Genomic DNA, 121,896 nt, shown 5'->3' with positions numbered 1-121,896 from the left:
GGGGGGGTGCTCACCATCTCGCCATCCAAAGGCGAGACATCCCATCGGCCCAGGAGCTCTGGAAACTGGGCCCTGCAGTCAAGTAAAGGGTGGTGGGGCGGAGGAGCCTAGGAAAGTAAGGGCCATCACTCCCGGGGAGCCCATGAGCCTGAGGGGACACTCGCCCAGGGAGCCCGAAGCCCCAGCTCGGGCTCCGCGTGGCACTTCCGATCCGCGCCCTGCGCCCCGCCCACGGGCGCTCTGAGCCCCCAGCTCCGACCCGCGCCCGGCCCCGCCCCGCCAGTGTGCCCACCCCCGGCCCGCCCCGCGGTCCACTTGCCCGGCTCCCGCAGCGTCCCGGAGCGTCAAGGCGCTGGCGGATTGACCCGCCAGCGGTTGGCAGTGGGGGCGCTGGCGCGTCGGCCGCTCCGCTCTCGCGCCGGCAACCTCGGGCTCCCGGAGCCAGCGGTCCAGACGGCGGCGCCGCGCGGGGGGCCGGGATCGGGCGGCTGGAGGCTGCGAGGCGGGAGGCGGCGGAGGAGGCAGAGGCCGGCCGGAGCCCCGAGCGCGCCCCAGTCTCGCTCGCAGCCCGGAGCTCGGGGCTCGGCGCCCTCCCGGCCCGAGTGCCCGCGCGGCCACATGGCTCCTCTCCGCGCGCGGCTGTCCTGCCTGCTGCTCTTGCACTGTGCGCTCTGCGCCAACGCGGGCAGCAGGACCCCAGGTGCGTGCGGGTAGGGCGCGCAGGGGCGCGCGGGGTCCGGGGTGCACGCGGGTCAGGGTGGCCCGAGGGTGCCCGAGGAGCCCGGCAGCTTTCGAGCGGGTGGGAGGCTGTGCACACGCTGGGTCTGAGCTCTCTTTTCTTACCCCAGTGCCACCGACGCTGTCCGGGGATTTCTCTTCCTTTCTGGCACAAGACTAGGGAGAGACTCCAGGAGAGCACTTGAGGATAGGAGCCTTTTCTTCGGGGTTGTGTATCTGTCTCTTGGTCTCTGTGTCTCTCTCACTCTCTGTCTCTCGCTCCTGTGTGTCTTTCTCTCAGTGTCTTCTCTGTCTCCAGCTTGTATGCATGTGTGCACATATGTGTGTACGTATGTGCAAGTGTCTGTCACACACACAGAATCAGGCTGGCAGGTGGTTGCCCCACACCCCAGCGAACACCGGGCACTCACACTGCTGCACAGAAACACACATACATCCCTCTCCCCCAGCATTCTCACACTCTGTGCTGTGCAGACAGCCTCTCACACGCAGATCAGACACACTCCACCCTCACTTTGCAGTGTGAGGTGGCCTCCTGGTGGCTCTGAGCATGGGGAGGGGGCTCTGGTCAGTTCCAGGCAGGGTGCCTGCTTGTCTCTGAGCTCTGTTCACGTACCAAACAGGATCCCCCCAGCTGAAGTCTTGGGGGTGTTCTGCTGCAAAGGGTAAAACCAGAGGAAAGTTCGTCATCTCCCTCCCCGCCCTCCAATAACTGCCTTGGGCAGGAGGGATTTTCAGGGCACATCATTTTCTAGGTTTTATCAGTGCCGTGAAGGGGGCTGGGGACACGAGATAGAGCTGTGTGGAAATGAAAATTCCTCCCTAAGTCCTGTCCATGAATCACTAGGCCTAGAAGCCAGGGAGCTGTCATTCCTGCCCTGCCTGGCTCGGCTTAGCGAGAGCTGTGTGAGGACGGGCTGCTGGCATGCGGCCTGGAGCATGGGGCCATGACCTCACGCTTAATTCAGTCCGAGTGGGCAGGTCACCCCTGTGTCTACTTTTATTTTTGAAGATCTATATTTACCCAGCTTGGGGCTGGGCCATGTGAAAATCTCGGCAGCCACTGCTGCTTAAAAAAGTTTTCTTTCTAAACCTGGAAAAATGTGGAACCTGCATTCCCTCCCTTCCCTCTCCAGCTCCTCTTTTCTCCTTGACACGTGCCCAGGAGGCCCTGAGTTTCTAGGTGTGTTTGTTTTGCCAGCTGTGTTCCCGGGAGCTTGGCGACGAGGGCCCTACCTACCCCGGGGTGGGCTGGTGCCTTCAGGGCACTGGGGAGTTTGGGCACATCCAGCCATCCCTCTTTGCCCTGGGGGCTTTCGGGGAATTTCCTCTGTAGTGCCCAAGGTTGGAAGGTTTGTTGCTAGAGTGACAGGACTCTGGCATCATTTGTTTCCCTCCACCAGCTGTAACAAGGGCCTGGGGACTGTGGGGAGCAACGTGTGTCTAGCAGTTTACGAACTTGAACACCGATCATCCAAGTGCAGAGATCCAAGGGCTCTGGAAGCACTGGATGAGAAATAGATGAAACTGGGCTAAGGGGTTCCTCCAAGGTGACGGTCAAGGTTGCAGAGCCCTTCCTGCCCCCATGGGATTTCCAGCTTCTCCCGCTTAGCTCTGCCCAGACGGCACCGAAGTAACTCTTTCTTTATTTCCAACAGAGTTGCGCTTCTCAAGAAAGCTCAGTGACTATGGTGTGACAGTGCCCTGCAGCACAGATTCTCAGGGACGCTTCCTCTCCCACGTGGTATCTGGGCCACCAGCAGCCTCCTCAGGGAGTACAGAGGTGGACAGACCACCCGCACCACTGTCACACTCCGGTCACCTGCGGGTGGCTCGAAGCCCACTGCGCCCCAAAGGAGTGACCTTGCAGCCTGGCAGCGGGGGGCGCTCCTCCCTCTACTTCAACGTCACTGTTTCTGGGGAGGAACTGCACTTACACCTGCGGCCCAACCGGCGGCTGGTGGTGCCCGGAGCCTCGGTGGAGTGGCAGGAGGATTTTCGGGAGCTGTTCCGTCAGCCCTTGCAGAGGGAGTGTGTCTACACCGGGGGTGTCACGGGCATGCCAGGGGCAGCTGTCGCCATCAGCAACTGCGACGGATTGGTAAGGGACGAGGCTTTCATCAAGCAGCACCCCCCACCCTCCCCCTTTCCTCTCCGTCCCCCTCACCGAGCCAGACCGACATGGTTTTCTCCTTGGCTCCTGTGTGTTCGGGATTCCTGTGGGCACAGCCTGCAGTCTGGGCCAAGTCAGGGGCTGTGCCGCGTTCCAGAGAGAGCCCCGCGTGCCCCTTTGACCACCAGGTTCATACTGTGCCAGCTGTAAAGTGGCCGAGATAGGATGGTACCTTATCCTGTTCATCCCCTCACCATCTACGGACACACGGGACCACAGCTCACCTGTCGGGGGTCTGAGAGCAGACACACGCAGGCGTGAGGCGGACCGGCTCTGCTGGGGTTGGGTCCTGGCTGTGCCGCTCACTGGCCCTGTCACTTCGGATGAGTTACTTGCCCTCCTGTGGTCCTTTCCCTTACCCATGAAGTGGGATTTATTCATTCTGCACATATCTACCGTGCGCGCTCCACGTGCCAGTCGGGTGCTGGGGATACGGCAGTGCCTGAGACAGACACAGTACCCTGCCCTCTTGGAGCTGATGTGCGGTGATGAAAATATGACCTGCCTCACCAGGCAGCACGGCCAGTGGTTGGCACCTGCTTGGCACATGGTCAGGGCTGTTGGTATCAGCTGCTGTTATTATTATTATTATTAATTTATTTTTTTTTTGCGGTATGTGGGCCTCTCACTGTTGTGGCCTCTCCCGTTGCGGAGCAGAGGCTCCGGACGCGCAGGCTCAGTGGCCATGGCTCACGGGCCCAGCCGCTCCGCGGCATGTGGGATCTTTTCAGACCGGGGCACGAACCCGCGTCCCCTGCATCGGCAGGCGGACTCTCAACCACTGCACCACCAGGGAAGCCCGCCGTTATTATTTTTACTGCTGTGTCCTTCCTCGTGCCCCACTGTCTCTGGTCCCGAAGCCAGCCTGCTCTTCCGTGGCTCTCTGATGTGAGTTCCCTTTCTCAGGACCTGCTCCCTCCTCCCAGGCACAGGGAACCCCCTGCTAGTTGGTTCCATGTTGCAAACCAGAAAGCTACAGGTGGCTTCTCTCCTTCTTGTGCTCAACTCAGGCTGGATCCCATTCCCCTTGCTGCCCCGTCTGCTGTATATCAGGCCCTTGTGAGCCTGCGTGGCAGCTCCAGGGCCTTGATGGGCACTGTTTTCATGGTCTCTGCTTTGCCAGGCACGAGCCGATATGTCCAGGAAAGGACCTGCTTGCCTGTCTGCCTTTGAGCTTGAAGAGAGGGATGAGTCGGATGTGGGGATGGTAAGGGGAGGAGTCTTTCCTTACTGGCAGGGCTGGGAACGCTTCTTACCATCTTCCCATCCTTACGAGGTATCTTCCTGCTGAATGTCATGGCTGCCTTTCTCTAGACCAGGGTTTCTCGATCTTTTTTTCATTATCATCCCCGAGGAGCCTTTTAGACATTTTTTTCCCCAATTGCTCCCCAGTGAAACCTTAATACCACAGCTATACTGAACAACTGTGCTTTATATATGAAAAGAGTAAATTTTCTGCCTCCCAGATAACCAATTTTTGCCCCATTGGAGGCACTAGAGCCCCCATTGAGAGGCATGGTCTAGGCAGTGGTCGGTTTTCAGAGTTGAGTGTGCACCAGGATCACCTGGAATGCGAGGGTTCTGTGGAGCGGACTCTGAGGAACACAGATTGTAAGGATAGCTGGAGAAGGCTGAGATCTTGTCCTGGTGCCAGGGTGAGCCTTGGCCGCCGTCCCGCCCTGGCTCAGCGGTCCTGGGACTCTCCTCAGCCTGTGGCTAGCGCTATGCTGTGGCCACAAGTTTTGGTTGAAAATCCAAAGTGACGTGAGGAATCGCCTAGAGATGCAGTGTCTGTGCAGATGGAGAGATAGAAGGCACCAGTGCACGTCAGTGGCTTGGGCTGAATGACATGGTGACCTGAAGTCATCAGCCGAATGGGCCGTAAGCTGTTCGGTGACATTCCTTGACAACCTCCGTCAGTGTCCACGGGGACCTAAACAGAGGCGTGAGTGGTTGATCATCGCCATTAATATGTAACTGCCCACACCCTTTGCACCCTGGAAACCTTCTTATCGTTGAACCAGCTCAGCAGACATCGACAGGTGGTCACTGGATGCTCAGCTGACGTTGCTGACTTTTGGCGGCTTCTGAGGAAACGTTCTCATTGGCTGTGTGACCCGGGCAAGTCACTTCCCCTCTCTGGGCTTTACTCTTCTCATTTGTCCAAGGAGGGGCTGCACTCACGCCGCCCTGGCAGACAGAACTCGATTCTGTGTGACATTTGCAGAAGCTGCGTCAGGTCTCGGAGGCTCCAGGGATGAGCTCCTGGAAGCCTGTTCTGCGGTGGAACTGAGGCTCCGGGAGTGGCTTGCCTGGTCCCTGCGTTTGGTGAGAGGCAGAACTGGACCTCCTGGGCTGGGCCCCTGCTTGTGCCCTGGGCTCCAGAGTCCAGTCCCTAAGGCCAGTTCTCAGGGGTCTCCCTGACCTGGTCCCTGACAGGGACCACAGCCCAGCACAGAGGCTCCTTGTCCAGGGCAGGGATTTCCTCACCTCCAGCCCACTCCAGAAAACGGCCCTGTGTCCCGTGAGAGCAAGGGCTGTTCACTGTCACCCAGCTGAGCCACCTTTGGATTCAAAGGCCACAGTGCAGCCCTTCTGATGATAAGATTTCACCCTGCATCTTTACGTGGACTCTGGGTTTTAACCCCATCTTCTTCCATGTCTCAAATGCTGAAGTCATTCCGTCCAAAAAAATACGTACTGAGCACTGGCCATGGGCAGGGTCCACACGGAGATGTGAGAAAGTGAAAGTGACACAAATAATAACAGCAACAGTCATGAGCCGTAGCCACAGCCCAGGCACAGCACACGTACTGTCACGTGCATTCATTAACTTCAGCCATCGTGTAAGTGGGGAAACTGAGTCATGGGGAGGAGGTGTGAAGATAATATCAATACATAGAGCTTCTATTGGCAGAGGACTTTATAGTTTATAAAGCCTTTCAGTTGTATGAGGTGCGTACACAGATACTGTTGTAACCCTGCTTTGCAGAGAGTCAGGTCTTTAGGTCTCTGTCCTCAAGGAACTTGGGTGCTAAGCAGGGGGTACCCCACAAATAGTTTCAACAGTAACTTTTTGGTTTTCTGTAGCACAGCAGGGAGGGCTACTCGGTAAATGGGAGTGATTATTATCTTTGTCTTAGAGAAGATAGTATTTGAACTGGGTCTTGAAGGATGAATAGAAGTTTGTTGGGGCCAGAGGGTGGGTAGGGCGTTCTGGGCAGAGGAAAGAACTTGCCAGTGAGGGAGCACCATGCTGGACGGGGCCGGGGAGGTGATCCTAGAAGACAATGGGCAGGTGGGCCTTGGTCTGACCTTGAAGGGAGGGCAGGATAGGAGAGGGGGCCCAGGGCATGGAAGCAGCAGCCTGTTATCTGAGAAGAGTCTGGGCTGGGAGTTGGGAGCCATGACTGTGTGACCCTGGGCAAGCTGCCCTCCTTCTCTGGGCCTCCCTTGCCTCCTGGGTGTATCATGGAGCCTGTAATGGATGAGCTCAGAGCACCTTCTAGCTCTGGCATTGGTACCTTGTGACACAGGGCAGGCCTTGCTGGAGGAGTTTGAAGCCAGGCCACTGTAAACGTGTAGTCGACTGCCCCTTCCTGGCGGGTCCTGGGTCTGCTCCTGCCAGGCCTGGGCGGGGCTGCAGGTGCAGAGAGGAAAGACACCAATCCTGAGCTTGGCCCTCATGGCTTAGCAGACCTTCCAGTTGGAAGATGGTCGGAACAAACCCTCCTCTGTGTGGACAGACTTGCAGCCGTTTGGACTTTAGCTGCTCTGGTGAGAAGTGCTGTGTCTAAACTGATGACTCGATCCTCCTTTCCAGCTGGAACCTGCAGTGGGAGCAGTGACCATTATCTCTTCCACGTCTCCTGCCGTCCCACAGAGTCAGTCACCACGGGCACCGGGACAGACACTGGGCGGGTTCTGTGCACGGCGGTTAATTCATGCCTGACACTGAGGAATGGGCACTTTATCTCACTTCCCACCTGCTCTGCTGGAAGGCCTGGTGTGTCATAGTCAGGGAGGGGGTCGGAGGCGGGGGACCAGGAATGAGGAAGCCAGGACCCCTGCCCCAGATGAGTCTGGAGGATAATGGGAAACCAGACATAAAAGCAGACGGATTACAATCCTGTGTGAGTCAGCAGCAGGAGGACCCGTTTGTTTTGGTTAGGGGATCAGGGAGGGCTCCTGGAGGAGGTGGCATTGGCTCAAAATTGTTCAGACATTATAAACGTGAAAGAAAGTGCCAGGCCCTTGGCCAGCAGAGAGAACTGCTGACCCAGAGCAGGCTTGTGGGTGTTTGGGGGAAGGAAATAGGCGATGTGGGGAGGCCCAGTCGTACCTGCAGTGTTTCCTCTGGGGTTGGGGGCAGCTGTCAGATACTGGGGTTCCAGATTGGGAATGCGCCCAGGCAGCAGTGGCAGCCTGCTGGTCTACTCTTCAGAGCCTCCCTTGGGGATCCTGGCCAATCAACGTGGCAGTCCCCCCAATGCTCCTGTGACCCGAAACCTCAGGTCCTGTGGGCAGGGAGGGCCTGGGTCATCTCAGGTCCCCTGGCTGGGGCCAGGTGCAGGACAGACTCTCTGCTAGCAGTTGTGGTTCTGAAGTCCTGAGAGGCACATAGAGGCCTGGGTGGGGGGGCCACTACTTTGTGGGTCCTGGAGGGGTTGTGGGGTGCAGGAATGAGATCAGCAGAGTGGGACCCCTGCATACCATCAGGAGCCCAGGCTGCCAGCCTCCTGAAGGCCACTTGCCCCGCTTCTGCCTCTGTCTCCGGGGCTCCTGGGCCTCGCTGCCCCTGCACTGGGGTCACGGGGGCTGGGAGGCGTCACGTCCCCCCCCTCTTTGCCCTCAGTGCCTCTGTGAGTCAGGGGCCTGGCGTGGAAGCAGCCGCACGTGTAAGATTTGTCACCATCTGGTTCTGTTTTCCACCCTCTGCAGAACGTGCATTTTTAACGGGTTACAGAGTAGACCCCTGGCAGGCGGTATGGGGAGAGGGCAGGGGAGGCTGTGTCCCAGCTCTGCTTCCTATCCTCTGCCCAATGGTGTGCAAGTCCCAGCAGTTCTCTGAGCCTCAGTCCTTTTGTCTTTAAAATGGTATTAAGATGCCAGGTGGAGGGCGTGTGTGTTGGGACTGACAGTTGAAATGGCCCGGGGTTTCTCTGTGGGGTGATGAAACGTCCTAAAGATGATTGCGGTGGTGGTTGTACAGCTTTATGCAGAGACGAAAAGCCATTACATTCTGCACTTTCTTTTTTTTTTAATTTAAAAAAGAAATTTTTTTATTGGAGTAGAGTTGATTTACAATGTTGTGTTTCAGGTGTACAGCAAAGTGAATCAGTTATACAAATACATATACAGACATTCTGCACTTTAAATGGGTGGATTGTACGGTACATGAATTATGTTTCAGTAAAGCTGTTACCCGTAGGGCCTGGCCCATAGAAAGCCCCGTGACAGGCATTTTTAGTCATAATTAGGAAACAGTCTAGGGTGGCAGAAATTGTGGAGTCTCTCTACTCTAGTACAGACTAGCTGTGTGACCTTGAATAAGTTTCTAAATCTCTCTGTGCTTGGGATTCCTCATCTGTAAGGAGGAGAGAACAATCGTCTATAGGACTGTTCAGAGGATTAAATAAGAAAATGTAAAAAAGTGAAGGGCCTGGTATATGGTGGGGCCTTAAAAATGGGGATTATTAATAGTAATATTTATTACTTTTTTATAGTAATTACTACAGTAATTACAGCTATCATTAATGGTGAGAAATACTAAAAGTATTGTTGGAGTCCCTTGTACTGCAACAGTACGTAGATTATCAGTGCTTTCTGATGTGAGCCCGAGGCCACCTCTGGTTCCCGGGTTCGCCAGGCCCTGCCTCCCCTCTGCTGTGGCAGCTTTCTCTGCAGAATGGTGCTTGCTCAGTGCGCGGGAGTATATTACGACTGGTCTGTAATAACCCCACATGCCTTCCAGGGCAGGAGGGTGCTGAGAGGTGCCAAGTGGAGCATTCTGTTAACAATCTGTAGGCACCTTCCCCCAGCCAGGCCCTTGACTAGCTCCTGGGGATGCAGGGTTGAAACTCACCCCTCTCTCCCTGTGCTCCAGAACCCATGGTTTAAAGAAGGCCGATATGCACAGTAGACAGCATGAAACAAGACTGATCACACTAAATGTCAGTGTTGTGTAGGAATGCAGGGAAGTGTAATGCACTTGGTAGGTGGCCTAGAGGTGAGTACTGAGAAGGAGAGGTGCTCAGGGAAGGCTTCCCAGCGGAGGGGACATTTGGCCTGGGTATAAAAGCATCAATAGGAGCTTTTAAAGCCAAGAGCTAGGAATTTTAGGCATTCGCAGGGAAGGAAATCCTACATCTTTGCAGGATTCAGGAAATGGTGAGTCATCTCAGCTACTCTCCACTGGAAAGGGGGGCGATGAAAATGTAGTTTGGAGAAACTCTGCCTCACTGTGGACTTAGATTTGCCCCTGTGGCCATAGGGAGCCATGGGAGGTTTGTAAGCAGGAGTCACTTTAGTATTTGGGGAAGCTGCTAGTCTTTCCAGCTGCATGCTGGCACAGTCCTATTGTAGCAGATTTGCCTGGGGCTCATCGGTGTCTTTGTGCCAATATCTGTCCTTGCCCCGGGGTTGCTCCATGACGTCTAGGGAGTGAGTGGGCTTTCCTGGCAGCTCCTTGGCAAGCACCCAGCTCTGCCTTGCTGTCTGTGCCTGCCCTGGGATGTGGAGTGTGAGGCCTGGAGTTTCAGAGGTGCCCTCACCCAACTGCCCTGCAGGCCTGTCCCCACACATCGTGGCCTGCGGGCTGCCTGCCCCTACACGTCTGTGCCAACAACCCTGGGAGGGGCGGGGGATGTCTGGCCCCGCATTGGTGCAGAGCTCGTCGCCTTGCTCCACCTGCCTCTCCAGCCCCGATGGTGGATCCTGCCCTGCAGACCCTCACCCTCCCCAGCCAGCCTGGTGTGTTTGCACCTCACTTTGGAGCCCATGCCTTTGCTCATGCTGTTCACGCCTCCCACGGTGCCTTCCCTTCCCTCTGCTTGAGGCATCCCCCATCTTGGCCACCCAGTTCCCAGAAGTCAGGAACTGTCTTAAATGTTTGCATTTCTCTGCATGCCTAGCACAGGGCTGGGTTCGCGGTACACAGGAGGTCGGGACTTCAGCTGCCTCTAGGAGCAGGGATTAGCGCAAGGGAAGAGGGCCAGGTACTAGGGGAGAGGTGGGACAGTGGCAAATTCCTGTTTAAAGGGAGTGCCGATCTGGTATCACATTTGAGAATTTTAAGAGACAAATCAGAAATATGGATTTTTAAGCAAAGTGTTCTATTTTTTAAGACAGTGTGTGGGCCCAATGCAGCAGGGCTCTTAGCTGGAGGCCTCAGCTTGCCAGTGAGCAGTGCAGGGGATGAGAGCATGACCCCTGCAACCAGACTGCCTGGGTTGAAATCCCAGCCTTGGCTTTTTCATGCTGTGTGGCCTTGGGCAATTACTAAGCCTCTCTGTGCTTCAGTTTCCTCATCTGCAAAGTGGGGATAATATTAGTCACTTCATAAGAGCTGTCACGTGTGCAAAGGGCTTTATTAGCGCAGTACCCGATATGCTTCAGCCGTCGCTATTAAATGGTGTGGATTTATTGGTTGAGTCTGCCGGGTCTGAGGGGATGGGAGCAGGAGAGAAGAGGAGAGGAAGTCAAGAGTACCCCAGTTTTCTGCTTTACAACCCCAGAGGGGTCTCTGGGCCTTTAGCTGGGCAGGCAGAGCCCATTCCTCCCAGCCTCCTCCAGGCTTGTTCATTTTTTTCTCAGGCTGCAGCTTGCTTCTCACTCCCGCCTACATTCTTCCCCTGGAACATTCCCATTGGGCTCTCAAGGGCAGGGTCTGAGCTTAGTCACCTGTGTGTCTCTATGACCCCGGCACCTGCCACAGGGCAGGCCCTCAGTGGATGTTGAGTGAGCTGACGGACCGGGAGAGGGAACGTGGCGGGCTCCCTTTCAGAGGCGGCATAAAGCTCACGTTGGCATCTTCTCACCTCTGTCAGGTGGGGAGGGACAGCGGGCCTGTCCTCCTCTCTGTGGCTGTCTGTCTGCTCCTAGGCCAGCGATGGATGACACATGGCACTCGCAGTGCCACTTGGCCTCCTGCACGCCCGGCAGGCCCAGCAGGCCAGCTGTGCACGCTGCCCCCGAGTGCGTGTCCCAGTGTGTGCTCCAGGCACCCATGCCCCGTGGGCCTGAGCCAGTGGGTGAGGCGAGACTGTTTGCTTTCCTGCCCCCAGTGTGCCCTTTACTGGCGAGTTTCTGTCTCCAGAGCTCGCATCCTCTGCGAGGGTGCAACCTGCTTCATCACGTTTGCTATTCAGGTAACACAGTTCCCTGAGAAGCCCTCAGTCCTTTGTAGAATTTATGTTTCTATAACGAAAACAAGAAATTGTCTTTTTAGAGAAAAAGGGAGCTTCTGACCTGCCACATCAGGGTGACTGTGGGTCTTTAGGTAGAAAGTGGCCTACAGCCCTTCTTACACTTCATAGAGCATGTCCCCCGTGGTCACTTCCTGCTTGTGGGGCTGTGGTCTGGGGGCTGCAGGCATGGGCAGCAGTCAGCATGCGGTGACTTGACCCCAGCCAAATCCCAGGAGGCGGGAGCACAGGTTATCCTGGGGAGATAGGCAGTGTGGGGAAACTGAGTGACTGAATCAGTTATCCACAGCTGTGAAACAGACCAGCCTAAAACTGCTGAACTTAAAACAACGGCATATTCTTTCCACAATTCTGTTGGTTGGCTGGGTGATTCCTCTGCCGGTTGCTGCCTGGACAGTTGGTGAGGCTGGAAGGTCCAGGCTGACCTCATTCACACATCCGGCATTGGCGCTGGCTGTTGGCTAGGCAGCCTCAGTTCTCCTGTCTGTGGCCTCACATCCTCCAGTAGGTAAGACCAGCTTCTTTCACGGCAGTCTCAGGGTAGCATTCCAAGAGGGTAAAAGGGGAAGCTGCAAGATCTCGTAAGGAAGATCTAGTCTTGGAAGTTGCATAATGTTGCTTCTGTGCATTCTGTTGGTCAAAGCAAGCCACAAGGCCAGACTAGATTTTCCAAGAGTGGAGGAATGGACCCTACCTCATTTCGAAGAGGCATGGGAGCAGAGACAGGAGGCATTGTTGCAGCCATCTTTGCAATCGTTCTCCCATACTGACCCTAGGCAAGTGGCTCGACCTCTCTGAGCCTCAGTTTCTGTATCTGTAAAGTGGGTGTTCCTACCTTGTAGTTTTGTTGATTAGAAATCAGGCACTTACAAGTGCTGCCACAGTGTCCAGAACAATGAATGGTAGCATTTGCTGTTATTATTGTTGATCTCTTGGAATAAACATAGAAACTGAGGCAGGTTCCACAGTGGGTTTGTTTCCAGACCCCTGGACGCCCATTCTAGTGCTCTTGCCTCCCAGAAGGCCCCATCCCAGCAGGTCCTCTGTCTGAGTGGCCCAGGGTCTGGATCCTGGGTGGTTTTCCAGTCTTCGAGGCGGTCTGATCTTGCAGTTTCACTTCCCTAGTTTCCCCACGGCTGTGCCTTGCTGTCTGCTCTGGGTTAATAACTTATTTATGATGTGGAATAGAAGCCAGACATCACCTCACTGCCGCTCCTTCCGTGCAGAGCCGGCCTCCCATTCCAGGGAGGGCTGGTCTAGGGGCTGGTTTTGTTTTACTTCCCTGGCATCTTCGGGCTGGCTGGAGGGAGGGTGGCCTCTGGGCTGCTCCGTGGGCTGGTGAGTGGGGTGGGGGCTGTGCTTGCCTTCCACCTGCCTTCCAGCCTCAGTGCGGTCCAGGCCCAGGGCTGGGCTTTTGGTGAGGACCTGGGGAATTTCCGCATTCCCCGGACCCTGCAGTGGAAAGTTCCCAAATCATCCGCCAGGGCCGGCCTTCTGTTTTCAGCATGTGGGCCTTTTCCGGCCTATAAAGCCTTAGAAACAACAAGAACAACAATAAGAAGAACAGTAGCAGTAGTATTTGTAGGCTGCCTCATCCCTGGCAGCTCCAGGGAGCTCCGTATCAGCACAAATAACCCTCCTGTTATGAACACCTCCGGCAGTGAATCTCAGCTCAGCGTCACTGCCAAAGTTCACCCTAACTCAGCTATGACCGGAAGAGGCTTTGGGGGCCTCTCGGTCCCCTTCTCACTTTTCCAGACAAGGAAGCTGAGGCTCAGGCAAGGGAAAAGACTCACCCAGGGTCACGCAGCGAGCGACTGTCAGGGCCAATGGGGGCCAGGTCCCTGACTCCCAGTCCCGTGCTCCCCCCACAATCCCACACAGCTTCTCCTGAGTTAGTAGACGGGAATCGTTCCTCGAGGTCCTAAACCCTGTAACGGCCAGGGCCTCGGTGGCCGTGGCAACGACTTCAGAGCGCAAACACTGAAGGGATTGGTCCCTCAGTTGCCTCGTGGGGGGCGTCCTGGGAGTTCTTGGGCCTGGGTGCCGAGTGGAGGTGTTTACGAGGCTTCCCCTGCAAGGGTGGACAGCTCAACTCCTGCGTGTCATTGTCCTCCTGAAGACTGGGAAACCTGTTCAGAGAAAACAAATGCCAGCCTCCCAGTGAGCAGGATTTGAAGCTCAAACGAAACCTTCTGGTGCACCTCAGCTCCAAGTCGCCATTGCCGCTGTTTTATCCATTTTCAGAATTTTGCAGGGCAGTGGGTTGCCGTTATGCACACATCACTTGACGTGGAACATTAAAACCCTGCACTCTCCTTTTCTTCTTCTTTCCATAACATGGCTGAGGGGGCAGTAGATCAGGCCCTTTTAGAGAAACCTCTGAATGTGGGAGTGTTTGTTAGGACCTGGTCGGTCTGAATGCAAACCCTGTTCCCAACACGTTGCTTGAAGCCCTTTGTCAGTTTTTGCTTTTAAGCCAGCCAAATATTTATACCTTTGATCTGTCCAGAAAACATTCGTCCCCCCAGGCCACCCCGCCCCACAGCAGAAGTTAATTTCCGCCCCTTGAGGTTGGCAGGAGCCCACACTCTGAATTAGCTCCTCCAGCCCAAAGAGGCCTTGTTGAGTGCTTATATTTTCTCACCTCATAATTCACAGTCCCGAAGCTGTCCCCTAAGCCACAGCGTGTTTTGTAGGAGAGGACTCTCATTAAGGGTGGTATGCCCAAGGGGGTTCATTCTGGAGGCTTGGACCTGAGGATGTTGGCCGAAGGTGCCTTGTTCCGAAGTTGGTCCTGTGTTGTGGATCAGTACTTGTCCTCTTGTGGAGAAGCTCGCATCTGGAAGAGGGACAGACAGACATATGTGGGCGGGATAGAGCACCCGCCAGAACCACTGGGGACGTGGAGGAGGGGGCGGTGATGGGGTGACACGTGAGCTGGGCTGGAAGGGCATCCCGCAGAGCTCTCCGCAGGGCACAGGCACGGAGGCCCGCGTGCACAGGTGTGGCTTTCCAGCTAATGTGGTTTTGTCCACTTGTCCCCACTGTGCAGAGGAGGGTGGCGATGCCTGGAGGGGTATGTGTGGTCAGGACCCCCATGTGGGGTTAGACCTGGGCCCGGCACAGGAGTTCAGGCGTCTAGGTCCACTCATCTTTCCATTCTCCTGTGCTCACCTGCCTCTGCAGGGCCCTCTGGGGGCAGGCTGATGTCAGGATGGATCAGAGGGGAGCCCTGGCTGGGACAAGTGACCTGCTGGGGGCCAGCCCTCCACTGCAGGTAGGACCGGCCTCACCCTTTCCTGGAGCCACCCCACTGTCCTCTGGCTTGCTTCTGAGCTGTAGGGTTCAGGCCTAGAGGCGGGGAACCATACCCCAGCTCAGGGCCTGGCAGCTACACCGCCTCCTGGCGTTTGAGGGCTGCTTCCTGTCTCCTTGTCTTGAAGCCTCCGCTGCTGCCAGGACTTTGGGCCAAGCAGGGAGCCAGGTGGAGCTCCCAGCCCAAGCTTGGTGGGCCGTCCGTGGTGGTGACTGAGGGGGGAAGCCTCAGAGCCACTTGGCTCCTGGGCGTAGGGAATGGAAATTAATGGTGGCTGCCAGCCTGGCAAGGTCTGCCCTTGACTCTGGCTGGGCTCCAGGGTGGGGGCTTGCGGCACAGGGGGACTCTCTGAGCACCTGCATGTGAGGCCCCGCCCTGCCGCTGGGCCAGGACCCCTGCCACTGGGCAGGGAGGGGTGTCATAAAAAGCAAGCACCCTTCCTGTAAGAACATTTGCCAAGCCTGAAGCAGAGCTGCAGGAAGATCTAAGCAGCTCTGTTCCCCGCAGAGCCAGAGGACAGACTCGGTCGCCGCCTGCAGCAGCAGGAGCAACGTAGAGATGTCGCTGTTAATGTCCTCACTCTCTGCACTGTGGGCTCCCAGTTGGGAGGGCTGTGACAACATTGACTGGCCACTGGCCGCCCAGTAGATCACAGCCTCCCTCCCCACCTCTCAGACCCACCCAGCTCAGGGCAATTTTGGCGAATTACGCTTCACTCGCAGTGAAGTGGCACCTTAAGGGCAGGCGGTGGCTAGGTTCTAAGGTAGCACCTAAGGCACAACTCACGTGTCGTCCAGGTGATCCTTGGTCGTGCTCAGCCCGGGGAGATGCGCACAGCGTAAGAGGGGTGCAGTCACCCGGCCTGTCTGGACTCCCCTTCCCCGCCCCCGCCCCCCCCTTGGTCTGGGTGTATACTCAGTGTCCTCTTGTCCCCTGTCTGTCTTTCTTGCCCACTTCCTGTATTATGACCGACTGATTTTGGTCGGACACCTGATGCTGATACTGCTGTTTGTGAAACATGGATGATCACTTAAACATCCCATTTAGTGCCATTACACCATTTGGGAGCTTCTAGAATTGAGACCAGGGGTTCCTAGCCCTGGGTGCACGTGAGAATCACCTGGGCAGCTTTGACACAATGCTGATGCTTGCCGCTCCCCCACCCACCCACCGCCCCACCACTGCCCCATCTCCCCAGATGTGATTCATTTGTCTGGGGTGTGGCCTGGGCGTCAGTCGGTCTGCAGATTCCGCAGGTGACCCTAATGGACATCTAGGGGTAAGACCCACTGCTGTAGCCTCCTGGAAAAGTCTACTTTGTGTTTGATGGAAAAGTTGGGGGACCAGGGGAGCCAGTCCGAGGAAGGAAAGAAAGGAAAAGGCCACACACCTGCTGTGGGCCAGGCCTCAGCAGGGGGCATGTCCCGTTCATTACATCATTTCATTTCGTTTCAGGCATGGAAACTGAGGCTTGGAGAGTGTCACCCAGCGGGGAAGGGTCCAGGCTGGGACAGAGCCCCAGATATTTCACTCCCAAGTGTAGCTGCTGCATCACTTTGCAGGGAGGTTGGATGACAGAAAAGGAGGGTTACATTGGGTTCGTTTCCTTCTTTTAAACTTTGTTTTAAAGTGATTGTTATACAATTTTTTCTTGCTCATTGTAGCAGGCAGACATGCTGTGCGGAATCAGGTTTCCTTTTCAGATAGGGGAATCATAGAAAAGTTAGAAAACACCTAAATGTTTAAAGAGAAGGAAATTGCCTACAAGTTCACACCCAGGTGGTGCATTTCCACCAGCCTTTGGTTTGCCCGTGTTCTGTCTCACATTTACAATTCCTGTGAATCAGTCTTTTCTTGGTAAGGACTTTTCCCTTAAGGATGCCGGGGAGAAGGATCTTTGCTACAAATGGGCTGGGCCCACCAAGGCCCCAGTAGCCTTTCACCCGGCACCTCCCAGGGTGTGAGGCCTGCAGAGGTCATGACCCTGGGAAGTGGGCGGAGACAGCAAGCACTCATCCAGGGTAACTGCCTCCAGCTGGTGGAGGCTCTCCTCTTCCCGTGCTTCATCTGAGCCTCAGGGCCTTCTGGGACTTCTGCGGCGCCCGCCCGTGTGGGGTGTGCGTTGCCCTTTGAGGACAAACCTGGCGGCTCTCGGCTCCATCCTCCGAGGGCTCCTTCCTCCTGCCTGTCCCCAAGGCTGCAGCTCGGCGTGAATCAGCTTTCAGACTCCCCTTGGCTTGGGCCCAGGCCTTGGCAGCCCAGCCTCCAGCAGAGCTCCTGTGGCTTGGGGCTTCCACATCAGGTTTGAATTATGTGGAATCTCAGCGTCCGCAGGCTTTCATCCCAGCCGTGCTGACTCACGCTTCCCTGGTAGCGGGCAGCCTGTGCACCTCATGCATGTGTCGTCTGAGTGCCTGTGTGTCGTCTGTGTGTGTGTCATCTGGGTGCATGTGTGTCCCTTGTTCCTGTGCATATGTGCATCTCCGTGCTTATCTCCGTGTGTGTGTCATCTAACAGCTTTATTGAGATTCACGTACCATGTAAGTCACCCATTCAGAGTGTACGATTCGGTGGATTTTTATTATATACCCAGAATTGTGTAATTATCACCATGTTCAATTTTAGAACATTTTCACTATCTCAGAAAGAAGCTCTGTGTCCTTTAGCTATCGCCGCCCCCTCTCGCCGCCCCCTCTCGCCACCCCCAGCTGGGATCCATTACTCCAGCCCCCGGCAACCACTAATCTATCTTCTGTCTCTAGATTGCCCTGTTCTAGAGTTTCAAATGAATGGAATTGTATAATATGTGGCCTTTTGTGACCGGCTTCTTTCACTTAGCATAATGTTTTCAAGATTCACCTACGTTGTAGTATTCTTCAGCATGTCTTACTTTTTTATGGCTAAATAACATTCCATTATACGGTTACACCACGTTTTGTTTATCCGTTCATCTGCCGATGGGCATTTGGGTTGTTTCCACTTCTTGGCTGCTGTAAGTAATGCTGCAGTGAACATTTGTGTAAAGGTTTTTATGTAGACTTATGTTTTCATTTCTCTTGAGTTTATACCAAGTGGAATTGCTGGCTCATATGGAAACTCTGTTTAATATTTTGTGGAACTGCCAGACTGTTTTCCTAAGTAGCTGCATCGTTTTACATTCCCACCAGCAATGTATGAGGGTTCCAATTTCTCCACATCCCTGTCAACACTTGTTAGTGTCAGACTTTTTGATTCTAGCCATCCTTGTGGGTATGAGGGGTATCTCATTGTGGTTTTGATTTGCATTTCCCTAATGACTAATGATGTTGAGCACCTTTGCATGTGCTTATTGGCCATTTGTATATCTTCCCTGGAGAAATGTTTACTTAGGTTCTTTCCCCATTTTTAAATTGGGTTGTCTTCTTCTTAGTGAGCAGTAAGGGTTCTTTACCTATATTAGACGCAAGTCCCTCACTAGGAGAGCAGAGGCTGGTTTCATATCTTTTTGCACCCCACCCCCACCCCCAAGCCCAGCACGCAGTAGATGCTTCGTAAAGACCTACTGAGAGAGGGAACGATGGTCTCAGGCTATGGGGGCGTGTAGGGTGGCACTGGCCACCTCACGTTCGTCGTGAATCAGAGGCAATGGCCCAGGATGATCCCACAGAGGGTCTGGTCCCTGCAGGTTATGTTGGGTGTGTCTTTCAGTTGAATTGATTTAACAGAACCACTGGGGAGGTGGAAGGACTTGAAAAAAACCTAATCCCTGGGCCCACCCCTCCCCTTGGTTTTTGGCTTGAGTAACTGGGGAAAAGATAGTGTCATTTGCTGAGATGGGGGAGGCATGGGGAGGAGGAGTAGGTCTGCTTTAAAGTTTGCGGTGCCCAGCGGAAGCCCAGGGTCTCTATCAGGGAGACTGTTGTACAGTCTTACATGGAATTTCGGGAGGGGTCAGAGCTGAGTATGTAATTTTGGAGTTACCTGCAAATACATAATCCCCATAGGATCAGGAGAAATCCCCAGGGAGCATGTGTGTGTGTGTGGCTGGAGGAGCTGAGTGAGACCAGGACAAAGAAGTGATTTCTGGCTCTGGCCACATGAGGTCACAGGTGACTGTGATGAGAGCAGTTTCCAGGAAGTGGTGGTTCTAGAAGCCCCTGTGGTGTGGATAGAGGCGAGGCATGGAGGTGCAGGCGGTGAGTGTGGACAACTCTTTCTGCTGTGGAGGGAAGCAGAGACCCTGGCAGTAGCTGGACAGGGCTGGGAGGGAATTTCACATATGGGAGATCCTCAAGTGCGCTTATCAATACATGTCAACGAGACTGAATCAGGAGAGAGGGAGGGCCTGATGATGCCAGAAAGAGGGATGCTAATTGCAGGAGTTAAGTCTTGAGGCGGTGAGAAGGGGGTGGTCCTGAGCACAGGGCACGGCTATGGGAGCTCATGTGGTGGTGGGAGAGCCCTGCCGGACGGTGTCTGTTTTCTCCTTGAAAACAGGAGAGGGTGGGGGCGGGACCAGTGTTAGATGTCCAAGCCAATGGGAAAACGGGAACACAGATGTAACAGGGCAGTGCTGCAGAGTCCCCTGCCTGCATCGTGCTCACATGAGAGCTCTGGACACTGATTCCAAGGGAGACCAGTGGGCACCGTGTGCGTTTTCTCCATCAGTGTGCAGACGTGGAGTGGGTGGCGGCTTGGGTTGAACCAGGGCAGAGGCTTCTCTGGGAGAGCAGGATGGAGGGAAAGGCAGGAGAGAGTTATGGGTGTTTGCACAAGAACTATTATGTGTCTGGATCAAGAAGTCCAAGGTGGTGAGAGGAGAAGTGAGGACTTGGAGGGGGGATTGACAGTGGTGGAGTGGTGGGGCCATGTGTTGGAGGTCTTGATGAAGTTTAATTGTAGCTGGAGCCAACGTGCTAGAGTTAGGTGAGCAGGATGGTGCGGGGAGAGAAGGAGACACCCGCAGTCAAGGTTTCTGAGGTTGTAGCAGGTGATGTGATCTCGGAGGCAGCCTGGCTGGCAGTGGCTGGGGATAGAAGTAGGTGGCTCTGTTGGGGGCGAGCCTAGTGGAAACCACTTCTGATTCTCATGCCATTCCCAGGGTGTGCATCACCCAGCCTCCACTTGCTGGGTTTACTTTTGTTTCCTCCAGTGGAACAGTTTCAATCTGAATTTGCTGGAAGCCTAGAACCTGAGACAGCACAGCTGGCAGTCAAACCCTCGTAATGGAATTTCCAGAACAAGTTCAGGCCCGAGAATGCACTCTCCTTGGGAGGTGGCAGGATGGTAGGGTTGGGGGTGGCCTGCTCTGCTTCTTTCCCTGCCGGGGAGGCCCCACATAGGCCGGCCTTGGAAGGAGGAGGAAGGGGAGACCTGGCCCACACCTCAGCTGGCTCCACTGCAGCCGCCATCTCGAAATGGGCCCTCCTTCTGGGCATTTGACAAAGGTTGGCCAATCTGAGGGGGCAGCAAGGGGGCTCGGGATTCCCCTTTCCCAGACCCGGGCTGGGTCCTTGCTCGTTGTCTCTGCACCTGACTCAGCACAGATGGACCCCTGTCCTTGTCCAAGTCTGGACTTGTGCACTGTCCGAGGTGTCCTTTGGGATCTCGATCTCTGGCCTCCCTGGAGATCTGTTTGTTGGCTCGTTTTACCTGTGCCTCCCAGTTTACGTGCAAGTCCATGCAGTTTTAGAATAAACATGTTTATATATACACATTCCCACATACATACGAATTTCAAAATAGTATGACTTCAGTTATCTGCTGAAATATTTGGGACCTCACCCTGATGCTAGACAGCTGCTGGTAACCAACTGAGCTCTTCAGTTATGACCCATGGCAGGACACAGGTGATTTCTAAGGCAGCAAGTCACCTACGCTGTCGTCACCCGTCTCCTTCAGGTGCTCTGGAATTACACTCTGGGTTTGGGGTTTTTTTCCTGTGGGGAAGCTGGACTGGAAGACCTTAGCTAGCATGGCCTGAGGGCCTCTGGATGAAGACGCAGAAGAAGCTGTCACCTTTGCAACCAGAACGGTGTCACAGCCGTGTTGGAAAATTCAAACAGGCCCCTCCCTCAGCCACACAGCTTCCAGGAAAGAGTCCTCAGGAGCAGCCGTATTAACGGGTCTAGAGCAGGGCTGAGCGGGCCAGGCTTGCCCTCTGGTGGGTTTCCATTTGGAGAAATTGCCCGAAGGCCTATATAGTATGTGGCTCAATTGGATATAAACAGCTATTTGTTGTCATTTTTATTGCACGAAGGATCTTTCTGGAATATATTTCCTACTTATCTACTGTTTCCAGAAGAATAACTTATGGGTGAAAACAGATACAGCCGACATTTATTTTCCATTCCACCAGAACTTAGTTTCTCCCCCTTTCTTGATTTCTTATACAGAAATTTGATTTGATTTTAGTGCTTAAAATTAGCCACCACTTGTCGGAAATATAAACATCTCATAAATTGAGAGACGGGAGTAATTTGGTGAGGAGGCAGAGAGCCAGAAGGTTCCCGTTGCCAGGCTGTCTGCCCTGAGCGGTGCCTGGTTTCCTGGCCAGGGCAGCGCTGGAGGGGAGCGCGGGCCAAACCTCTCCTGGTGCAGACGGGGAAACGGAGGGCCGCGGGGAGGAACTGGCCCAGGCCGCCTCCTGATCTGGTGGCCGGGCCTGCCTTGCCATCCCTTCTCCAGGAGGAGGGTCTCGGAGGCCAAGAGGGAGCCCAGACGTGGCCCAGAACTGCCAAGGCCTGGACACGATGCCCTAAATAGATGAGGGTGATCACTAGGGAGGTTCTGATCTGGATGTCAGTGAGGGGGTGGGGTGGAGGTGGGGCTGGTGGGATCTGCAGTTACAAAGAGGTTTGAAACTTATTTCCTAGCATATGACAGGGCTTGGGTCTTTGCCCTAAACAGTTCACTGGGTGGAAAAATAGGGGTTCCTTTAACTCTTCCCTGGGGCGAGGGCTGAGGGTATGGGGGCTGGTCCAGTCCCAGGAATCCCGGGGCTTCCATGGCTGGTAGAGGAGAGCTGGTGTGTGCGTGGAGGGTGGTCACCAGGCGGCGGGAGGGGTCTGCACCCCCTAAGGCTGTGTGCTGAAGTTTCTCCTCATCCTCACGTCAGTGGTGGCAGGTGGACTGGCTTCCATCGAATGTTTTCGTCCAGAGGTGGGAAATGAATATCCTGCTTGCTCTGCAAGGCCAGACCAGAGGCCCAGGGACTTGCAGTCGGGACTACGAAAGAATGCTCCAAGTGGGCCGCCAGGGCAGGAGCAGGGCCCGAGCGGCCTGAGGTAATAGAGCCTAGGTCAAACAGCCACACAGAGCTGGGCTGTTGTTCTAGTGCTGTCCCTTACTTGCTGGGTGACTCTGGGCAAGTTACTTAACCATTCTGAACCTCTGTTTCCTCATCCATGAGATGAGTCTATTTTTTTTTTTTTTTTTTGCGGTACGCGGGCCTCTCACTGTTGTGGCTTCTCCCGTTGCGGAGCACAGGCTCCGGACGCGCAGGCCCAGCGGCCGTGGCTCACGGGCCCAACCGCTCCGCGGCACGTGGGATCTTCCCGGACCGGGGCACGAACCCGTGTCCCCTGCATCGGCAGGCGGACTCTCAACCACTGCGCCACCAGGGAAGCCCGAGATGAGTCTAATATTAGTGCCTATCTCATAGGGTTGTCGTAAAGATGAATTAAGATGTGTAAATATAAGTGGCAGGTACTGTTATTAATAGCAGTGGCAATAAGACTGTTCATAAAGGGCAGAATGTAGAGAAGTGTGTTTCAACTCAGTAAGCCATTACGAGTGTCCCCACCCAGAATAGGTTATATCTTGAGAGGGGGAGCTCCCTGTCACTGGAGGCATCCAAGCAAATGTCAGAGGTCCCCTGACTGGGGATGTTGTCAGGGTATTGAAGCCTCAGACTGGGGCAGGCATGGCCATCCTGAAAGGGAGGGGTGGGCTGGAAGGTAGTACCTTGCAGCCCAGCCCTGTGCTGTGCGCATCATTCTGGAACCTGCGTCCCTCATGTGAGGCACTGAGGTCTGGCGGCCACAGGGACCCAGTGGGTGATGTGGCAGGGAATGCCAGATTCTGAAGAATCCTCCTGTGTAGTAGGTTAACCAAGTCCCAGAACGGGGGAGGCTGTGATCAAGTGACCCAGTGTCGGGGGCGGGGGGCGGTAGCTGGATGGAGTCTCCTGCCCCCTGGTCTGGAGAATTCTCCTCTGCCGGGCTGTTTGCAGAGCTGTGATGGGCAGAGAGAAACAGAGCAACTATAGCCCTCAGTGAGCCTGGGTTTGTGTGAGTTTGGCCTGGATGAAGCACAGGTTGTCTGACTTGTGCTGTGAGGGTCTCTTGCTTTGCTTGGTCCAGGGGGGCTTTGGTGGGGTGGCAACAGTGCCCTTGGGTATCGGATGGGGGTACAGAAGTTGGGATGGGATGGATGGGCGTGGGGCTTGGCGGAGAGTCTCTCTTGGCAGCCGAGCTGCAGTAGCTTTGGGGGGAATGCCCTGGGCCCTCCCATCCTGCAGCCCTATGTACCCTGGAAGACAGCTTCCTTCGGCAGGCTCTGCGGGTCCGCAGTGGCAGAGGACCTTCGACTTGGGCCTCTCACTTATGCAGGTAAGAGGCCCATCACTTACGCAGGTTTGGCTCAGTCTCTGCCCACGAGCCTGAATGCCTCCCCAGCCCCACACTGCCCTTCCTGCTTCCACACCTGTGCCTGGGTCCCCAACCTGCTGTGCCCTTTCCAGCTCACGTAGGTTTCTTTTGCTACCCTGTCGGTTTCTCCCTTCTTCCGATTCACTGATTACCCTGCCGCTGGCCGTGGAGGTTGAGCGGAGACTGCCAGTCCCAGGGTGACCATGTGACTCAGGCCGGACCAACCACAGTCTCCCTTGGGCTGTTCCAGATGAGACTATGCAAGGAAAGCCTGCTTGTCTGTGGTGTCAGAGCAGAGCTGTGCCTCTAAGAACATAGCCTTGTCCGGGAGAATGAAGCTGATGCAGAGCAGCCCATGAGGAGGGTGGAGAGGGAGCCATGGGCACTGGGCCCCTCACTTCCAGTGCCTGCACCTGCCATGGTTTGTCCAGGGGCCAACACGCTCCCCTTTGGTCCACGGGGGTTCAAGTTGAATTTCTGCCCCTTACAACCGAGAGCCTGATGGATACCTGTCCCTCAGGTATATCCGCCAGTGCGCCAAGCCCAACAATTTGGATACCCTCTGCTCCTCTGTGGGCCCCTCCGTCCAGACAATGAGCAACTCACAGCCAAAGGCTGGGCCTTATTTATCTGTTTCTCCCTGCCCTGGGCACATGGCAGGTGCAAAAGTAAAAAAAAGGGAAAGTGCTTTAAATGAAAGGACGTGTGCTTAATATAGAGTTTGACGTTGTCATTTTAGTAAGCAGACCAGAACTTTTGCAGACAATTGAGTGTCACCTGATCAAATGGTTACCTTGGGAAGCCCCAAACTTATTCGGGTAAGGCTGGCTATTTTCCCTAGAACGTTTTTTGGCCTCCTGATTGGAGCAGAAGGCCATCCTGGATTTGATCCAACATGGTGTTTGCAGTTTGATGGAGAGACATAGCAGGAAGGGACAGGAAGAAGATGGGCTGCTGCTGGGAGTTCGCTGTTGTGTGCTCAGGAAGCCTTGAAGGGGGTTCCCTAAGAAGCCAGCTCAGAACAGGCTGAGGTGGGACAGTTGGTGGAATTTTGTTGCGCACAGTAGCGGCTGCTTTACAAAGAGGCAGCTCCTATGCAAAGGGGAAGGTTTATAAAAATGGCTCCTTCCTTCCCTGCTTTGTGTTCACAGCTGCGTTCCCAGTGTCTGGCGCAGGGCTGGTATGTCGTAGGCACTCCGTAGGTATTTGTCGAATGAGTGAAGGAATTCAACAAGTATATATTTTTAAAGGATTGCCTCCTGTTTTCCAGGCACCACGATGGGTGTCTCTTACTGCTTTATAGAGCTGATGTGTGGGTGGTAGGTAGGGGACCTGTACCACGTCTATTCACACACATCCAGTTATATGTTTCATTGGCCCCTGTGAATATTGCCTTCATTGGGACCTAATAACATGTTGGCTGGGCTTGGCCAAGGTTATATTTTTATGTTTTCATTTCCAAGGCCAACACTTGGTTTTTTTTTTTTTAAGGGTCTGTTTTGATGCAGGCGAAAAATTAGAGTAAAAACAGAGCGCACACTCCTGGGGCACTGTCCTGGCTCATTTATCGTCAGCAGACACGAGCTGCCCTCCCTGGTGTGTATGCGCACATGCTTCAAATCTGAAATAACAGCGCTTTGTCCTGGAGTTGGGGTCCAGCGCCCACCTTAGGTAGGGATAATTAACCTTTACTGATAGGACTTTCCCTTCTTGTCTGTCTGTAGATACAGGCAAATCTGCAGGATAGTGATAGCACTTTGGGGTGCTTTGGTGTGTGTGCCTAGTCCCTGTGACAGTGACCTGCCATTTTAAGCACTGGAACCCTTTGTTTAAATGAAATGTTACGTGGAACCCCGTGAGTGTACAACACAGTGGAAGTGGATCTGCTCTGCTTGCAGTGGGCATGGGAGCCCTTGCTTGGCCCCCTGACACCCCCTCCCATGTCCCTGCTGGCATCCCAGGGCCCCCCAAGCCCCTAGAGGAAGAGTCTGTACTCGTTTAGTCGCACTCGTTTGCAGTCGCACACGCTCACCCGTTCTGTCGTGTGTTCACATCTCTTCTCTCTCCCCCTCTTTCCTTCTGCTTGCTGTGCCCCTGGTTCAGGCGGGCCTCATCCGCACAGACAGCACTGACTACTTCATTGAGCCCCTGGAGCGGGGGCAGCAGGAGACGGAGGCCAGCGGGAGGATGCACGTGGTGTACCGCCGGGAAGTCATCCAGCAGGTGTGGACAGAGCCTCTCGGGGACCTTCACAATGAAGGTAGGCTGTGGGCGGGGCCCCCAGCTCTACCTCCGTCCACACCTCAGGGGTGTTTTTAGGTAACTTCTGGCCTGAACTTCTCAACTCCTGGCCTCAGTCTTCTCAGCTGTGTAATGGGACTGGGCCATGTAGACCTACTGCACTAGCAGAGAAATGCCACTGGGTTTTAGGGGCTACCATAACAGGCTGGAGTTGGGGCCCAGAAGGGTACTTGAGTCCCCTGAACTGTAGTCCTTGGGACTCCAGTGTCTCTGAGGGGCTCAGTGCTGCGTTGCAAGGCTGTTTCTCTGCCAAGGCAGAAGGTGGAATGGCTGCAGTTAGCTCTTCCCCCCCCGAAAATCATCTCAGCCCCTGGGAACCACGGGAAGGAGGTTCTTAGGGCATTTGTAGGGAGACTGCCTGGGGTCAGCTCTGTGTCCAACAGACCATTTAAAAATCCTACCTCCACCACTGTCTACTGTGTGACCCCAACAAGTTACTTAACATCTCTGAGCCTCTTTTTCTAATCTGTAAAGTGGGGGCGATCGTTGTTACCTCTAAGGCTGTGTGTATTATAGTGTGTACAGAAATCCCCGCATGGAGCTTAGCACCTAGTAGGTGTTTGATGAATGGTTGCTCTTATCACGGTCTTGTTATTGAGGTAACTGCTGCCATGTTAGGGTGAGAGCCCTGCGAGGGGCGTCTCTGCACCCCAGTGACCAGCACTAGAGCCTGCACCCCGGCCTGCACGCCTACTCAGGACGCGTGGTTAAGTGAATGAAGGAGTGGATGCAACCTGTGCTGGTCCTGGGGCCGTGCCGACTTCATAGTCGGACTGAGCTTTGTCTCGAAGCCCCTTTGGCCACTAAGACATGAGACCCTGGGTGGAATCTGGCCATGAGTGACCACACCCTCCTGCCTGGGCCCTGGCAGGGTTGGGCCCAGTGTGAAGGAATGCCTGGAAACCAGTTGTCCCCACATATAATGCCTCCGCTGAAGCCCCAGCTGCTGTCCCCCTGTTGCTCACAGTGATGCTGCACTTACGTTGCGATGGTGGAGGCCTGGCGGCGGCGGGGTTGGGGGGAGCTGAGGGACTGGGCGGAGCCTCCGGGGGGCTGGGGAGGGTCTCAGGAGCAGGTGGTGACCGTTCCCACCACCATGGCTGGGAGGAATGACAAGTCTCCCTCGGGCTCCAATTTTATCTGAGGCCAGTTCTGAATCAAAAGGCCGTAAATCCTCCCTTATGGGGAGAGACCTTGGGGAAGTCCTACTCCAGGGCTGTGAGCCTGGAACCGACCACACAGTCCACCACCTCGGTCACTGGCTGGGAGGCCGAGACCGCTGAGCTCAGGGTGGGGTTCAGGCCCCGAATGCTGCTTTGACTCCCTTTCATCAGGCTGCCCGGCTGAACCTCCTGTGGGCCTGTGGGTGGTGTCGTGCCCTTGGCCCATGTGGGTCCTTCCTTAGAAAGACAAGGGTGATAGGGGACTTCCTTGAAAACCTGTGACTCACTCACTGTTAATTTAAGGCCAGCTTTGCATCTGAGCCCAGTTTGTGAAGTGTTTCTGGGTGCGGCTGTCTCCATTTAACATCTCAGTTAAGATGAGAGGTTTGACCTTGGAGGCTGTGCCCTGGACGTTCCTATGCTCCTAATGCTGTCCTTTCCTCAGTCCTGCTTTGTAGCCGCCTTCCCACTGTCCAGGTCCCTGGGACCTGGATGCCAACAGGACATACGTGCCTGTTGCCAGAGTTCTGGCTCCTCGGCTGGGGGCCGGGGCTGCCAGACGCCAGGGCAGCTCGTCCCCTGGCCAGGCTGGGGCTTAAGGCTGCTGCTGCTTTTTTTAATCGAGAGAAAATCCATTTTAACATATACAATTCAGTTTGGGTTTTTGTTGTTGTTTTGTTTTGTTTTTTTTAACATCTTTATTGGGGTATAACTGCTTTACAATGGTGTGTTAGTTTCTGCTTTATAACAAAGTGAATCAGTTATACATATACATATGTTACCATATGTCTTCCCTCTTGCATCTCCCTCCCTCCCACCCTCCCTATCCAACCCCTACAGGCTGTCACAAAGCACCGAGCCAATATCCCTGTGCCATGCGGCTGCTTCCCACTAGCTATCTACCTTACTAAGTTTGTTAGTGTGTATATGTCCATGACTCTCTCTCGCCCTGTCACAGCTCACCCTTCCTCCTCCCCATATCCTCAAGTCCGTTCTCCAGTAGGTCTGCGTCTTTATTCCTGTCTTACCCCTAGGTTCTTCATGACATTTTTTTTCCTTAAATTCCATATATATGTGTTAGCATACGGTATTTGTCTTTTTCTTTCTGACTTACTTCACTCTGTATGACAGACTCTAGGTCTATCCACCTCATTACAAATAGCTCAATTTCGTTTCTTTTTATGGCTGAGTAATATTCCATTGTATATATGTGCCACATCTTCTTTATCCATTCATCCGATGATGGGCACTTAGGTTGTTTCCATCTCCGGGCTATTGTAAATAGAGCTGCAATGAACATTTTGGTACATGACTCTTTTTGAATTTTGGTTTTCTCAGGGTATATGCCCAGTAGTGGGATTGCTGGGTCATATGGTAGTTCTATTTGTAGTTTTTTAAGGAACCTCCATACTGTTCATAGTGGCTGAACCAATTCACATTCCCAACAGCAGTGCAAGAGGGTTCCCTTTTCTCCACACCCTCTCCAACATTTATTGTTTCTAGATTTTTTTGATGATGGCCATTCTGACTGGTGTGAGATGATATCTCATTGTAGTTTTGATTTGCATTTCTCTAATGATTAATGATGTTGAGCATTCTTCCATGTGTTTGTTGGCAGTCTGTATATATCTCTTCACAGTTTTGTGGGACCATCACCATTATCTAATTCTAGAACACTTCCATCACTCCCATAAAAAACCTGATACCCATGAATCAGCTGTCACTCCCGTTCTCCTCTCCTCAACCCCCTGGCAACCACCAATCGATCTTCTCTCTCTAGAGATTTGTCTCTTCTGGACATCCCCTGTATGTGGAATCATACAGTCTGTGGCCTTTGTGACTGGCCTTCTTTCACTTAGCACGTAGGGGTCATCCGTGCTGGAGCATGTATCAGTACTTTACTCCTTTTTATGGCAGGGTAATAGTCCATCCTGTGGAGAGACCACATTTTGTTTATCTGTTCTTCTGTTGGTGGACATTTGGGTTGTTTCCATTTTTTCGCTATTATGATAATGCTGCTATGAACATTCTTGTACAAGGTTTTGTGTGAACATATGTTTTCAGTTCTTTTGCATATATACCTAAGAGTGGATTGCTAGGTCCTATGGCTACACTGTGTTTAACTTTCGGGGGAGCTGCCAAACTGGTTTTCAAAGCAGCTGCAGCACTTTCCATTCTCATGGGGCTTCTTGGGTGGGCTCAGTGAACGTTCCCAGTGACCTGCTGCCCTCACCTCTCCTCGCTTTGAGGATTCCCTATATCTGGCCCATGAAAGAGGGTGTGACTGGAACATCTCCAAGGTCTATAGCTGATGTCAGCAGGCCCTCCCCAATGCCCGTTACTGTTTTTGTTGAGAGGGAAACCTGGGTGCTGGTTAGGGTGTGATAATGGGGAGTGGCAGGTCTGGGTTTACATTCTGGCCTTTTGCCGTGAACTTGCTGTACGACCTGAGATGAGTCAGGCAACCTCTCTGAGCCTCCCTTTGACAGGCCTGGCAGGGAGAGCTGTGAGGGGTCAAGTTCCCTGTTTCACTTGCACTGCTGCAACCTCCGGGCACTGCTCATGTGTTGGAAGTGGCTGTTATGATTGTACTCACTCCGTGGATAGAGCCCTTGCCCCTCCTTCTCCCCTCCTGGGGGTCTTCTCCCCTCCCAGGAATTTGTCTCTGGGCTGCTGCACTCACTGTTGGACTCAGACAGCAGGGCCACCAGGAGCTCTGGTGCAGTGTCACCTGCAGAGAGAGAGGCGTTGGCTTCAGGGGCAGGGAGGGTGGACACCAGCCTGAGCCCTGCTCACCAGGCTGTGCATTGCATTGTTCAGAGGGCCGGCTGCCCATTTCTGGTTTCTCCACTAGGCCAGTGGCCATACATTTTCCCAACTCTTTTTTTTTTCCCATAAATTTATTTATTTATTTATTTTTGGCTGCGTTTGGGTCTTTGTTGCTGCACGCGGGCTTTCTCTAGTTGCAGCGAGCAGGGGCTACTCTTCGTTGCAGTGCGCGGGCTTCTCATTGCGGTGGCTTCTCTTGTTGCGGAGTACGGGCTCTAGGCATGTGGGCTTCAATAGTTGTGACACACGGGCTTAGTTTCTCTGTGGCATGTGGCATCTTCCCGGGCCAGGGCTCAAACCCATGCCCCCTGCATTGGCAGGCGGATTCTTAACCACTGCGCCACCAGGGAATCCCGGCATGCGGACTCTTAGTTGTGGCATGCAGACTCTTAGTTGTGGCATGCATGTAGGATCTAGTTCCCCAACCAGGGATTGAACCCGGGCCCCCTGTACTGGGAGCGCAGAGTCTTACCCACTGGACCACCAGGGAAGTCCCCATTTTCCCAACTCTTAAATCTAGTGCTTTCCTTCCTTTGCACGATAGCACTACTAACCAAAGGGAAAACAGAAACAGTGACATGGAGCCCTGTGGTTCCCTGTTGCCCTGTGATCTGATTTCAGTCCCTGAAGTACCCATGTGCATGGAGGCTTAGAGGCAGAACTCGGGTGTCCGTTGATTCATTCCTGAGGGTCAGTGGGCGGGGTCTCCTTATACTCACAATAGATGCTGCAGGCGCAGCTCCCCCTGCTCGGGGCCCTGTGTTCCCCGCACTCCAGCGGGTTGTCTCCTGCTCTCCGCCAGCCAGTTCCGATACGCCCTTCTCCAGAAGCCTTCCCCAGCTCCCCAGTCCTGGTGTGGGTCTCGGTGTGGAAGCCTGCCCTAGTCAGTCCTATTATAGCCCTTGTCATACAAGTTAATCATACAAGTTTAAATCATATCATACAAGTTAATAAATGCTGGTTAAAGAAGTAAATATTTTGCTTTCATCCAAAAGGCCAAAGCTGTGATGGTGAAATTTGGAGTTGCTGGCGGTGATTGGGAGGGATTTGAGGGGCACAGGGCATACTCCAGGGGTCCCTAAAATGCCCCGCATAGGCCACGGTAACATCACAATTTTTTTCCTTTATTAAGATGTTTACACCCAGTGCCACCTTTGATTTTTACAGCAAGCTTGTGGGGCAAGAGATCAAGGATTATCCCTCCCCATGTCACAGCGGGGGAGGGAAGCCTGGAGCAGCAGCGGCGCTTGGGCTAGGATGCACGGGGAGATGGGACCGAGTAGGGACTGGAACCCGGGCCAGTTCTCGCCTCTCTGCTCTTCATTGCCTCAGAGACTCGCCGTGTCCTCGTGCCAGGGAAAGGGCTCATGCCCACCAGTCACCTGGTATGGCACAGACCCTCATGATGCCTTGGCTTTCAGAGGCAGGGAAAGGGGCACGCTTGACGGGGGCGGCGTCATGGTGACAGTCCCGGTTCTTCCTGTCCCGGTTCCAGCTTTTGGCCTGGGTGACCTTCCCAACCTGCTGGGCCTGGTGGGGGACCGGCTGGGAGAAGCAGAGCGGAAGCGGCGACATGCCAAGCCGGGCAGTTACAGCATGGAGGTGCTGCTGGCGGTGGACGACTCGGTGGTGCGCTTCCACGGGAAGGAGCACGTGCAGAACTACGTCCTCACCCTCATGAACATCGTGAGTGTCCCCGAGTCCCGGGGCTGGGGGCAGGGGCTGGGGTGGGGGCCCCCGGCGCTGGTCTGATGGACAGTTTCTCCTGGGCCTGGTGTTTTCTGGGTAGACTCGGGGAAGTCACTGCCTGCTCCCTAGTCCAGCTGGACAGCGATTTCCGTGGTGAGATGGGCCTGAGCAGGCATGACGTCCATCCCAGGCCTCAGCCTGGTCTCAGCTGTGCATGCCTGTGCTGAGGTGCCTACAGGCAAACCAGAGCCCATGGCCAGTGGCTTCTGGGCTTGGACACATTCAGAGCCTGGGTCAGGCACGGCCGGGGGCCTCACTTGCCTTAGAGTTGAAGGGACTTCCCTGAGATTCATCATCTGGAGAAAATGCCCAATCCCAGGCTGGGGAGACTGGCTAGTGAGCTGTCCGTCTGCTAGGGGGTATCCCAGGCCGCCAGGGTGGGCCTTGGGTGTTCGCAGAGATCAGACGGGCAGGGAAAATGAGGGTCATGGGCAGATTTTGAGACTGTGAAGCAGAGAGGCCATGCACTGTCCAAAGCAGGTGGTCACTGCTCAGCTGCCACTGGAGGCTCTCATGCTGAGATGCAGGGCTCTTGTCACAGAAAGGCCAGTTTTTTAAAGAAAAGTTAGAAATGCAGACAGTTTTGTTTTTTTAAAAAAACTTTTTATATGGAAAATTTAAATTGAGATATCCAAGTGGAACACCCAATTTTTTAAAATGCTAAAATAAAGAAACCCACTGTGAATGCGGAATAAAACCTATTTACACACCACATTTGGCCTGTGGGCTACAGTTGGGCACCTCTGACCTAAAGGGGCAGAGACGAGGGAGGCCAGGGGAAAGGAGGGTGAAAGCGTCAGGGGTGGGCTTGCACTGTTTCTCTTCCGGCAAGAGGCCTTTGTCAGAGGCGCCTGCGGCTGTGGCTCTGGGAGGATGGCGACCGGTCTAGGCACAGTGGGACCTATGGTGGAAACTGCTCAGGCCTCGGCCGGATGCTGGAGAGACGGGGCAGGACCTTAGGCCCTCCTTTATGAAGCCAGGTGGAGGGGTGACGTGGGGGTCAGGCCCCAGCTCAGAATACTAGGGTGCTGTGGAGTTCAGGCAGGAGGAGGCAAGCACCCCATCAACAGGAGACGACAGGGCGGGGCCTTCAGCTTGGAGTCTGCAGGAGACCCAGCTCGACGGCTCATCATAAACATTCATCCGGAACATAAGAGCTGAGAAGGAAGATATATATACATGGTGGGACCTCTTTATTTTTTATTTTATTTAAAAAATTTTTTATTGGAGTATAGGTGATTTACAGTGCTGTGTTCGTTTCAGGTGTACAGCAAAGTGAATCAGTTATACGTGTACAAATATCCAGTCTTTTTTAGATTCTTTTTCCACATAGGCCATCACAGAGTATTGAGTAGAGTTCCCTGTGCTAATAAGGACCTACTGGTCCTTATTAGTTATCTATTTTGTATATAGTAGGGTGTATGTGTCAATCCCATTCTCCCAATTTATCCCTCTCTCCCCCTTCCCCCCGTAACCATAAGTTTGTTTTCTACACGTGACTCAATTTCTGTTTTGTAAATAAGTTCATTTGTACCAGGTGGGGCCTCTTTAGAAAGCCAAAGTTTCCAGCCCCTGCATGGGCCTCCACTGGCCTGAAGGTTAGGGTCCTCTGACCTGAGGCCTGTAAGAGAGTTGGCTGGCTGCATTCTCGCGCAGACCAAAAGGTGACTGCAGGCGGGCCAGGGCTGCGATAGGATCAACTTACACTCAGTCTAACATGCAAGGTTCTTGGAGGCTGTGACAGACGGACGTGCAGCCAATCACAATGATCACAGTACTGCGTGGGGAGGAACATTAGTGGATTGGCCAAGAGCGTGGGCTTTGAAATCAACCAGTCTGCCTCTGCCCCTTCCTGTCTTTTGACCTTGGGGGCAAGTCAAAACCCCAAAACACCAACCCTCTCGAGTGTCCCTTTTTTGGGTGCTTCAGGTCTTACTTGCGGCATGTGGGTTCTTTCATTGTGGCGCGTGGACTTCTGTCTAGTTGTGGCACGTGGGCTCTAGAGCGCATGGGCTCTGTAGTTGCGGCACGCGGGCTCTCTAGTTGATGCGCATGGGCTTAGTTGCCCCGCGGCATGTGGGATCTTAGTTCCCCGACCAGGGGTCGAACCTGCGTCCCCTGCATTGGAAGGTGGATTCTTTACCACTGGACCACCAGGGAAGTCCCTCCCCACTTTTAAAACAGCATTACCTGGGGACTTCCCTGGTGGTCCAGTGGTTGGGACTTCACTTTCCAGCGCAGGTGGTGTGGGTTCGATCCCTGGTCGGGGAGCTAAGATCCCACATGACTCGTGGCCAAAAAACCAAAACGTAAAACAGAAGCAATATTGTAACAAACTCAATAAAGACTTTAAAAATGGTCCACGTTAAAAACAAAAGCAAAAAACCAAAAAAACCAAATAAAACAAAAACCCCCCAGCACTACCAATACTTACTATGCAAGGGTTTGGGGAGATTAAATGAGGCGCATAGCACATAGCATGGTACCTCGCATGGCATAAGCTCCCAGTAAGTAGTTGGTGATAATAATATGGCGTTCATGAGGGACGTGGTAACACATTTCTGGGAACTAAACAGCTGATGAGCAGAAGTGTCAACTCCATGGTCATGCCAATCCCCCTGGCAACATTTGTAGGAAAATAAAATAGTGTGATGCTGCCTGTGCTGTCTGGGGTCCATAATCCAGCCACACGGGAGGCAAGGTGGCTCTTAGGAGGGCATGCAACCAGACCCTTGTAAGCTGTGTGACCTTAGGCAAGGGACCTGTATTCTTCGGAATGTGTAGCTTGTAAGTGATGGAAAACGAATTCAAACTAGGTTAAGAAAAACAGGGCTAAAAGAGATGGGCCAGGTTGTGGAAGGGACAGGATGGAGCTGGTTGTAAGTGTAATCGGTAGTAGAGGCTTACATGGACTCTGTTTTTAGGTTCCCTTCTCTCTGTGTGACATCCTAATTCTCTTTGACCAACATCTCTACAAGACAGATTCTGGCTATTAGCATCATGAAGCTCTTCTTTTTTTTTTTTAAATTTTTGTATTAAAGTATAGTTGATTTACAATGTTGTGTTAATTTCTGCTGTACAGCAAAGTGATTCAGTTATACATATATGTACATTCTTTTTTTAAATATTCTTTTCCATTGTGATTTATCATAGGATATTGAATATAGTTCTCTGTGCTAAACAGTAGGACCTTGTTGTTTATCCATTCTATATATAAAAGCTTACATCTGCTCACCTCAACCTCCCACTCTATCCCTCCCCCAGCCCCCTCCCCCTTGGCAACCACCAGTCTGTTCTCTATGTCCGTGATTCTGTTTCTGTTTGATAGATAGGTTCATTTGTGCCAAATTTTACATTCCACATAGAGGTGATATCATATGGTATTTGTCTTTCTCTTTCTGACTTACTTCACTTAATATGATCATCTCTAGTTGTATCCATGTTGCTGCAAATGGCATTATTTCATTCTTTTTTATGGCTGAGTAGTATTCCATTGTATATATGTACCACATCTTCTTTATCCATTCATTGATCCATGGACATTTAGGTTGTTTCCATGTCTTGGTTGTTGTGAATAGTGCTGGTGTAAACATAGGGGTACCTGTATCTTTTTGAATTAGAGTTTTGTCTGGATATATGCTCAGGAGAGGGATTGCCAGATCATATGGTAGCACTATTTTTAGTTTTCTGAGGAACCTCCATACAGTTTTCCACAGTGGCTGCACCAACTTACATTCCCACAAACAGTGTAGGAGGGTTCCCTTTTCTCCACACCCTCTCCAGCATTTATAGTTTTGTAGACTTTTAAAAAATTTTTATTTATTTTATTTATTTTTGGCTGCGTTGGGTCTTCGTTGCTGCACTCAGGCTTTCTCTAGTTGCGGCGAGCGGGGGCTACTCTTCGTTGTGGTGCACGGGCTTCTCATTTCGCTGGCTCCTCCTGTTGCGGAGCATGGGCTCTAGGTGCACGGGCTTCAGTAGTTGTGGCTCACGGGCTTTAGAGCGCAGGCTCAGTAGTTGTGGCGCACAGGCCTAGCTGCTCTGCAGCATGTGGGATCTTCCCGGGCCAGAGATTGAACCCATGTCCCCTGCATTGGCAGGTAGATTCCTAACCACTGTGCCACCAGGAAAGCCCTGTAGACTTTTTAATCGTGGCCATTCTGACCAATGTAAGGTGGTGCCTCATGGTAGTTTTGATTTACATTTCTCTAATAATTAGTGACATTGAGCATCTTTTCAGTGAAGCTGACTCTTATTGCCATAGCTCCCTGGCCAGAGACAAAAGAAGTTTCCCCTCAAGTTCCCAGTCAAAAGTTCCTGGGGCTGGGCTCTGATTGGTCTAAGTTTGGGTCACATGACCACACTTTGGACCAATCACTATATGCTGGAGAAGGAGAGAGTTTTTCAAAGGAGGAGAGGGACTGGACATAGGCGTGGCCACTGGAGAAATTGTTCTGAGCTCACGAGACACCCCATTCTGTGTCTGTTATACTATTTAATCCCTGAGAGCCTCCGTTTTTCAAAATAGCGTCTGCTCTTGGGTTGAATATGTGTAAAGTATTTAGCACACACCTGGCACATAGAGAGTACTCAAGCAATGTGTTCTGCGTTCTTATAGCTGTATTGTCTTTGTGTGTGTGTATATGTGGTTCTTTGTCAAAGTCTCTGAAGGTGGGGTCCTTGAGGGTGAGAACTTTGACTTAGGCTGTTTTGAAACCCAACAGCACACAGCATAGGTGTCTAGTACAACACCTGATAGGTGATCGGTAAATGTGGAAGTGAATGGTGTCTATGGGAGAAGCAGGGAGCCAGCATGGGAAAAGGAGAAAACAGCAGATTTCTGTCTACAGTGCCAGCGTTAAGAAAAGGGCAGGGGTAGAAATCAGCTCCAACTACAGGAGCCCCAGGGAGGGGAGGGGGGCCAGAAAGTCTACCCCTTGCCACCTCTTTGTTCGGTTACTAATTCTTTTATCCCTGAAGTAGCATGTGGTTTGCCACTCAAAGAGCAAAAGCTACCATGTGCAGCCATTTGAGAACGAGAGGGAGGGGGGGAGGGTGACTCTGCCTATGAACACACCCACCTCACTGGAGCACTTGACCGCCCACCCAGACTCTATAAATTGCTAGCCCAACCTAAGACCACACAGCTGAGTACTAATCCCATTAATGGCAGAGCCAGGCTGGCCCCTGGAGCCAGCAGGTGGAGAACAGGAGGGAGAACGGGAAGCGGGCAGGGGAGACCTTAGGAAGCGCTCGGTGCTGGGACCCTCGGTCCTGAATCCTGAAGACCCCAGGAATGTGAGCTGGGCTCTATTCACAGCCCCAGAGTTTGCTAAAAGAGAATTCTCAGAAAAAGGTAAGATCATGCCTCTTCACACAGAAATAAAAGCAGGCGTTGTGTTAAAGATTTTACTCTACTCACTGATCAGTGAGGGAACCAGACAGATGTTACAAGCCATTCAAAAGAGAACCCAAAGAACAGAGACATTTATAGATCAGGAATTTTGAAACGAAAACGTGCAAATAGAGCCAAAATTGGCTTTTTCACGGGGTGGAAGGGAAGACAGAATTTACATGTCTGTAGACAAGAGTTTTGCATTGCTATCAGTTACCTAACACCGCTCTCAGTTGCAAAGTAGCTTCTGTAGCATCAGATTCAGATAAGGCCAATAGGTGTGCTGTGGACGGTGCATAGCTTTCACGGAAGTACACATTTTTATTCCCTGAATTTGCGGCCTGGACTGGGTTGCAGGTAGAGAGCCCTTTCCACGGATGGCAGGGAGTCTGGTGGTGCATCTGACTTACGGGCTGCATCCTCCCTCCTGGAGCTAGAGAAGTGGCAGATTCCCTCGGGACACAAGGGCACACCCTGGATTCTGGCTGTGTGAGAGGACTAAGCAACTACATGGTGGGACCTTCCCCCCCATACCTCCCCAAGAGCTGACCTGCCAACGCCCCTCCCTTTCTGGATTCTGGTTGGGGAGTAGGGTGTGGAGAGAAGGCCTAGAGTTTGGAGTGCTTGAGAGTGGGTAGTCTGAGGAAGACCATAGAGCTCTCTTTTCTTGGGCCACATGCTCCATTCTCTCTCGCATCTCTCAGAGAAAGCTTCCCATCTGGGCCCCTGCATTAAGGATTGCGTTGCTCAGCTTCTCTTGGTTGGACTGAAGTGTGAGCACGGCAGCAGGTTCTGGAAGGGTAGAACAGACTTGCTGGAGCCCCATTCCCCAGCCGGCCTGAGCCCCAGTCTGGGCTGTCATTCATTCATTTGTTTAGAGCGAGGTGCTACGCTGCCTCAGTGGACCTCCCCTGTGCCAGGCATTTGGCAAGATGGGGGTGGGTGTGATCTGGGCTCTTATGGTCATAAGTGACAGAGACCCAGCTCACACTAGCTTAAGCCAAAGAAGGGATTTATGGGACAGGACAGCTCCAGGGACTCGGGCCTCAGATCCATTAGGATGCTCTCTCCTTTCCTCCCTGCTTGTCTGCTTGGTGATATAAGCCAACAGGAGCCAGGCTTTCTCTCCATGGCAGGAAACAGGACCACTGGCAACCCCAGATTCCCACACTTCCTGCTCTTAGGACCCAAAGGCAAAGGGATCCTTTCTGCCCTCCTAGGGAGGATTAGCCTGGGTTGGGTCACATGGTCATCCTGGACTAATTGCTGTGATTGGAGCGTTGGCTTGGGCCCCCAGGTGGAATCTACTGCTGTGAATGCGGTCAGGTGGAGCAGTGTCTGTTCCTAGAAACCAAGCGATGAAGCATGCAGAGAGAAGAATAGCTTCCACAGTGGAGGGCTCAGAAAGAGTGGAAAATGTATGTACTCCCTTCCCTCAGAGCACGTCAACTGTTGTATGTCCACAGACAATCACAAATTGGGGACTTCCCTGGCGGTCCAGTGGTTAGGACTCCACACTTCCACTGCAGGGGGCCCAGGTTCGATCCCTGGTCCAGGAACTAAGATCCTGCATGCTGCACAGCACGGCCAAAAAAAAAATAAATTAAAAATAAAAATAAATAAATAAGACACCATAGTGAAAGCCTTCATTTATTCATTAAAAATACATTAAAAAAACAATTGCAAAGTACATAATTCTTGAAGTCATTAGAATCATTTTTGAGCAACCGCCGGGAGCCAGGCTCTTATAAACGTGACCTCGTTTACTCAAGTCTCCCAATAACCCTGTGAGAGGTCTGAGTATCCCGGATGTCCTTACACAGAAACCGAGGCGCAGAGAGCTGGCTGTAACTTTTTGGTCTCCCAACTGGTCGGGTACGGGGCTGAGATGTGAGTGACAATCTGTCGACTTCAGAGCCACCCTCTCCCCACGGCCTCTGCAGAGGTCTGTAGCCTCAGCCAGGTGGTGTTGTCCATGGCTGGTGACCCAGATGTCAGGGAAGAAACAACTCTTCCTCTACGCTCTTAGGTTTAGTACCTGGAGACGTGCAATTGAAACTGACAAAAGACAGATTAGCAAGAGAAAAAGAAAGTTTGTTTACGTATGCAATGTGCTTGTCCCTGCAAGTGCTCAGTGATGAGTAACTCACAAAAGGGTGGTTTAGAATTTGGGGCTTATATGCTTAACTTAATGAATGGACGAGAGGGGAGAAGAGGCTCTATGGGAAGGGCAAATAGGTTTCTTTAGGAAAGATAAGTGGGCTTTAGGAGAACAACTGGGAAATAAGAAAGTTTGTGATAATATATGTTTATGCAGGTGCAAGTGGGCTTTCTGCCTTTTTTTTTTTTTTAATGACCATGAAATTCCCCTGGGGAGGGGATTTATAGTAGCTCATTTCCCCAGAAGTTGCTGCTTTGTCAGAGGTGGGAATTTCTGAGATGGTTTCTTTCTGCATCTGTTGAATCTCAAATGTCTTCAGCTTAAAATAATATTTATACCAACTCTACAGTTCTGAGTGGGTCCCCACACAGGCCAGGAGTGGGACCCTGGGAGTGACCCCAGGAAGTGAGTGATGATATGTGTGTGTGTCCTGGAGGGACCAGGGCCCCGTGCCAGTCCCTGAGGTCCCCGCTTAGGGTAGAAACCCACATGTTGTGGGCTCTGCGCCACTGTGTGCCCTTGGCAAGGCCCCTATGGGACACACAGCACTGAAGGCCGTGCCAGGAGGGCCTGCTTTGGAGGCCTGTTTCCATAGTCTTGGTGCTACCTTCCTTCTCACAACCTACCAGAAAGTAGGCGAGGAGGAGAGTAAATGTCTTCTCTCAGAGGTTCTGGAGGGCTGTTTGAGGCTGGTTCCTTGCTCACTGCTGCCTCGCCCTTGCGGGTGTGGGAACAGAAGTGTGCAGCTGAGACAGAGCTTCCCTCGAGGGCTTGTTCCTCGGGGGAAGAGAGGCTCACAGCACTGAGATGGACCACGCCTAAGGAGCTGCTGCCTTGCAAACCTGCGGCTGCCCCAGGGGGAAAGTGAGGGTTTGGGGTTCGGACTTTCCCAGGTGCAGTGGACAGCTAGCCAGAGTTCCTCCTGTGGCAGTGAGTGGAGGGGCTGCCCACAACCTCTCGCTCCCAGGGGACCAGGAGCACATCCTGTCCATCGTGTGGGAACTTGTATTTGGCTGGAATGCTTGAAGCGCTAATTCCCTTAGGGATTTCATGAAACCGGTAAAAAGGGTGTCCCTTTGCTCTTCCCTCGCAGCACCTGCCTGCCTGTGACCGTTTCTGATCCCGGTTTCCGGGGCCAGGGCTGGCCTGGTGGGATCAGAGAGAGATCTGGTTCCCAGGATGGATGGTCTCATTGTGCTAACGCAGGGAGGAGGCGACAAAGCCCTTAGTGGAACTCGGAATGATCTGATCAGGCCATCAGGCCCCAGTCACTGTAGCTCTCAGGGGCATCTTGCCTCTCACTTTACTTTTGCATTAACCTGGGCATGTGCTATAAATATTCATGCAGCTCCAGATGGTGGGCGAGGACTCCTCCTCAGCAGTCCCTCACATGCTGCTGGGCCCTGGATGGACTTGGCTTTCCAAGCTGTTCCTTGCTTTACCCATCTGTAGTGGGTCTCTTTCCTTAAGGCTTCTTCAAATCTCAAGGCAAGGGAACCATTAAAAAAATTTTTTTATTGGAGTATAGTTGATTTACAATGTTGCGTTAGTTCCAGGTGTACAGCAAAGTGAATCAGTTATACATATACATATATTCATTCTTTTTCAGACTCTTTTCCCATATAGGTTATTACAGAGTATTGAGTAGAGTTCCCTATGCTATACAGTAGGTCCTTGTTGGTTATCTATTTTATATATAGTAGTGTGTGTGTGTTAATCCCAAGCTCCTAATTTATCCCTCCCCTCCACGTTTCCCCTTTGGTAACCATAAGTTTGTTTTTGAAATCTGTGGGTCTGTTTCTATTTTATAAATAAGTTCATATACATCATTTCTTAAACCTAGATTCCACATGAGTGATATCATATGATATTTGTCTTTCTCTGTCAGACTTCACTTAATATGATAATCTCTGGGTCCATCCATGTTGCTGCAAATAGCATTTTTCATTCTTTTTTATGGTTGAGTAATATTTCATTGTATATATGTACCACATCTTCTGTATCCATTCATCTGTCGATGGGCATTTAGGTGGCTTCCATGACCTGGCTATTGTACATAGTGCTGCAATGAACATTGGGGTGCATGTATCTTTTTGAATTATGGTTTTCTTCAGACATATGCCCAGGAGTGGGATTGCTGGGTCATATGGTAGTTCTGTTTTTAGTTTTTTAAGGAACCTCCATACTGTTCTCCATAGTAGTTGTACCACTTTATATTCCCACCAACAGTATAAGAGGGTTCCCTTTTCTCCACACCCTCTCCAGCATTTATTGTTTGTAGACTTTTTGATGATAGCCATTCTGACCTATGTGAGGTGATACCTCATTGTAGTTTTGATTTGCATTTCTCTGATAATTAGTGATGTTGAGCATCTTTTCATGTGCTTTTTGGCCATCTGAATGTCTTCTTTGGAGAAATATCTATTTACTTATTTTTTATTTTTTTGGCCACACTGCACGGCTTGCAAGACCTTGGTTCCCCGACCAGGGATTGAACCTGTAGCCCCTGCAGTGGAAGTTCGGAGTCCTAACCACTGAACCACCAGGGAATTCCCAAGGAATGTCTATTTAGATCTTCTGCCCAAGTTTTGATTGGGTTGTTTGTTTTTTTCTGACATAGAGCTGCATGAGCTGTTAGTGTATTTTGAAGATTAATCCCTTGTCGGTCACTTTGTTTGCAAATACTTTCTCCCATTCTGTGGGTTGTCTTTTTGTTTAGTCTATGATTTCCTTGCTGTGCAAAAGATTTTAAGTTAAATTAGGTCCCATTTGTTTATTTTTATTTTCATTACTCTAGGAGGTGGATCAAAAAAGATATTGCTGTAATTTATGTCAAAGAGTGTTCTGCCTATGTTTTCCTCTAAGAGTTTTATAATGTCTGGCCTTACATTTAGGTCTTTGATCCATTTTGAGTTTATTTTTGTGTATGGTGTTAGAGAATGTTCTTTTTTTTAAAAATTTAACTAATTAATTTATTTTTGGCTGTGTTGGGTCCTCATTGCTGAGCGCGGGCCACCTCCACTTGTGGTGAGTGGGAGCCACTCCTTGTCATGGTGCGCGGGCTTCTCATTGTGGTGGCCTCTCCTGTTGCGGAGCATGGGCTCCAGGAGCATGGGCTTCAATAGTTGTGGCTTGTGGGCTCCAGAGCGCAGGCCCAGCAGCTGTGGTGCACGGGCTCAGCTGCTCTGCGGCATGTGGGATCCTCCTGGACCAGGGATCGAACCTGTGTCCCCTGCACTGGCAGGTGGACTACAAACTACTGCACCACCAGGGAAACCCAGAGAATGTTCTAATTTCATTCTTTTACATGTATCTGTCCAGTTTTCCCAGCACCACTTATTGAAGAGACTGTCTTTTCTCCATTGTATATTCTTGCCTCCTTTGTCACAGATTAATTGACCTTAGGTGTGTGTGTTTATTTCTGGGTTTCCTATCCTGTTCCATTGATCTATATTTCTGTTTTTGCGCCAGTACCATACTGTTTTGATGACTGTAGCTTTGTAGTACAGTCTGATTCCTCCAGCTCCCTTTTTCTTTCTCAGGATTGCTTTGGCCAAGGGAAACATTTGAAACATAAGGGGCAATTTTCAGCATTTAGTGAGTGCCTGTTGTGTACCTAGTATGACAGACAGACTCCTGTTCTAGGGGACCTTTGAGGGCAGTGCTGAAGGAGGCGGTATCCCTATGGACTTGGGGAGAGAGGAGAGCTTTCTGGAGGAGGTTGGTCCTGAGCTAATCTTGGCAGGGAGGGGTCTGGCAAGGTGAAGAGCATACAGGCCAAGCGTGGTGGCAGCCAGGCTGCACAGCCCTGGTGTGCAAGGGAGGTGACAGAGGCCTGCAGAGAACTCTCGGTAGTATAGCTGTGGTAGGATGGTCCATCAGGCAGTAACGTGGGCTCTTGAGTGGAGAGAATGCATGAAGAACATTGCCTGATGGTGGTACCCAGGTGGATGAGGGCAGGAGAGGATGGATGCCAGAGGCCAGCTGAGGCTTTGATGGGGCAGCAGAAAGACCCAGGATGTGGGGACTCTGAGCTATCTTGTCATACCAGTACCTACCGCATATCAGGCACAGAGCTGAGGACTTCACAGGCAGGCTCCTTGAATCCTCACTGCTGCCTTATGCAGGCAACGTTCTGCGGCTCTGAGAAGCTAAGTGGCTTGCTCAGAATCTACACAGCTAACAAGTGGCAGAGCTGGGATTCGAACTCATACCTGTCTGATTCTAAAGTTTGCACCTTCCTTCCACTACTGCTGTGGCAGAACTTGAAGAGGGAGAAGGAGGGTCGCCGGACTCCCGGCCCAGGAGGTGGGAAGAACGCTGCCCCTTTGCAGAAGAAGCCTGTTCCTGAGATGCGTCTCCATAGCAGAGTCAGGATCCTGACGTTTCACCCTGGGGCACGTTTCCTGCTCTTGGCTCCTGGCTGTGGCCAGGCCTGCTGCTGCCGGCAGGAGCCCCCTCCTTGCCTGGGGCGACGCACCGAATCTTCTCTGGGATGAAGAATCCCTTTGATGTGAGGATATGGGGATCCTCCTCAGGCCTGGAGCCAGGGCAGAGGGAGGTGAGAAGAGCAAAGAGGCCCTTTCATTGGTCCTCACCAAGCCAGCCTGCAGCCGGACGCCTCTTGGCATCCCACCTGTCTGGGTGGTGGACCCTTTGCCCACCCTGCTCCTTACCTGCCCCACTCAGCTGACACTACGAAGGTGTTGAGCACCTCTTAGATGGCCTGCGAGGAAAAGCTTGGCTCCCCTTCTAGATCCAGGAGGTTTGGCTGTCAGACCTGGACCTTGGTGGCCTCAGCCTGGGAGCGTGGCTTTCTGTTGTCACTAAACGTGTTAGATATTCATCATAACAGCTGGTTTGGAACACCATGAAAACTGCTTTCCTGCTGACAGAGTGTTGCTTTGCCAGACCTCTTCCTTTCGGGGATATGTGAGCAGGTCAGCCTCCCTGCTCACTGGAAGGATGCAGATCCCCTCCCCCCTCTCCTTTTGGTCCTTTCTCTTTTTTTGACTCTCCCCTAGAAACTTTCCACTGTCTTCATGACACTCAGAGGCCACCCCCCAAAAAGGGAAAGCAAAAATTCATTTACTTTAAGGTAGTTTTTCTTAACCGGGGGCAATTTTGCTCCCCAGGGGACACTTGGGAAGGTTTGGAGATATATCTTGGTTGTCACAGCTGGAGGGGCTGGGGTGCTTCTGGCATCTAATGGGAGGGGCTCAGGGATGCTGCCAAACACCTTCCAGGGCACAGGACGCCCCCAAGAGAGAGAATCGTCAGTGTCAAAGTATCCCTCGTGACCACATGCGACCCCCGCCCTAAGGTGTAAGCTCCTGAGTCCCCTGGCAGTCCGGTGGTTAGGACTCAGTGCTTTCACTGCCAAGGGCCCAGATTCAATCCCTGGTCGGGGCACTAAGATCCCATAAGCCACGTGGCACGGGCCAAACGAAAAAAAAAAGATATACACTCCTGTTGCCCCACGCAGGCGAGCCCACCGGGAAGAGAACAGGCCCGGTGCTGGGATTCCCGGCAGGCATTCCTGGCAGGAGAGCCGTGATAACAAGCAGCACCCTTCGGGGCTGAAGAGAGCCTGACGGCTCACCAAGGGCTGTTGTATCTGGCTTCTCCCTCGCAGGTGTGGAGGTCAGACTCCTGACTGCTTCTAGGGTGATCTCATGGGCCGCTCCTCAGCCGCCGAAGTGGGAGGTATAAGCTTTAAACTAACTATAGCCGTTGCTCTTGGTTGAGCGCAGGCCGTGTACCAGGCCCTGTGCCAAACGCTTGACCGCTGCCTCCCCTGCTGTCCCCAGGCCTCCACAGGCTCAGAGGAGGGTCGGCGCAGGGCGAGATCACGCGCGGAGCACGGGTCTCTCCAGGCCTGCTCACTGCCTGTCTTCACACACAAGCAGGCTGACCTGGGCTGTAACTGCTCCTGCATTTTGGAAACAGGTCGCGGGGGATAAATGCTGAGTATTGTGGACTCATGAAAGGGACTCTGTTGGGCTGGGAGGCCTGGCCCTGAGCCTCTGGAACCAGGCTGCACGAACAGCCCGGGTGTGAGGTGGGCTGAGTGGCCGGGCCCAGGAGGACGGCACGGGCCAGCCTGCAGGCTCTGGGAGCCCCAGGGACAGCCGCACCTGAAGAGGTGTGCTGGTTAGAGGCCGCTGAAAGTGCCGGCCTGTAGCCCACACCAGCCCGTAACTGAACTCGCGGGGAGGGGATGGAGTAGGTGAGCCTGTGGCAGCTGAGAAAGGCACCTGGAGATTCAGCACCCTCCTCACACCACCCAGAGAGCAGCCTCATATTCAAGAGCTCACTGGTGACCTCAAAGGCAGGGCCTGCCAACGTGGCACATAAGTCAGCATGGCTCCCTGGTGAGGCCTCGGTGTCCCAGCCCAGGGCACAGCAGGGCCCAGCTCTGGCTCCTGCGTGGGTCAGCGCCCGAGGGCCTGGGGAGAGCAGGGACCCCAGGCTGTAGGCAGCAGTATGTTGCTGACATACATCCGCACGTGTGCATGCAGGCATGTTTACAGTACATGTGTTTACACACGTGCATATACATATGCCCGCATCTATCCGTGTGACATGGATACATGTGCACACACAGATGAGTTCAGATGTGTGTGAACACATATTTACTACATTTCATGAAATCTAAGACCCCGTCAATCGTCAGATGCTCCGTTATTTCATCGACTCGAGAAAGAGAAAAAATGCTAGTGATTAAATTCTGATATGATGTTTTCTTATCACTTAGCATGTGTATTTGTACTTATTGGAAGAGCTCTTTAGCCTTGTTTAGGCTTAGATTTTGACCATATATTACTCTTGTATGTACACAGATGTGACAAAGTGGGGAACTAAGGTATTCCCATAACTTCCTCACAGAGTATTACTTGTCCAAATCACTTTCAGCATAGAGTCATCAAAATCCGTGCTTTTCCACACAGTGTTGTCCCCTGTGCTATCAGGAGCCTGGGTGATGACGCAGGAATGCTCCTCTCTTCCTCTGGGACGTCATCCAATCCAGGACACCCATTCTGCAGGCTTCCATGCGGTGCCTTCTTGGTCCTTCCTGAAGGTGGCAGTGGAGGTTTTGGGACACCCATGATTCACATTCCTTCCTCAGATAGTCCCTAAACGGTTCATTGCCTGAAATGTTGAGGGATTGCGGTATCCTGTGAAGCCAGCAGGAATAACAAGAGGATCTTGCTTGCACAGGCAGTGGCAACACACCTGAACTGCCACCTGGCCTCCTGCAATCATAAACAAGGGGAAGGAAGAGCGTCCTGGCCTCGTGGGTGCCTTGGAGGGTGCACTGGAGCGCCTGATCTGCAGAGTCGCCATGTGCCGTGTTGCTAGAAGGGTCAGGGATTGGGGACAGTAGGACTGGCCCCAGAGCCCAGTATTGAGAAAGGGCCAGAGAAGTCATTGTAGCCATTCCCCGACCTTCAAGCAATGCTGCCGCGTTCTGTTCAGGTTCAGAGGCACTCAGTGGCCAGGGAAGGCACATGAGTGGAGGCTGCGCTTGAACGCCAGCTGTGGTTGCTGTCCCTAGACGAGCGCTTCCATCACTTTGGGCCAGCTTTTCTGGCCATGAAAACAGAGCTAACATACCATGCCCCTTGGAGCTCCTTAGAGGAGTGGCTGACTGTAGAGCTGGGGCAGGGACTGCCCAAGATGAGCGTAATGTCTTGTAATGTCAGAAAGTAAGGAAGTGCTCCCCCAAGCCCCCCAAGCCAAAAACGATGGGAGTGTGTTAGAAGGACAGGAGCCAACTGGAAGAGCTAAAGCTGGGACAATTTGAGCAATAAAATAAATAATGAGGTATTGGATTATAACCCAGAGTATAAAATAAATATCCACGAGTCCATACTGATAAATGAATGACTGAATACATAAATAAATGGGGAAGAAGAAACAAATCTCTGCAGAAGAATTTCAAATAAATGACGTAGGTCCTTTGCCCTCAAGGAGGTAGATTTTAACTCCCCACTCCTGAAGGGGGGGACTGTGCATAGTGACATCCTTCAAAGAGCAGAGCATGGAAGCCAGGGCCAGGTGGCGGGGGGAGGGAGTCGCTTTACAGCGGAGGAACCTGGCAAGCAGCCTCTCTTGCAGGTGATCAAGGTCAGCATCACCAATGATGTTATGTTGGTAGTACGCACTCCTTTTGTTTTTTTTGGCCACGCCGCGTGGCATGCGGAATCTTAGTTTCCTGACCAGGGGTCGAACCCGCACCCCCTGCAGTGGAAGCGCAGAGTCTTAACCACGGGACCGCCAGGGAAGTCCCATAGCACGCACTCCTGACACGATGTGATGAGGGCGCTCACGTCTGTGTGTTTCCTCCCTAAACCCGTAACCTCAGTCTAACCATGAGGAAAACATCAGACATACCCAAACTGAAGGACGGCCTGCAAAATACTTCACCAGTGTTCCTCGAAACTGTTTAGGTCATCAAAACGCAGGGAGGTCTGAGGGCCACCAGAGAGGATAAACAGCCCGGAGCAGTCGAAGGAGATAGGATAACTAAATGTAATGTGCTGACCCAGATGCGATCTCATAGCCAACAAATGGGACAATACCCTTACATTAGGGAAATCTGAAAAAATATGGCCTTTAGTAAGTACTAATGTGTCCGTATTGGTTCATGCATTGTGACAAATGTACCTTGGTAAGGGCAGATATTAATAACAGGGAACTCTGTACTATCCTTGCTGCTTTTCTGAAAATCTAAAGCTAAAATGGAAAGTATATTGATTTAAAAGGAAAGAAGGGCAATGACTTCCTTGCGAGCAGGTTGCTGGGAGGATTCTGTGAGGTGATGCTGGGAGGTGATGCTTAGGTGGCAGTAAGTACCCTCTCCTGTTTGAGTGAGGGGCGGGCTGAAGACCCCAGGGCCTGGCTTTCTCCGCACTGCCCCTCCCTGTGGAGCCCTGCTGAACCTGGCTGCCAAGCAGTAGGTGGACATTCTGCTCCGTCACCCCACAGAAGCAACATTCCCTAGGGAGTGAGGGAACTTGGGGTTGGTGGGGGACCATTCTCTGCTGGAAGCAAGGAGAAGCCCATCTTGCCTTGGTCCAGAAGGGAAGGCTGCCAGCTGCCCTCGCATGGGCTCCCCGGGGCCTAGCTCTCCCCCGCCAGCCGTGGGCTGAAGCCTGGGCGTTGCTGCTGCAGGTGCCCAGAGATTCTGATCCCCCCTTCGGGCAGGAGAACAGATTCAGAGCTCCCACCCCAGTAGACCCCCCTTCCCCTCTTCCTGCTCCCTGGGCTTGACCACAAGGCCCCCGGGAGGCCTGGCCACACAGGGTTACAGGAGAAGAGGGAAGGGGTTCTTATAGCAATCCCTGCCTGGCCGAGTTGCTGTTCACTGGACATGGAATCCCACACTCCTCATCTTCTCTTCTAGGCCAGAGAAAGCCCACCCCAGCCAGCCTGCCACAGAAGCTGGTTCTGGAGAGCAGCTGTGTGTAGTGGCTAAGACTCATAGAGATCTGAGTTCAAATCCCAGCCCTCCCACTTTGCAGCTGGGTAGCCTCGGGCAAGTTACTTAACCTCTCTGAGCCTCGAATTTCTCACATATGAAACAGGAATAGGTCCTCCCTCCATAAGATTGCGTGAGGTTGCATCAAAGCCCTCAGCACAGTGCCTGGTACATTGTAGGTGTTCAGTGACTAGCAGTCACCCTCCAACCTTAGTGCTCTCTAGCCATCCTCTCGCTTCTGCTGTTTTGTCTCCCCTTGGCCAGAGGGAGTCCTGACCTGTGCTTGTTTTTCTGATACACAGGCAAGAGCCATCCCAGGCCAATATGTTATGTGGAACTCTAACCTGGGTCGGGGGGGTCTTGGTCTTAAACTTGGCTGAGGTTGGGGGAGCAGGGAGACCAGACACAGTGTTCTTTCCTGCCCCGTGGGTGTGTCTTGCAGCAATCGTGCTTTTTCCCACAACCACGGGAAGCGATTCTTGATCTCCCCTGAGCTGGCGAGCTGGCCTCACCTCTGGCATTTGGGAGACAGCCGTGGCGGGCAGAGGCTGACAGAGCCAGGCCTTGAGTGCACAGCCAGGCTGGAGCCTGTCAGGGAGCAGCTCTGTGTTTATTCCAGAGGGCTGGGGTCCTGGGTCTCTCAGGCAGCCTCATCTCCTTGCTGGGGCACCAGTTCAGGGCTGTGGGTAGAACCCACGTGCCCACGGCCTCTGTGGTTCTGCTGGACACGGCAGCCCTGTCCAGCCCCCTCCTTGGCCTGTGCACAGTGTCAGCGTAGCTCCAGCTGAATCAAAGCCACCGAGGTCCCCACTCAAGGGCTAATAAGGGTGTGTACAGATGAGCCAGGGCCCCAGAGACAGACCAGACCCCTGGAGTGGCAGGGCCAACCCTACTTTTGGAGGGGCGGAATATGGGAGAAAATTTAACTGCTTCATTTTCATTATCCTTATTTAATATAAGAAGAGACCAGACTATCTCATTGCGGAACCTATCCTGTGCTCCTATCACAGGCTCAAAACTATTCATGCATTCTTGTATTTAGGCTGCCTTCCATCGCCCTTACCTGCAGATCCTTTAGTGGGTCCGTGTGCCAGTCGCAGGTTTCTTTCACTCGATAATGTCTTTATTTCATTATGGTTCTTAAAAGATGGTTTGCTGGGTCCAGGATTCTAGGTTGATGGTTTCTTTGTCATGGTGCTTTGATGGTGTTACTTCAGGGTCTCCCTCGTTGCTGTTGAAAACCTACTTCTAACGCAATGGTCCTTCCTTGATGAGTGATCTGTCTTCTGTCTTGCTGCCTGTAAGACGTTCTCTTTGACTGATGTGAGCTTAGAGAGGAGTCCCTGGGAGTCAGTGGTGACTATCTGTCTCCAGGAATGGAGCCGATGTGCTCAGTGAAACTTCAAGAGGGAGACTTGAGGCCAGTGGGGGAGGTGGACAGGAAGGCCGAATGGGGCTCATGGCACAGAGAGCTTTCTAATGGCCGAGAGTGCGCTGTTGCTGGAGGTGTGCGGGCACGGGCTGGGAAGAAACTCCCCGTCACGTGGGGATTGGCCTCAGTTACCCTGATTGCCAGTGACCTTGGGGCTCTCTTGGTGGCTCCACATGGTTCCCGTGTTCCTCTCTCCTGCATCGAGCCTCTCCCCAACTCCAAAGGGTCAATGACCTTCTCAGTCCAGGATCGTTCTGGCTCCTCCAGTAAGACCTGCCTGACCCTCCTTCCCACAAGCACCCTCTTCCTCTCCCCTGACCCCTGGGGTGGGGCACGGGGGGTCTGCGCCACAGAGATTGATACACCAGTGACCGGAAGCCTGTGGTGTCCAGATTATTTCAGAAGCCTGTGGTGTCTCACGTGGGAGATGAAAAGGTTGTCTTTCTGTCTTTGTAGGGATCTATCTATTTAGCTGATTAAATGTGTTATTTAATGGTGAAAGTGAATAATTGTGTAGCATTGATTATCAAAAGAGTTTTGTGCTTTTTTCCCCTAACCATGAAGGTTGATTTCAAGGTAAATTACTGTGCAAGAAGTGTGTATTTGACTTCTTTTTTATTTCTGTAGAAGAGGCAAAATTAATTTTTAGTATTAATTGCTCAGTATTTGCATCTGGGCCAGTTACCTGGGAGTGGGAGTTGGTGTCAGGAGGCCCCACTCAACCCCCTACTGTACTGGACACTCAGGCTCTGATTCTTCCTCCTGCTCAGAGAGCAGCAGCCCCCTTTCCAGTTCTGTGAGGACCTCCTAACATCCTGGCCTGGAGATGCAGTGTAGAGTAGGGGTCACTGCGGCCCTTGAAGAGTGGGTTTGGCTGGCGGAGTGTGGGACAGAAATGAGTAATGTGGCAGGATTCTGGCAGCAATCTGCCTGGTCCACTTTGGAGACAGAAGAGGGCAGGAAGGCAATGGCCTGGGTACTCTAGATGGCCAGAGGCCCCACAGATGCCCCGCCCATGTACCCAGTGACCGCTTCCTTCCCCTGCCCTGGGGTCACTGGTGGGTTTACACACGTATACGAGGTGTACAGATGTGGCTGTGTGGAGCATGCATTGTTGTGACCCCGTCCTTGGTCTGCACTCTTACAGGGCACCATCAGGGAGGTCTGAGACACTGGCCACACCCTTGTGTAGAAGGAAGGCCATGTACTGGTGTCGGAGGGGCTGAGATGTTGGGCTTATTTGAGTCATCCTACTGCAGATCGAGTGTGGTTTCAGTGGGTCAGCAAAGAGTACTCAGGTTGGAATTCTGTGAGGGAGAAAATGTGTGCGTGTTCTCCTAGGATGAGTCGGGGCAGGCGGGTGGAGAAGGACATCATCTATTTATGCATTTGGCCACTTTGCTCCCGTGATGTCTTTGCTCCCGCAGGAGAGGGGAGGAGGGTGGAGGGAGGTGCTCCCACCCATCGGACTTTCCACTGTTATGTGTGATGGGGTTCGTGGGGCCTGCTGTCCCCCAGCAGGCACTGGTCTCTGGTCTCAGTTGGGGTCAGACATGGGTGCCAGGCAGGCCCTTGGGGGAAGCCTGGTGCTGGCTGCTCTGGAGTCTGCACGCTCACGGGTTGGGGCAGCTGCCAGGTGTGGGAGAGTAGGCTGGGGCTCTGTTCTTGTGTCCCAGGAGGGGTGCGTCAGCACAGGAGCAGACCTCTGGTCCCCCAGCTGGCCTTCCCCTCCCCATGGGACTCTCATAGGTAGGGTTGGCCACACTGTCCCTCTCCATCGCGTAGACAGCAGTCCCTTTGTGGGTTGTAGGCTGGTTCCTTTGCTCATGAGCTGAAGGGCGTGGAGAGGTGAAATGGTGAGAACAGGGTCATGCATGAATCTCCAACCCCGCTCCCGGGAAGCCACGTGGGCAGGAGTCAGAGGCTGGTTCCACTTCTGCCTCCATCACTGACCATGCCCGTGGGCCTCTCTGCCTGTGGGGCTCACTCATAATCCCCAGATGTTGAGTTGGCGTGAGCTTCCACGTGCCAGCCCCACGACAGCCATTATGATCCCCAGTCTACAGAAACAGAGGTTCTGAGGAGTTACCTGATGTGCCCCAAGCCACCCAGCTCCTAAGAGGCAGTGCTGGGGTTTGAACCCAGGACTCTGGCTCCTGGCAGCTACACTGCTGTGTACTGACACTGACTTGCTGACCACGTCATTCCTCCTCCTGGACAAGTCACTTCTCCTAGGGGAGTAGTTACGTAAGTGATGGCCCATCACCTGTAGACATTAGAGGTGATGCTTTTAAATTCACAGAATGATGTTTCAGGAAATAAGAAAAACACAAACAGTATATTCAGCATGATTCCAGTTTTGTAAGATCACACACACACACGCACACGGCAGGAAGCTGTGTTAACCATAGTTATTATATATCTGGCTAATATATAATAGGAGACAACTTTTTTTTCTTTTCATAACTTGGGAGCTTTTTTTTTTTCATTGAAGTATAGTTGATTTACAATGTTGTGTCAATTTCTGCTGCTCAGCAAAGTGATTTAGTTATACATATACACATTCATTTTTAATATTCTTTCCCATTATGGTTTATCATAGGATACTCAGTATAGTTCTCTGTGCTATGCAGTAGGACCTTGTTGTTTATCCATTCCATATATAATAGCTTACATCTGCTAACACCAACCTCCCAGTTCATCCCTCCCCCAACCCCCTCCCCCTTGGCAACTACAAGTCTGTTCTCTGTATCTGTGAGTCTGTTTCTGTTTTGTAGATAGGTTCATTTGTGTCGTATTTTAGATTCCATATGTAAGTGATATCATATGGTATTTGTCTTTCTCTTTCTGACATACCTCACTTAGTATGGTAATCTCTAGTTGCATTCATGTTGCTGCAAATGGCGTTATTTTGTTCTTTTTTATAGCTGAGTAGTATTCCCTTGTATATACGTACCACATCTTCTTTATCCATTCACGTGTCAATGGACACTTAGTTGTTTCCACATCTTGGCTATTGTGAATAGTGCCTCTGTGAACATAGGGGTGCATGTATCTTTTTGGATTAGAGTTTTGTCTGGAAATATGCCAAGGAGTGAGATTGCTGGATCATATGTAATTCTATTTTTAGTTTTCTGAGGAACCTCCATACTGTTTTCCACAGTGGCTGCACCAACTTACATTCCCACCAACAGTGTAGGAGGGTTCCCTTTTCTCCACACCTCCAACATTTATTGTTTCTAGACTTTTTAATGATGGCCATTCTGACTGGTGTGAAGTGGTACCTCATTGTAGTTTTGAATTGCATTTCTCTAATAATTAGCTATGTTGAGCATGTTTTCATGTGCCTATTGGCTATTCGTATTTCTACTTTGGAGAAATGTCTATTTAGGTCTTCTGCCCATATTTCTATTGGGTTGTTTGTTTTGTTGTTGTTGAGTTATATGAGCTGTTTGTATATTTTGGAAATTAAGCCCTGTCGGTCATATTGTTTGCAAATATTTTCTCCCATTCTGTAGGTTGTCTTTTCGTTTTTTTTATGGTTTCCTTTGCTGTGCAAAAGCTTGTAAGTTTGACTAGGTCCCATTTGTTTATTTTTGTTTTTATTTGCATTGCCTGGGGAGACTGACCTAAGAAAAACATTGCTATGATTTATGTTAGAGAATGTCTTGCCTAGGATCTCTTCTAGGAGTTTTATGGCATCATGTCTTATGTTTAAATCTTTAAGCCATTTTGAGTTTATTTTTGTATATGGTGTGGGGGTGTGTTCTAACTTCATTGATTTACATGCAGCTGTCCAGCTTTCCCAACTCCACTTGCTGAAGAGACTCTTTTTCCCATTGTATATATTCTTGCCTCCTTTGTTGAAGATTAATTGACCATAGGTGTGTGGGTTTATTTCTGGGTTCTCTGTTCTGTTCCACTGATCCATATGTCTGTTTTTGTGCCAATACCATGCTGTTTTGATTACTGTAGCTTTGCAGTATTGTCTGGAGTCTGGGAGGGTTATGCCTTCTGCTTTGTTCTCTTTCTTCAGGATTGCTTTGGCAATTTTGAGTCTTTTATGGTTCCATATAAGTTTTAGGATTATTTGTTCTAGTTCTATGAAAAATGTCATGTGTAATTTGATAGGAATTGCATTAAAAATCTGTAGATTGCTTTGGCTAGTATGGACATTTTAACAATATTAATTCTTCCTATACAAGAGCATGGATGTCTTTCCATTTCTTTGAATCATCTTCAGTTTCCTTTATTAATGATTTATAGTTGTCAGCATATAAGTCTTTCACCTCCTTGGTCAGGTTTATTCCTAAGTATTTTATTTTGGGAGTTGTGATTTTGAAAGGTATTGTTTTTTTACATTCCTTTTCTGATATTTCATTGTTAGTGTAAAGAAATGGAACCAATTTCTGTATGTTAATCTTGTATCCTGCTACCTTGCTGAATTCATTTATCAGTTCTAGTAGTTTTTGTGTGGAGTCTTTAGGGTTGTCTCAATATAGAATCACATCATCTGTCTATAATGACAATTTTACCTCTTCCCTTCCAATTTGGATACCTTTTATTTCTTTTTCTTGTCTGATTGCTGTGGCTAGGATTTCCAATACTATGTTGAACAGAAGAGGTGAGAGTGGGCATCCTTGTCTTGTTCCAGATTTTAGTGGGAAGGCTATCATCTTGTCACCATTGAGTATTATATTGGCTGTGGGTTTGTCATAAATAGCTTTTATTATGTTGAGATATGTTCCCTCTGTAGCCACTTTGGTAAGAATTTTTATCATAAATGGATGTTGAATTTTGTCAAATGCTTTTTCTGCATCTATTGAGATGATCATGTGGTTTTTATCTTTTCTTTTGTTTATGTGACGTATCACATTGACTGATTTACATATGTTGAAACATCCTTGTGAACTTGGGATGAATCACACTTGGTCGTGGTGTGTGATTATTTTTATGTGTTGTTGGATTCGGTTTGCTGATATTTTGTTGAGACTTTTTGCATCTGTATTCACCAACGATATTGGCCTGTGATTTTCTTTTTTGGTGGTGTCTTTGTGTGGTTTTGGTATCAGGGTGATGGTGGCTTCATAGAATGTCTTTGGGTGTGTTCCCTCCTCTTCAATTTTTTGGAAGAGTTTGAGAAGGATCAGTATAAATTCTTTTTTGTATGTTTGGTAGAATTCGCCTATGAAGCCATCTAGTCCTGGACTTCTATTTGTAGGGAATTTTTTTTTTTTGTGGTACGCGGGCCTCTCACTGTTGTGGCCTCTCCCACTGCAGAGCACAGGCTCTGGACGTGCAGGCTCAGCGGCTATGGCTCATGGGCCCAGCCGCTCCGTGGCATGTGGGATCTTCCCGGACCGGGGCACGAACCCGTGTCCCCTGCATCGGCAGGCAGACTCTCAACCACTGCGCCACCAGGGAAGCCCTGTAGGGAATTTTTTAATTACAGATTCTATTTCAGCTCTAGTGATTGGTCTGTTCAAATTATCTGTTTCTTCTTGATTCAGTTTTGGTGAGCTGTATGTTTCTAGATCCTTGTCCATTTCTTCTAGGTTGTCAAATTTGTTGGCATATAAATTTTTGTAGTATTCCCTTAGGGTTTTTTGTATTTCTGTGGTATTCATTGTTATGTCTCCTTTTTCATTTCTTATTTTATTTATTTGGGTTCTCTCTCTTTTCTTCTTGGTGAACCTGACCAGAGGTTTGCCAGTCTTCTTTACCCTTTCAAAGAACCAGCTCTTGGCTTTATTGACTTTTTTCTATTTTTTAAAAAAAATTTAATTAATTTATTTATTTGGTTGTGCTGGGTCTTAGTTGCAGCAGGTGGGTTCCTTAGTTGTGGCTTTCAGGCTCCTTAGTTGCGGCTCGTGGGCTCCTTAGTTGCGGCATGCACGTGGGATCTAGTTTCCTGACCAGGGATCAAACCTGGGCCCCCTGCATTGGGAGCGTGGAGTCTTAACCACTGTGCCACCAGGGAAGTCCCTCTATTGTTTTTTAAATCTATTTTATTTATTTCCCCTCTGATCTTTATTATTTCCTTCCTTCTGCTGACTTTAGGTTTTGTTTGTTCTTCTCTTTCTATTTCTTTTTTTTTTTTTAAATAAATTTATTTATTTTGGGCTGAGTTGGGTCTTTGTTGCTGTGCATGGGCTTTCTCTAGTTGCAGCGAGCGGGGGGAAAAACTCTTTGTTGCGGTGTGCAGTTTTCTCATTACGGTGGCTTCTCTTGCTGTGGAGCATGGACTCTAGGTGTGCAGGCTTCAGTAGTTGTGGCTTATGGGCTCTAGAGTGCAGGCTTAGTAGTTGTGGTGTCCGGGCTTATTTGCTCCGTGGCATGTGGGATCTTCCCAGACCAGGGCTCGAACCCGTGTCCCCTGCATTGGCAGGTGGATTCTTAACTACTGCGCCACCAGGGAAGCCCTCATTCTAATTCTTTTAAGTGGTAGGTTAGGTTGTTTGAGATTTTTCTTGTTTTTTGAGGAAGGCCTGTGTTGCTATGAACTTCCCTCTAAGAACTGCTTTTGCAGCATCCCATAGATTTTGTATGGTTGTGTTTTCATTGTCGTTTGTCTCAAGGTGTTTTTTAATTTCCTCTTTGATTTCATCATTGGCCCATTGGTTTTTTAGTAGCATGTTGTTTAGTTTCCATGTAATTTTTTTTTCTCATTTCTTTTTTTGTGGTTGATTTCTAGTTTCATGCTGTTGTGGTCAGAAAAGATGCTTGAGATAATTTCTATATTCTTAAATTTGTTGAGGCTTGTTTTATGCCCTAGTATATGGTCAATCCTAGAGAATGTTCCATGTGCACTTGAAAAGAATGTGTATTCTGGTTATTTTGGATGTAACGTCCTGAAAATATCAGTTAAGTCTTAACTGTTCTGTTGTATCATTTAGGATCTCTGTTGCATTATTGATTGTCTAGAAGATCTGTCCATTGATGTGAGTGTGGTGTTAAAGTCTCCTACTATTATTGTATTCTTGTCAGTTTCCCCCTTTATGTCTATTAGTATTTGTTTTATTTATTTGGGTGCTCCTACATTAGGTGCATTAATGTTGACAAGTGTAAAATCCTCTTCTTGTATTGATCCTTTTATCATTATATAGTGTCCTTCTTTACCTTTCTTTATGGCCTGTGTTTTAAAGTCTATTTTGTCTGATATGAGTACTGTGACCCCCCACTTTCTTTTCATTTCTGTTTGCATGAAATAACCTTTTCCATCCCCTCACTTTCAATCTGTGTGTGTCCTTTGCCCTAAAGTGGGTCTTTTGTAGGTAACATATTGTAGGCTGTTGTTTATTTATTTATTTATTTATTTTATCCAATCTGCCACTCTGTGTCTTTCGATTGGAGCATTTAGTCCATTGACATTTAAGGTACTTATTAATAGATATGTATTTATTGCCATTTTAGCCTTGTTTTCCTGTTGATTTTATATTTCTTCTCTGTCCCTTTCTTTTTCTATTTCCTTTTGTTGTTTGATGATTTTCTTTTGTGTTATGCTTATGTTCTCTTCTTTTTGGTTTTTGTGAATCTCTTGTATGTTTTTGATTTGTGGTTACCCTGCTTTTCAAGTATGTTAACCCCATCCTGTTTCTACTTGCCTTAGACTGGTAATCATATAGACTCAAACACATTCTAGGAAATGAAAAAAAATCTACATTTGCTTACTCTCCTCCCCTACTTTTTATGATTTTGATGCCCTTTTACATCTTTGCGTTCATCCTTTTGCTGTTCACTGTGGTTATCATCACTTTCACAGAAATTCTTTGATCTTTTTTTAATCTGTGGACTGGCTTATTTAAGTGATTTGCTTTCCAATTGTGATTTTCTCTTTCCTATATATTCTTACTTCTTTTCTATTTAGAGATGACCTTTCAGCATTTCCTTCAGAGTAGGTTTTGTATTTCTGTATTCTTTTAGTTTTTGCTTGTCTGAGAAATACTTTAACTCTCCTTCTATTCTAAGTGATAATCTTGCTGGGTCGAGTATCCTAGGTTGCAGATTTTTCCCTTTCAGGACTTTGAAAATATCATGCCACTCTTTTCTGGCCTGCAATGTTTCTGTAGAGAAATCAGCTGATACCCTTATGGGGGTTCCCTTGTAATTAACTCTGTTTTTCTCTTGCTGCCTTTAGAACCCTCTCTTTACCTTTTGTCATTTTTATTATAATACATCTTGGTGTACGTGTGTTTGGCTTTATCTTGTTTGGGACCCTCTGTGCTTCCTGTACCTGGATATCTGTTTACTTCTTTACGTTTTGGAAGTTTGCAGCCATAATTTCTTCAAATACATTTTCAATCCCCTTTTGTCTTTCTTCCCCTTCTGGAATCCCTATTATGCATAGATTGGCACACTTTATAATATCCCATAGGATATTATATTATCCCATAGGATATTATATTATCCCATAGGATATTATTGCATATCCCATATGCATAGATTGGCACACTTTATATTATTCCCTTATGTTATCCCGTAGGCACACTTTATATCATCCCATTGGCACACTTTATATTATCCTATAATATATTATCCCATATAATATCTTATATTGCTTTCATTTGTTTTTCATTTGACTTTCTGTCTGCTATCCTGATTGGGTGATTTCCATTGTTCTATCTTCCACGGCACTTATTCATTCTTCTGCATAATTTATTCTGCTATTCATTGCCTTTAGTTGCCTTTTTGTCTCGGCAAATGAGTTTTCTAATTTTTCCTGGTTCCCCTTTATAGTTTCTAGTTCCTTTTTACAGTACTCTGCATTTCTGTCGATAGCCTTTCTTAATTCCTTCAGTATTTCCATTATCTCCTTTTTGAAATCGGTGTCTCTTAGAGTGAAGAGGTCTGTTTCATTGTTTGTTCTTTCAGGGGAATTCCCTTGGTCTTTCAACTGGGAGTGGTTCCTCTGCTTCTTCATTTTACTTATATTTCTCTTAATTCTGTGAGTTTAGGAGAAACAATTATCTACTGTGGTCTCGGAGGGCTATTTATATGTGGGAGTGTCCCTGTGTAGCTTGTGTGGGTTTAATATTTTTGGCGCGAGGGCTGTTTTTCGTATGGATGCATGCTGCGTCTTTCCTCAGCGTGTGCTGGCCGTTATCCCCTTGATACAGGTGTGCCGATGCAGCGGCTGGTGCCTGGTCATGGGGTTATTGGCAGTGGTGGCAGCTCATGCGCACACTTGGAGCATGCCGTGGGAGCAGAGGCAGCTCGCCACCGCTCCTGGAGCCCGTGTAGGCAGTGTCCTGCTGCCTGAGAGCTCACACAGGGAAAAACGCTGGAATAGCAGGTCCTCCCCTTGCCCGCACACACCGCCCACACAGTGGCGTTTGGCCTCTAAGGCGGCCCAGGCTTCCTCTGTGTACACCCACAGTTGTGGTCGCACCAGACTCCAGCCCTCAGGGTGTTCCCACGCAGCCCACCCCAGTCCTCTCCCCGGTCTGATCTCTGAAGCCCAAGCTTCCACACCCAGCCCCCGTCCACACTGGTGGCCACGTGTCTCAGGCTGGGGAGTGCAGAGCGATGGCCCTGACCATCTGTGCAGGTTTCTTTCCATTCTAGCTGCTGCAGACCTGTCACTGAGTTCTCCTCCGAGGCTCCAAAGCCCCCCTCTGTCCCTGCTGATCTCCCCACCAGTGAGGGGACTCCCCAGGTGCAGGAACATTTCCTCTTTGACAGCTCCCTCCTAGGGGCACAGGTCCTGTTCTGATTCCTTTTTTTTTTTTTCCTTTTTTCTTTTGTCCTACCCAGTTGCATGGAGATTTTCTGGCCCTTTCAGAGCTCTGAGCTCTTCTGCCGCGTTCAGTAGATATTCTATGAGAATCATTCCACATGTAGATGTATTTTTGATGTATTTGTGGGAGGAGGTGAGCTTCACGTCTTACTATTCTGCCATCTTGATCGCCTCTGACTTTTTTCTTTTACTTTTTTGGGGTATTTTTCAGAGTTTTTAGAGTGAAATATTTTATATCCAGGAATAAAAGTTATTTAAAACAAAGAAGATGGACTTGTCCAGTGGGACCACTCAGGAGATAGGCATCTTCAGGAGTGGGTGAACTGCCTGTCCTTGGGGGTGGGCAGGCAGAGGTGGTGTCCATCTGTTATGGACACAGTTCCGGGACTTCCTGAACAGGGGAGTGGCTGGGGGCTGCCTTCATCGATGAACTGTGCCATGACCGCCCCAAAGGTCCCTGAGCCTGTGGGAGAAGGGAATAATCCAATGCACCGCTCCTGTCCTCAAACTTGACCGTGCCTGAGTATCACTGGGGATCTTGTTCTAACTCAGACTCGGACTCAGGAGGTGGGCCCAAGACTCTGCGTTTTTAACGAGCCCCAGGGGATGCTGCTGGTCCAAGGCCCTAGAGCCCTTTCCTCCTGGGTTTGCCCTGGAGGGGGGCCCAGGCACTGCAGAGCCCACGGATGAGTCCAGAGGCAATTGGAAAGGTACACAGGGCTGTGAGGATGAGTGACCTGAGCTGGGTGACATTTCTGGAAGGACTCTTCAGAGATATAAAAAGACAAGATTCCATCTGAGTTGTTGGGTTTGAGACCAGGTCCCTTCATGCTTTGGCTTCGTGGAAAGAGCTCAGTGTTGGAATTTGGTGGGCCAGGATTTGAAAACCAGTTGTGCATCTTGTTAGCTGTGTGTCCTTGGGCAGGTCGTCTTGCCTCCCTCTGCCTCAGTTTCTTCATGTGAGGATAGGAATGCGTGCCAGGTAAAGCCATGGTAAGGGTGAAGTAGGGTAGCGTGTCAGATACCTGGCATGCGGTGGGCCTTCAATGACTCTTGCTTCCCCTAACACCACACGCTCATCTCTTCTTGAAGGTGGATGAGATTTACCACGATGAGTCCCTGGGGGTCCACATAAACATCGCCCTTGTCCGCTTGATCATGGTTGGCTACCGACAGGTAAACCCCTGTGTCAACAGGCAGTGTTTGAGGGAGAAGGGATGGGGGGCCAGAGCATCAGACCAGCTCAGGTATCGGGGAGGGATAACAGCATCTAGGAAACATTTTGTTTCCAAAATTAGAACCCCCAAACCATTAGCGGAGGCATCTGGGGTTGGTAAGCGGGGACTTATGAATTCCCTCCAGTCGGGTAAATGGACAGTCCTCAACCCCTACAGCTGGAGGTCCTGCTCCATGAATCGGTGGGGAAAGTGGGGCTTAGAGGGGGGGCCAGTGACCGAGACAAGTCCTGCTAGGGTTGTGGCCGGGGGTTCTGGGCTCTGTTGCTTGTTTTCCCCCATACGGGAGTAAAAACAGAACTCTCCTCTGGGGGCTGTTGTGGAGATAATGACAGTGACTGCATAGAGGAGATGCTTAGTACAGCACCTGCCTGTGGGTTACTTGAGGAATTAGCAATAATGTGAGTTCTCAGCAGACAGGTGCCCCAGCACAGGGCTTGGCATGGGAATGTTCCCTAAAACGGAACGGGGCTGTGTGCCAGTGGCAGCCGGAGCCGGGACAGCAGTGACCTTGGGGCAGGCCCTGCCGTTCTGCGGGCCTCCGTGTCCCCTGCTGCTGGGAGCACAGGGCAGGGTGCCTGCTGCAGTCCGTGGGCTCTGACCGGCACTCTGCTCTCTGGCCCCCCAGTCCCTGAGCCTGATCGAGCGTGGGAACCCTTCTCGCAGCCTGGAGCAGGTGTGTCGCTGGGCGCAGTCTCAGCAGCGCCAGGACCCCGGCCACGCGGAGCACCACGACCACGTCGTCTTCCTCACCCGGCAGGACTTTGGACCCTCAGGTACGCAAGGTACTGTATTTGCCGTGGCCAGGTGTGTGCAGCTGCAGGGCAGAGGCCAAGGCTGTCTCTGGGGCCAGGTCTTCTGGCAACAAAGAGATCCTTGGGACTTTGGAGACAGGACCTGGCCGGACAGGTAGGCGAGCTTTGGAATGGTTTCTCGGGGGCCAGGGGAAGTGAAGGGGCCCCGCCCTGGTCCCTGCTGCCTTGGTTGAGCCTGCAGGTCGCTGTGAGTCAGGCCCTAAGCCCTGTGATCACCATCCCGGAGCCTGGCTGCTCGAAGACCTCAGTGATCTTCAAGATGCTTCTGCCCACATTGTATCCTTCTGTCCTCACTGCAGGCCGTGGGGCACCTAGGGCGGGGCTGGTGTGGACTTCAGAAAGGATGGCCCTGCTCTACCCGCAGATCCATGCCTCTCCAGCCTAGTGATCCAAACTCATTCATCTCCTGAGATTCTCCCAACTGTGGAATGGGAGAAATAGTAGTATTTGCCTTCCTCCATTCCCGGGCTGCTAAAAGGGCTGAGGGATGCATCCCATGTCTGTGACAGAGGATGGCTGAAAGCGCTCTGCAGACATAGGAAGCTTTGATCACCCCCAGGTTTCTGTATGGGGAAACCAAGGCACAGAGTGGCAACGAGGCTTGCCTAGGCCTCACAGCAGAGAGGAGACAAAGCTGAGACTCAGACTGTATCTCCAGGCTCCAGGTTGAGGGCTTTGTAGTGTTTTCTGCTTTGATGCTAGAAGAGAGGCAGCCTCTACCAAAAGGGCTGCTTGTCTGAATCCCTGAAGCCCCAAAGGCAGGCTTGTACGCACACAAACAGATTTACACACCTACACGCAGACACATGCGTGTACAGACACATGCATACTCGTGCACAGACACACGTGCAGACACACAGACACATGTGCAAAGAGACACACATACACGTGTGTACTTGCATGCCCTGAAGAGTACATCCAGACCTCCAGGACAATCGGGAACCAAGAAGCCTTCTCACCACAGCTTCTTGTTACACCCCCAAAACCATCTCAAATAAGAGAGGATTTCAGCAATTCCGAAGACAGGGAATAGCTATCTGGTCATGGTTGGCTGAAAGCCCGAGGCAGGGAGCGCTGTCTACCATCTCCCCCTCCTCAGATGTCTTCCTCAGCCCAGGCTGCCCTCCCAGCTGATTACGGGCCCTGGGGAGGCGGGGAAGCAGCCCCCGTAGATCACGGGCCTCGCACACAAAGCTGCTTACTCAGTGCCACGTGCCGGCCCCCTGCACTGCCCGCGGCTCCTGAAGCCTGCGCAGCTGTGTCTGCACCTTGCCCGTGTCCTCCCCCCCCCTGCCCGCCCCCCACCTCGCCAGAGTCTCTCGCCTGTCCTCCAGGCCCAGCTCTAGGCCCCACCGTAAGTCATTCCCTGGTCCCGCTCAACCCCTGCGGTCAGAGGCCTTCCCCCTAGCCACCCCACACACCCCTCTGTGCTCCTTGAACTCCGGCCCTGCAGGCCCACACCTAGGCTGACCTCGTGACCCCTAATCTCCCCGCTAAGCCGTCTGCCCCTCTGGTGTGTGGGTGTGCTGGGGGGATGCGGGCTCGCGCCTGTGTTCCCCGTAGTCTCTAACACGGTGCCACCTGCTACCCCGCGTACACACATTTGGAGCTTGTTTGTTGACTCACCAGCGGACTGACTGTCTGGAGGGATGCAGCTCGGAAGTCGGCTGTATGCAGGCTTGGGGCCGACAGGCACAGAGAGCTGCAGGCCAGGAGGGAGGGCGGCAAGCCTTAGGACGTGGGGGCAGCTTGGCCCAGGAGCTGTACTGCGGGTGCGTACACACGGGGGGCGCGTTGGAAGGATCCTTCTTCCTCCAGGGACCCTCCGGTGGTGACCAGGTCTGGACGCCCCTGCGGTGGCTGGCTCGGCACAGACCTCGTCGAGTCCTACCTCACCTGCACGTGACCTCTCTCTCTGCCCTCTTTCCCTGGCAGGGTATGCACCTGTTACTGGCATGTGCCACCCCCTGAGAAGCTGTGCCCTTAACCACGAAGACGGCTTCTCCTCGGCCTTCGTGGTGGCCCACGAGACCGGCCACGTGTAAGTGGCACTGAGGGGCGAGCGGTGCCTTGAGCTCTGCGGAGGTCTGCGGGTGTGGGAGGCTTCGCCCCAGTTGGGACTCCCTTCCTAGTGTCCAGGGAGATGCCAGAGGAGCTGCCCCGACGGGGATGGAGCCCTGGGGCCCAGACAGCAATTCTGGCCCTGCCTTGGGCCCAGCCCCAAATCCAGGGCCTTGGGAGACCAGATGTGGCCCTGCCTCTGGCAGGCCAGTAGCAGTGTCGCCTTATAGGCAGTGCTCTGCTCTCTGGGTGGCCTCTATCCCTCCATCTCAGCCACACCTCAAGGCCCTCCCAGTGCTCCGCGATGGAGCCCTGGCCTGAGTCCATCATAAACAGGGGCACTTAGACCCAGGCCTCGGGCCAAGCGGGTGGCGGGCTTGTGTGATCCTCGGGCCCGGATTTGGTTTAGAGCATGTTCATTCATTCATTCAACCAGTATTTCTTGAGCGCCTGAGGTGTGCCAGGCCCTGTTCTAGAAATAGGGCTGCAGTGGAGAATGGGACAGAAAAGCATGCAAGAAGCTACGTGCTGGGAGAAAACAAATAATCCACCATCCAGTGTCTGGTGGTGACATATACCTGTCACAATCACGTCTCCTGGCCTTGTCTGTCCACAAGGGCAGAGCTACGGGACCCGCCCCCAGCTTGCCCGCCCCCAGCCCACACACAGAGTGAGGGCTGTTTTCTGCAGCTGGAAGGACATGGGAATGAGAGCAGTGGGCCAGTCCCGAGGGCGAGCCTGCCATCTGTGGTTGGCCATGCCCCTCTCTGCATCTGCCTGCCCCTGCGATTTCATCCCAGCCCTGCCGCTCACTGGGTGGGTAGCACCTCCTCTCTGGGGCCTCCGTTTCCTCATCTGCAACACGGAGGCTGACACCAGGGGAACCTCTGAGGTCCCTTCCTGCCCCGGCAGCCAATGTTTCCACATATCCTGGAGCCAGGAGTTTGTCTTCCTGTATGTGGGGGGGCAGGGCGTGTCCACTCTTCACTCACAGAGCCCCTCCCTATGGAGAGACAAGGTCAAGCTTAGAGGCCCATGTGTCTGTCTAGTGGTCAAGGCCAAATGCAGACTCCTGGGAGTGTTTAAGAATTTAGAACCTTTGGGCTTTGGTGTTAACTAGAAAGAGCAAACTTTTACATTCAAACTATCATCACGGCAGGTAGGTACCACACACAAAGCTCTGTGCTGGGTACCGCGGGGTCTAGGAGAAGCGAAGGAGGCTGGCACCCAGGGAGGGCGCAGTAAGGGAGGTCGAACTGAACAGAATGAAACTGGTCCTTGCACGTGAGACCTTGGGTCTGGAGGGAAGACAGTGCATGGCGTGTGAGTTCTTAACGGTGGTACAGGCATTCCCTGCTGTGGGAGGGCGGCCCACAGGGAGCGCGGCCAGGAAAGGTGTCCTGAGGCCAGAGTGGAGCTGGAGCTGACCTCGGAAACTGTGAGGATGTGGGTAGGGTTTGAGGAGGGGTCAGGAGGGCAGAATGAGTCCAGGCCCACTGGGGGGCCAGGTGGGGTCTCAGCTTCCATCCAGAGGGGTGGCCCTCTCCACTGCATGGTGGGGAAACTGAGGCCAGAAGTCACAGTCTGAAGCCTGGTCAGGGCAGGGTCTCAGGCCCGCCTGCTCATCTCCCCAGGGGTGGGCTCCCTGGGCATGACTGAGGGCTCCCCTCTGTCCTCCCCCACCCTCCAGGCTCGGCATGGAGCACGATGGTCAGGGGAACGGCTGCGCAGATGAGACCAGCCTGGGCAGCGTCATGGCGCCCCTGGTGCAGGCTGCCTTCCACCGCTTCCACTGGTCCCACTGCAGCAAGCTGGAACTCAGCCGCTACCTCCCGTAGGTCACCTCCACCCTCTGGGCCCGGATGGGGAGCAAGCGGCCTGCCACTCCATCTCCCCCAAGTCATCTCCCCTCCTAACACCATCCTACTCCTGACACATGCTCAATTCTGGGTTTGCCGGTCAGCTTCTGGGGCTCCGGGGACATGGAGGCCCAGGACAAGCATTGGACTCAGGAGCTCAAGGCCGAGAATGGGCGCAGAGTGGATTTGGGCGGGATGGGTGCCGGCAGAGATACTGTCTCTAACCTCACGCAGCAGCCGGCCAGCGCCCAGTGTACGTCCTGCATGGCGGGCTGACTTGTCTTCTTCTCTCAGTGCAGTGAGCCCTCAAATTGTCCACGAGCCAACCCTTCATCTGGGCCATGATGTGTCTCTGTAATGCGGGCAAAACAGGCCCCGTAAGAAAACCACAAGCTGAGTGCCTAACCGCAGTCCTGGGTCCCCTTGCCCTGGAGCTCCCAGACATGGTCGTGGGTGGAAGCGAGGGGAGGGCAGCCTGTCCTCCCTGGACAGCACAGCTCCTGGCACAGGGCAGCGGAGGCAGATTCCTGCAGGCCTTCCTTGCTTGGTTAACACCCCCTCCTCTGGGAAGGGAGAGCTTGGGAATTCCTGTCCCCACCCTGCTTACCTCCCTGCCTCTGCCGGCAGCTCCTATGACTGCCTCCTTGATGATCCCTTTGCACCTGCCTGGCCCCGGCCCCCGGAGCTGCCTGGCATTGACTACTCAATGGACGAGCAATGCCGCTTTGACTTCGGCACTGGGTACCACACCTGCTCAGCGGTGAGTTCCCACGGCCTCTGCCAGCTGGATGCCAGGTCAGGTCCTCCTGGGATGCAGGCTGGTCATTCACAGAGCACCTTAGCCCAGGCAGGGTGACCAGGGCCCAGGCCCTGCCACTTTCTGCCATATCCCCGCCCCACGCAGGGGTGGGGGGCCAGCGTGTGTGGTGGCTGGAGAATGCCTGGAAAGATGGGAACAGAGTAGAACAGAGAGGGTGGGCCACCGCTGGGGTCCTGGTTGGGCTGGTCACCGGGGGAGTTTATCTGTCAGGTGGCCCATGTGTCAGATCAGGTGCTGGGCTCTGGCCTGGTGGAGAAATACTTGCCACCCTCTGCTCTTTGGGCACCTGGAGGATGTTTTGGGCAGACTTCCCACACTGGTAAAGTTCTCGTGTGCCCCATATAACCTCTCTCCAGGGGGTCAATTGCATGCTTCCCTACCCCTCCCCCACCCCCATCCCCTACTTGAGGAGATGGATACAAGGGAGCAGAGCCCTGTCCCTACTCTGCAGGACAGGGCAGGGGAGAGCCTGGAGCCACCTAGGAGAGAATTGAACAGCTGCTAACCAGGGCCCAGGTGGAGCCTCAGAGACGCGGACATCCCAGGGCAGGGGGCTCTCTGAGGGGTCAGGCCTTGATGCCTCGAGTACCTCAAACCGCCCCCATCCAGGAATGCAGCCCCCTCCTCAGCTCTGCAGGACCAGAAGGCCCTGTGTGTGGCCACCTTGCCCACTGCCCAGGCCACACTGGAACAGCTGGTCTCTGCTTTGGGAGTGGAGAAACAGCTGGGATATGGGGTTTCAGTGCCCAGATGCTGTGTTTGTAGGACACTAGTCTGGCCAGCAGGGGATGATAGGAGAGAAAAGGAAATTGGGGCTTTCCTGGACAGTGTGAAGCAGAAGGGTGCCAACCTCTGGTGTGGCTGGGTGAGATTAGAGGGAGGTGGGAGTCCTGACCTTGTCTGGGTGCTGCAGGGTCTGGGCTAGACTGGCAGCCCTCTCAAAGCCCTCCACATGCACAGAGCTCAGGGGGTATCAGTGGACCCAGCCTCCCCAGAGCCTCAAACCCTGGTCCCTGCTCAGTCACAGAGTGGCCTCTGCAAAGGCAGGGAGGGAGGCCTGGGGAGGGAGACCAGAGGCGTGTGGGCTGTGGCTGGTGCCTTCTCTTCGGTGCCCTGTTGGAGAGAGGAGGGGTCACTGAGCCCAGTGGCTCTTGTGGTGGGGTCGAGCTTGTGTGCGCGCGGGGCTCTGGCTAGACGGGCCCCTCCTGCCCCCCTCGCAGTGTTCTGGCCCCAGTGCCCACCACACCCTCCCCTCGCTCTGTCACTGTCCTTTGCCCCCGGACAACGTGTCAGAGCTGGGGAGCTAGTCCGGCCCAGTGACCCTGAACCTGCCGTGCAGTTCAGGACCTTCGAGGCCTGCAAGCAGCTGTGGTGCAGCCATCCTGACAACCCTTACTTCTGCAAGACCAAGAAGGGGCCCCCGCTGGACGGGACGGAGTGTGCGCCAGGCAAGGTACCTGCGGACCGGGGGCTGCAGCAGGAGCGCCTTCCTGGGGCGCAGGCCCCACGGGAGACCCATCTTGCTGCTGAGTGTGGATATGAATGCGTGGTGGGGGCTGGGGGAGGGCTGAGGACAGGAGCCAGCCTCGCATGCGGGCAGATGGGCAGGGAGTCCTCGCAGGAACTCACACACACGCCCTCTCCTCTCTGGCACCACAGTCCTTGGCTTCTACAGCAGCAGAGTTTGGCCTTGTCTCCCAGCCCATCGGCAGGAATGCTTACTGCCATCTGAGGAGAATGCAGCCCAGGCAGTTTAGGGAACTTGTGGAGGTCAAGCAGAGGGTGACTAGCTGAGAAGGGGTGAAGGGAAGATTCCAGGTGTTCTGCCTCCTCCCCCCGCCCACCATGCTGTTTCTTACCCCTCCCCCGCAAACCGGCCCTTTCGTGTACTTCTGGGGTGTGTTTGCACCCTCTTGTGTGTGTGAGTGTCAGGAGGACCCCGGATCTGAGAGCCCTGAACTGAGGTCTGAAACCCACCTCTGCTCTATCGCTGGCCCTGCTCCCCTACCCCCATTTCTGTGTGGTGACCTTGGTCCATTCTTTGACCCCTGCTGAGCCCTGACCAAGCATCCTTCCCGCTCCTCAGGTTGTTATGAACTTGTGAGTCATGTCAAAGCAAATGAGAGGGCTGGGAAGAAGCACGTGCTGCCCCCAGCAGCCTGTCCTCTGCCCTTCACCCTCTGCCCTTATCTGTTCTTCCCATTCTCATCTATAAATGGTCTGTCCCTTCACAGATGTGTGGGGCTTCCCATGGCCTTGTACAGGCCCTGTGGGCTCCAGACCTGGAGGGCTATTATCCTGGAGCCTCAGGTCTACCTGCTCCAGGTGTGTTCGAGTTACCAGGCCCTCTCCTATCACAATTTCACATAAGAGTTAATCAACGGCTCTCAGTTTTGTCTGCGTATTAGAACCATCTGGGGAGCTTTAACATCCCCCACACCCCAGAACAGGGAGTGACTGCAAATGGGCACAAGATATCTCTTACGATGGTGGAAATGTTCCAAAATTGTATTGTGGTGATGGTTGCCAAATGCTGTAAGTTTATGAAAAGTCATTGAATTGTACACTTGAAATGAGTGAAGTTTATGGCCTGTAAATTTCAGTTGACCCTTGAATAACACAGGTTGGGACTGCACGGGTCTGCTTATACGCGGATGTGTTTCTTTTCAACAGTAAATACCACAATACTACCAATCGGTGGTTGATTGAATCTGGATGCAGACCATGGATATGGAGGACCGACTATAAGTTATATGTAGATTTTCAACTGCAGAGGGCAGGCACCCCTAACCCCTGAGTTGTTCAATGGTCAACTGTATAGTGCTTCTTTTAAAAATTACCACTTCTTTTAAAAATCCCTACCTCTAGAGAGCCTGACTCAGTCTGGGGTGAAGCTGAGGCATCCAGAGTTCTTAAATGTTCCCCAAGTGACTCCAAGACTGAGAACTACTGAGTTATCTCTTGAAAAAGACCCAGAGAGCTTTGCTGTATTTCTTACCTATGGCCCTACAGGAAAAGGGAAGGGGGTTGACTTTGGTTGAGCCCTCCTTTGTGCCTGGCCTTGTGCTGAGGGCTTTGTGAGTGTTGCTGCCTTCAGTTCTTAGAACAGTCCCATTTAACAGGCAAGTACACTGAGGCTCAGCAAGGTGAAGCTATGCCAAAACCACACATAGCTAGTAGTGGCCGAGCTGGGATTCAAACCCAGGCCTCTTGGACTTGAGGCCTATGCTCCCTCCACTGCGTGGATGGACCTCCCGGGTGGCTGGCTTCCCTCCCATGAACATACCTGCCTGGGGTCCCTGGATGGTGATTTCAAGGTACAGAGCCAAGATCAACTCTAGATGGTGTGGGAAGATTGTGTCTTCTCTCCCTTATCAGCCCTTTGTTTCTCTGGGGGTGGTAAACCAAATAATTGCACAGCTGTTGTCACCATGAATAATACCATCTGCCGTTTCTGGAGGGCTGTGTGTGCCAGGTGTTATCTCATTGAATGCTCACAGCAGCCCTGTGGGCAGGTGCTGTTATCCCCATGGTACAGTCGAGGAATAGGGTCAGAAAGGGGAGCCCTTTGTTGAGGGTCCCTCAGCGCATGGTAGGGCTGGGATTCTGGGTGACCCTGAGGCTTGGGCTCTTAACGTTCCTTTTTCTGGGCTCACCTGTGGTGCCTGCCAGCTGTGCCGTGTGCCCGGTTGGGCACTTCCTATGGCAGGCTAGGCAGCGGTGGCCCTGGGGTGACCTCGCACCCTCTGCTCCATCCCAGTGGTGCTTCAAAGGTCACTGCATCTGGAAGTCGCCGGAGCAGACTTACGGCCAGGATGGAGGCTGGAGCTCCTGGACTAAGTTCGGGTCATGTTCACGGTCGTGTGGGGGCGGGGTTCGATCCCGTAGCCGGAGCTGTGACAATCCCCCGTGAGTGCACTGGGCTGAGGTGGGCAGGGCAGGGGCCCGAGGGGGTTGGAGAGGGAGTCGCTGGGGGGCAGGGCACAAGAAAGAAGGTCCCCTGCAGGTGGCTGTGTACGTATTCCAGTGGATGACGGCCCAGAATTGTTGGGGGCGCCAAACCACTTCCACCTGGGTCTGACATCTCCCTTTGTGTCTGACTGACATCTGAGAATGGGTCCGAACCAGTGATTCTCAGATTCTCGTCTGCGAAGAATCTGGGTGGGCCCAAGGCTTGGCCAGTTTAACGAGCCCTCCTGTGACCCTCATCCTCCAGCTAAACGTTGAGAAAACACTGGTCTAAATGTTCACTAGCCATGTCTTGGGAGGATAAATTCCCCAAGTCTGTTTCCTACTACCTGAAGCAAAACTTCCTTCAATTTTTCTTAACTTATCTCTTTCGAACATCAAGTCCCCCCCCTCACTACCCGCTACCCGTATGTCAGCATTCTGGGGGAATAATCTCTTTCTCGCATTTATCCCCTCTATGGGGACCCCCTCCCATGGTTTTGGAACCTCTGAGCACCAGCTTTTGATGGCCTCCGTCTCCCAAGCTGAAGCAGCCTGCTTAGAACAGCTTCGTGAGAGATGGGGGCCGGCTGGGGCCGGCCGTGTGGCTCAGCTGTCTCCACGTTCAGTGATTCTGAACCTCTGTGGGGCAGGGCCGGTCCCAGCCCTCACAGTGCTGAGTGATGCGATGGGGACCTCAGAATGGCAGGGTCCTAGGATCACAGAGGCTCGGGGGTGGTCACCCTCCCTCCAGCATCCTCAGGAGTGGTCCTTCATACTCTGCTGTGTACCTCCAGGGATGGGACGCTCCGTGCCCCCTGGAGCAGCCTATTCCTGTGTACTGACCCTTTACAAATATGAGACGAGATGAACAGCCTTCGACCTGTTGGGGGTAGGAGAGCCAGGTTAAAGAAAGGCACGGTGATGCCCACTCTGGATGGACCACCTCCCAGTCACGAGAGAGAGTTATCCCCATTTATTGAACTCGTCTACGATAATAACTATTTTTATTTTATGAGGCTTAAATGAAGTATAATCTATGCACTCTCAGCACCATGCCCATGCCCAGCACAGATTAGTAAAGGACAGCTGCTGTTATAATTACCCCAGTGCACGGAGCACTTTCTCTGTGCCAGGCGGGGTGCTAAGCACGTCCATGCATAAACCCATGTAATCCTTCCAGCATCTCTGAGCAGAGTTCCAGTAACCTTGTTCACTTGGGTACTTTGTATCCATAATCTTACCGGATCCTTTTAATTTCATGGGGAAGAGAGTACAGATTTAAATACCTTTTTAAAATGTATTCTTCACAGACACACCAGGAGGTAGGTAAAATAAGAAGTGTTATGGTCCCTCCTTTAAAGCAGAAGTTAAGACAGCAAGACTCGGGGTTAGATTTAGCCAGGTCTTCTTACTGCACATCCAAGTCTCTTTTTACCACTCCGCAGTTTATTATGATATTAAATGGAAGTGGATGCAAGTAGGAGCAGCTGAGTCATTTATTGAGGGCCTACCATGTGTCAGGAGCTGTGTGACGGCCGAAAGAATAAACAAAGATGAATCAGATTGATTTCTCTTCTAGCCCGGCTGGAGGGGGTTAGTCATTCCCTCCTGTCTTCCTCCCTCTCCCTCCCCCCATCCTTTGCCCCCTTTCTTTTGCTCATTCTCTCCTCTCCCCCATCACACACACACACACACACACACACACACACACAATAGGTGGCATATGCCTGAAGGGACCACAAGGCTCTGAGCTCAGCAGTCCTCACAGTGGGGGTTCCTCTCTAGTTTGTAAGTTAGTGGAGCCCCTTTTTATGCTACTCTAAAAGGCTGGGCTACCCCAGGTCACCATGTGGGAAGCCTGCCCCCACCCTGAGCCTTTCCAGCCAGCACGGTCTCTCTGCGCTCGCCCCAGCCCAGCCTATGGAGGCCGCCTGTGCTCGGGGCCCACGTTCCAGTACCAGGTCTGCAACGGCGAGGAGTGTCCGGGGCCCTACGAGGACTTCCGGGCCCAGCAGTGCGCCAAGCGCAACTCCTATTACGTCCACCAGAATGCCAAGCACAGCTGGATCCCCTACGAGCCGGACGACGGTGAGTGGAGTCCTGCTCCCCACGCCCACCCCGTGGCCTTGGGCATCTGCTGGGTCCGTGTCTTCCCAGGCAGGGCTTCCCAGGCCTGGCCCACCAGTGAAGGTGGAGGGACAGCGGTGGCACCAAAAGGGATATTGCAGTCAGCAAGTTTGCCACGCGCCTTTGTGCAGGCCTTTGTGCTGTGCACGTTGGGGGAGCCCCAATCCTCATCACAGCCATCCTTGATTTGTACGCTTATGCTGACCGTGTTCTGTCAGATGCAAGGACAATGTCTTGAGCAAGGGTTACTTGGCCCAGAGGCACCGGCTGGCAGCAGTGCTGGCTGTCGGGGTTGGTGCCTTTCGGACATGTCCTTACCTGTGCAGAAGGCCCGGTACAGGTGCGGGTGCCCCTTGCTTTGCTCCCGAGAAGCTTTGTCCTATTACATACCATGTTTTTAGGTTTTACTGATGGTGCTACTGTTTCAGTAGTTAAGGAAAATGATTTGAAAGTCAGGCCGATGGGAGTCTGTGGGATCCTCCTACTGACCCCCTATAGGCTACCCTGGACACAGGTCTCAGGACTCAAGCGGAGGGTCTGAATTCTGGGGCCAAGCCAGTGCCTGTCTGTTTTGGAGCATTTCCAGGGATGGCTCTCGCAGCGGCAGAGAGAACCCAGTGAAGGGCTGGATTCATGCCTTCAGGCTGGAAGGGCCTTTAACGGTCCTCTCAGTCTACTTTCCCCTGCCGGCCTCTCCATGGTCCTTCCATAGCCTGATGCTTACCCCCTACCACGTAGCCCTCGGCATCAGACGGCGCCGATCAGAATGGCCGTTCCTGAGCCCAGGGCCACCTCTTCGTAGCCCTGGTTCCAGAGTATCAATTACAAGACCCTCCATCTTCAGCTCACGTTGAGAATGACAGCCTTCAAGTTGGAAGGGACCTTGGAGGCCTGTGTATTGCCCGCCAGTGCACAGACCCCTCCAGAACATGCTTGTAGGGAGTGTCTTCTCCCTGCTTAGACTCCTCCTAGCCTGGGGAGCTCACCACTCCCGTGCCACTGTCGGCTGGCTTCCAGGGCTGCCCAGAAACCTACCTGCCTGGGGTGCACTGGTCAGGGTCCTGCCTGTCTTCGGGAGGGATGCAGCCCCCCACCCCTTAGCCCCTGGCCCAGGTCCCACCAGGAATATGACTCCCCCGCTGCATGAAATCCAAAGTAGTATTGGATGTTGTGGCTCCGGACTTGAGTCCTGAGTGCTGGGGCAAGACGTCACCAGGTATCCCGGGAGCCCAGGGATGAGGACCCTGGAGCCAGATGGTTCCTTACAAATTTTGCTTTGGAAGCCTTGCACATCCATGCAGACCCACACAAGCTGCTGCCACAGGGGTGGAGAAGGGCTGCAAGGCCAATGGGACAGCTGGACTTTGGGTTTTCCCAGGACTTTTAGTCAAATTCCAGGAAGTTAGCTAAGCCCCAACCTCCCTTTTCCTAAGAAACACAGCAAGTGTTTATATGTTCTCCGGAACCTACTCTTGTAGGACGTTAATAGCCTTGATTTGATTGTTAGAACTAGAAAGGATCTCCCTCCTTCCCTCACTGCCGCTCCGTTTTGTAAACCCAAGCACAGACCACTGTTCTGCCTTACTTTCATGCAGCCTTCTCATGTTCACGAGCATGGTAAGGTTCACCATCATATGTGTGACGGTGATGTGTATGTAGAGGTCAGAGCAGGACTCAAGCCAGACTGCCTGGGTTAGAATCCTGGCTCTGCCACTTACTGGGTGGCTGTACGGCCTTGAGCAAATTCCTTAGCCTCTCTGGTCCTTGCTTTCCTCCTCTGTAATGCTACTTCCTTGGGGGTATTGAGAGGCTTAACTTAAGTTAATTCACAAAAAGCATTTAAAGTTGTACAGTAAGAATGTATAAAGGTTTTAGAAGTCTGGCACATAGTAAGCTTTCATTAAGTGTGGGCTTATTATTATTGTTATTATTATTGTTTTATCACTTGATGTTTCTTAACGACGTGATGTGGCATTTTACTGATCAGGCGTAATAAATAAGGAACTGAGGCTCAGAGAGGTCAGATAATTTGCCCAAGGTCACATGGCTCGTAAGTGACACAGCACGGATTTGAAGCCCAGCTCCACACCTAGTTCTCCCCCCGTTGCCCAGAGCTGGCCCCTGGAGCTTCCTGTTCGGGCCACGTGTTAATGTCGGTCTAGGCCAACCCACCTTCTCCGAGCCCAGCTGGCTCAGTGTGGTCCCTTTCCCCACAGACGCCCAGAAGTGTGAGCTGATCTGCCAGTCAGAGGACACAGGGGACGTGGTCTTCATGAACCAGGTGGTCCACGACGGGACTCGCTGCAGCTACCGGGACCCGTACAGCGTCTGTGCCCGCGGCGAGTGTGTGGTAGGTGCCCCCCTCCTGGCTGCCCACCCTCTCCCTGCCCCGGGAGACTGGAGGGCTGCACTGCCTCCTTCTGCTCCCAGGGAAGACAGGCATTGCCTCCCCTTCCTCACCCATGACACCCCTTGGTCCTCAACATGACCTTGGGATGCTGGAAAAGGGTTACTGCCCAACCCCATTCGATGGGAGAGGCGTGGCCAGGTTTAAGACCTTGCCCATGTCACACGGTGACTCCAAGAATGGCTCTCGGTCCAGGGTCCTCTCCTGTCAGGGCCTGGGGACTGAGGAGGGGGCCAGGGGCTGCCGACCTGGGGGCGGTGGTGCGGCATGGAAGCCTCTTCCCGCTGACCCCGTCTCTGGCTTCAGCCCGTCGGCTGTGACAAGGAGGTGGGGTCCATGAAGGCAGATGACAAGTGTGGGGTCTGCGGCGGCGACAACTCCCACTGCAGGACTGTGAAGGGGACTCTGGGCAAGGCCTCCAAGCAGGCAGGTGAGCAGGTTAGGGCTGGGGGACGACCAGGAGGGGCTGGGGTTCTGGCCCAGCTAGCGTCCCTAGAGCCCGAACCATCCCTTAGGTGGGCCCTCCCTCCTTGAGCTGGGCCACAGTTCTGGTGCGGGGGGGCGCCCTGGAGCCTGTCTCAGACCACAGCTGCCCCCGGCTGTGGTTCCTCATTTTCCAGGCGTGCTGCGCCTGCACTTGGGCTCGGGAGCTCAGAAGCATTTCCTGCTTGGCACTGTGTTGTCCTAGGAACTCAGCCATCTCTTTGGCCTGGGGCTGTTAGTGGGAATGAGGGTCCAGACAGATCTGTAGATGAGGCCCAGGCTGGACTGGTAATTTCCTTTTTGCTCTTCTCTCTCACTTTTTTTTTTTTTTTTAACTGAAGTGCTTCCTGCTTTGAACTCCTGGTGCCTTAGAGTTCCTTGACTTCCCTCCCCACCTCCAATCTGGCCACACTTGCTGTTGAAAAGGGCCAGATATTAGTCCTTTACACTTTAGTATGAACTAGATTCATTTCCCCTTGGGGATTCACCTTTGCCATGCCTCTCCTCGTTGGGGGAAAGTTGATTGCTCTGAGAAAGGTTAGTTTTCAGGCCTTGGATTGGGAGGATCACGGGGGCCCCCCATGTTGGATCTTCATGGCCTATTTCATCAAGATTCCTACAGTGGCTTAAAGTGTGAGAAGAAAGAGGGGAGGGAAAGTCAGGAGAGAAAAGGAGGGTCAAGAAAGTGGCAGATAATAGGAACTAACACACACACAGAGCCCAGTAGTATTTATAGAGCATCTTAAGCGATATGAACCGCGATCCTCTCAGCACCTTATGGAGAAGGGCCCATTCCTATTTTACAGACAAATAAACTGAGGTTCCTGGGTATCTGTGAGGAGAGGGGGTGATGGGGGATGCTGGCAGTGGGGCTACCAGCTCAGGTTGCTCATGGTTTTTCTGGATCTTCCTCTGTGGCAGGAGCTCTCAAGCTGGTGCAGATCCCAGCAGGTGCCAGGCACATCCAGGTTGAGGAGCTGGAGAAGGTCCCCCACCACATTGGTGAGTGCCAGGGTGCCAGGAGATGGGCAGCCAGGCCCTGGGACCTGCCCTCGGGTGTGGGGGGAGCTGGGAGGGCAGAGGAGAGGATTCTAATGCAGAGGGCATTTCATGAGTTCGAATAATGGGAGAGAACCCTTTTTTTTTTTGGTATGCGGGCCTCTCACTGTCGTGGCCTCTCCTGTTGCGGAGCACAGACTCCGGATGCGCAGGCTCAGCAGCCATGGCTCACGGGCCCAGCCGCTCTGCGGCATGTGGGATCTTCCCAGACCGGGGCACGAACCCGTGTCCCCTGCATCAGCAGGCGGACTCTCAACCTCTGCGCCACCAGGGAAGCCTGAGAGAACCCTTTTTTATTGATTGATTGATTTTTATTCATGTTGAAATGGGAACCTGCTCCATGGTTCAAATATCAGAAGGTATGAAAGGAGATCCAGTGAAGATTCCCCCCCAGCCCACAGCCCCCATGGGCAGATTTCTTTGGGGGTTGATGAAAATGTTCCGGCGTTAGACAGTGGTGATGATTGCAGTCACTGAATTGCATACCTTGAAAGGCAGAATGGTTTGGTATGTGAATTAATCTCCATTTAAAACATGCAAGCATGGTTTGGCGGAGGCTCCTGGCGAGCAGGTGGGCAGAAGGCCGCTGCCCGCACGTTGGGCTGTGGCTGGGTTCCCCCACACTCGTCTGTGCTCAGGCTCCTTACTGAGGGCATGTGGGCTGTGATGTCACTGGGCCTCAGCATGTCACAGAGGCCGCTCTTACCCACTGTGCCCACCAAGTCACCCTGCTTGTCACCAGCTCGTCATAAACACGAACCCAGAACCTAACGTCTCTGGGCAAGCTTGTATATTACAAAAGTGCTAACTTTTCATATTTTTAGGTTATTATTAAAATAATACAAGACATTTTTAAAGTCTCCTGGAGAACTTGCACTCCCTGGAGAATACATCTGCATTAGCACAGCTGTAAAAATTCCTAACCTGCTCTGGAGGGCACCTGAGTGTAGTCCAAGCAGGCATAAGGCACAAGGGGAAACTGATGCGCAAAGTGGCTGTGGGCCCTCTGCGTGCCCTCATTCACTTGCGGGGTGAGCCAGTCTGGGCCTGGGTCTGCCATCTTCTACCCCGTGCCCCTGCCAACTGCACCTCTGCACAGGGGGTGTGAGACGGGAGGGCTTTGGCTTGGCCGCCTCCCTGCCCGCTTGCCTGTCTGGCTGTGGAGTATTACGCCTGCACAGGGACAAGGGGAGAAGGTCATTTACCCCTGGAAGAGGATGGTTGCTTACAGACACTCCTCCTGCTGCACCCCTACAGATGATTCCATAATGTCAGCAGCCCCTTGGGCCCCTGGCCAGCCCCTTCCACCCACGGCCCCCCAACCCCGCTCAGATGTCCAGCCCTTCCAAGGAGCTAGATGCGCTTGTAGGCAGCAGATGGGCTTCACTGGAGGTCGGGGCAGAGGCTCCCAGCGCCTGTGGCAGGCTCTGGGCAGGCACACTTGCTGTGTGTTTATGGGGTGAGGGTTAGAGCTCTCCGGGAGCCTGGGGGAGAGGGAAGCAGCACTGAGACCTGTCGTCAGCACAGGTTGTGTGATTACACGTGTGTGAGATCCGCAGCGGCCCTGGTGTAAACGTGCAGAGTGTGTATGTGGGAGTGAGTGTGTGTGTGCCCGTGTGTGTGCACACGCGCGCTAACAGGGTATGTACTCTCTGGAGAAGCCCGGGACAGGTGGCAGCCTTGGCAGTGAAGGCCGAGGCCCTGGTCCAAATGTGTGAGGCGCTCCTGGAATTCGGGGTCACGGACTCTGAAAGGAAGTGAAGGGAAGACAAGCCGTGCTGTTAATACCCACCGTGTGGGGGGCTTTGAGCTGGCGCTTTTCATTCGTTATCTCGTCGGAGCCTCATGATAACCCTCTTGTTATCCCATTTTTGCAGTTGAGGAAATTGAGGCTCCGAGAAGTTAAAAGAGTTGCTGGAGGTACCGAGTGGGTCAGTGGTAGGACCTGGGCTCAGAGCTGGTAGGAGGTGGTGGAGATTCCAGCCCACCACCCCCAGGAAGGCGGGGGGTACATCCAGGGACCGGGGACAGCAGTGGTCGTGAGCTGCAGAGGCAGACAAGGGCCTGAGGAGATGCTCAGCTCTAGCCTGGAGGGTCTGGTGATTCTGGGGGCTGGCAGAGATCAGGTTGCGGGAAAGGAGGGGGCGTCTCTCTTCCCACTCAGCAGGGAGGCTGGCCCTCCGGAGAGCTGGGCTACCAGCCTCTGTGTGTCCAGGACAAACCCTTGCCCCTCTCAGGGCCTCTGATTCCCCATCTGGATTAATAACAGCACCAACCTCAGGATGCGTGTGAGGACCCCACTGAGGCGGGAGCAGAGTAAACAGCATGTAGTTCATGCCCTGGATCCTTAGCTCTTATAATTACACCAGGTGGGGACACCCCGGGGCTCCAGATCCTTTGCCATCCCCACCTGGCTGGGGGCTCGGGTCCCACGATGCAGCCATTCTCTGACCCCTGATGCCTCCAGGGTGGATGAGGCTGTAACTCGGGGGCCTTTGCTGTAACTCGGAGGCTGTAACTCGGGGGCCTTTGCTGTCTGCAGCTACACACCTTCCGCCTGCCGGTCACCCAGCGCCTTTCAGTTACAAGTTGTGAGTTACTCGCTGACTGGGACTTTAAGGGGGAAAAATGAACAGATATTTTTTATACTCCGGCTCTGTGCCAGGCGCTGTGCTGGGCCAAGGACACTGAGATGGAGGAGGTACACTGACAGGCTATGGGAGAGACAGGATATCTGTAATTGCAACAGTGCTAAAAGTCAGGGGCTGATTTGATGACAGTAATAGTGCCTACCATTTATTAAGTGCCAACTGCATGCCATGCACTCTGCCTAGTTCTTTATATATATGAACTCCTTTGATTGTCCCAAGAGCCCCATGGCAGGGTAGGTGGGCAAGGGATACTGTGATTATCCTCATGGGGCAGCAGCCCTATGAGCTAGGTAGAATTACCATTCCCATTTTACAGATGGTAAAACTGAGGCAGCACAGGGAGGCTAAGTAACTTTCCCAAATCAGTCTGGCTCCAGAGCCTGTACTCTTAGCCTCTATGCTCTGCTGTCGAAGTTGTAGGGAGGGCAAATCCCTGAGGACTGGACAATCAAAGAAGGCTTCCTGGAGGAGGGGAGAATTGTGCTGAGCCTTAAATGTGGGTGGAGATTAGTCGGGCAGGAAGAAGGGGAGACAAAGTGAGAGGAATGGTGTGTACCAGGGTCCAGAGGCAGGGGTGCTATGTGGGGGCAGTGGGATGATCCATCGGACTGGAGAAAGGCTCAGGTGGGAAGGAGTGACAGGTGGGCAGGGAGCCCCTAGGGGCCCACTGGGACGGCCTTGAAACCCCTGAGGTGTGGCTGGTGCTCCTGTGGAGGGGAATAGAAATCTGTGTGACCCTCTCCCCATGGCCAGCGGTGAAGAACCAGGTCACAGGCAGCTTCATCCTCAACCCCAAGGGCAAGGAACCCACGAGCCGGACCTTCACTGCAATGGGCCTGGAGTGGGAGTACGCGGTGGAGGACGCCAAAGAGAGCCTCAAGACCAGTGGGCCCCTGCCGGAAGCCATTGCCGTCCTGGTGAGTCCCCACCCTGCATGGTGGCCCCTGCCCCCGCCCCCGCTTGCTGCCCCAGCCCAATCCCCTAGCTCACCGTCTCTGCTGCTGAGCCAACGCAGGCCTGGTGGAAATCCTCCTGTTCTGGTGTCTTCAGGAGCCTGGGCAAGGCCAAGATGCCCTCTGTGCTTCGAGGCTGGGAGGATGGCAAGTGAGGAGGAAAAAAGAAATGGTTGTCTCACTGTCTGATCAGAGATGCCCCACACAGGGTGTCTGTTCTCCTTAACATGGGGTCAGAAATAGGGCCCAGGAGGAGCTGGAGGGACCTGGCTTGGTTCCCCCATCGTTCTGCCATCATCCAGTATCCAGTTGCATTATGGCTTTGCCAGCAAGTGAGTCCAGGAGTCCAGTGGCCTGTGGCCCAGGAGTGCCGTCTGGCACTGCCAGCCTCCTGTCCCAGCTGAGGCCCACCTCTGCCCACACCCCCTCTTCCTAGACCATGAGCCAGGGCTTATGGAGCAGGGATTGTTAACTCAGGAGACCAGACCGGGAGGGGCTCTATTGGCACCGGCTGGTGGCAGGGAGACCTTCTACAGGCTTTGTTCCTGGTGCTACCCTCATTAGTCAGGGAGGTCCTAGAGGGCAGGGTCTGAAGCCTATTGATGTCAGCATATTAATTCAATCCAGCGTGTGCTTCCTACTCACCCTATATTTGTTGTCCACCCGTACACCCATGGCTGATTAATTTTCAACGAGAGTACTAAGACCATTCAGTGGGAAAAGAAGAATCTCTTCAACTAATGGTGCTGGGACAACTGGATATGCACATGCAGAAGAATGAAGTTGAACCCCTGCCTCACACCGTATACCAAAATCAGCTCAAGATAGATCAAAGCCCCAAGTACAAGAGCTAAAACCGTAGAACTCTTGGAGGATAGAGAGGGATAAATCTCACGATCTCGGATTCTTAGATACGATACCAAAAGCATGAGCAACAACAACAAAAAAGAGAGAAATTGGTCTTCATGGAAATTGAAAGCTTTTGTACATCAAAAAAGACGTTTTGAAGAAAGTGAGAAGATCACCTGAACAGACTGGGAGAAAATATTGGCAATCCTATATGTGATAAGAGTCTCTATTGTAGACCATCTTCTAGAGTCAGGCAGTGTGGGTGCTCTGGTGAGCAGGACAGACCAGCAGACATGGTTCCTGCCTTCATTGGAACTTAGGTGTGTGGGAAGGAGAATCGCCGATGGGCACACAGGCTGTTCTCAGGCCTGGCACACAGTAGCTGCTTAGCTTGAGTTGTTTTTTTTTTAAAAAAAAATCTTTATTAGAGTATAATTGCTTTACAGTGGTGTGTCAGTTTCTGCTTTATAACAGAGTGAATCGGTTATACATATACATATGTCCCCACATCTCTTCCCTCTTGCATCTCCCTCCCTCCTACCTTCCCTATCCCACCCCTCTAGGTGGTCACAAAGCACCAGCTGATCTCCCTGTGCTATGTGGCTGCTTCCCACTAGCTATCTGTTTTACATTTGGTAGTGTATATATGTCCATGTCACTCTCTCACTTTGTCCCAGCTTACCCTTCCCCCTCCCCACATCCTCAAGTCCATTCTCTAGTAGGTCTGCGTCTTGATTCCCATCTTGCCCCTAGGTTCTTCTGACCATTTTCTTTTTTAGATTCCATATATATGTGTTAGCATACAGTATTTGTTTTTCTCTTTCTGACTTACACTTCACTCTGTATGACAGTCTCTAGGTCCATCCACCTCACTACAAATAACTCAATTTCATTTCTTTTTATGGCTGAGTAATATTCCATTATATATTTGTGCCACATCTTCTTTATCCATTCACCCGATGATGGACACTTAGGTTGCTTCCATGTCCTGGCTATTGTAAATAGAGCTGCAATGAACATTTTGGTACATGACTCTTTTTGAATTATGGTTTTCTCAGGGTATATGCCCAGTAGTGGGATTGCTGGGTCGTATGGTAGTTCTATTTTTAGTTTTTTAAGGAATCTCCATACTGCTCTCCATAGTGGCTGTATCAATTTACATTCCCACCAAGAGTGCAAGAGTGTTCCCTTTTCTCCACACCCTCTCCAGCATTTATTGTTTGTAGATTTTTTTTTTCTGTTTTGGAGTTTATATTATTTTGCTGTTGTTATTTTTAAACATCTTTATTGGAGTATAATTGCTTTACAGTGGTGTGTTAGTTTCTGCTTTATAACAAAGTGAATCAGTTATACATATACATATGTTCCCATATCTCTTCCCTCTTGCATCTCCCTCCCTCCCACCCTCCGTATCCCACCCCTCTAGGTGGTCACAGAGCACCAGCTGATCTCCCTGTGCTATGCGGCTGCCTCCCACTAGCTATCTGTTTTACGTTTGGTAGTGTATATATGATGATGGCTATTCTGACCGGTGTGAGATGATATCTCATTGTAGTTTTGGTTTGCGTTTCTCTAATGATTAATGATGTTGAGCATTCTTTCATGTGTTTGTTGGCAGTCTGTATATCTTCTTTGGAGAAATGTCTATTTAGGTCTTCTGCCCGTTTTTGGATTGGGTTGTTTGTTTTTTGATATTGAGCTGCATGCGTTGGTTGTATTAGCCTCAGTTTTGCCATGTGGCTACAGGTCTGAAAGGCCTCGCCAGTGCGTGCTCAGTGCTGCCCCCTCCTGGCTCTCACTGGTTCTGCTTCTGACCCCACATCCTCCCCTTTGACCCCTCCTCCCCGGTCTCCCTATGCTGGCCTTGCTTCCCTGCTCTCCAGTCCTTTGCCACCTCGTCTGTCTCCCTTCAGGTGCTCCCCCCAGCTGAGGGTGGCCCCCGCAGCAGCCTGGCCTACAAGTACGTCATCCACGAGGACCTGCTGCCCCTTATCGGGAGCAACAACGTGCTCCTGGAGGAGACGGACACCTACGAGTGGGCACTCAAGAACTGGGCACCCTGCACCAAGGCCTGCGGAGGAGGTACTCGCTTGCCTGACTGCAGACGCCTTGTGGGAGGAGCGGGAGGGGTCGGGGGCCTGACATCGTCTCCACTTGGCATGTCCCCGGCTCGTGCCTCAGTTTCTCCTTGAAGGTCTCTGGGGTGTGGCAGGGTGCCTGGGCAGGGCCTTGGGGCTGGGCTGGGGGTGCTAGAGCAGTATCCGGGGCAGGTCCTCTGCCCTGTAAGGGCTCACCAGCTGCGCGCAGAGACAGCAGCCCACGTCCCCACCTGTGCTATACCAGTGACACCTGAGATGGGCTGGTCAAGGAAGGCTTCTTCAGAAAGTGACTTGGGGATGGCAAGATGCAAAGGCACAGAGGGAGGGGCGATTGGCTGCAGTCTCTCCAGAGCTCACTGTCCCTGAGGCTCTGGGCAGGACAGTGGGGGCCTGGTGAGACTGACCCCCACGGCAGGCTGTCCTCCCTTCAGGGATCCAGTTCACCAAGTACGGCTGCCGGCGCCGACGAGACCACCACATGGTCCAGCGGCACCTGTGCGACCACAGGAAGAGGCCCAAGCCCATCCGCCGGCGCTGCAACCAGCACCCGTGTGCCCAGCCTGCGTGAGTGCTTTCTGGGGGAGGGACAAGAGGCTGACAGCAGACCCTCTCTCTGCCCTGACGTCAGGACGAGGGGCGGGTGAGCCTGCTTCCGCCAGCGCTGGAGGGTGGAGGCACGTAGCCCCCGCAGCCGGGACTTCTTGAGCAGAGAGCACCCACACGCCAGCCTCTGCCCATGGCCCGCGTGGCCCTCCTTGCCCGTCCATCCCCTCTGGGATTTCTGCATTAACTTTCACTCCCAGAAGGAGGAAGATGCTGCCTTTGTTCTGCTCCTCCCAGGATTATTTTACAGATGGGGAAGCTGAGGCCCGATCTGGGGACACAGCTTTCCCTCAGTGATCCAGGGGGTCCATGCAGGTGAAGAGGATTTCAGTGTTTCCAGGCCCTAGGCCAGGACGCTGTCTACCAGTTCCTCCCTGCCCAGTCATGTGGGGCCCAGGGATGCGGTCTGGCCTTTCAGCGCCCAGCTGTGGTCTAGCCCTGATTGGGATTCCCTGGCCTGAGGACACAGGCTCTTTTTGAGCCCAAGGTCATGTTCTTGGGGTTACTTGGAGGTGGCTTTGGGGAGAGGAGAGAGCTATAATCTGTGGAGGATCGATGTCTGGTCTCTGGGCCTGTTGCCCAGCTCGTCCTCAGCCCCAGCAGGCTTCTCTAGTGGCCCCCAGGTAGGGCCGAGGGTGGCTGGCCAGTAGGAAACCATGAAGAGCTGAGTCCATCCTCCTGCCTCCCAGGAGTCCTCCCAGGGTTGGGGGGTTCCAACTCGGCCTTGCTGATCCACAGCAGCTCTGCTCCCACAGGGTAGAGGGACCTCAGAGCCAGGGCGGGAGCTGCTGACCGGTGCTAGAGGCTGCCATGGCCTCCCTGTGCCCGGCCCAGGCCACGATCCCCAGCCCCCTGGCTCTCCATGGTTCTTTTTTATGTATTACTTTTTATTCAGGCCACTTTGCCCACAAACATCTGTGATCACAGAGCACGCGGGGCTAACTCTTCCATGACCCCTAGCAGGTCACCCCACCCCGGCTTGTCTCCTTATCTGTAAAATGTCAAATGAAGTTTCGGGGCTAAAGCCGTCGTTTACTAAATGATGCCTCAGGAAACAGAGGGGAGTGGGAGTTGGGGGCTGCCCCTCCCTCCACCCCACCAGAGCAGTTTTGCTTTTGTCTAACTCTTCCAGTGGGCGCCTGCTTAAGATGCTGCTGGAAGTTGCTCTATGGCTAAAAGACGCTTGGAGACTAGCGGCTTAGCTGATCAGCACCAAAGCTCTGCAGGCACTGACGGTGATGATAATAGTGCCTGCACTTATGACATGCCTACTGCATGCCATGCACTTTACATATACAGGTCCTTTAATTGTCCCAAGAGCCCCATGGTAGGGGCTTCTACTCTGCAAGCTGTGATTTTCATCTGTTTGTGCCCGGCTGAATGTCAGCACCTAGGACAGTGCCTGCACATGCTAGACACGCAAATATTCATGAAGTGTTGAAAGAATTCTGATGTAAAGATGGGGTAACTGAGGCTTAGAGGGGTTAATAGCTTGTCCAAGGACCTGCAGGGTGTCAGGATTTAAATATGCATTATACCCATTTTTCAGATGAGGAAACAGAGGAGAGAATACGTGACCTCCCTAAGGCCACACGCCTGACAGCTGCAGAGCCACGTGGGTGGCTGACTTGGCCCCCAAGCATTCTGAAGCCCAAACCATCTCTGTGGCTCCTGCCTTTGGTGGTTCAGGGAGTGGGGGTGGCCTTGGGAGGAAGTGTCCCATAGTCCTGCCTTTCCTCCACCTTTCTCCCTGTCTGTCTCCAGGTGGATGACGGAGGAGTGGGGCACCTGCAGCCGGAGTTGTGGGAAGCTGGGGGTGCAGACTCGGGGAGTGCAGTGCCTGCTGCCCCTCCCCAACGGTACCCACAAGGCCATGCCGGCCAAGGCCTGCCCCGGGGACCGGCCCGAGGCCCGCCGGCCCTGCCACCGCGTGCCCTGTCCAGCCCAGTGGCGGACGGGAGCCTGGTCCCAGGTGAGCTGTCCTCAGGGCGTGGGAGGGGCTGGGCCGACAGGCGCCTTCCTTGCAAAGTCAAGGAAGAGGAGGGTCTGGGTGGAGGAGCTGCAGAGAGATCTGGCGCTCCCTGCAGGCCGAGTGTTTCTGGCTGAATCCCTCTCCCCACATCTGATCTGATTTTTCTCAAAACTAAGTCCAACGGTATGCTGGGCCATGGTTTTGGGCTTGGCCTTTATATCCATTCACTATCAGCTTTGACCTTCACAGAGTTAGGAGGCCTGGGCTAATATCCCTGTGTTACAGATGAGCAAATTGTAAGACACTCTTGTATTAAGAAATATTTACTGGGACTCCCCTGGATGTCCAGTGGTTAAGACTCGGCACTTCCACTGCAGGGCGCACGGGTTCAATCCCTGGTCGGGAAACTAAGGTGCCAAGTACGTTCCAGGCACACTGTACTAAGAATGCCTGGAACCCACTACCAACCAGACAGACCTGATTCTTGTCCTCATGGTGCTTACAGTCTAGTGAGGGAGACATAAGAGACAAGTACCAATAACAAAAGCATTTACAGGTTGCAGTTGGAGCTGAGCAGAAGTAAACAGGGTAACATATCAGGGAGGGCCTCTCTGAGGAGGTGACATTCGAGCTGAGACCTGAGATGTGAGCCATATGAAGACCCTGAGACAAGAACAACCTTGCCATGTTCCAGAAACCTAAAGGACATTGGGACTAGAGCTTAATGAGAGGGGCAGGGCTTACACGACATCTTTGGAGAGTGGGCAGGGGGTCAAATCCTGCAGGGCTTTATGAGGAGTTAGAGTTATTCTAAGAGCAGTGGGAAACTTGAAAGGTTTTAACGTGTATGTCACCAGCTCTGATTTCAGGTTTAAAGATCACTCTGGCAGCTCTGTAGCAAGTTCATTGCTGGGAGGCCAGGGAAGAAAAAGGCAAACAGTAAGAAGGTTGTGGAATAGTCCAGGGGCCACAGGGAAGTTTTTTCAAGTTTGGGGTTTTTTCTTAAAAACGCGTTTGATATGAACCTTGAAGACATTATGTAGAGTGAAATAAGCCAGACACAAAATGACAAATACAGTATGATTCCACTTATGTGAGACACCTAGAGCAGTCAAATTCATAGAGAGAGAAAGTAGAAGTGTGGTTGCCAGGGACCAGGGGAGAGGGGAATGGGAAGTTAATGTTTAATGGGCACAGAGTTTCAGTTTGGGAAGAAGAAACCGTTCTAGAGATGGATGGTTACACAGTAATGTGAAAGTACTTAGTGCCACTGAACTGTACACTTAAAAATGGTTATGATGTAAATTTTATGATCTGTATATTTGATTACAGTTTTTAAAACCTCATTCGATCATGGAAATAAGCACAATGATGTTTATTGTAATAACAGAATATCAGGAAATATTCTAAATATCTATCCATAGGAAATTGGACCCCCCCCAAAAAAAACCCCATGGTCTATTCATGTAATAAAATACTATACAGCAAGAAAAATGAATACGCTTGAACTGTACTCATCAATATAGATAACCCTCAGAAAACTAGGTGAGAAAAAGCACTGAAGTATGAAGAAAGTAGCCCTACCAATGGGGATACCAATTACTTAAAGTTTAAAAAGGCACAACACGGTATTTGAAAATGCGCCAGAGTACTGATCTACTAAAGTTGCGAGTGGGGGTGTTTGAACAGGCGTTCATGACCAGCTTCCTCATACCTTCCTGTAGGCTTGACATATTGCATAATACAGAGTATTTTAAAGAACTAAAAATCCCCACACAACCTGTGCAGATTTTATATTCTTCTCCATAATATATAGCTTTATTTGTTTGAATATAAACCAGAAAGACCGCTGATCCATAAAGGGCCCCTTACGTAAAACAGAGAGGTGACAGCTGGTGGAAGATAGTTGCCCCTGTAAGATGGGCAGAGCATTCCAGAGCTATTGCTGTTTGTAATTATTCCTCCTGGGAAGATGAGCCGTCTTTGTCCCACTGTTCTGTGTGGCATGTGACCCTTGTGTCTCCCTTGCTCATCACCTGCCCTGGCATGAGAAGTGGACCTTTGCAAGTCCTTCCCATCCCGCTAGGAGAGGCTGTGCTCAGTGCCTACAAACCCAGTGACCTGGTCACGTGGGGCACCCTTGCTTTTCCTGAAGCCACTGCACCCCTTTATCAGAGTATGTGGGTTCCAGGGCGTGATGTGTGTGGCAGCCCTTTCAAATGGCCTTCTGTTCCTTGTACCCACACCTTTTCCTCTTAGAGAAGAAGACACTTTTGAGCATGTCTCTACGAGCTGAGTGCTGGAAACAAAGTCATTGAATGTCAGAGCTAGAGGGGTCCATGGTGACCCCATCACCCAGCTCTCTCAGCTTAGCCGTTGTTACAGTCTGGGTTCCTACATCCCCTTAACAAGGTATCATCAAGTGCGTGGACCTGCCTCAGGTCCCTTGGGCTAGTGGATGGCGGCAGGGTGATACACAAAATATTTAAGGACACAGGCACAGGCCAGACAGAGTGAACACAAGCAGTAGTGCCGGAATGGGGTCCCACAGGCCCCCTCCAGATGGTGGGAAGGTTCAGGGGGTTCCAAGATCAGGGCAGTGGCTCTTTCCCACCTGGTACAGGAGTATTTGACAGTTGCTGTGCTGTCCTGGAGAGGCTGTTGAGAGCAGTCCTTGCATGTCCCTCTGGTCCAGCAGAGACTTGGCACCCTTCTCTGTCCCCTTTCTGTCCTGGGCACTGGCTGGACTGCAGAGCTCACCGCCTCCTTCCACTGTCTCTCCACACCCCCCGCCCCCATCTCCCCACGGCAGTGCTCCGTCACTTGCGGAGAGGGCGTCCAGCTGCGGCAGGTGGTGTGCCGGGCCAACGCCAGCAGTCTGGGGCAGTGTGAGGGGGACAAGCCGGACACGGTCCAGGTCTGCAGTCTGCCCGCCTGCGGAGGTGAGCCGGGTAGGATGGGGGTCCAGCCCAGCTCCTCTGGCCTAGACCTGAGGCCCAGCTTGGCTGGCTTCCCAGCCCAAATACTAGAGCTGCTTTTCCCCCTCACAGAAAATCTCCAGAATTCCACAGTGGGGGCTGACGTCCGGGAACTTGTGACCCCAGACGGGGAGTGGGTGCCACAGTCGGGGCCCCTAGATCCCATCAACAAGATCTCATCAAGTAAGTGTATCTCTGGACCCCACCCCCTCCCCATTCTTCCAGTGTTCACGGCATCGTGGGCATGGGCCGTGCAGTGGAGTGGACCCGGCTTCCCGTCTGTCCACGTGACCTTAGCCTCTTGGAGCCTTGGATTCCTCAGCTGTGAGGTGGGGGTGATGCTTATATTGGTCCATGACTCCTTATCTGCAGTTCCAAAATATTGAAAGCTGCAAGCGTCCCCCTAAATTTGGTGCAGACTCACTGGGAAGCAAAATCTGAACTGAACTAACGAGAGATTAGTTATTCTTTTGCTACGGAAACATTGCCGTATTTGGTTGCAAGGTGACCTCCAGTCTCCACTGGGGACCTTAATGTAAATACACTGAATATTACTCTTCTAACCTAAGAAGTTCTGAATTATGAACCATATCTGCTTCTTGGATGAGCAGTTGTAGTTCTGAGCTCTCTTTATAGGGCTGTTGAGAGAATTAAATGAGATAATGCATGCATTCCTGCTTAGCAGTCAGCCAACAACAAATATAGTAGCAGCCATTTCTCTCTGCTTCATGATCAGGAGCCCAGCAGCTCACCCTCTCATCTTTCCATCCATCCACCCATCCAACTAACCACCCATCCATCCATTAATAAATATTAACTAAGCACCTACTATATACCAGGCTCTATGTTCTGTGCTTCCTTCCTAGGTTCCTTCTCTGTTTCCCTTTCTTACCTTCCCAAGGACCAGGGTCTGACAAGATGAGTAGCAGAAAGATCCCAGACCCAAACTCCTAGGTAGAGGATCAGTTGGCTGTGTGACCTTGTACAAATTCGTGAAACTCTCTGAGCTCAGCAACCTCATCTGGAAAATAGAGGGGTCTGATTAAATGTCCTCAGAGGAACTTCTGGCTCCTGCCTTGCTGCTGCTCCGCTCCTGTGCTGAGGCTCAGGCTGTTCAAGTGCTTGGGTTTCCTTTCCTTTTCCTCTGGGAGCAAAGGGGAGCTCTGATTCTGACCCTAGAATTCTAGCGCCATCTAGAGGCCACTGGCTTTCCATTTTCTCTAGTCTCTCTCCTGTTCCCCTAATCCAGCACCCTACCTTTTCTCTTTTCTCTTTCTCTCCCCCTCCTCTCCTCTTCCCTGTCCCCCTCCTTTTCTCTTTCCCTGGAGAAATTAATAGAAAGCAAAGCTCCTGCCTTCACATCGTCTGGAGAGACCTACCTGAAGTTATCACAGAAATGCAAAAACATTTTTAGATGACATTTGAACAAAAGCAAACAAAACTAATATAATGAGCACCCCTCTATGCCAGGAACTTTACAAATGCTACTTACAATAATAATATAATTATTCATTGGTAAATGTCAGCATTATCCCCATTTCACAGAAGAAACTGAGTGTTGGACAGTTTAAATGACTTGCCCGAAGCCTTGCAGCTTTTTAGTGATAGAGCCTTGATCGGAACCTAGATCTGCTTGATTCCAAATTTGTTGGTGGGGGGCTTACTGTTCCAAGTGCGTGCTCACCAGGGGCAGGATGTTTAAGCCGCTCGTCACAGTGTGAGTAACCCGGGCATCTGCCTGGCCCCGGCCAGGGTGGCTCGGATTCCTTTGGGTTGATTGGGAGGTGGTGAGGGCGGGAGGTGGAGGGCCGAGTGGGAGCTGTAACCTGGCTGATGGGCGTCCTCCAGCGTCGGTCCTTGTGCTGTGTGTGCAGCGGAGCCCTGTGTGGAGGACAGGTCCATCTTCTGCCAGATGGAAGTGCTTGGTCGCTACTGCTCCATCCCCGGCTACCACCGGCTGTGCTGTGAGTCCTGTACCACGAAGGCCTCGGGCCCTGATGCGAGCCCGGACCCCAGCCTGGCCTCACCACCACCCTTCTCCACTCCTGGGAGCCCCTTCCGAGGACCCAAGGCCCCTCCAGAGGCTGTGGAGCCCACTGTGGGACCAGCGGGATCAGACGGCCGTCAGCATGGCCGAGCCACACAGCTCCCAGGACCTCTGGGCACAAGCTCCCCAGTGAGCCAGCGCCGCTTTGCTGCCCAGAAATGGAACCCTACAGTATTCTGGGGCACTTCTCCTAGTGCCCCCCGGGGACTGCCCTGGGGCTGGGCTGGGGCCCCTACACCAGTCTCTGAAGATAAGGGGCAGCTCAGGGAAGACCCGAAGCATCCAGGCACCAGCCTTCCCACCACCTCCCCGGTGACATGAGCCTCGCCTTGCCCATCCCTCCGGTCAAGTTTACACTCTCTGTGCTGCCCCAGACATCCCGGCTCAGAGGACACGCAGCGGGGCCGGGGCAAGCACGGACTGCCTTTTAAATTATTTGCCTTCTTATTGTTCTAGTTTGGGGCTGTGACACTTTTCACCCCATGAAGTGGGTCTATGAGGAAGAAACAGATCAGGGAAAGCCCTAACCAGAGATACCTCAGCAAGCAGCCCAGGTGACCGAATTGAACCTCTCAGGGGCTCCTGGCTGTCTCTCCTGCCAGGACTGAGGGCCAGCTAAGTCCCCCCAACACACACACACACACACACACACACACACACACACACAGCCACCGGGCCTCACACTGCCTCCCTTTGCCAGAAATTGTGGGGACCCCTGTGGAGACCCCGAGTACCAGGCTCCTCTGCCAAGAGGGGCAGCGCAGGGCCGGGGAAGGTCGGGGGAACCCTCACAGGGTGGTCCAAGAGGAAGTGGCTGGGGCCGAATGTGGTCGTGAGGCTCCAGCTGCAGGGATGGGGTGGGCGGGAGGCCAGTTCATCTCAGACCCAGCTCTTCATAGCGAGAGCTCCAGACAGCTCCTCTGGCCATGGCCAAAGGGCAGAGTCCACCTTGCACTTGCTGGCTGGAGGGCCATGTTGGTGGCCACCTCTGCCCCTGAAGATGGCATTTCCTATTACTTCTGGTGCCTCCAGTTTACAGGTGGGCCTGTTAACCTCACCCCAGGCCCCCCTGAGAAGGGGGCTCTGGACACTCGGGAACATGTGTCCTCATCATCCAGGGGGTCCCCAGCTGGTGCTAGGCCCCCTGGCTGGACCAGGAACGGCAACTGTGGTCGTCACTCCGGTGCGTGAAGAGAGCACGGGCTGGAAGGTGACTTTGTGGGGCACAGAGGAGACGTGAGTTCTCAGGCTGAGCCCTGCCAATCATTGCCCTCTACCAAAGACCGCTCCTGCTGGAGTCAGGCGTCTTCTTCTCCCGCCCGGCTTAAGCTGGACTGGAGGTCCATTCGTGGTACTGGGTGCGGGTGCGGGGGTGACCAGGCTCCAGGGCTGAGGACCGGAGTCCACTCATAGCCGGGTCCTGGGGATGACAAGGGCCCCAAGTGCCCCTCGTGCAGGTGGGGAGGAGACACACTGTGGAGCCTCAGCTGCACCCATGTTACCTCCAAGGGCAGGTAACTTCCCTGGGCCCTCTGGCCCTCAGGAAGCCACCCGGTTCCCGGGACCTCTCCCAGGGCTCCTCACTCTAAGTCATGCAGAGGGTCTCCCAGACTCCTCAGCAGGCCGTAGAGGTGCTGGCTAGTTCTTCTGTTCCAGGGCAAGGGGGCCACTCTGAGCCAGGCTAGAGGAATAGGAGCAGTGGGCCCCAGGCGGCAACCCCCGGAGAGTGGAGGCCCTAGAGGGGCTCCCCAGGTGCCCTCTCCACCCGCTGCCTGCCCCCTCCCGGTAAGGCTGGGGCACACACTGAACCATTCCTGCGCGACCCAGCCTGCCTGCGTTAAGTACCTTTGAGATCCAGATCCTTACAATTTTATGTATTTATTAACATTGTCCTTGGTGTTTGTTTTGGACCCCAGAACGTTGTGCTGTGTTTTTCTTTTTCTCTCTGTTTTAGTTGAAAGGGCCAGCAAAGCCAGAGCTCTAATGTGCTGGGCTGGTAAGATGATTGGGGCTGGGGGTGGACAGGGAGGGGACAGAGCCACGAGAAGACGGCCCCCAGCCTCCCCGCCGTGGCCCCGCTTGCTCTGGGGCTCCTCTAAACATCACCTCAGGGTGGAGAGGCAAGAATGGGCCTGGGGGTCCTACTTACAAGTAGCTGTGTGGCCTCGGGCAAGTCACCGTCCAGAACTTGGTCCAAAGGGTGGAAGCACCTGGGAGGTAATCTGGGGGTCGGCATAGAGAAGGACGTTCTAATGAACTTTCAAACACACAGGGGGTGTCTCCCTTGGAAGGTGGTGAGCGCTCTTTCCCTGGAAAAGTCCGTGCAGGATGAGGGTGCCGGACAGGAGGTGGAAGGAACGTGATGCCTCTTACTGGGCAGGGAGGGCCGACATGCAAGGTGCTGTATAATTCAAACTACCCCTTGCCCATGACAGACATCATTAATCCTTACCACACCCTTTCAACGAGTGTATCACAGGCCCCTCCCTGACATTTGTGGGGGCCAGGGCAAGAGGAGACCCCTGTCCAGGGACCTCACACACCTGTGTGTGTCTAGGCCTCAAGTCCAAGCTCCATTTACATCCCTGTGCAAACAGCTTCCCCTTGGAAACTGCCCCTTCTAAACAGCTACCACTTGGGCCTAGGGGTGCCTACATGGTGACCCAGTCACACCTTAGGGGGACTGACCTAGGGAGATGCTACCACAGGCCCTAGATTTGGGACTGTTTGGGCGGGGCATTCTGTGGGCCATTGTACTCAGAGTGTAGCCTGCAAGGAGGGAGATCATGGACCCTGGGTGGGCACATGCCCTTGGTGCAGTGCAGTCCTTGCCACGGTGGGTAGTATGGGTGGAGTGGGGCCCTCTAAGAGCCCCAGCACCCCAGCTCTGACAGCAGTCCTGGCACATTTCACGGGGCAGGGATAGCACATGGAAGCGCACGCCGATGCTTCCCCATCTCTTGCCCGCGGCAGACATTGCCGATCCATCAGTGCATTCTCCCCTAAGAGTCCTTCACAGGGTGGTCCAGGTACTGACCTCCGATCAGCTGCCATCAGCAGGACAAGGAATGCTGTTAAATAGGATAACGCTTGGCTGCCTGTGCCACTCATGCCGATGGCGGGGTGATCATAATGGAAACACCTTTGGTTTTGATGAGGCGTCCAGCAACAGGGAGATAACGTTCTTGGGGGCACAAAACCAGACGTACAAACAGCAACCACCACCACAGACACTTGCAGCATTTCTTTTGGTAGTTCTGCCTCTTGCTGCCTGAATTGTCATAGTAAGTAATGAGCTGTGACTCAGGGAAACCTCAGCTGCGGGGTGGCCCTGATGAAGTGCGGAGGATTGGGAAGCAGCTAAGGAAGAGGGTTTTTATCTTCTTTCCCACAATGTAAAGTATTATAACTAACAAGGCTACACAGTTTTTTTTGGTATGAGAAAACCAGGTTTATCTGCTGTTGTCAGTTCTAGAGTATTGCAAACAACAAGATCATAGATTTAAAAAAAAAAAAAAAAAGGAGAGCTCATCCGACCATGCCACAGGAGTGGGCCAGAGTCAGGGGTTTGGGCTCCTCTAAGCCCCCAGGCCTCCACCTGTGGAATCCTTCCCCTTTTCCAGTCTCCCGGTGGCCCTCCCATCCCTGAGGGGACTGTGGTCTTGGAAGCCCAGACCACGGCCCCGACCAAAAGTTACCTACACCCTGCTTAGGATGCAGAACGCTACAAAAAGATATCAGTCCTACCCTAACGATGAGAAGAAGCTAATAATCCACAGAGTCATACCTCTTAGCCCCAGGTGGACTAAATTTCAGAGGGTGACAAGTCCCTAGAAGAGAGAGGGCCCATGCACTCTTCCACCTCTGGCAGAACGTGGAAGAGCATGCAAGAAAGCGGTCAACAGAGAAGCAGAAAATGCAACTGAAATTTTAACAGATTTTTAAAGGTTAGGGTGACAATTTGGAATCATAGGGAGCCCTGTGCGCAGGGGAGTCTACACCTGCTCATCCCCTCTTCTCCACAGGCCTCCTCCGGATGCACACGAGGAATATCTGGGGCAGGACAGGAGAGCCTCGACAGCATCCCCGGGGGCCCCAACCAAGTTTGAGAGTGCAAATTAAGAAAGCAATACCTGTTCACAGTGCATCAGGACATAAAATACCTGTACATGAAAAACTATAATGCCTTGCTGAGAGAAACATGAGAATATCTAAAAGAAGCCTCAATATTGTTAAGATATCAAATTCTCCCCAAAATGATCTATAAATTTAATGTTTTTCCACTCAAAATTCCAGCAGACTGCATGTTTTTTAGAAATTGGCAAACTGATGATAAAATTTTTATGGCAGATCTAGAATATCCAAAACAATTCTGAAAAAGAACGAAGTGGGAGGATTTACACTACCTGATTTCTAGGCTTACTGTGAAGCTATAGTAACCAAGACAGTAAGGCTTTGGTGTAAGAATAGACTCACAGAACAATGGAACAGAATAGAAAGTCCAGAAATAGACTCACACAACCGTGGTTAGTTCTCAACAAAGTGCCAAGGTAGGTCAATCAGGACAGGGTAGTCTTCTCAATAAATGATGCTGGAAAAATGGAAGATGCGTGTGGAAGAAAATAAATCTCAACCTTCACCTCATATCATGTGTGAAAATTGACTCAGTCAAAATGGATAATCGACTTAAAGGTAAGAACTAAAACCATAACACTTACCGAGGAGAAACATTTTAAAAAATCTTTGTGACCTTGGGTTAGACAAAGATGACACTAAAAGTATAAACCATAAAAGAAGAGCTTGACAAATTGGACTTTGTCAAGACTAAAAACTCCTACTCTTCAAAAGACAGTGGTGAAAAAATGAGAAGGCAAAAAACAGAAAAAAACGAAACCCCACAAGCTGGGAGAAGATATTTTCACATCGTATATCTGATATTGGACTTGTATCCAGAATATATAAAGAGTTCTTAACCCCCCCCCCAAAGAATGGACAAAAGATTTGGACACTTTACTAAAGATATACAGTGACAGATAGATACAGGAAAAGATGCTCAGCGTCATTGGTTATTAGGGAAAGGCCCATTAAAACCACAAAGATCCTACTTCCTACCCATTAGAACAGCTAAAAGTAACAAGATTGACCACATCAAGTATTGGGAGGATGCTGGGCAACTGGAACTCTCATACATTTGGGTGGGAAAGCAAAGTGGTAGAGCCGCTTAGGAAAACATTTGGACTGCTTCTTATAAAGTTGAACAATACACTTATCTACAAATCAGCAACGACTGCCCTATGTACTCACACAAGGGAAATGAAAACTTTTGTCCACAAAGCAACCTGTATGCAAATGTCCATTAACAACTTTATTCAAAATAGCCTTCAACTGGAAACAACTCGAACGTATAGCAAATAGTGAATGGATAAATAAACTGGCGTATCCATACAACGGACGGAATACTACTCAACAATAAAAAGGCGTGAGCCACTCACGTGTACATGCATGCATCAACACGCACAGATACTCACAGCGTTCTGCGAAGTGAAGGAGCCAGGCCCCAAGAGACTACACACCAGGTGAGTCCCTTCACAGGAGATTTTGGAAAAGATAAAACCCTGAGGACAGAAAACAGGTGACTAGTTGCCAGGGCTGGGGGTAGGAAGGAGACTGGAGTGGGCATGAGGGAACTTTGTGGAGAGCTGGAGATGCTCTGTACCTTGATTCTGGTGGTGGTTACACACATTTTCACACACATTTTCCTGTGTGAAAATTATATCTCAGTTAAAAAAAAATTTTTTTTAATCACATAACCAGGGTAATGGGAGACCTCTGTCACCCAAGATCTCTGCGAAAACGCTGCACTGTTTTCCTGGGGAAAACTGCTCCCCTCCCCCAATTGGACAGGGGTTCTTTTGACTCCCAGCATCACCATTTACCAGCTGGGTGGAATTGGAAGTTATTTTACCTCCCGGATCCTTAGACTCTCATCTGTAAAATGGGCACACTTTTCCCTATCAGAATTGCTGATCACTCCTTGAGCTGCTGAGTGCAGTGTCTCTGCCTCCCTAGGCTGTAGGCTGCTGGAGGAGAGGCATGCTTTTCTTATTTGTATCTTTCTCTCTCCACCCACTGCCTCCCAAAAGGCCTCAGTAGAGGCCTCCGGGACTCCTGGCTGCGTGCTGCTGGAAGAAACGTGCACGGACAGCCAGAGGCGCCTTGGCAAATCCTCCGCTGCTGGGCGAAGGCCCTGTTCCTGCTGCCAGGACTCCCTGGGAGGGGGTGGCCACCAAGGCTGGCGGTGCCTCATCGCTCCTGGAGAGGTGGAGGCAGCAGGGTGCCCGCCAAGCTCAGAGTCCCCCTGGGACAAGCTCAGGGAGGCCGGGGGCCTGGCTCCACACCAGCTCTTGGACCCACGTGCAGCCTGCCCGGCCACAGCCTCCCTTCCAGCCTCAGCTCCCTTATTTGCAAAATGGGAATATGGAACGACTCACAAGGTTGGTTTAGAGCAAAGGAGAAAGTGTCTATGAAAGTGCTTAGTAAGTGAGGAATTACTATTGTTCCTGAAAATCTGATGATGAATAATAACATTAAAGAGATCTTTTGTGTGTGGGGGGGGGGTGGTTCAGTTCTGCCTCACAGGGGCCCTGCCAAAAGCCATCCAGTGGCTTCCATTGCCCTTAGGGAGAAGGCCAGAATCCTTCCCGCAGCTGCTGAGGCCCTGCCGGTCTTCCTCAGAGGATGTTTCTCCAACCTCTGCTTCAGAGAATTTGGTGCACTTGTGAGTTGATCTCCGTGGTGACTGAATAAGGCCTGTCTGCCCCCTAGACCGTGAGCCCATGACGGCGGGACTTGCCCTTAATAAATGCAGCATTTGCAGGATAAACAGGGATGCACAGAGGTGGTGGGTTCCCTGCCTCCCTTCAAAGTCCCACAGGGCTCCCTAGATTCTTCCTGGGGACCGCGCCCTAGAAACCAAGAGGCAGCTGGAAGCCAGGAGAGGGGGTGAGCAGCCCGCCGGGCCTTGCAGCTGGAGGTCGTGTCTCCTAGGAGGAGCCTATCACTGGCTGGTCGGTAAGAGGACACTTAGGCCTTCAGTTCATACAAGACTAGCAGCAGGAGAATGACCCGCTTGTGCAAATGGGGAAACTGAGGCCCAGAGAGACCAAATGACTATGCCCAAACCAAACCAGTGGTAGCAGCATCCAGGCCAGGAGTTAAGATTTGCCTGTGCTCATGCAATATGTTCCTGACAGATCTCACATCTCCTCTTAGGCCAGTGGTTTCCCACCTTCTGTTCCATCTAAGCTCCAGGTGTTACCATGTGGGTTGGGGGGAGCATAGGCCCTGGTGAGGGAGACGATGGGGGCTCAGAAGCCTCCTGTGGAAAAGAGCAGAGACCAGATTGCCTGGCTTCCAGTTCTGACTCCATCACTCACTGTGTGATTTTTGGCGAGTTACTTAACCTCTCTGAGCCTCAGTTTCTTCACCTATAAAATGGAAATAATACATATTTCACAGGATTAGTGTGAGGATTAAGTGGTTTATTTTTGCATGCGTTGCATACGTGTTTGTGGTACGTGTAAAGCCCTTAGGAGAGTGCGTGCACATGCCAAGTGCTACGTACGTGTTAGCTGCCATTTCCATCCTATTCCTCCCTCCCCCAGCTATTCCTATAGCCTATCGAGGGGAGAGTGGTGGTGAGGGTCCCATACAGCGGATGCAGGGGGTCTGGGGATGGCTGAGGGGACAGGAACATCTCCAGCATTCTGTCCTGCTCCGGGTTACTGAAGTTCAGGAAGTCCGTGTGCGGCCAGGGAGACTCTGAGCAGAGGTGGCCACGTCCCCCAGGGAGGGCTGGGGGTGGGCGCAGGCCAGGTCACACTGTGGAGGCTGAGAGGATAGGAGGAGGGCGAGCTGAGAGAGGCTTTCAACCATGCAGGGATGCTGGGTAGGCACCCATCCCAGGCAAAGGGAGCTGGAGGTGTTCATCTCTGGGCAGTTGGGTGAGCCCTTGGTAACACCCCTTGGGGGGATGCTGGTTCAAGCAAGGGTCCCCTAGTACAAAGACTGCCGAAGGCTGGGGGCGGCAGTTTGTGAGCAAGGGGGCTCCGTGAGAGCTGAGTGGGAGGTGGCACTGGGCGGAGAGAGATGGGGGAAGGGGGGAATGGTGGTTGAATGCCAGGGGCTAACAGCGGAGCTCTTCCCTGGGACCCACACGACTCCTGCAAAACCTCCAGAAATCCCAGACGCTCATGAGGACTGGATTCCTCCTGACAGTTTGTGCAGGAACCAAATTCTGCATCTGGGTTGGTATGAGGGGCAGAGCTGGGGCCACAGGCAGTGGGCCCCCAAGTCTCTATGTTTGCAGGAGCCCCAGAAATCTTCAATCTATGGGAACCTGGAGGGTTCAAGGATTTCTCACCTGGAATGCCATGGGCAGGGGGATGGAGGGTCACAGAGCCACAGGGGACTAAATACTGGGCAGGAGCCCTGAACCAGGAGGCTGGGATGTTATTTTTTGCTAATATATACTGTACTTGGGTCTGATACTGGCATTGGACCAGTTTGCAAGGTGCTTTCACTAAATAATCTCGTTCTGTGTTTCATTATTCCACCTTACAGATGTGGCCACTGATGCACTGAGAATAAAGGAACCTGTCCAAGGGAGGCATCCAGAGCTGGAAGGTGAGCCCCAATGGGGGTTCAGCCCCAGAGCGTCTGGGCCCTGCCCCTAGGAGGCCGGTGAGTGAAGGGACTTAGCCCTAAGTCCCCGCGCCAGGCCGAGACAGGCGAGGGGCATTTGCTGGGTAAGCGGTGAGGGGTGCTTCCCGCCTGCAGCCCCTCCAGCTAGCTCCCCAGGTTCCCGGGGCACCCTTTGCTGGGGGGGTGGAGCTGGGTGGGGGAGAAGAGGGATGTTGGGGTGCAGCCTTGCACCCCGGTTCGGGAGGGCTGGTGCTCCAAGGTGCGCGGGTCCCACCTCGCTGTCCTTGACCTTCCCACCCACACCGGGCACTGCCAGGCTGGCACTGAGGCTTCCACCAGGTTGCGGGGTAATAAATCTCACGCTTCCCTGAGGCCCGAATTGCAGGACTGCACTTTATCTCAGCGTTGTGCTGTAGGAAAGAAAAAAATCTTTGGGATTCAAATGTATGAAAGTCTCATCCTGTTCTAAACGTAACTAGGGGAGCTCACTAAAGAAATCTCAGGAGGCTTTGATAGAGCAATCACCACTGACAAAAGAAATGTCACTGAAAGCAAATGACTGGAGCCACTCTTGCCTTCTAAGTGAGCGGCAGAATTTGTATCACCGAGTAAGTGGGTCTGCGCTGCTGGGGGCGCTGAGAAAAGTGAGGCTGCATCAGGGGCCCCTTGTAACCACGGAGAGCACCCTTAATGCGGAGAGAAAATGGTTGTGGAGATGGGGTGGGGGGAGCCACAGAGACAGAGATGGCAGCGGGGGCAGGTGGGAGCGGCTGGGGGCTTTTTAGGATGCAATTTGCCTAATACGTCTAATACTTAATTGTTCTGGCGTGGCTGTCCCCTCAGTCCTTTGGGAATGTCCAAATTAAGGGCTTTGCATGAATCAGGATTTTTGTTTATTTCGGTGGAAATTGAGAGAAATGAACTGATGCATGGGTGAAGATAAAGGGGTGAGCACAGCCCTGGAAATCGGAGCTCAGCAGGCAGTCCCTCCCACGCACACACTCACTCCGGGAAGTCACAGAAATACTGAGGAGGGCCCCAAACTCTGCGCAGAGATTCTAGCCGCTTGAGGACCTCAGGGGGCAGGAGCCCCACGCTGACGTGTGGGTTTCAGTAGAGAAATCGCCTCTGCTTTAGCGACTTTGTTGACATGGCACGTATTTGTGTTGGGATAGTTGGGGTAGTGCCCATCTGCAAGCGTACCCCACTTCTCTCCTGTGGAGTCAGAGCCTGTCTGGACTTGGAAGGAGCCTGAAAATTTTCTGGACCCTCAACTTTACAGAATGGGGAGATGGGCCCAGGGAGGAAGTACGTACGTTCTCAGGGTCACACGGTGGCCTGTGGCAGCGCTAGGTGGCTCCTTTTGTCAAGAGGGTCTCAAACCCAGAGTGAGGAAGAGGCTGGAGTGGCAGGGGCAGGAGAGACACACTGGGGGCAGGGAGGCGACAGGGCCTGGCTGGTGACGGGAGTGGGGGAGCTGGCCAGCCACTGCCAGGGTTCCCCGCAGGCTCTGCCCGGAGGTGCCCGGGGGAGCTGGGCAGGAATGAAGAGACCAGCACTGGCTGTTGCCTGGAGGGAGAAGGGCAGAGAGAAGGCACCCATCGCACACCCACAGTCCCTAGCCCCGGCTCTACCACCCCACCCGTCCGCAGAGGATGTTGTTATTCCGTGGGGAGGTGGGTCGCAGCCGGCAGAGTCCCCTCCACCACCACCACTCAGACCCCACGTCGGGGAAGCCCAAATGCCGAGCTCCTGGGTGAGCCCTCACCGTGCGCTGGGAGCCCCTGCCCCACCAGCCTATTCTAGGCCTGGAACCTTTGGTTCTGGTGGGGCAGCACCCACCTGGAGGTGTCTCTGGCCCCCACCGTAAAGGGAGAGGGAAAGAGTGTGTTCCTCCTGGGCCCGCACCTCATGGGTCAGGCCCCACCAAGGCCATGGCGGCTGAGGCTCCAGGGCTGCCAGCACCCACCAAACACCTTCAGAGGCAAACACCAGAGCCCAGCCTCAGTGAGTCGCGGGGAGGGGTGCAGAGGATGGGCGGGGGCGTCCTTGGAGGGCTGGCATGGGCGTGGATGAGACGCTTACACAGCCTGTCCAAGTCCTAGGGAGCTGTGAGGATGGAATAACCCATTCTCTCTCCCTTCTACCCAAATGGTAGCTCACAAGGGCATGAAAAGAGGACTTTGGTCTCCCTTCCTGCAGCCAGAGAGTCTTAGAATAAGGAAATCTTAGAATTTTTGAATCATAGAGTCCTAGAAATACTTGATATTGGGATTCCAGGAATAACTGAAGCATAAGATTTTAAAACACATTTCAATGCACCTTGCTCTTTTATTTACCATCATATCTTGGAGAAGGAGAAAATATGTTAAAAAAAATACTAGTAGTTTTCTTTGGGGTCTTGACTCTATTTTTTACTTTTCCCAATTTTCTCTATTTTCCAAACATTTGCAATGAGCATGGATTTTTTTTTTATATATAATGAAAAATAATAACATTTAAAGATAGCACGGTGCCTCTCATTACCAGAGGTGGTAGGCTCTTATAACTGAGTGGAGGCTAATAATGTCCTGTTGGCTGGGTAAGTCCTTTTTTTTTCCTCACATGCAAAAATATTGGAAAATAAGATTTGTGTGTATGTCTTTTTTTTTTTAATTGGAGTATAGTTGTTTTACAATGTTGTGTTAAAACATAAGATTTTAAAATCAGTTGCTAAAATATAAAAATCTTACACTTGCAGAATCTTAGGAAAAAAGACACCAACCTGCCCAGAGAGGTGAAGCAGCTTAGAACTTTTGGCCAGGGGCTCTCGAAGGACTTCAGAATCACCTGGTCCAGCCCCTTCGTTTATATCTGAGGACTCTAGCGAGAGGGCAGGAACTTGTGTGAGGTCACCTTCTGTGGCTCCCATCTCTTCCAAGGGTGGCAGTGCATCTCCCGGCTAGCAGGCAGGCAGGGGGCCGCGTGATGTCGCCGGCCACTCCTGACCCTGGCCCCAGTGCTGTCTCAGACTGGGGCTGCACCTGAGGGAGACGGACCAGATCCAAGGTCTGGGGGCCTCCAGCCTTGTCTCCATACAGTGTGTCCACCTGGCCAGGGGGAGGCGGCAGAGAAGCCCTTGAGAACAGGAGGTCGTAGGAAGTGCCTGATATAGGGGAGAAACTAAAACACTGTGTTTTGAGTGAATGAATGAATGAGTGTTTGTGATGGTCTTAGTGATTAAGAACCTGGAGTAGGACAGACCTGGGACCTGAGTCTTGGCTGTGCCCCTTAAGCACCATGTGGCTAGGTGACGAACCTCCCAGAGACGATACCCGTACCCGTATCACAGGTCGGTGAGGACTAAGTGAGATCCTGCCCGATGCCTGATACACAGCAAGTGCTTGCCGAGTGCTGGCTTCATCGTCATTATCGTGAATATTAGTAACAACAGCAAGCCGCCTTAGGACTAGCACCGAGGGCCAGGCCTCCTTCCATTGCAATGTTGGAAACATCCCTCACTTCTTTTAGCTTGGAAAGGTTGCACAGGAATGATGGAGAGCAGGGTCCAGGTGTCAGGCCGCCTGTCTCTATCCCGGAGGCGGTTCTCAGGGCCCGTGCAACTGCACGGTTGTGTCCACGCCTGCCCCACGCTTAGCAGAGCCCTGATGGGGTGACCAGATGCTCAGGGTCTGTCCGCCCCCACTCGCTCTCAGAGCCCTGTCGTGGTCTGCCAAGCTTTCTCTGGCCATGGCCACCTTCCTGCAAGGGGCCACCACAGCTGTCACCTTAGGAAGGCTCCTGGATCTCGGAGTCTCCTTGCCCTTGGAGCGGTAGGGACAGGTCTGTGTTGGGGTGGGAAACGTTTTCCTCAACACTCTTAGGGTCCCTGTCTGGGTCTGAAAATTAAACCGATAAAGACAGATTTATAGGAGAAAGGCACGCAGATTTGTTTGATAGAAGTTTTATGTGTCATGGGAGCCTTCGTAAGAACATGAAGCCCTGAAGAAACCGGCCTTAGTGTTTCTGTGCCGGGGGTGATGATGGGGGGTAGTTGTGCGAGGGTGACAGGTTCAGGACTGTGAGGTGAGGGTAGGAAACTGGGGACAGTAGTGAGGCCTGTGTGTTAGGATTCTTCTCGCTGACGCTTTGTCTTCAGAGCTGGAGGCTCCTTTCCTCTGCGTATAAGGGCACCTCTCCCTTGAGGGTTTATGACCTGCTTCAGAGGAGAAGGACGGGGGAAGGGCAGAGTGACCTTCCTGCTTCTGTTGTTTCCTCAGACTCCTTCAGATTAAACTATTCAGTATGCCAAGGTGCCATATGTGGGGGCAGCGTTTCTTAAACTCCATCATCTGCATAGATTACCCTCACTCTCTTGCCCATGTGGCCTGGGAGGCCCTCACTATGACTGTCCTCTGTGCCCAGATGGCCTCCCTGGGGCTCCAGCCTGTGACTTCTGTTGGGACTCAGCTGTTGGCCCTGGGGCTCTTGCAGAGACGGGGAGGGAGATGGGAGGGAGAGGGGGAGGAAGAAGGCTAGATCTCAAGGAGGGCAAGAAACTCAGCTTCCCAATCTTCTAGGGGAGCAGCCAGAGCCTTGTCACGTTCCCGGAAACAGCCAGCCTCCGTGGGGCAGCCTGGCCTCTGGTCCCTTTCTTGCTGGAAACTACCTCCTGGTGGACCTCCAGGCTGTCCACCTGAGACGACCAATCAGGCAGAGGAAGAGGGGAAGACACAGAGCCTCTTGACCTGGAACTCCGAGGAACACCTGCTCTCTGCATCACTTCAGGTGCCTGAGGGCTTGGGGGAAGGGGGAGGTATGGGTGGAGGTGGAGGTTTAGGGGGTGGGATCACGGCTGGGGAGGAACCCAGCTTCCACTGAGGAGAAATCCCCAAGGCCTGCACCCCAGATCTTTTTCTCCTTGAAAAAATTGCACAAGGCATATAGGCTCATTATTGAAAAAAATCTATAAACCTGATGAGAGAAAAAAAAGTTCGTGTTTCTACTTAGCAGACATATTCAGATGTGTGCATTTATGAAGTGCATGTGTAAGGGAGGGTGTTTGTACACACACACACACACACACACACACACACACACACAGGATGTTACTTTGTGTACCATCAGTAACTTCTCCCCTCCCTACTGCCCTTGCAACAATATAAGAATGACAGCTTTCCATCCTGAAATATGTCAAGCTACATATCTACTTTTAATGACACGTAGTACCCCATTGTATGGCAAATGATCATTTATTTAACCAAATCCCCTAGTACCATAAATTTAGGTTGTTTCTAAATTTTGTTATTGTAAACAGGGATACAAGGTTGATCTTTTCATGTTTACCTCATTTTTCTCAGAAGACATTTCCAGTTAACTTCTGAAGTTAACTTTCCAGAAGTTAACTGGAGTGAAAAGTCTACCAAAACCACACCTTGAAGGCACCTGACATATATTTCCCAGCGCCTTCCAGAAGGATGTTTACATTTTAGCCTCTCCAATGGCGTAAAAGCACCATAGCCCAAATATTAAAAATTTTGGTTTTCATCATCTTCTCTCAAAAATCTTACGGAAGAAGTCTTGGGCATCCAAACAGATGATATTATCAGAACGTTTTGAATTTGCTGTCTGCATGGTGAGAATTGACATTCATAATGTTGTCCCCAAGAGCGTAGGACATTCAAAGAGCCTTCTAAATCACTGTCCCAGGGACTTCCCTGGTGGTGCAGTGGTTAAGAATCCACCTGCCAATTCAGGGGACACGGGTTTGATCCCTGGTCTGGGAAGATCCCACATGCTGCAGAGCAACTAAGCCCGTGCGCCACAACTACTGAGCCCTCGTGCCACAACTACTGAAGCCCATGCGCCCAGAGCCTGTGCTCCTCAACAAGAGAAGCCACTGCAGTGAGAAGCCTGTGCACCACAACGAAGAGTAGCCCCCGTTCGCCGCAACTAGAGAATGCCTGCGCGCAGCGACAAAGACAACGTAGCCCTTCCTCCAAAAAAAAATAATAATAATAAAATACTTCTAAAAAAAAAATCACCATCTCAGCTGATCCTCTTGCCAAGTGGTCAGCAAGATGTAGGAGGCAGAATACTGGTCTGGGGGGTAGGAGACCCAGATTCTAGTTCAGCCGTCTTCGAGTCTGACCATTAGTGTATCACTTTACCCATCATGTAGAAGACAGGAAAAGCCATCTCTGGACTGAGCCTTCCGCAGGGCAGTCATGAAGATTGGGACAGTGGCCATGAGATCCCTTTGTGTTAGCCTGTCCCTTGTATAAAGTGTTATCAAGGAAGTAGGTGTGGTATTAGTAATGTGGCTTTCATTCTAGATTAATTTCTGGAAATGAGTGCTTGAGTGTAGGGAAATACATTGCTAACATTTATTGAACACATACTATATACCAGGCGCTGTGACATGCCACCTAATATCTCACTAAATCTTTACAGCAACCCTATGAAGTTGGTGCTATTATCATTCCCATTTCACAGATGAAGAAACTGAGACTCATAGAGGTTGAGTCACGTGCCTAAAGTCACACAGCTAGCAAAGGGTACAGACAATCTCTATATAGGCAGTTGAGGGGAGATCGTGCAACTGACAAAACACACACCTGTAATTCTGTATGCAGGACAGCCTCAGTTTTCCAGTAAGTGACAGTCTTTGCAAAAAGAGAAGGGCTGGGGCTCCTAGTATCGAAATCCACTTACTGATTAATCTAATGCTCTAGCTGGAAACAGTTCTCATATGAATCAGAAGCCAAGACTCAGAGTCACGAGGTAATTGCAGAAGGCCACACGATGAGCAGTTGAGCTGGCTCTAAAGCCACCAAGCCTATCCTTCCACTCAGTGAGTAACTGCAGAGCTGGAATGTGGTCAGGACACAGTAGGGGGTCAGTCAACACCTACTGCAGTGAATGGAATTGGAGTCCCTCTGGGAATTTTCTGTAATTTAGAATGCAGTAGAATACACTTCACTCAGAACTTTTCCTGATCCGTGACTATGGACAAAACCTTCCCCGGGACTTCCCTGGTGGCGCAGTGGTTAAGGATCTGCCTGCTAACGCAGGGGACACGGGTTCGAGCCGTGATCCGGGAAGATCCCACATGCCACGGAGCAACTAAGCCCGTGTTCCACAACTACTGAGCCTGCTCTCTAGAGCCACAACTACTGAGGCCACGTGCCACAACTACTGAAGCCCGCACGCCTAGAGCCTGTGCTCCGCAACAAGAGAAGCCACTGCAATGAGAAGCCCGCGCACCACAGCGAAGAGTAGCCCCCACTCACCACAACTAGAGAAAGCCCGCACAGCAACGAAGACCCACAAATAAATTTAAAAAAAAATACCTTCCCTTCTCTAGGGCTCAGTGATTTAATGAAATGCTCCTTGGGCAATTGTTGCAGCCGAGAGCTTGTCCCGTTGTCTCAGGGCCTTGAGGCCACTGTTACGTGGATGCAGCGAGTTAGGGGATGGGGAGCTAGAGAGCTGAAGGGCGGACCTGAGCAAGCTAGAGTAGCCACAAAGGGGCAGTGTGTGTGTCCAGGGTGGGGCTCTCAGACACGAGGCAAGTCTTGTAAATGAGGGTGTGGACTATGGTGAATGAGAGCTCATGCTAGTGTATCAAGGACCCTGGGTTTCCACAGCTTCTGGTGTTTCAAGAGGAACCCTAGATCCTGAGTTTTAAATCTGGTCTGTTGAGCTGGGCAAAGGTGGGCTGGGCTGGACCCTCCCACGGGAGCATCTTGTCTTGGAGCCTTCCTCTCCCCCCCACTTGCCTCGCTCTCCTAGTCCAGGGTGTGCAGCTCCAGGTCCAGTTACCTTAAAGGGCGGAGGGCCCTCACTTTACCTAGGCTAGACAGGTCTGGAGGGGACATGCCTAGCTGCTCTAGAAAGAGAGGCCTAGGAGCCAGGGGACCTGGTTTGGGGCATGACTGAGGGGAGTGATAGTGATTTTTATTACTGGGAACCCCACTTATTTCTGTCATTTGAACTTAGATCATAGACTGTCCAGGTAGGAAGAAGGGGCCTTAGTGAGCTGAGGGGTGAACGGGGGCCCAACGAGAGGAAGGACTGTGTGGGGACAGACGGCTCGTTGAGGGCAGGATCAAGTGCCGTGAAGGTTGCTCCCTGGCTCCATGGAGAGGCCCTGGCGTGTGCACACTGATCGTGGGCCCTTCACCCAAATGCTGTCCCTGGTTGGGGCTGGACGGTTGTGCACCTTCCTGTGTGGGCAGCCGGGTTTGGAACCCACCCCTATCCTAGACGTGGTGAACAGATCCGGGAGAGCCACTAATAGGTACTATTTTTCTCCTTTCCCGCTGGCAGGAAGAAGGAACCTAATCAGTCACTACGCCGGGTTAATTATTGCTGGCGGCAAACAAAAGCTGAGCTGAATGGGAACAACAGCGGGGCGACACTAACCTAATACCCACTCTTACACTCCAAGCAGCCACAGACCCAGAGGACAAGCCTGTGGTCGGACAAAATCAAAACTGACTGACCTGGGTCAGTGAGGGAGTGTGGAATGCCGCTGGACTAAAGAGAGCCAGCAGGGAGTGTCTTTTCTAAGGGTTGGGTTCCCCCTGAAGGGTTCTGGAAGAGTCCCAGGGAAGCAGGGGTCAGTCCTGGATTGGTGACTGTTTCTGAGGCAGGATGAGAAGTGGCGATTAACCAGGGGCTGGGTGCTGTCATGGGGCAATTGGGTATCCCCAGGAATACAGGAAAATAGCAACAGAGCTCTGGGGGTCTCACTGGCAAGAAACCAACAGTCACGCAGGGTGGGCGTGATTATGGCATTTTACAGCTGTGGCATGACCTAGGGAAGAGCTGCATTTTCTGTTAACTTTGCATCTGGCTTTGTCTGTGTCTGTCCCCGCCTGATGACGGCAGGGCTGCTTTTTCAGTGCGAGTTGATCCTCATGCCTTTAATCTTGTCCAGGTTTTTATTCCTTCACAGCCAAGTCAGCAAAAATTGAAACACAATTACTATTATGGCATCTCTGTTGCTATTTTTATTTCCTTTTGCATACTGAAATGGCCCAAAGGAAAAAAAAATTGCAAGGAATGGGTTACTCACATAGAAACTTGGGAAGGGTCTCAACCAAAACCACATGCTTCGTGAAGATTCACGTTAGGGAGGCAACAATTTAGGCCAGACTGAATGAAGGCTCCAGGAACGGACACAGGCTTTGATCATTAAAAGTAGTACGATGAGAGAAGTTGGGCAAAGAAAAATCTAAAACATCATGGGTGCCCCCCAGTTTGGTGGAAAGGGACTCAGGTGGAGACAGAAGAACTGCTAGCGTGAACTTTTACCCTCTCCCAGCTGCTGGGAAGAAAGTATGCAAGCGCTGATTACCCGATGTTAATAATCTCTGATGTCAAACAAAGGCTTAGCAGGACGGAATTAACAAAGTGCTGGGCTATAGCAAAAGCAAAAATAACTGAGACTCGCGAACCAGAGTGGCTGGTGGGCTTTCCTTTCAGGGCGTCCCCTGTAGAACTAGGAAAGTTCCAGACAGGATGGAGAATCCTCATATACAAAACAGGAGTTTTGTTTGTTTGTTTGTTTGTTTGTTTGTTTGTTTGCGGTATGCGGGCCTCTCACTGTTGTGGCCTCTCCCATTGCGGAGCACAGGCTCCGAACGCGCAGGCTCAGAGGCCATGGCTCATGTGGGATCTTCCCGGACTGGGGCACGAACCCGTGTCCCCTGCATCGGCAGGCGGACTCTCAACCACTGCACCACCAGGGAAGCCCAGGAGTTTTGTTTTTAAAAACAAAATTACATCTGAATAGACATTTCTTCAAAGCAGATACACAAATAGCCAATGAGCACATGAAAAGATGCTCAACTTCACTAGCCTTCAGGGAAATGCAGATGAAAAGCACAATGAGATACCACTTCACTCCCACTAGGATGGCAATAATTAAAAAGACAATACAAATTGTGAAATGTTTTGTTCTAGTTCTGTGAAAAATGCCAGTGGTAGTTTGATAGGGATTGCATTGAATCTGTAGATTGCTTTGGGTAGTAGAGTCATTTTCACAATGTTGATTCTTCCAATCCAAGAACATGGTATATCTCTCCATCTATTGTATCATCTTTAATTTCTTTCATCAGTGTCTTATAATTTTCTGCATACAGGTCTTTTGTCTTCCTAGGTAGATTTATTCCTAGGTATTTTTTTACTTTCGTTGCAATGGTAAATGGGAGTGTTTTCTTAATTTCACTTTCAGATTTTTCATCATTAGTATATAGGAATGCAAGAGATTTCTGTGCATTAATTTTGTATCCCGCTACTTTACCAAATTCATTGATTAGCTCTAGTAGTTTTCTGGTAGCATCTTTAGGATTCTCTATGTATAGTATCATGTCATCTGCAAACAGTGACAGCTTTACTTCTTTTCCAGTTTGGATTCCTTTTATTTCTTTTTTTTTCTCTGATTGCTGTGGCTAAAACTTCCAAAACTATGTTGAATAATAGTGGTGAGAGTGGGCAACCTTGTCTTTTTCCTGATCTTAGTGGAAATGGTTTCAGTTTTTCACCACTGAGGATGATGTTGGCTGTAGGTTTATCATATATGACCTTTATTATGTTGAGGAAAGTTCCCTCTATGCCTACTTTCTGCAGGGTTTTTATCATAAATGGGTGTTGAATTTTGTCGAAAGCTTTCTCTGCATCGATTGAGATGATCATATGGTTTTTCTCCTTCAGTTTGTTAATATGGTGTATCACATTGATTGATTTGCATATATTGAAGACCCCTTGCATCCCTGGGATAAATTCCACTTGATCATGATGTATGTGCTGTTGGATTCTGTTTGCTAGTACTTTGTTGAGGATTTTTGCATCTATGTTCATCAGTGATATTGGTCTGTACTTTTCTTTCTTTGTGACATCTTTGTCTGGTTTTGGTATCAGGGTGATGGTGGCCTCGTAGAATGAGTTTGGGAGTGTTCCTCCCTCTGCTATATTTTGGAAGAGTTTGAGAAGGATAGGTGTTAGCTCTTCTCTAAATGTTTGATAGAATTCGCATGTGAAGCCATCTGGTCCTGGGCTTTTGTTTGTTGGAAGATTTTTAATCACAGTTTCAATTTCAGTGCTTGTGATTGGTCTGTTCATATTTTCTATTTCTTCCTGGTTCAGTCTCAGAAGGTTGTGCATTTCTAAGAATTTGTCCATTTCTTCCAGGTTGTCCATTTTATTGGCATAGAGTTGTTTGTAGTAATCTCTCATGATCCTTTGTGTTTCTGCAGTGTCAGTTGTTACGTCTCCTTTTTCATTTCTAATTCTATTGATTTGAGTCTTCTTCCTTTTTTTCTTGATGAGTCTGGCTAATGGTTTATCAATTTTGTTTATCTCCTCAAAGAACCAGCTTTTAGTTTTACTGATCTTTGCTGTTGTTTCCTTCATTTCTTTTTCATTTATTTCTGATCTGATCTTTATGACTTCTTTCCTTCTGCTAACTTTTTTGTTCTTCTTTCTCTAATTGCTTTAGGTGCAAGGTTAGGTTTTTTATTTGAGATGTTTCCTGTTTCTTAAGGTGGAATCAGGCTCCCTGACTTCAGACTATACTACAAAGCTACAGTAATCAAGACAGTATGGTAGTGGCACAAACACAGAAATATAGATCAATGGAACAGGATAGAAAGCCCAGAGATAAACCCATGCACATATGGTCACCTTATCTTTGATAAAGGAGGCAAGAATATACAGTGGAGAAAAGACAGCCTCTTCAATAAGTGGCGCTGGGAAAACTGGACAGGTACATGTAAAAGTATGAAATTAGAACACTTCCTAATACCATACACAAAAATAAACTCAAAATGGATTAAAGACCTAAATGTAAGGCCAGACACTATCAAACTCTTAGAAGAAAACATAGGCAGAACACTCTATGACATAAATCACAGCAAGATCCTTTTTGACCCACCTCCTAGAGAAATGGAAATAAAAACAAAATTAAACAAATGGGACCTCTTGAAACTTAAAAGCTTTTGCACAGCAAAGGAAGCCATAAACAAGACCAAAAGACAACCCTCTGAATGGGAAAAAAATTTGCAAATGAAGCAACTGACAAAGGATTAATCTCCAAAATTTACAAGCAGCTCATGCAGCTCAGTTTCAAAAAAACAAACAACCCATTCCAAAAATGGGCAGAAGACCTAAATAGACATTTCTCCAAAAAAGATATACAGATTGCCAACAAACACATGAAAGAATGCTCAACATCATTAATCATTAGAGAAATGCAAATCAAAACTACAGTGAGATATCTCACACCGGTCAGAATGGCCATCATCAAAAAATCTAGAAACAATAAATGCTGGAGAGGGTGTGGAGAAAAGGGAACACTCTTGTACTCTTGGTGGGAATGTAAATTGATACAGCCACTATGGAGAACAGTATGGAGGTTCCTTAAAAACTACAAATAGAACTACCATACGACCCAGCAATCCCCCTACTGGGCATATACCCTGAGAAAACCATAATTCAAAAAGAGTCATGTACCAAAATGTTCATTGCAGCTCTATTTACAATAGCCAGGACATGGAAGCAACCTAAGTGTCCATCAACAAGATGAATGGATAAAGAAGATGTGTCACATATATACAATGGAATATTACTCAGCCATAAAAAGAAACGGAATTGAGTTATTTGTAGTGAGGTGGATGGACCTAGAGTCTGTCATACAAAGTGAAGTAAGTCAGAAAGAGAAAAACAAATACCGTATGCTAACACATATATATGGCATCTAAGAAAAAAAAAATGTCATGAAGAACCTAGGGGCAAGACGGGAATAAACACACAGACCTACTAGAAAATGGACTTGAGGATGGGGAGGGGGAAGGGTAAGCTGTGACAAAGTGAGAGAGTGGCGTGGACATATGTACACTACCCAATGTAAAATAGACATCTAGTGGGAAGCAGCCGCATGGCACAGGGATATCAGCTCGCTGGTGTGTGACCACCTAGAGGGGTGGGATAGGGAGGGTGGGAGGGAGGGAGACGCAAGAGGGAAGAGATATGGGAACATATGTATATGTATAACTGATTCACTTTGTTATAAAGCAGAAACTAACACACCATTGTAAAGTAATTATACTCCAATAAAGATGTTAAAAACAAAAATAAAATTAAACTAAAAGTCTTATAATTAAAAAAAGAAGACAATAACAAGTATTGACAGGATGTTGAGAAATTCAAATCCTTATACACTGCTGGTAGGAATATAAAATGTTGCAGTTGCTTTGGAAAACAGCCTGGCCATTCCTCAAAAAGTTTAACACAGTTATCATAGGACCCAGCAATTCTACTCCTAGGTAGAGACCCCAAATAATTGAAAACATATGTACACAAAAAGCTTGTCCATGAATGTTCATAGCAGTGCTATTCACAATTGCCAAAAGATAGAAACCACCCAAATGTCCATCAACTGGTAAATGGATAGACAAAATGTGGTATATCCGTACAATGCAATATTATTCAGCCATAAAGGAATGAAGTACTGACGCATGCGACAACATGGATGGTCCTTGGAAATGTTATGCTGAGTGAAAGAGGCCAGTCACAAAATCACATATTAAATGATTCCATTTATATGAAAAGGCCAGAATAGGCAAATCCATGGAGAGAGAAAATAGTTTAGTGGCCGCATAGGGAAGGGGGAGCTTTTAGGGAAATAGAGTGACTGCCAATGTGTATTGGAGTTTCTTTTTGGAGTAACGAAAATGTTCTGGAATTGATTGTGTTGCACAACTCTGTGAATACTAAACACTATTGAATTGTACACTTGAAATAGGTGGACTTCACAGTGTGTGAATTAGATCTCAGTGAAGCTGTTACATTAAAAAGAAAAAAGAGTGGGAGAAGCTGGATGTAGGATATATGGATACTCTGTTTTTTCACAGTTTTTCTGTAAACCTAACACAGTTTTAAAGTTAAAAGTTTATTTTTTAATAGTTACAGATGAAGAGAACAGAGACGCAGTTGGTATGCTGGCTTCCCAGGACCCAGTTTTCTCCAACCCCTCTGTCCCAGAAAGCTGAAGAGGGAAACAGGAAGAATATAAACCAATGACAGTCAGACCTCAAGCTAATGTTCAGAGAGGAGGGTGCACACAGGGCCCAGGTAAACAAAGAGGAGAATCAAGAAGTCACCATCTGTGCAAATAAGGGGCTTGGAAAGACGTACTCCAGATCCAACGTAAGCGAAACCAGAAGAAACTGACAGGGTACCTGTGCAAAAACTCCACAGGAGAAAAGGACGGAGTGGGACAGAGGAAGGAGAACATGGCAAAGAAAGATGACATGCACATTTCTGGAAGAAGATACACCCAGGAACAGAAGAAAATATTAGATAAGAACTGTTTGGGGGCTTCCCTGGTGGCACAGGGGTTAAGAATCCGCCTGCCAATGCAGGGGACACGGGTTCGAGCCCTGCTCCAGGAAGATCCCACATGCCACGGAGCAACTAAGCCCATGCGCCACAACTACTGAGCTTGCGTTCCAGAGCCCAGGAGCCACAACTCCTGAAGCCCGGGCGCCTAGAACCCGTGCTCTGCAACAAGAGAAGCCACTGCAACGAAAGCCCGCGTACCACAACTAGAGTAAGCCCGCGCACAGCAACAAAGACCTGATGCAGCCAAAAATAAACAAGTAAAACAAATAAATTTTAAAAAAACAAAACTGTTTTGCATTCCCAAGAAATTAAAGACAACTTGAACTCTGAAACAAGAGATTGAAGTTCAGACAAGGCAATAGAATGAGTTGAAAAGGACTAAGAAAAGAAACAAGGACAAAAATAATACCACTACAGAATTAATGAATGTAGTAGAATAATATCAAGGGTATAGCTGACATGATAGAAACACAAGACAGTGAAATGGAAGACAGATTTGAGGGAAATAAATCACACAGCACGCAGAAGAAATTAAGCCAATGTGCAGTAGATATAAACTCTAAGACGACCCTGTTGACCTGTGAGAAGGATGTACTTGTCAGCTGTTTGACCTTGGACGAATCACTTAACCTCTCTTCTGAATTCTCGTCTATAAAATTGTGCTAATATCTACCATGTGGAGTTATTATGGGGAGTTAGAATGGGGTTAAGAGGATGGGCTCTGCCCATTCAAGCTGCAAGATTTGAATCCTGAATCGGTTTCCTATTGCTTATACGACCTTGAGCAAGTTCCTTCTTTTTTTCCAGCTCCTTATCTGTAAAATTGTCTTTAACGATAGTATCTACCTCATAAGGTTCCAGCGTGGATTAAACATGTAAGAGCTGGAGGATACTTCTTGACCTAACTTTACGAATATGTGAATATTTCAGTTTATATATATTTGATATGTAAACAAAGTCAACTCATGCTCAATGGTGAAAAATGAAAGGCATTCCCATTAAATACTATTAAAATGCCCACTATCATAGTTATTAATTAACATTATTCTCTGGAAGTATTAGCTAATGCAATCAGACCAAAAATAATTTTTTTTTAAGGTATAAATATTTGAAAGGAGGCGTGGTTTGAGACCTAAAAGAGTTCTGACAAGGGCAAAATTAGAAAGCCAGAGGAAGAAGGAAAGACCTGATCTCTGTGGCTCTGGGGACAGAACTAAGGTGTGAGCAGTCAGGAAAGGTGGTGGGATCTCTGTTACTGTCCTTGTCCAACCTGAAGTTGGACGCCATGTCATGGGTGCTACAATGAGGGTTTGCCATGGGCTGGGAAGGGGGCTTGGGAGCGTCTGAGGGATGTCCCAACAGTGAGCTCCTAAGGCTCCAGGAGGGAGGGTACCACCTTCCCCTGCCTTTGCTGAAAAGGGGTCTCCAGCCTATTCTCATCTCACCCATCAAGTGGAGGGCGGTCAGTGGGGTGACTGTTGAGCCAGCAAACTGGGCATGGAGAAGCTGACCCCCGCGTGTGTCCTTTAGCCAAGGGTCCCAAGCGTGGTTCTCTCATCTTCAAACTGCTATCTGTTCTAGTCAACGTTTCCCGAGGTGTGGAAAGTGTACTCTGGTGGTACAAGTTGAACTTAGGGGGCACACGGAGGAACATTATCATTTTAAACATTTCTATTTCTATTTATTTTTGTGTGTATGAGAAACTTTTATAAATAACACCTCCAAACCATGATGCCAGGGATATTATCGCTGAGGTCAAAACTATAGTTAAGTGAAAAAAAGTAAAAAGGTAAATTTAAAGAAATATGAAGGAATATAGTACAGGTGGTGAACAGTTGTAACATGTTCATGACGGGGGTATGAGAATGGTTCAAGTTTGGGAACCAAGGGCTCTTGTCAGTGGCTCTGGAGTCTGATGAGCCTGTATGCTAGTTCTGGGGCCTCTGCTTACTAGCTGTGTGACCTTAGATTATCCAGGATCCCTTTGGTCACATGTAACATAAAAATCAACTTCTTCTGTACACTCAATTTCCTAGCAGCATTATCCACAATAGCCAAAAAGCAAAACAGCCCAAATGTTCCCCGATGGATGAACGGATAAACAAAATGGAGGATATACATACAAGGGAATATTATTCAGCCTAAAAAAGGAAGAACATTCTGGCACGTGCTACAACATGGATGAATCTTGAGGACTCTATGGTAAGTGAAGTAAGCTAGTCACAAAATGACAAATATTGTATGATTCTACTTATATGACGTACCTAGAACAGTCAGATCCATAGAGACAGAAAGTGGAAGGGTGGTTGCCAGGGGCTGGGGGCAGGAGGGAATGGGAGTTATGGTTTGATGGGTATAGAGTTTCAGTTCTGCAAGGTGGAAAGGGTTCTATGGATGGATGGTGGTGATGGCAGCCCAACGATATGCATGTATTTAATATCACTGAACTATACGCTTAACAATGGTTAAAATAGTCAGGTTTATGTTAAAAGTGCATAAAAATCAACACTTCGATTAAGAAATAATTTTATTGTCTCATAGAATGGGGAAGAATCAGGACCATCAGGTGTGACTGAATCCACAGCTTTGTCTCTTGGAGCAATGATGACCGATGATGGCATCATCTCAAAAGCCAACATTCCTTCCCAGCCAACAAAACAATCCCAAGGGTGGACTCTGGTTGGCCTGGTTTGGGTCACATGCTTATCCAATCCTTGAACCAGTCACTGTGCCCAGGAATGGGGCACTCTGGTTGGACGGAGCTAAGTTTCAGGCCCACCTGGAAGGGGGTGGGGGCATCTGGGCAAACCCAACAATGGCTTTCACAGTGACTAAGGAGACTGGATCCCAAGGAGGACCTAGAGCCATAGGAGAGAAGATTGGAAGGGAAAATCTGTCCTCATGCTTCAGGCAGGCAGAGAAACAGAGGGGAGTGAGAAGAGAAATTCCAGGGCCTGAGCCAAGGAAAATTTAGAAGTGACTCAGGAGTAGTCATGGGGTCCTGACACCCAGCAGAAGTCACCTTGTTGCCCAAAAGGGGGCCCAGACAGGGAGTGCTGCTAAGCAGGGCACAGAAACTCTGCAAAGCCAAGCAGAGCTTACAGGCCACAGCCCAGTAACCAGCCTGGCCTCCAACCTGCACAGGATCTGAGGTCAAGATGGCCCTGTGCAGGTGACGAGGAAGGCAGGCCAGACACCACTTGCATTTCCAGGAAGGCCAGTGATGACTCTGGCCAGTGCTTTGTGAGATGTCTGGAACCTTCCAATTCTCCCAGCTGGCTGTCCCCCTGGGGTTCAGCAGTGACTCCCTTAAAACATGGAGAAAGGATGCAGGCCTGTTGGAGGACTTCAAAGAGGGCCAAGGAGTCACAGCAAACCCTGCCGAACTCCATACCTAAGGGACGGAAGAAGAGGAAGCAGAAGGAAGAGAGAGTGAAGTGGCTGGAAGTGAGAGAAGGGTCCACTTCTCTGTCTGGAGACAGGTGGGACTTGGGGTGATCCTGCAAGATGGCAGCTGGCAGAAAGTAAAGGGCACTGACAGAGGAGCCCACAGCCTTGAGTTTGAATCCACTGCTTATGGGCTGTGTAAATTTTGATGTTGCTTCTGCTCTGAGCCTTGGGTTTTCCACCTATAAGACCTACTTTACGGGTGGCTGTGAGCATTGAATGAGGTCAGATCATCCCATGCAACCATAGGTTAGCCATCTGTGTTTTTGCAATATGGTAGTTTCCCATTCCCATTTGCATAGCACATGTTTATTTCCACAGTGTTTCTATGTGCACATGATTCAACTCAGTCCCCTTATCTTTCTCCTAACAGACTGCAGAGCTGCTGAGAAAGATCTCATCTGTTCACAATCTACCCGCAAAATACACAGGTAAGAAGCCAGGCCTGAAACATCTTGTCTTTCAATGCAGTGACAATGGGTGCAAAAGCCAGGCAGTGACACAAGCATTTTGCAGCGAGTTGCAAAAGGAAACACGAGATGGAGAAAGCAAAATAAATAGATTTGAAGGATGGGCTAAGGAACTTAAAAGAGAGGCACGCTCCAGGGAGTAAGAAAGTATGAGAATCTGCAGGGGCAGATATTAATCTCATGACAATTTTTCCTGAAAAATTAGAGGAGGGGTAGAAGGATTACCTAAGGACCCAGGGCTTTTGTGCCAAGAAGTATGGTATATTTTGGAAACAGATAGCTTTTAGAATTTTTCACTGTCTGGATTTCAAAAAGTTATTCATAATGGAGTAGCGATATACTCTTGTAACCACAGCTGCCCAGGGGCAAGGACCCTATTCCATGAACAGTCCTCCTGTTCAGCTCAGCCCCTAAATGAGGTTAGACGGCAAGGTGGAGCTGGAGGGTTTGGGAACAGAGGCTGGAGGAGCTGAACTGCTGCATCGATTAAAAAAGTAAATGTGCGAGGATATTCTGAGCCATGCTACGACATGGATGAGGCTTGAGGACATCACGCTAAGCGACGTAAGCCAGACACAGAAGGATAATGCGTACGACTGTATGATTCCACTAATATGGTGGACCTAGAGTTGTCAGATTCAGAGACAGAAAGTGGAATGCCAGGGACTGGGAAGAGGGGGAATGGGAAATTATTAATGGGTTTCAGAGTTTCAGCTTTGCAAAATGAAGAGAGTTCTGGAGGTGCGTGGTGGTAATAGTTGCAAACAATGTTCATGTAGTTAATGACACTGATGTGTACATTTCAAAGTGGTTTAAATGGTTAATTTTGTGTTATGTATATTTTACAAGAAAAAATTGGAAAAAAATAAAATAGTGTGGGCTTTCTGGGGGCAAACTGGTGGCAGGGTTGAGGACAGGGCAGGGGAAATTCAGTGACATGGCAAGGGGCATAGGTTTTTGTCTTGGTTTGGTTTTTTGGGTTTTTTGACCGCACCACGCGGCATGCGGGGTCCTAGTTCCCTGACCAGGGATCTAACCTGTGCCCCTGCAGTGGAAGCGTGGAGCCCTAACCACTGGACAGCCAGGGAATTCCCAGGGCATGGTTGTTGTTTTTGTTTTTATAAATTTTATTTATTTATTTATTTTTGGCTGTGTTGGGTCTTCGTTGCTGTGCACGGGCTTTCTCTAGTTGCGGCGAGTGGGGGCTGCTCTTCGTTGCGGTGCGCGGGCTTCTCATTGCAGTGGCTTCTCTTGTTGCGGAGCACGGGCTCTAGGCGCGTGGGCTTCAGTAGCTGCAGCACGTGGGCTCAGTAGTTGTGGCTCACGGGCTCTAGAGCACAGGCTCAGTAGTTGTGGCACACGAGCTTAGTTGCTCCGCGGCATGTGGGATCTTCCCGGACCAGGGCACGAACCCGTGTCCCCTGCATCAGCAGGCGGACTCTCAACCACTGCGCCACCAGGGAAGCCCCAGCCGCTGATCTTGACTGAAGCCTGCCGTGCACAAGTTTTGTGTGAAAGGGGTCATATGAACTGACGTGGGGGAATGGGGGCAGTGCTGGAAGTAGAGAGTGGAGCCACAATCCGTGGACTGAACTAAGTCAGTAGAAGTAGGAGCTCAGAGCCATAGGTGATGATGAAATTGTAAATACTCAATGCCGACCTCCCCACCCCACCCCAAGCAATTTGCAGAAATCTCAAGGAAGACATTGGACTTCCCAGAGGGTCAAAGCCGCCTTCTCTATATCTTAAAGGATAGAGACACCCCAGTTGCATCTGGGTCACATTTATATAATGTCCCTTTCCTTCTTGGTCTTGCCAGCCGCCATTTTCCTAACCATATGCTCTTCAGGAATGTGACCACAACTTTTGGTGAGGGTTGCTGTTCGTAAGGCAGCAGAATACAGCAGATGGGAGCAGGGATTCTAGATCCAGACATGTTGCATTTGGATCCTGGTTGTCACTTACTGTGTGGCCTTGGACAAGCTAATTCACCTTTCTGAGCCTCACTCAGTTTATTCATCTATAGAATGGGAGTGATTCTCTACCTCATAGAGCTTTGGGGAACATCAAACATAGTACCCTATATAAAATATGTACAACAATTCATATAGTGTTCTATATGAATTAGCTAGTATCTGCCTCAGTGCCTGGTAGGGACTCAATAATTGGTATGGATCAGTGTTGGAAAGTGGCCTGTGAGTTCCCACCCTCTGTTCTTATCTACCCAGAACCCTGGGAGACTTGGCTCAAGGATGAGCAGAGCCCCATCTACCACCTGCCCTTCAGTTCTCTGGAACCTAACAGAACCAGGGAAGCCCCACATGGGGAGGCTTTCTCCAAGGGAGTTGGGATGGTTTGGTACAGCTCATCCCCCCTCCTGGAGCAAACTACCCAAGCACAGACCTCCTGGTAGGAGAGCGGAACTGTCCTCTTAAGGGGAAGACAGTATTTTAATAGGCTCCATGTGATAGGAAAACCGGTACTGCTGTTGAGGAGGTGCAGGCCGAATCTTTGAACTCAGGGGCTCTTCTTGAGCAAGGTGGGCAAAGTGGTGCGAACTCCTCAACACTCTACCTTTGGCTTTGCCGCCTTCTCTTCTGGGTTCTGGCTGGAGTGCACGCGAAGAAGTTGTGCTTTCCCAGGGTTCTCTGGGGGGGGGCGTGGAACACAGCAGGCAGGAGAGTGTGAGGGGCCAGGTCCCTACCTGGGAGCTGCCCAGGAGATCAGGAGAGACCCCTTCTCCCCGCCAGGCCCTGGTGGATATGTGTGTGCCTGGGTCAGGCCAGGCTTTTGCTTGGGCTCTCCTGGCAACCTGGGAGGGGTTGGCTCCCTTCCCCCAGCCTCACCGCCCTCTTCTACATCCAGGTCACAGATGTCTGAGCAGTACCTACTCTGTGTCAGACACGCTGCCCGGCACACAGGACCCTTTACAGTCTAGTGGGGGAGAACAGAGTACATTGAGAATACCTGTCCTCTCCTCTCCCCTCCAGCCTTCCTTCCCCTCCCCCCCACCCCCGCTCTGGTCTAAGGTACCCCTTCCTCCCTGGTCTCCCTCATCCCCTCTGGGACCCCACAGTCCATTCTCTACACAGCAGCCAGAGGGGTCCCACCACACCCTGCTGGTAACCCCATGCTCTCTTTATGAGACCACATGCCTGGCATTTCCCACAGGCCGGCTCTGTCCATCTATCTCATGTCTTACCACTGTCCCCAACCCACAAGGCTCCGGCCACCCTGGCCTGCCTGCTCGTTCACCAACACACCTGGCAGGTGGAAGCCCTGCTCGCGGGCTCTCCCTTGACCCAGAGAGGGCTGGATCCTTCCTGCCTTTCGGCTCAAGGGGCCCTCTCCCCACCCTGCCAGTCCTCCTGCTTCTGCCATCGCCCTGTCATTTTCCATAGGGCACCCATCTGCCTCAGGTGTCTTTGTGGTCTGCACTCCTTCCCTAGGATGAAGCTCCACGGCAGCAGGAACTCGTCTCCAGATTCTCCCCCAGTGATCCCAGAAGCTAGCACTTAGGTACTGATTAAGGATCTGCTGAACGAATGAGTGGATGGATGGATGGATGGATGAAATGAGCCGCTTCTTTGGGCAGGGCTCCATCTCCAGGGGGTCCTTGTATCCCCTGAGGAATCTAGCCATGGTGGGCCTCTCTGAGCCCCCAGTGACCTGCTATGTGGACTCTTACCTGGTTTTTCGCTTTTTGATAGAGGTGGCGTCTTTGTCTTCTTCAGGGATTGGCTAAAACCAACACAAGGAGAGGCTGGGAAGGTCAGGCTGGAGCCGTGCAGCCAGCCGAGTGGCAGGGTGGGCAGGGAGGTGGGGAAGGTGCCCCAGGGAGAGGCAAGACCCACCCCTCCTGAGAGCCAGCAGGTGTCTGTCCAGGGATGGCCCCACCCCAAGCAGGACCCCAACAACTGTGACTCCATCGCCCGCTGTGGCCACAGGGAACCAAGGCCCTTCTGTAAGGAGCCGTAGGGAGGCCACTGCACCTGCCCTCCCCTGGCTTACTGCTTCCCTGCAGACAGGAAGCCTTCCTGTGGGAGTGGAGAAGACAGAAACCCTGCTTCCCTGATGAATTATTGATGAGCATGGATAACATTTATATCTTGTATTGGCTTTGCACTCAGCAAGCCTTTTGATGCACCCGATGTAATTTTTCCTCCCTATGATTCCAGGAGAGGGTGTTTTGAGAAGGTGAAACAGAGGCTCACAGATGGGAGGTGGCTTGCCTAAGGTCACAGTGAAGCTGCCTTACCACTGTGCCACCCCTGGTCTCAAAGTGGAAAAGAAAACCAAGTCCAGGGCCAGAGCAAGCACCCACACCTTCAGCACATCCAAGCCAGCACAGCATGCCGCCCCCTTCTCACCAATCCACCCACC

General features: G+C 51.5%; 2 protein-coding genes across 4 annotated transcripts in view; one reads left to right on the top strand and one right to left on the bottom strand.

The window, feature by feature from the left end:
* The first annotated feature begins 566 nt into the window (after positions 1–566).
* ADAMTS14 (ADAM metallopeptidase with thrombospondin type 1 motif 14) lies at positions 567–91,390 on the top strand. Of its 2 annotated transcripts, none has more exons than XM_060033742.1 (22): positions 567–700; positions 2,397–2,839; positions 25,390–25,546; positions 31,075–31,265; positions 60,629–60,712; positions 61,400–61,547; positions 63,522–63,627; positions 65,338–65,481; positions 66,134–66,266; positions 67,666–67,779; positions 70,087–70,235; positions 72,190–72,365; positions 74,621–74,754; positions 75,118–75,241; positions 76,216–76,296; positions 79,758–79,921; positions 82,720–82,888; positions 83,337–83,469; positions 85,273–85,480; positions 88,293–88,422; positions 88,531–88,641; positions 90,333–91,390. In XM_060033742.1, the coding sequence occupies exons 1-22, from the start codon at positions 619–621 to the stop codon at positions 90,824–90,826; spliced, it is 3,675 nt and encodes a 1,224-aa protein (XP_059889725.1). In that variant the 5' UTR covers positions 567–618; the 3' UTR covers positions 90,827–91,390. The 2 variants fall into 2 exon arrangements, with proteins under 2 accessions (XP_059889725.1, XP_059889724.1); XM_060033741.1 differs by having other exon boundaries at positions 61,400–61,556.
* Positions 91,391–118,742: 27,352 nt separating this feature from the next.
* TBATA (thymus, brain and testes associated) overlaps positions 118,743–121,896 on the bottom strand; it is a 13,035-nt gene continuing 9,881 nt past the window's right edge. The window contains exons 9-11 of one of the 2 annotated variants that reach the window (XM_060034843.1): positions 121,202–121,254; positions 120,088–120,161; positions 118,743–119,004 (exon numbers count right to left, since the gene is read on the bottom strand). In XM_060034843.1, coding sequence (XP_059890826.1) covers positions 118,879–119,004; positions 120,088–120,161; positions 121,202–121,254 — 253 coding nt within the window. In that variant the 3' untranslated portion in view covers positions 118,743–118,878. Of the gene's footprint in view, positions 119,005–119,976; positions 120,162–121,201; positions 121,255–121,896 lie in introns of those variants that run through there. The other variant, XM_060034844.1, reaches the window with a different exon arrangement.

This window comes from Delphinus delphis, chromosome 16 (assembly GCF_949987515.2).
Source record: "Delphinus delphis chromosome 16, mDelDel1.2, whole genome shotgun sequence".
Taxonomy (NCBI): Eukaryota; Metazoa; Chordata; class Mammalia; order Artiodactyla; family Delphinidae; genus Delphinus; species Delphinus delphis.
The sequence above is the reverse complement of the archived record's forward strand: the minus strand, read 5'-3'. Positions and strand labels throughout refer to the sequence as shown.

What these genes read in the sequence shown, in the direction of transcription:
- ADAMTS14 (XM_060033741.1), top strand. Translation starts at nt 619, where the DNA reads ATGGCTCCTCTCCGCGCGCGGCTGTCCTGCCTGCTGCTCTTGCACTGT. An exon ending in TCATGGTTGGCTACCGACAG is followed by an intron (nt 60,713 to 61,399) that starts GTAAACCCCTGT and finishes CTGGCCCCCCAG; the next exon opens with TCCCTGAGCCTGATCGAGCG. An exon ending in GCCCACGAGACCGGCCACGT is followed by an intron (nt 63,628 to 65,337) that starts GTAAGTGGCACT and finishes CCCACCCTCCAG; the next exon opens with GCTCGGCATGGAGCACGATG.